Here is a 144,179-nt window from a genome sequence, read left to right as displayed (position 1 = left end):
CCTGTCTTTACCCTGTGATGGGGGGTAGTGGGACAGTATGCCTGTCTTTACCCTGTGATGGGGTAGTGGGACAGTATGCCTGTCTTTACCCTGTGATGGGGGTAGTGGGACAGTATGCCTGTCTTTACCCTGCCTGATGGGGGTAGTGGGACAGTATGCCTGTCTTTACCCTGTGATGGTAGGTAATGGGACAGTATGCCTGTCTTTACCCTGTGATGTCTTTACCCTGGGGTAGTGGGACAGTATGCCTGTCTTTACCCTGTGATGGTAGGTAGTGGGACAGTATGCCTGTCTTTACCCTGTGATGGGGTAGTATGGACCCAGTGGGACAGTATGCCTGTCTTTACCCTGTGATGGGGTAGTGGGACAGTATGCCTGTCTTTACCCTGTGATGTCTTTACCCTGGGGTAGTGGGACAGTATGCCTGTCTTTACCCTGTGATGGGGGTAGTGGGACAGTATGCCTGTCTTTACCCTGTGATGGGGGTAGTGGGACAGTATGCCTGTCTTTGGGACAGTATGCCTGTCTTGACCCTGTGGGGTAGGTAGTGGGACAGTATGCCTGTCTTTACCCTGTGATGGGGTAGTGGGACAGTATGCCTGTCTTTACCCTGTGATGGGGGTAGTGGGACAGTATGCCTGTCTTTACCCTGTGATGGGGGGGTAGTGGGACAGTATGCCTGTCTTTACCCTGTGATGGGGGTAGTGGGACAGTATGCCTGTCTTTACCCTGTGATGGGGGTAGTGGGACAGTATGCCTGTCTTTACCCTGTGATGGGGTAGTGGGACAGTATGCCTGTCTTTACCCTGTGATGGGGGTAGTGGGACAGTATGCCTGTCTTTACCCTGTGATGGGGGTAGTGGGACAGTATGCCTGTCTTTACCCTGTGATGGGGGGTAGTGGGACAGTATGCCTGTCTTTACCCTGTGATGGGGTAGGTAGTGGGACAGTATGCCTGTCTTTACCCTGTGATGGGGGTAGTGGGACAGTATGCCTGTCTTTACCCTGTGATGGGGGTAGTGGGACAGTATGCCTGTCTTTACCCTGTGATGGGGGTAGTGGGACAGTATGCCTGTCTTTACCCTGTGATGGGGTAGTGGGACAGTATGCCTGTCTTTACCCTGTGATGGGGACAGTATAGTGGGGGTAGTGGGAGTATGCCTGTCTTTACCCTGTGATGGGGGGTAGTGGGACAGTATGCCTGTCTTTACCCTGTGATGAGTGGGACAGTATGCCTGTCTTTACCCTGTGATGGGGGGGTAGTGGGACAGTATGCCTGTCTTTACCCTGTGATGGGGGTAGTGGGACAGTATGCCTGTCTTTACCCTGTGATGGGGGGTAGGTAGTGGGACAGTATGCCTGTCTTTACCCTGTGATGGGGGTAGGTAGTGGGACAGTATGCCTGTCTTTACCCTGTGATGGGGTAGTGGGACAGTATGCCTGTCTTTACCCTGTGATGGGGGTAGTGGGACAGTATGCCTGTCTTTACCCTGTGATGGGGGGTATGCCTGTCTTTTACCCTGTGATAGTGGGACAGTATGCCTGTCTTTACCCTGTGATGGGGTAGTGGGACAGTATGCCTGTCTTTACCCTGTGATGGGGGTGGGGGGGGTAGGTAGTGGGACAGTATGCCTGTCTTTACCCTGTGATGGGGTAGGTAGTGGGACAGTATGCCTGTCTTTACCCTGTGATGGGGGATGGGACAGTATGCCTGTCTTTACCCTGTGATGGGGGTAGTGGGACAGTATGCCTGTCTTTACCCTGTGATGGGGGTAGGTAGGGGTAGGTGCCTGTCTTTACCCTGTGATGGGACAGTATGCCTGTCTTTACCCTGTGATGGGGGTAGTGGGACAGTATGCCTGTCTTTACCCTGTGATGGGGGTAGTGGGACAGTATGCCTGTCTTTACCCTGTGATGGGGGTAGTGGGACAGTATGCCTGTCTTTACCCTGTGATGGGGGGGTAGTGGGACAGTATGCCTGTCTTTACCCTGTGATGGGGGGGGGTAGTGGGACAGTATGCCTGTCTTTACCCTGTGATGGGGTAGTGGGACAGTATGCCTGTCTTTACCCTGTGATGGGGGTAGTGGGACAGTATGCCTGTCTTTACCCTGTGATGGTAGGTAATGGGACAGTATGCCTGTCTTTACCCTGTGATGGTAGGTAATGGGACAGTATGCCTGTCTTTACCCTGTGATGGTAGGTAGTGGGACAGTATGCCTGTCTTTACCCTGTGATGGGGGTAGTGGGACAGTATGCCTGTCTTTACCCTGTGATGGGGGTAGTGGGACAGTATGCCTGTCTTTACCCTGTGATGGGGGTATGCCTGTCTTTGGGACAGTATGCCTGTCTTTACCCTGTGATGGGGGGTAGTGGGACAGTATGCCTGTCTTTACCCTGTGATGGGGGTAGTGGGACAGTATGCCTGTCTTTACCCTGTGATGGGGGGTAGTGGGACAGTATGCCTGTCTTTACCCTGTGATGGGGTAGTGGGACAGTATGCCTGTCTTTACCCTGTGATGGGGTAGTGGGACAGTATGCCTGTCTTTACCCTGTGATGGGGGGTAGGTAGTGGGACAGTATGCCTGTCTTTAACCTGTGATGGGGGTAGGTAGTGGACAGTATGCCTGTCTTTACCCTGTGATGGGGGTAGGTAGTGGGACAGTATGCCTGTCTTTACCCTGTGATGGGGTAGTGGGACAGTATGCCTGTCTTTACCCTGTGATGGGGTAGTGGGACAGTATGCCTGTCTTTACCCTGTGATGGGGGTAGTGGGACAGTATGCCTGTCTTTACCCTGTGATGGGGGGTAGTGGGACAGTATGCCTGTCTTTACCCTGTGATGGGGGTAGTGGGACAGTATGCCTGTCTTTACCCTGTGATGGGGGTAGTGGGACAGTATGCCTGTCTTTACCCTGTGTGTAGTGGGACAGTATGCCTGTCTTTACCCTGTGGGTAGTGGGACAGTATGCCTGTCTTTACCCTGTGATGGGGGGGGGTAGTGGGACAGTATGCCTGTCTTTAACCTGTGATGGGGGGGGTAGTGGGACAGTATGCCTGTCTTTACCCTGTGATGGGGGGTAGGTAGTGGGACAGTATGCCTGTCTTTACCCTGTGATGGTAGGTAGTGGGACAGTATGCCTGTCTTTACCCTGTGATGGGGGTAGTGGGACAGTATGCCTGTCTTTACCCTGTGATGGGGTAGTGGGACAGTATGCCTGTCTTTACCCTGTGATGGGGGGTAGGTAGTGGGACAGTATGCCTGTCTTTACCCTGTGATGGGGGTAGTGGGACAGTATGCCTGTCTTTACCCTGTCTTTACAGTATGCCTGTCTTTACCCTGGGGGTAGTGGGACAGTATGCCTGTCTTTACCCTGTGATGGGGTAGTGGGACAGTATGCCTGTCTTTACCCTGTGATGGGGGTAGTGGGACAGTATGCCTGTCTTTACCCTGTGATGGTAGGTAATGGGACAGTATGCCTGTCTTTACCCTGTGATGGGGGTAGTGGGACAGTATGCCTGTCTTTACCCTGTGATGGTAGGTAGTGGGACAGTATGCCTGTCTTTACCCTGTGATGGGGGGTAGTGGGACAGTATGCCTGTCTTTACCCTGTGATGGGGTAGTGGGACAGTATGCCTGTCTTTACCCTGTGATGGGGGTAGTGGGACAGTATGCCTGTCTTTACCCTGTGATGGGGTAGTGGGACAGTATGCCTGTCTTTACCCTGTGATGGGGTAGTGGGACAGTATGCCTGTCTTTACCCTGTGATGGGGGTAGTGGGACAGTATGCCTGTCTTTACCCTGTGATGGGGGTAGTGGGACAGTATGCCTGTCTTTACCCTGTGATGGGGGGTAGTGGGACAGTATGCCTGTCTTTACCCTGTGATGGGGGTAGTGGGACAGTATGCCTGTCTTTACCCTGTGATGGGGTAGTGGGACAGTATGCCTGTCTTTACCCTGTGATGGGGTAGTGGGACAGTATGCCTGTCTTTACCCTGTGATGGGGGTAGTGGGACAGTATGCCTGTCTTTACCCTGTGATGGGGTAGTGGGACAGTATGCCTGTCTTTACCCTGTGATGGGGGTAGTGGGACAGTGTGCCTGTCTTTAACCTGTGATGGGGGGTAGGTAGTGGGACAGTATGCCTGTCTTTAACCTGTGATGGGGGGTAGGTAGTGGGACAGTATGCCTGTCTTTACCCTGTGATGGGGTAGTGGGACAGTATGCCTGTCTTTACCCTGTGATGTGGTAGTGGGACAGTATGCCTGTCTTTACCCTGTGATGGGGGTAGTGGGACAGTATGCCTGTCTTTAACCTGTGATGGGGGTAGGTAGTGGGACAGTATGCCTGTCTTTACCCTGTGATGGGGGGTAGTGGGACAGTATGCCTTTCTTTACCCTGTGATGGGGTAGTGGGACAGTATGCCTGTCTTTACCCTGTGGTGGGGGGTAGGTAGTGGGACAGTATGCCTGTCTTTACCCTGTGATGGGGGGTAGGTAGTGGGACAGTATGCCTGTCTTTTTAGTATGCCTGTCTTTACCCTGTGATGGGGGGTAGGTAGTGGGACAGTATGCCTGTCTTTACCCTGTGATGGGGGGTAGGTAGTGGGACAGTATGCCTGTCTTTACCCTGTGATGGTAGGTAGTGGGACAGTATGCCTGTCTTTACCCTGTGATGGGGGTAGTGGGACAGTATGCCTGTCTTTACCCTGTGATGGGGGTAGTGGGACAGTATGCCTGTCTTTACCCTGTGATGGGGGGTAGGTAGTGGGACAGTATGCCTGTCTTTACCCTGTGATGGGGGTAGTGGGACAGTATGCCTGTCTTTACCCTGTGATGGGGGTAGTGGGACAGTATGCCTGTCTTTACCCTGTGATGTGATGGGGGTAGTGGGACAGTATGCCTGTCTTTACCCTGTGATGGGGGTAGTGGGACAGTATGCCTGTCTTTACCCTGTGATGGGGGTAGTGGGACAGTATGCCTGTCTTTACCCTGTGATGGTAGGTAGTGGGACAGTATGCCTGTCTTTACCCTGTGATGGTAGGTAATGGGACAGTATGCCTGTCTTTACCCTGTGATGGGGGTAATGGGACAGTATGCCTGTCTTTACCCTGTGATGGGGGTAGTGGGACAGTATGCCTGTCTTTACCCTGTGATGGGGGTAGTGGGACAGTATGCCTGTCTTTACCCTGTGATGGGGGGTAGTGGGACAGTATGCCTGTCTTTACCCTGTGATGGGGTAGTGGGACAGTATGCCTGTCTTTACCCTGTGATGGGGGTAGTGGGACAGTATGCCTGTCTTTACCCTGTGATGGGGGTAGTGGGACAGTATGCCTGTCTTTACCCTGTGATGGGGTAGTGGGACAGTATGCCTGTCTTTACCCTGTGATGGGGGGTAGGTAGTGGGACAGTATGCCTGTCTTTACCCTGTGATGGGGTAGTGGGACAGTATGCCTGTCTTTACCCTGTGATGGGGGTAGTGGGACAGTATGCCTGTCTTTACCCTGTGATGGGGGTAGTGGGACAGTATGCCTGTCTTTAACCTGTGATGGGGGGTAGGTAGTGGGACAGTATGCCTGTCTTTACCCTGTGATGGGGTAGTGGGACAGTATGCCTGTCTTTAGTGGGACAGTATGCCTGTCTTTACCCTGTGATGGGGGTAGTGGGACAGTATGCCTGTCTTTACCCTGTGATGGGGGTAGGTAGTGGGACAGTATGCCTGTCTTTACCCTGTGATGGGGGGTAGGTAGTGGGACAGTATGCCTGTCTTTACCCTGTGATGGTAGGTAGTGGGACAGTATGCCTGTCTTTACCCTGTGATGGTAGGTAGTGGGACAGTATGCCTGTCTTTACCCTGTGATGGGGGTAGTGGGACAGTATGCCTGTCTTTACCCTGTGATGGGGGTAGTGGGACAGTATGCCTGTCTTTACCCTGTGATGGGGGTAGTGGGACAGTATGCCTGTCTTTACCCTGTGATGGGGGGTAGTGGGACAGTATGCCTGTCTTTACCCTGTGATGGGGGTAGTGGGACAGTATGCCTGTCTTTACCCTGTGATGGGGGTAGTGGGACAGTATGCCTGTCTTTACCCTGTGATGGGGTAGTGGGACAGTATGCCTGTCTTTACCCTGTGATGGGGTAGTGGGACAGTATGCCTGTCTTTACCCTGTGATGGGGGTAGTGGGACAGTATGCCTGTCTTTACCCTGTGATGGGGGTAGTGGGACAGTATGCCTGTCTTTACCCTGTGATGGGGGTAGTGGGACAGTATGCCTGTCTTTACCCTGTGATGGGGGTAGTGGGACAGTATGCCTGTCTTTACCCTGTGATGGGGGTAGTGGGACAGTATGCCTGTCTTTACCCTGTGATGGGGTAGTGGGACAGTATGCCTGTCTTTACCCTGTGATGGGGTAGTGGGACAGTATGCCTGTCTTTACCCTGTGATGGGGGTAGTGGGACAGTATGCCTGTCTTTACCCTGTGATGGGGGGGGTAGTGGGACAGTATGCCTGTCTTTACCCTGCCTGATGGGGGTAGTGGGACAGTATGCCTGTCTTTACCCTGTGATGGGGGTAGTGGGACAGTATGCCTGTCTTTACCCTGTGATGGGGGTAGTGGGACAGTATGCCTGTCTTTACCCTGTGATGGGGTAGTGGGACAGTATGCCTGTCTTTACCCTGTGATGGGGGTAGTGGGACAGTATGCCTGTCTTTACCCTGTGATGGGGTAGTGGGACAGTATGCCTGTCTTTACCCTGTGATGGGGGTAGTGGGACAGTATGCCTGTCTTTACCCTGTGATGGGGTATGGTAGTGGGACAGTATGCCTGTCTTTACCCTGTGATGGGGGTAGGTAGTGGGACAGTATGCCTGTCTTTACCCTGTGATGGGGGTAAGTGGGACAGTATGCCTGTCTTTACCCTGTGATGGGGGTAGTGGGACAGTATGCCTGTCTTTACCCTGTGATGGGGGTAGTGGGACAGTATGCCTGTCTTTACCCTGTGATGGGGGGGGTAGTGGGACAGTATGCCTGTCTTTACCCTGTGATGGGGTAGTGGGACAGTATGCCTGTCTTTACCCTGTGATGGGGGGTAGGTAGTGGGACAGTGGGATGCCTGTCTTTACCCTGTGATGGGGTAGGTAGTGGGACAGTATGCCTGTCTTTAACCTGTGATGGGGGTAGGTAGTGGGACAGTATGCCTGTCTTTACCCTGTGATGGGGGGTAGGTAGTGGGACAGTATGCCTGTCTTTACCCTGTGATGGGGGTAGTGGGACAGTATGCCTGTCTTTACCCTGTGATGGGGTAGTGGGACAGTATGCCTGTCTTTACCCTGTGATGGGGGGGGGTAGTGGGACAGTATGCCTGTCTTTACCCTGTGATGGGGGGGTAGTGGGACAGTATGCCTGTCTTTACCCTGTGATGGGGTAGTGGGACAGTATGCCTGTCTTTACCCTGTGATGGGGGTAGTGGGACAGTATGCCTGTCTTTACCCTGTGATGGGGGTAGTGGGACAGTATGCCTGTCTTTACCCTGTGATGGGGGTAGTGGGACAGTATGCCTGTCTTTACCCTGTGATGGGGTAGTGGGACAGTATGCCTGTCTTTACCCTGTGAGGGGGGGGTAGGTAGTGGGACAGTATGCCTGTCTTTACCCTGTGATGGTAGGTAGTGGGACAGTATGCCTGTCTTTACCCTGTGATGGGGTAGTGGGACAGTATGCCTGTCTTTACCCTGTGATGGGGGTAGTGGGACAGTATGCCTGTCTTTACCCTGTGATGGGGGTAGTGGGACAGTATGCCTGTCTTTACCCTGTGATGGGGGTAGTGGGACAGTATGCCTGTCTTTACCCTGTGATGGGGTAGTGGGACAGTATGCCTGTCTTTACCCTGTGATGGGGGTAGTGGGACAGTATGCCTGTCTTTACCCTGTGATGGGGGTAGTGGGACAGTATGCCTGTCTTTACCCTGTGATGGGGTAGTGGGACAGTATGCCTGTCTTTACCCTGTGATGGGGGTAGTGGGACAGTATGCCTGTCTTTACCCTGTGATGGGGTAGTGGGACAGTATGCCTGTCTTTACCCTGTGATGGGGGTGGGACAGTATGCCTGTCTTTACCCTGTGATGGGGGTAGTGGGACAGTATGCCTGTCTTTACCCTGTGATGGGGGTGAGGTAGTGGGACAGTATGCCTGTCTTTACCCTGTGATGGGGTAGTGGGACAGTATGCCTGTCTTTACCCTGTGATGGGGTAGTGGGACAGTATGCCTGTCTTTACCCTGTGATGGGGGTAGTGGGACAGTATGCCTGTCTTTACCCTGTGATGATGGGACAGTATGCCTGGTGAGGTAGTGGGACAGTATGCCTGTCTTTACCCTGATGATGGGACAGTATGCCTGTCTTTACCCTGTGATGGTAGTGGGACAGTATGCCTGTCTTTACCCTGTGATGGTAGGTAGTGGGACAGTATGCCTGTCTTTACCCTGTGATGGTGGGGTAGTGGGACAGTATGCCTGTCTTTACCCTGTGATGGGGGTAGTGGGACAGTATGCCTGTCTTTACCCTGTGATGGGGGTAGTGGGACAGTATGCCTGTCTTTACCCTGTGATGGGGGTAGTGGGACAGTATGCCTGTCTTTACCCTGTGATGGGGGTAGTGGGACAGTATGCCTGTCTTTACCCTGTGATGGGGGTAGTGGGACAGTATGCCTGTCTTTACCCTGCCTGATGGGGGTAGTGGGACAGTATGCCTGTCTTTACCCTGTGATGGGGGTAGTAGTGGGACAGTATGCCTGTCTTTACCCTGTGATGGTAGGTAGTGGGACAGTATGCCTGTCTTTACCCTGTGATGGGGTAGTGGGACAGTATGCCTGTCTTTACCCTGTGATGGGGGTAGTGGGACAGTATGCCTGTCTTTACCCTGTGATGGGGTAGTGGGACAGTATGCCTGTCTTTACCCTGTGATGGGGGGGGTAGTGGGACAGTATGCCTGTCTTTACCCTGTGATGGGGTAGTGGGACAGTATGCCTGTCTTTACCCTGTGATGGGGGTAGTGGGACAGTATGCCTGTCTTTACCCTGTGATGGGGTAGTGGGACAGTATGCCTGTCTTTACCCTGTGATGGTAGGTAGTGGGACAGTATGCCTGTCTTTACCCTGTGATGGTATGCCTGGTAGTGGGACAGTATGCCTGTCTTTACCCTGTGATGGGGGTAGTGGGACAGTATGCCTGTCTTTACCCCCTGTGATGGGGGTAGTGGGAGAGTATGCCTGTCTTTACCCTGTGATGGGGGTAGTGGGACAGTATGCCTGTCTTTACCCTGTGATGGGGGTAGTGGGACAGTATGCCTGTCTTTACCCTGTGATGGGGGGTAGTGGGACAGTATGCCTGTCTTTACCCTGTGATGGGGGTAGTGGGACAGTATGCCTGTCTTTACCCTGTGATGGGGTAGTGGGACAGTATGCCTGTCTTTACCCTGTGATGGGGTAGTGGGACAGTATGCCTGTCTTTACCCTGTGATGGTAGGTAATGGGACAGTATGCCTGTCTTTACCCTGTGATGGGGGTAGTGGGACAGTATGCCTGTCTTTACCCTGTGATGGGGGTAGTGGGACAGTATGCCTGTCTTTACCCTGTGATGGGGGTAGTGGGACAGTATGCCTGTCTTTACCCTGTGATGGGGGTAGTGGGACAGTATGCCTGTCTTTACCCTGTGATGGGGGGGTAGTGGGACAGTATGCCTGTCTTTACCCCTGTGATGGTAGGTAGTGGGACAGTATGCCTGTCTTTACCCTGTGATGGGGGTGGGACAGTATGCCTGTCTTTACCCTGTGATGGGGGTAGTGGGACAGTATGCCTGTCTTTACCCTGTGATGGGGGTAGTGGGACAGTATGCCTGTCTTTACCCTGTGATGGGGTAGTGGGACAGTATGCCTGTCTTTACCCTGTGATGGGGGTAGTGGGACAGTATGCCTGTCTTTACCCTGTGATGGGGGTAGTGGGACAGTATGCCTGTCTTTACCCTGTGATGGGGTAGTGGGACAGTATGCCTGTCTTTACCCTGTGATGGGGGTAGTGGGACAGTATGCCTGTCTTTACCCTGTGATGGGGTAGTGGGACAGTATGCCTGTCTTTACCCTGTGATGGGGTAGTGGGACAGTATGCCTGTCTTTACCCTGTGATGGGGGTAGTGGGACAGTATGCCTGTCTTTACCCTGTGATGATGGGGGTGCCTGTCTTTACCCTGTGTGGGGACAGTATGCCTGTCTTTACCCTGTGATGGGGGTAGTGGGACAGTATGCCTGTCTTTACCCTGTGATGGGGGTAGTGGGACAGTATGCCTGTCTTTACCCTGTGATGGGGGTAGTGGGACAGTATGCCTGTCTTTACCCTGTGATGGGGGTAGTGGGACAGTATGCCTGTCTTTACCCTGTGATGGGGGTAGTGGGACAGTATGCCTGTCTTTACCCTGTGATGGGGGTAGTGGGACAGTATGCCTGTCTTTACCCTGTGATGGGGGTAGTGGGACAGTATGCCTGTCTTTACCCTGTGATGGGGGTAGTGGGACAGTATGCCTGTCTTTACCCTGTGATGGGGGGGTAGTGGGACAGTATGCCTGTCTTTACCCTGTGATGGGGGTAGTGGGACAGTATGCCTGTCTTTACCCTGTGATGGGGTAGTGGGACAGTATGCCTGTCTTTACCCTGTGATGGGGGTAGTGGGACAGTATGCCTGTCTTTACCCTGTGATGGGGGGTAGTGGGACAGTATGCCTGTCTTTACCCTGTGATGGGGGGTAGTGGGACAGTATGCCTGTCTTTAACCTGTGATGCCTGGGATAGGTAGTGGGACAGTATGCCTGTCTTTACCCTGTGATGGGGGGGTAGTGGGACAGTATGCCTGTCTTTACCCTGTGATGGGGTAGTGGGACAGTATGCCTGTCTTTACCCTGTGATGGGGTAGTGGGACAGTATGCCTGTCTTTACCCTGTGATGGGGGTAGTGGGACAGTATGCCTGTCTTTAACCCTGTGATGGGGGGGGGTAGTATGCCTGTGTGAGGGGACAGTGGGACAGTATGCCTGTCTTTACCCTGTGATGGGGGTAGTGGGACAGTATGCCTGTCTTTACCCTGTGATGGGGGGGTAGTGGGACAGTATGCCTGTCTTTACCCTGTGATGGGGGTAGTGGGACAGTATGCCTGTCTTTACCCTGTGATGGGGGTAGGTAGTGGGACAGTATGCCTGTCTTTACCCTGTGATAGGGGGTATGCCTGTCTTTAGTGATGGGGACAGTATGCCTGTCTTTACCCTGTGATGGGGTAGTGGGACAGTATGCCTGTCTTTACCCTGTGATGGGGGTAGTGGGACAGTATGCCTGTCTTTACCCTGTGATGGGGGTAGTGGGACAGTATGCCTGTCTTTACCCTGTGATGGGGGTAGTGGGACAGTATGCCTGTCTTTACCCTGTGATGGGGGGTAGTGGGACAGTATGCCTGTCTTTACCCTGTGATGGGGTAGTGGGACAGTATGCCTGTCTTTACCCTGTGATGGGGGTAGTGGGACAGTATGCCTGTCTTTACCCTGTGATGGGGGTAGTGGGACAGTATGCCTGTCTTTACCCTGTGATGGTAGGTAGTGGGACAGTATGCCTGTCTTTACCCTGTGATGGGGGTAGTGGGACAGTATGCCTGTCTTTACCCTGTGATGGGGGTAGTGGGACAGTATGCCTGTCTTTACCCTGTGATGGGGGTAGTGGGACAGTATGCCTGTCTTTACCCTGTGATGGGGGTAGTGGGACAGTATGCCTGTCTTTACCCTGTGATGGGGGTAGTGGGACAGTATGCCTGTCTTTACCCTGTGATGGGGGTAGTGGGACAGTATGCCTGTCTTTACCCTGTGATGGGGGTAGTGGGACAGTATGCCTGTCTTTACCCTGTGATGGGGTAGTGGGAGAGTATGCCTGTCTTTACCCTGTGATGGGGGTAGTGGGACAGTATGCCTGTCTTTACCCTGTGATGGGGGTAGTGGGACAGTATGCCTGTCTTTACCCTGTGATGGGGGTAGTGGGACAGTATGCCTGTCTTTACCCTGTGATGGGGTAGTGGGACAGTATGCCTGTCTTTACCCTGTGATGGGGGTAGTGGGACAGTATGCCTGTCTTTACCCTGTGATGGGGGTAGTGGGACAGTATGCCTGTCTTTCTGTGATGGGGTAGTGGGACAGTATGCCTGTCTTTACCCTGTGATGGGGGTAGTGGGACAGTATGCCTGTCTTTACCCTGTGATGGGGGTAGTGGGACAGTATGCCTGTCTTTACCCTGTGATGGGGGTAGTGGGACAGTATGCCTGTCTTTACCCTGTGATGGGGGTAGTGGGACAGTATGCCTGTCTTTACCCTGTGATGGGGTAGTGGGAGAGTATGCCTGTCTTTACCCTGTGATGGGGGTAGTGGGACAGTATGCCTGTCTTTACCCTGTGATGGGGGTGGGACAGTATGCCTGTCTTTACCCTGTGATGGGGGTAGTGGGACAGTATGCCTGTCTTTACCCTGTGATGGGGGTAGTGGGACAGTATGCCTGTCTTTACCCTGTGATGGGGGGTAGTGGGACAGTATGCCTGTCTTTAACCTGTGATGGGGGGTAGGTAGTGGGACAGTATGCCTGTCTTTACCCTGTGATGGGGGTAGTGGGACAGTATGCCTGTCTTTACCCTGTGATGGGGGGTAGTGGGACAGTATGCCTGTCTTTACCCTGTGATGGGGGTAGTGGGACAGTATGCCTGTCTTTAACCTGTGATGGTAGGGGTATGCCTGTCTTTACCCTGTGATGGGGGTAGGGACAGTATGCCTGTCTTTACCCTGTGATGGGGTAGTGGGACAGTATGCCTGTCTTTACCCTGTGATGGTAGGTAATGGGACAGTATGCCTGTCTTTACCCTGTGATGGTAGGTAGTGGGACAGTATGCCTGTCTTTACCCTGTGATGGGGGGGGTAGTGGGACAGTATGCCTGTCTTTACCCTGTGATGGGGGTAGTGGGGTAGTGGGAGTGGGAGTATGCCTGTCTTTACCCTGTGATGGGGGTAGTGGGACAGTATGCCTGTCTTTACCCTGTGATGGGGGTAGTGGGACAGTATGCCTGTCTTTACCCTGTGATGGGGGTAGTGGGACAGTATGCCTGTCTTTACCCTGTGATGGGGGGGGTAGTGGGACAGTATGCCTGTCTTTACCCTGTGATGGGGGTAGTGGGACAGTATGCCTGTCTTTACCCTGTGATGGGGGTAGTGGGACAGTATGCCTGTCTTTACCCTGTGATGGGGGGGGGTAGTGGGACAGTATGCCTGTCTTTACCCTGTGATGGGGGTAGTGGGACAGTATGCCTGTCTTTACCCTGTGATGGGGGGTAGTGGGACAGTATGCCTGTCTTTACCCTGTGATGGTAGGTAGTGGGACAGTATGCCTGTCTTTACCCTGTGATGGTAGGTAGTGGGACAGTATGCCTGTCTTTACCCTGTGATGGGGTAGTGGGACAGTATGCCTGTCTTTACCCTGTGATGGGGGTAGTGGGACAGTATGCCTGTCTTTACCCTGTGATGGGGGTAGTGGGACAGTATGCCTGTCTTTACCCTGTGATGGGGGTAGTGGGACAGTATGCCTGTCTTTACCCTGTGATGGGGTAGTGGGACAGTATGCCTGTCTTTACCCTGTGATGGGGGTAGTGGGACAGTATGCCTGTCTTTACCCTGTGATGGGGTAGTGGGACAGTATGCCTGTCTTTACCCTGTGATGGGGTAGTGGGACAGTATGCCTGTCTTTACCCTGTGATGGGGGGGGGTAGTGGGACAGTATGCCTGTCTTTAACCTGTGATGGGGGTAGGTAGTGGGACAGTATGCCTGTCTTTAACCTGTGATGGGGGGTAGGTAGTGGGACAGTATGCCTGTCTTTACCCTGTGATGGGGTAGTGGGACAGTATGCCTGTCTTTACCCTGTGATGGGGTAGTGGGACAGTATGCCTGTCTTTACCCTGTGATGGGGGTAGTGGGACAGTATGCCTGTCTTTACCCTGTGATGGGGGGGGTAGTGGGACAGTATGCCTTTCTTTACCCTGTGATGGGGTAGTGGGACAGTATGCCTGTCTTTACCCTGTGGTGGGGGGTAGGTAGTGGGACAGTATGCCTGTCTTTACCCTGTGATGGGGGTAGGTAGGGACAGTATGCCTGTCTTTAACCTGTGATGGGGGGTAGTGGGACAGTATGCCTGTCTTTACCCTGTGATGGGGGTAGGTAGTGGGACAGTATGCCTGTCTTTACCCTGTGATGGGGGTAGTGGGACAGTATGCCTGTCTTTACCCTGTGATGGGGGTAGTGGGACAGTATGCCTGTCTTTACCCTGTGATGGGGGTAGTGGGACAGTATGCCTGTCTTTAACCTGTGATGGGGGGTAGGTAGTGGGACAGTATGCCTGTCTTTACCCTGTGATGGGGGTAGTGGGACAGTATGCCTGTCTTTACCCTGTGATGGGGGTAGTGGGACAGTATGCCTGTCTTTACCCTGTGATGGGGGTAGTGGGACAGTATGCCTGTCTTTACCCTGTGATGGGGGTAGTGGGACAGTATGCCTGTCTTTACCCTGTGATGGGGTAGTGGGACAGTATGCCTGTCTTTACCCTGTGATGGTAGGTAATGGGACAGTATGCCTGTCTTTACCCTGTGATGGGGTAATGGGACAGTATGCCTGTCTTTACCCTGTGATGGGGTAGTGGGACAGTATGCCTGTCTTTACCCTGTGATGGGGGTAGTGGGACAGTATGCCTGTCTTTACCCTGTGATGGGGGTAGTGGGACAGTATGCCTGTCTTTACCCCTGTGATGGGGGTAGTGGGACAGTATGCCTGTCTTTACCCTGTGATGGGGGTAGTGGGACAGTATGCCTGTCTTTACCCTGTGATGGGGGTAGTGGGACAGTATGCCTGTCTTTACCCTGTGATGGGGGTAGTGGGACAGTATGCCTGTCTTTACCCTGTGATGGGGGTAGTGGGACAGTATGCCTGTCTTTACCCTGTGATGGGGGTAGGTAGTGGGACAGTATGCCTGTCTTTAACCTGTGATGGGGGGGTAGTGGGACAGTATGCCTGTCTTTACCCTGTGATGGGGGTAGTGGGACAGTATGCCTGTCTTTACCCTGTGATGGGGGTAGTGGGACAGTATGCCTGTCTTTACCCTGTGATGATGGGGGTGAGTAGTGGGACAGTATGCCTGTCTTTACCCTGTGATGGGGGTAGTGGGACAGTATGCCTGTCTTTACCCTGTGATGGGGGTAGGTAGTGGGACAGTATGCCTGTCTTTACCCTGTGATGGGGGGTAGTGGGACAGTATGCCTGTCTTTACCCTGTGATGGGGGTAGTGGGACAGTATGCCTGTCTTTACCCTGTGATGGGGGGTAGTGGGACAGTATGCCTGTCTTTACCCTGTGATGGGGGTAGTGGGACAGTATGCCTGTCTTTACCCTGTGATGGTAGGTAGTGGGACAGTATGCCTGTCTTTACCCTGTGATGGGGGTAGTGGGACAGTATGCCTGTCTTTACCCTGTGATGGGGGTAGTGGGACAGTATGCCTGTCTTTACCCTGTGATGGGTAGGTAGTGGGACAGTATGCCTGTCTTTACCCTGTGATGGGGGTAGTGGGACAGTATGCCTGTCTTTACCCTGTGATGGGGGTAGTGGGACAGTATGCCTGTCTTTACCCTGTGATGGGGGTAGTGGGACAGTATGCCTGTCTTTACCCTGTGATGGGGTAGTGGGACAGTATGCCTGTCTTTACCCTGTGATGGGGGTAGTGGGACAGTATGCCTGTCTTTACCCTGTGATGGGGTAGGTGGGACAGTATGCCTGTCTTTACCCTGTGATGGGGGTAGTGGGACAGTATGCCTGTCTTTACCCTGTGATGGTAGGTAGTGGGACAGTATGCCTGTCTTTACCCTGTGATGGTAGGTAGTGGGACAGTATGCCTGTCTTTACCCTGTGATGGGGTAGTGGGACAGTATGCCTGTCTTTACCCTGTGATGGGGGTAGTGGGACAGTATGCCTGTCTTTACCCTGTGATGGGGGTAGTGGGACAGTATGCCTGTCTTTACCCTGTGATGGGGGTAGTGGGACAGTATGCCTGTCTTTACCCTGTGATGGGGTAGTGGGACAGTATGCCTGTCTTTACCCTGTGATGGTAGGTAGTGGGACAGTATGCCTGTCTTTACCCTGTGATGGGGGGTAGTGGGACAGTATGCCTGTCTTTACCCTGTGATGGGGTAGTGGGACAGTATGCCTGTCTTTACCCTGTGATGGGGGTAGTGGGACAGTATGCCTGTCTTTACCCTGTGATGGGGGTAGTGGGACAGTATGCCTGTCTTTACCCTGTGATGGGGGTAGTGGGACAGTATGCCTGTCTTTACCCTGTGATGGGGGTAGTGGGACAGTATGCCTGTCTTTACCCTGTGATGGGGGTAGTGGGACAGTATGCCTGTCTTTACCCTGTGATGGGGTAGTGGGACAGTATGCCTGTCTTTACCCTGTGATGGGGGTAGTGGGACAGTATGCCTGTCTTTACCCTGTGATGGGGGTAGTGGGACAGTATGCCTGTCTTTACCCTGTGATGGGGTAGTGGGACAGTATGCCTGTCTTTACCCTGTGATGGGGGTAGTGGGACAGTATGCCTGTCTTTACCCTGTGATGGGGGTAGTGGGACAGTATGCCTGTCTTTACCCTGTGATGGGGTAGTGGGACAGTATGCCTGTCTTTACCCTGTGATGGGGGTAGTGGGACAGTATGCCTGTCTTTACCCTGTGATGGGGGTAGTGGGACAGTATGCCTGTCTTTACCCTGTGATGGGGGTAGTGGGACAGTATGCCTGTCTTTAACCTGTGATGGGGGTAGGTAGTGGGACAGTATGCCTGTCTTTACCCTGATGGGGGTAGGATGGGACAGTATGCCTGTCTTTACCCTGTGATGGGGGGTAGGTAGTGGGACAGTATGCCTGTCTTTACCCTGTGATGGGGTAGTGGGACAGTATGCCTGTCTTTACCCTGTGATGGGGGTAGTGGGACAGTATGCCTGTCTTTAACCTGTGATGGGGGGTAGGTAGTGGGACAGTATGCCTTTCTTTACCCTGTGATGGGGTAGTGGGACAGTATGCCTGTCTTTACCCTGTGGTGGGGGGTAGGTAGTGGGACAGTATGCCTGTCTTTACCCTGTGATGGGGGGTAGGTAGTGGGACAGTATGCCTGTCTTTAACCTGTGATGGGGGGTAGGTAGTGGGACAGTATGCCTGTCTTTACCCTGTGATGGGGGGTAGGTAGTGGGACAGTATGCCTGTCTTTACCCTGTGATGGTAGGTAGTGGGACAGTATGCCTGTCTTTACCCTGTGATGGGGGTAGTGGGACAGTATGCCTGTCTTTACCCTGTGATGGGGGTAGTGGGACAGTATGCCTGTCTTTAACCTGTGATGGGGGGTAGGTAGTGGGACAGTATGCCTGTCTTTACCCTGTGATGGGGGTAGTGGGACAGTATGCCTGTCTTTACCCTGTGATGGGGGTAGTGGGACAGTATGCCTGTCTTTACCCTGTGATGGGGGTAGTGGGACAGTATGCCTGTCTTTACCCTGTGATGGGGGTAGTGGGACAGTATGCCTGTCTTTACCCTGTGATGGGGGTAGTGGGACAGTATGCCTGTCTTTACCCTGTGATGGGGGTAGTGGGACAGTATGCCTGTCTTTACCCTGTGATGGGGGTAGGTGGGACAGTATGCCTGTCTTTACCCTGTGATGGTAGGTAGTGGGACAGTATGCCTGTCTTTACCCTGTGATGGGGGTAGTGGGACAGTATGCCTGTCTTTACCCTGTGATGGGGGTAGTGGGACAGTATGCCTGTCTTTACCCTGTGATGGGGGTAGTGGGACAGTATGCCTGTCTTTACCCTGTGATGGGGGTAGTGGGACAGTATGCCTGTCTTTACCCTGTGATGGGGTAGTGGGACAGTATGCCTGTCTTTACCCTGTGATGGGGTAGTGGGACAGTATGCCTGTCTTTACCCTGTGATGGGGTAGTGGGACAGTATGCCTGTCTTTACCCTGTGATGGGGGTAGTGGGACAGTATGCCTGTCTTTAACCTGTGATGGGGGGTAGGTAGTGGGACAGTATGCCTGTCTTTACCCTGTGATGGGGGTAGTGGGACAGTATGCCTGTCTTTACCCTGTGATGGGGGTAGGTAGTGGGACAGTATGCCTGTCTTTACCCTGTGATGGGGTAGTGGGACAGTATGCCTGTCTTTACCCTGTGATGGGGGTAGTGGGACAGTATGCCTGTCTTTACCCTGTGATGGGGGGGTAGTGGGACAGTATGCCTGTCTTTAACCTGTGATGGGGGTAGGTAGTGGGACAGTATGCCTGTCTTTACCCTGTGATGGGACAGTATGCCTGTCTTTACCCTGGGTAGTGGGACAGTATGCCTGTCTTTACCCTGTGATGGGGGTAGTGGGACAGTATGCCTGTCTTTACCCTGTGATGGGGGGGGTAGTGGGACAGTATGCCTGTCTTTAACCTGTGATGGGGGTAGGTGGGACAGTATGCCTGTCTTTACCCTGTGATGGGGGTAGGTAGTGGGACAGTATGCCTGTCTTTACCCTGTGATGGTAGGTAGTGGGACAGTATGCCTGTCTTTACCCTGTGATGGGGGTAGTGGGACAGTATGCCTGTCTTTACCCTGTGATGGGGGTAGTGGGACAGTATGCCTGTCTTTAACCTGTGATGGGGGGTAGGTAGTGGGACAGTATGCCTGTCTTTACCCTGTGATGGGGGTAGTGGGACAGTATGCCTGTCTTTACCCTGTGATGGGGGTAGTGGGACAGTATGCCTGTCTTTACCCTGTGATGGGGGGGTAGTGGGACAGTATGCCTGTCTTTACCCTGTGATGGGGGTAGTAGGACAGTATGCCTGTCTTTACCCTGTGATGGTAGGTAGTGGGACAGTATGCCTGTCTTTACCCTGTGATGGGGTAGTGGGACAGTATGCCTGTCTTTACCCTGTGATGGGGGTAGTGGGACAGTATGCCTGTCTTTACCCTGTGATGGGGTAGTGGGACAGTATGCCTGTCTTTACCCTGTGATGGGGGTAGTGGGACAGTATGCCTGTCTTTACCCTGTGATGGGGTAGTGGGACAGTATGCCTGTCTTTACCCTGTGATGGGGGTAGTGGGACAGTATGCCTGTCTTTACCCTGTGATGGGGGGTAGTGGGACAGTATGCCTGTCTTTACCCTGTGATGGGGGTAGTGGGACAGTATGCCTGTCTTTACCCTGTGATGGGGGTAGGTAGTGGGACAGTATGCCTGTCTTTACCCTGTGATGGGGTAGTGGGACAGTATGCCTGTCTTTACCCTGTGATGGGACAGTATGGGGTAGGTAGTGGGACAGTATGCCTGTCTTTACCCTGTGATGGGGGGGTGATGGGGGTAGTGGGACAGTATGCCTGTCTTTAACCTGTGATGGGGGGTAGGTAGTGGGACAGTATGCCTGTCTTTACCCTGTGATGGGGGGTAGGTAGTGGGACAGTATGCCTGTCTTTACCCTGTGATGGTAGGTAGTGGGACAGTATGCCTGTCTTTACCCTGTGATGGGGGTAGTGGGACAGTATGCCTGTCTTTACCCTGTGATGGGGGTAGTGGGACAGTATGCCTGTCTTTAACCTGTGATGGGGGGTAGGTAGTGGGACAGTATGCCTGTCTTTACCCTGTGATGGTAGGTAGTGGGACAGTATGCCTGTCTTTACCCTGTGATGGGGGTAGTGGGACAGTATGCCTGTCTTTACCCTGTGATGGGGGTAGTGGGACAGTATGCCTGTCTTTACCCTGTGATGGGGGTAGTGGGACAGTATGCCTGTCTTTACCCTGTGATGGTAGGTAGTGGGACAGTATGCCTGTCTTTACCCTGTGATGGGGGTAATGGGACAGTATGCCTGTCTTTACCCTGTGATGGGGTAGTGGGACAGTATGCCTGTCTTTACCCTGTGATGGGGGTAGTGGGACAGTATGCCTGTCTTTACCCTGTGATGGGGGTAGTGGGACAGTATGCCTGTCTTTACCCTGTGATGGGGGTAGTGGGACAGTATGCCTGTCTTTACCCTGTGATGGGGGTAGTGGGACAGTATGCCTGTCTTTACCCTGTGATGGGGTAGTGGGACAGTATGCCTGTCTTTACCCTGTGATGGGGGTAGTGGGACAGTATGCCTGTCTTTACCCTGTGATGGGGGTAGTGGGACAGTATGCCTGTCTTTACCCTGTGATGGGGTAGTGGGACAGTATGCCTGTCTTTACCCTGTGATGGGGGTAGTGGGACAGTATGCCTGTCTTTAACCCTGTGATGGGGGTAGGTAGTGGGACAGTATGCCTGTCTTTACCCTGTGATGGGGGTAGTGGGACAGTATGCCTGTCTTTACCCTGTGATGGGGGTAGTGGGACAGTATGCCTGTCTTTACCCCTGTGATGGGGGTAGTGGGACAGTATGCCTGTCTTTACCCTGTGATGGGGTAGTGGGACAAGTTTGCCTGTCTTTAACCTGTGATGGGGGGTAGGTAGTGGGACAGTATGCCTGTCTTTAACCTGTGATGGGGGGTAGGTAGTGGGACAGTATGCCTGTCTTTACCCTGTGATGGGGGTAGTGGGACAGTATGCCTGTCTTTACCCTGTGATGGGGGTAGTGGGACAGTATGCCTGTCTTTACCCTGTGATGGGGGTAGTGGGACAGTATGCCTGTCTTTACCCTGTGATGGGGGTAGTGGGACAGTATGCCTGTCTTTACCCTGTGATGGGGGTAGTGGGACAGTATGCCTGTCTTTACCCTGTGATGGTAGGTAATGGGACAGTATGCCTGTCTTTACCCTGTGATGGTAGGTAGTGGGACAGTATGCCTGTCTTTACCCTGTGATGGGGGGTAGTGGGACAGTATGCCTGTCTTTACCCTGTGATGGGGTAGTGGGACAGTATGCCTGTCTTTACCCTGTGATGGGGGTAGTGGGACAGTATGCCTGTCTTTACCCTGTGATGGTAGGTAATGGGACAGTATGCCTGTCTTTACCCTGTGATGGGGGTAGTGGGACAGTATGCCTGTCTTTACCCTGTGATGGGGGTAGTGGGACAGTATGCCTGTCTTTACCCTGTGATGGGGGGTAGTGGGACAGTATGCCTGTCTTTACCCTGTGATGGGGGTAGTGGGACAGTATGCCTGTCTTTACCCTGTGATGGGGGTAGTGGGACAGTATGCCTGTCTTTACCCTGTGATGGGGTAGTGGGACAGTATGCCTGTCTTTACCCTGTGATGGGGTAGTGGGACAGTATGCCTGTCTTTACCCTGTGATGGGGGTAGTGGGACAGTATGCCTGTCTTTACCCTGTGATGGGGGTAGTGGGACTGTATGCCTGTCTTTACCCTGTGATGGGGGTAGTGGGACAGTATGCCTGTCTTTACCCTGTGATGGGGGTAGTGGGACAGTATGCCTGTCTTTACCCTGTGATGGGGGTAGTGGGACAGTATGCCTGTCTTTACCCTGTGATGGGGGTAGTGGGACAGTATGCCTGTCTTTACCCTGTGATGGGGTACCCTGTGATGGGTGGGACAGTATGCCTGTCTTTACCCTGTGATGGGGGTAGTGGGACAGTATGCCTGTCTTTACCCTGTGATGGGGGTAGTGGGACAGTATGCCTGTCTTTACCCTGTGATGGGGGGTAGTGGGACAGTATGCCTGTCTTTACCCTGTGATGGGGGTAGTGGGACAGTATGCCTGTCTTTACCCTGTGATGGGGGTAGTGGGACAGTATAGTGACACATGGGGCATCCGAGGGCAGTAGCCTTCAGCACATTCATCCGCCAACAGGATAATTTGACAAATTCCTCAGCTCCTCCATGATAATGGGGCACAGACTCAACCAATCTAAGGCTGATATTGTCTCACTTTGGCAATGCTCTAATGCACAGGTGTCCAACTCAGGGTAGCCTAGTGGTTAGAGCGTTGGACTAGTAACCGAAAGGTGGCAAGTTCAAATCCCCGAGCTGCCATGGTACAAGTCTGTCATTCTGCCCCTGAACAAGGCAGTTAACCCACTCTTCCCAGGCCATCATTGTAACTGAGAATTAGTTCTTAACTGACTTGACTATAAAAATTAAATACATAAATGATGTTAAACTTGGGAAATTATTATGTGATGTAGGGCTAGGGTTCCCTCATCTGGCCAAAAATAGTTACTAAAGTTCCTCCAATCAACTACTCTGTTTTCAGTGGGTCTATGACGTTGTTCGGATGAGATCGTCGAATGCGCATGCGCAAATCCTTGAGCGTCCGTGGAGCGGCTTGGAGAGAAAGACAAGTACGAGATTTCTCCATAGAAAAGAACCGAAAATAATAGAAGGTATGTAACAAAAACCCTATTTCACAAGACAGAAGAGATGAGTTGTTGTTCGTATGTGATTTAAAACGGACAATACCGCTGGCTGGAAGTAGAAACTCGGGTTTGTGTCCTCTTGTCGCATGCGGCGCTTAATGCAACACTATACAGGAAATACAAAATGGAGGGCTGATGTTTTTATGAAAGTCTAAGACGCGAAAGGCAGCTGTGATCTATCACGTCTTAGGGTGACCACATTTAAAATGCCCAAATTCGGGACATTCGTAGGACAGTGTAGCCTAGATACAGATATTTTGTGTGCAGTATCCCCCCCCGCAAAACACAGCCCCCCAAAAAATACAGCCCCCTCCCCCAAATACAGCAGATACAGATATTTCACCGGATATAATGTGAAGTTGTATAAATCAAATCAAATTTTATTTGTCACATACACATGGTGAGCAGATGTTACTGCGAGTGTAGCGAAATGCTTGTGCTTCTAGTTCCGACAATGCAGTAATAACCAACAAGTAATCTAGCTAACAATTCCAAAACTACTACCTTATAGTCACAGGTGTAAGGGGATAAAGAATATGTACATAAAGATATATGAATGAGTGATGGTACAGAGCGGCATAGGCAAGATACAGTAGATGGTATCGAGTACAGTATATACATATGAGATGAGTATGTAAACAAAGTGACATAGTTAAAGTGGCTAGTGATACATGTATTACATAAAGATGCAGTAGATGATAGAGTACAGTATATACGTATACATATGAGATTAATAATGTAGGGTATGTAAACATTATATTCGGTAGCATTGTTTAAAGTGGCTAGTGATATATTTGACATAATTTCCCATCAATTCCCATTATTAAAGTGGCTGGAGTTGAGTCAGTGTGTTGGCAGCAGCCACTCAATGTTAGTGGTGGCTGTTTAACAGTCTGATGGCCTTGAGATAGAAGCTGTTTTTCAGTCTCTCGGTCCCAGCTTTGATGCACCTGTACTGACCTCGCCTTCTGGATGATAGCGGGGTGAACAGGCAGTGGTTCGGGTGGTTGTTGTCCTTGATGATCTTTATGGCCTTCCTGTGACATCGGGTGGTGTAGGTGTCCTGGAGGGCAGGTAGTTTTCCCCCGGTGATGCGTTGTGCAGACCTCACTACTCTCTGGAGAGCCTTACGGTTGTGGGCGGAACAGTTGCCGTACCAGGTGGTGATACAGCCCGCCAGGATGCTCTCGGTTGTGCATCTGTAGAAGTTTCTGAGTGCTCTTGGTGACAAGCCGAATTTCTTCAGGCTCCTGAGGTTGAAGAGGCGCTGCTGCGCCTTCTTCACGATGCTGTCTGTGTGGGTGGACCAATTCAGTTTGTCTGTGTGATGTGTACGCCGAGGAACTTAAAACTTACTACCCTCTCCACTACTGTTCCATCGATGTGGATAGGGGGGTGTTCCCTCTGCTGTTTCCTGAAGTCCACAATCATCTCCTTAATTTTGTTGACGTTGAGTGTGAGGTTAATTTCCTGACACCACACTCCGAGGGCCCTCACCTCCTCCCTGTAGGCCGTCTCGTCGTTGTTGGTAATCAAGCCTACCACTGTTGTGTCGTCCGCAATCTTGATGATTGAGTTGGAGGCTTGCGTGGCCACGCAGTCGTGGTTGAACAGGGAGTACAGGAGAGGGCTCAGAATGCACCCTTGTGGGGCCCCAGTGTTGAGGATCAGCGGGGTGGAGATGTTGTTGCCTATCCTCACCACCTGGGGGCGGTCCGTCAGGAAGTCCAGTACCCAGTTGCACAGGGCGGGGTCGAGACCCAGGGTCTCGAGCTTGATGACGAGCTTGGAGGGTACTATGGTGTTAAATGCCGAGCTGTAGTCGATGAACAGCATTCTCACATAGGTATTCCTCTTGTCCAGGTGGGTTAGGGCAGTGTGTAGTGTGGTTGAGATTGCATCGTCTGTGGACCTATTTGGGCGGTAAGCAAATTGGAGTGGGTCTAGGGTGTCAGGTAGGGTGGAGGTGATATGGTCCTTGACTAGTCTCTCAAAGCACTTCATGATGACGGAAGCTCAGTTTAGCTCAGTTACCTTAGCTTTCTTGGGAACAGGAACAATGGTGGCCCTCTTGAAGCATGTGGGAACAGCAGACTGGTATAGGGATTGATTGAATATGTCCGTAAACACACCAGCCAAATGTGACGCATCTGCTTGGCGTTTTTTCACTCTTACCAAACATGGTAGTGAGAAGAAGCCCAGTGACCCCGCAGTGGGAGAAGGAGGAACCAGGTGGATTTGGGCCAAAGGAACCAGGTGGATTTGGGCCAAAGGAACCAGGTGGATTTGGGCCGATATTCTGCACATTTTGGCATCGATGAAACATTTCATCTCAACACAGTTTTCTGTTACAAACAGACTACGTTTTGTAGACATTTTTTTTTAACCTTTTGTCAAAGGTTTTAAATGTTTGAGTGTTTAATTAAGGTGATTTGAGTTATTGCACCTCAGAGTAGACGTTCCCTAACGGGGAATGAGCTGGAATGAGCCAATAGGATCTCTAGCTTGTTCTGCCCACAATGACTAATGTGTTTCCATTGGAAACGTCAGGCAGTGGGATATCAGGCTATGCTATTCAATTTGGATCTCTAATGTTGAAATGTTACTCATTTTAGCATTATGTGATCTTCCAAGACATTTATTCAGCTTTGATCTAACTTTATGGGACTCCCAATCACAACAAGGTTGTGATTCCAGGATTCGAACCAGGGTCTGTAGTGACTCCTCTAGCACTGAGACGCAGTGCCTTAGACAGCTGCACCTCTCAGGATCCCAGTGATCACCCTTATCACAGCCTAACCAAAAACCAATCTTCTGGTTTTCTGTGAAATCTGTATGATTTTTTAACATGCATTACAAAACTTCCTTCTGGATGGGGGACTGGCTGTTGTGTGCACATGATTGTTTGGCTAGCAATGCTAGCTAGCTAATAGTTTACAGCCTGTAAAGTGTGGCACTAGCTACTACATTTCTGTTAGCTAGCTAATAGTTTATAGCCTGTAAAGTGTGGGACTAGCCACTACATACCTGTTAGCTAGCTAATAGTTTACAGCCTGTAAAGTGTGGGACTAGCCACTACATTTCTGTTAGCTAGCTAATAGTTTACAGCCTGTAAAGTGTGGGACTAGTCACTACATTTCTGTTAGCTAGCTAATAGTTTACAGCCTGTAAAGTGTGGGACTAGCCACTACATTTCTGTTAGATAGCTAATAGTTTACAGCCTGTAAAGTGTGGGACTAGCCACTACATTTCTGTTAGCTAGCTAATAGTTTACAGCCTGTAAAGTGTGGGACTAGCCACTACATTTCTGTTAGCTAGCTAATAGTTTACAGCCTGTAAAGTGTGGGACTAGTCACTACATTTCTGTTAGCTAGCTAATAGTTTACAGCCTGTAAAGTGTGGGACTAGTCACTACATTTCTGTTAGCTAGCTAATAGTTTACAGCCTGTAAAGTGTGGGACTAGCCACTACATTTCTGTTAGCTAGCTAATAGTTTACAGCCTGTAAAGTGTGGGACTACAGTTAGCACTAATAGTTTACAGCCTGTAAATTTCTGTTAGCTAGCTAATAGTTTACAGCCTGTAAAGTGTGGGACTAGCCACTACATTTCTGTTAGATAGCTAATATATTACAGCCTGTAAAGTGTGGGACTAGCCACTACATTTCTGTTAGCTAGCTAATAGTTTACAGCCTGTAAAGTGTGGGACTAGCCACTACATTTCTGTTAGCTAGCTAATAGTTTACAGCCTGTAAAGTGTGGCACTAGCTACTACATTTCTGTTAGCTAGCTAATAGTTTACAGCCTGTAAAGTGTGGCACTATCTACTACATTTCTGTTAGCTAGCTAATAGTTTACAGCCTGTAAAGTGTGGGACTAGCCACTACATTTCTGTTAGCTAGCTAATAGTTTACAGCCTGTAAAGTGTGGGACTAGCCACTACATTTCTGTTAGCTAGCTAATAGTTTACAGCCTGTAAAGTGTGGGACTAGCCACTACATTTCTGTTAGCTAGCTAATAGTTTACAGCCTGTAAAGTGTGGGACTAGCCATTACATTTCTGTTAGCTAGCTAATAGTTTACATATGTCAGAGTTTTCTAATTATTTGTGAATTTGTATTGATCTCCTCTCTAAGTTGTGAGTTGTAACACGAGCTAATCAGCCATCTGGTTCGGGGGTTAGCTCCTTGCACCTTGTGGTGTGCACATGACCAATGAACGAGCAGATGCTGTTTAGGTCAAACGAGGACACTGCTCAGGCTAGCCTGGTGAACCCCCCCCCCAACGTTGAATTGCATTGAATTCAACATCGGGCATAAATGAGCGTTTTATATCAGGAAAGTTACCTCACACGACCTCTACAAGCCATAATTCAGAATGAAATGTACTTTACCGGTTGTCTGTGCTGTCGAGCTGGTGCACGTGGTTCTGCCGCGGTACTTCGGGTGATTGAAATATGACTAACCAGCACTTTGAAAAGGTTGATGCAATTATGGATTTCCTTTATCATCGTCTTGAAAACTTGACATTCCTACCTGCAACAACAAATAAAAGTTGATCAACCGCGTGGACAACCGGTTCAGCAAGTTTCAACATTCTGCCGTGTAGAAGTCGCATGAGGAAACTTTCCTGATCCAAATGCTAATTTGTTCCCGACGTAGAGGATTGAAATGAAATTCAACGTGAGGTTTCTCGGGCCAGGCGGTGCATGCTGGCTAAGTCTTTACCCGGATACTGCAACCGGGGCGGCAGGGTAGCCTAGTGGTTAGAGTGTTGGACTAGTAAGTGAAAGGTTGCAAGTTCAAATCCCCAAGCTGACAAGGTACAAATCTGTCGTTCTGCCCCTGAACAGGCAGATAACCCACTGTTCCTAGGCCGTAATTGGAAATAAGAATTTGTTCTTAACTGACTTGCCTAGTTAACCTCTTGCCTCTACTTGGGACGCTTGCGTCCCAACTAGAGCTCTGGAAATGCAAATGCGCTACGCTAAATGCTAATAGTATTAGTTAAAACTCAAAAGTTCATTAAAATACACATGCAGGGTATCAAATTAAAGCTACACTCGTTGTGAATCCAGGCAACAAGTCCGATTTTTAAAATGCTTTTCGGCGACAGCATGAGAAGCTATTATCTGATAGCATGCACCAATACACTACAACAGAAAAGCACAGCAGGGGACGTAAACAAAATAATTAGCATTTCGGCGTTACACAAACCGCACAATAAAATAGAAAACAGTCATTACCTTTCACCATCTTCTTTGTTGGCACTCCTAGATGTCCCATAAACACTATTGGGTCTTTATTTCGATTAAATCGGGCCATATAAAGCCAAGATATCGTTATATGTAGACTGTGTGATAAACGAAAAAAACAGCGATTTCACAACGTAACGTCATTTTTAAAATTCAAAAAGTAGACGATAAACTTTCACAAAACACTTCGAAATACGTTTGTAATGCTACTTTAGGTATTAGTAAACGTTAATAAGCGATAAAAATCATCCATAGGCGATGTAGAAATCATTAGCTGTCGTCTTGGAAAAATTTCAGGAGAGAGCTCTTCCGGAATGATCTGGGCGGAGACCGGAGGTAAGTGGTGCCCCTCTTTCGGTTCAACCAAGAATCAAAGATGATTCAATTCACAAGACTCTAGACAACATGGGGATGCTGTGGGAGTTGAATGCTCGGTCTTATCTAATTCGGCTCACTGTTAACAATTGCTGGAAGTGGCGCAAGGATATTTATTTCCATTTTCTGTGATCAGGTTTTCCTGCGCTTTCCGATGTAACGCACGTTATGTAATAGCCACAGTCGTGATTTAACCAGTTTTAAAAACGTCCGAGGGTTTCCTATCCACACATTCTAACCATATGAACGTACTATATTCCTGGCATGAGTAGCAGGGCGCTGAAATGTTGCGCGATTTTTAACAAAATGTTCAAAAAAGTAGAGGGTCGACTGAAGAGGTTAAATAAAGGTCAAATAAAAACATTTAAAAAAAAATCTGTCAGCCAGTCCAAACACTGTTTTTTCCCCCTAAGAACATTTATCAAATGACACATCTTTTAGCTCCACGTTTGTTTGTTTTTTTGCCTTTTTATATTTAGTGTTTGTCCCCGTCCCCGTGGTAACATGGCGTTAGTCCCCGTCCCCGTGGTAACATGGCGTTAGTCCCCGTCCCCGTGGTAACATGGCTTTATTCCCTGTGGTAACATGGCTTTATTCCCCGTGGTAACATGGCTTTATTCCCCATGGTAACATGGCGTTATTCCCCGTCCTGTGGTAACATGGCGTTAGTTCCCGTCCCCGTGGTAACATGGCGTTAGTCCCCGTGGTAACATGGCGTTAGTCCCCATCCCCGTGGTAACATGGCGTTAGTCCCCATCCCCGTGGTAACATGGCGTTATTCCCCGTCCCCGTGGTAACATGGCGTTAGTCCCCGTGGTAACATGGCGTTATTCCCCGTCCCCGTGGTAACATGGCGTTAGTCCCCGTCGTAACGTGGCGTTAGTCCCGTCCCCGTGGTAACATGGCGATAGTCCCCGTGGTAACCTCTCAGACAATCCATTTAGACCAGGTGGCTATTTAAGAGATCTATTTAAGAGATCTATTTAAGAGACTGCGTTTAAGAGATCTATTTAAGAGACTGCGTTTAAGAGATCTATTTAAGAGATCTATTTAAGAGACTGCGTTTAAGAGATCTATTTAAGAGACTGCGTTTAAGAGATCTATTTAAGAGACTGCGTTTAAGAGATCTATTTAAGAGACTGCGTTTAAGAGATCTATTTAAGAGACTGCGTTTAAGAGATCTATTTAAGAGATCTATTTAAGAGATCTATCTGCGTTTCGTTGGAAGTTTGACGGAATGTGTTTCCCACCATTTTAATATGTTGCTGTTATAGAAGTTGTTGGTTTCATTGCTTAATGATGATGATGATGATGATGATGATGACGATGATAATAAAATGTTTGCTGCTGAAATATTTAGGTTTTCCATCAGGTCTTATAAGGCCTTGTTCCACTCGTGATCCCTGCAACGTTATAGAATAATCTATTGACATTATTGTGTAACTGCTAAAAACATCTTAGGTTGACCTTTTTTTTTTACATTGTAATGCCAGTATTGGACTTGTTTTTGGTTTTGTCAAATGCAGTAGTTTGGGGCACGTGGTCAGCTCTGTTATCAGTTGATCTCTGTGTGTTTAATCACACGTGACAACATCTACAGCCTTCCTATCAGTGTAGAATATCCTGATGCAAAGATACATGAACATAATTCATATATACGAAGCCTGTCACAGTAGTAAACTGCTTAAAATCCAGGCTCGGGTGCGGGTTCTCCTTGCACCTATTTTACCCACTATCTTTCTCTGCGGGGGGTGGTGATGGGTTCCCTTCTCTCAAAACTGTTTTTTATGAAGCAGGTTTTGAAGTTCAGCTTTCATGTCTCAACGCTTTGCACCATGACGTTAACCACTTTGAAAATAAACGCGCTGTTAAGAATATTATCTCGTCAATATTATCGGAAAGTGTATTAGTGTGGGTTAGAGACATGAATTGGTTTAGTTGACTCTCAAGGTGCAGTGTTCTGTTTGGTTATACTTAGACTTTCAGATCGTTGTCTTGGGAAGTTCCGTTACAACGAACCCTGACACCATTTATTGATTTATGCATCCACGTAACCTTTCACATTTTGATTCCGTCTTCATTCGATAATCAATAGCTTCCACTTAACCCTACTAAATCTGATCTTTTACGAAACTAGTAAGCCCCGTTTCATTACTGAATAACCTATTTCCCTTGGCAGTCTATTATCTTGAAAGTATGACTGTAAACCTTTTGTTTAAAAAAAAAAGCTGCTTGCAATCTTGCAAATTTCACTAAAGCAGTGCATGGAGTTTGTAAAATAATGTTGTATGTTTTTCACGATGACTACTTCTCCCCCTCCTGTCTGTTCCCTGTTTGCTTGCTGTTTTTCTTTCCTCCAGTGAAGATGCAGGAACTGTCTTCTTCTGCTCTGACCTAACCAACAGAACCCTGATGATGTTCTAGAAGCTGTTCTAGAACAGTTTGACACACAACTGATGTGAAAAGTGTTTCAGTGTGGAATAGACTTGAAACTGACCAAACCGATCAATTGCAGAAATCCAGTCTGCTTTCCAGTTTGATTTCTACTGTCCATAGACCTGTCCCAGGGCGAGCCAGAGAGAAGACCAACCAGTAACCCTCCTGTGTGTTTCTCCTCTCCAACTCTTTCAGCTTTGCGTTGCTATTGGATCGTTGCGCTGCTCCCCTTTCCAGCCCGCTGAATCCGATTGGAGGGCTGGGAGTTGGGATCCCGCCCCTGCAGCTCCTCTTAGGCCACGCCTCCCTGCAGCTGGCCCAGCTCGTTACCGCTACAACCTCCACTTCTGCCGCCAACCCCCCCCACCACCCTCCACTCACCTCCTCTCGCCCCCATCAACCTCCTCACAGCAGCAGCTACCGTCAATAACATGTCCCGTCCCCTATATAACCCCTTAGGGGATCAGTACTCTTCACAGGCCCAGAGATCTGCCGCCCAGATGGGGCAGTACGGACTCACACAATCACAGGCCGGAAGGGACCCTCTGGGGGCCTCCCGCCTTGGTGTGGGGTCTGGTGGTGGTGGTGGTGGTTCCTCCGGCCAGGGAGGCATGATGACCTCGATGGTGGCCCAGCAGATGGGGTATGACCCGGGGCAGAGATCGACCGGGATGACCCCGGAGATGGAGACCTCCATAGACCACCACATCCGCGGGGCCAGAGAGGAGGTGAGGCTGCTCAGCAAGTTGATGCAGCAGAATAAGAACCAGCAGGTCTCACTGGACGCCCAAGACCTTCGCCTAAGTCGCGACCCCATGGACGAGCTCTCGTCTGGGGGAGGGCTGGGAGGTTACACCCCTGGCCGGACCTCCAGCGACCAGCAAAGTTCCATGGACCCCTGGTCTGGCTTCCTGACCCAGTCTGCTTCCTCCAAACTCTTCTCCTCCACCCTTCCTCAGTACCAAAGCCAAACCGCTGGGTTTGGAGGTGCGGGAGTGCTGGGGTCCACCTCAAGAGGTTCCGAGGCTCCCATGAGCACCTCTTCCGCAGCCTCTCGTCCAGCCCGGTACACGTCTGAGTCCGCCAGCAGCATCCTGGCGAGTTTCGGCTTGTCCAACGAAGACCTGGAGCTCCTCAGCCACTACCCAGACGATCAACTGACCCCAGACAACCTGCCCTTCATCCTCAGAGACATCCGCATCCGTAAGGCCAATAGAACTATCGATGTGGACCCTCGGCCCAAGGTAGGCGGTGGACCTGGCCCAGGGTCCGACCACGGTGGTGGACAGAGCAAAGTGATCGATTACGAACATTCTCGTGCTACTAAATACGACAGTTATGATGATGGTGATAATAGCCAACCCGATAATTACAGCTCGCGCAATCCGCTCCCGAAAGAGAAGCCAAAATATGACATGGTCAGAGACTCGCTGAGCGGGTACGCTGGCCATTCCATGACCTCCGACCTTTCCAAGCAGCATACCCAACAGCAGCGCATCCACAGACCTGCGGTCCAGAGCCCCATCCCCATGACAGACGCAGGCTCTCGCATCGGCCTTCCTCCGCCTTCCAGCCAACCCCAGCAGACCCTCAAAACCCACGGCTCATCCTCTGAAGCGACATCGAAGCCCATGAACATCCCTGTCCGCAGCGGAGACCAAGGACTCAACCGACTCCTGGCGTCCCACAATCAAAGCAACACTCGGGGCCACGCTCAGCCCCGGTCCGGCCTGGTGGTTCTTGGTGGTGGAGCTGGGGTCGGAATTCCAGGACTCAGGGTTGGAGGTGTCCCGGTCGGGGTTCCTCCTGCCACGACACCCCCCATTTGGCCTTCCATATTCCCCATCATGAACCCGTCAATCCCACCTCCTGGTCATGTCCCGGTGACTTTTCCTCCGCCCCGGATTGGTCCGATGCCTTCCATGCACCAGCAGATGAACCTACCTCCCCAGATGATGATGATGACGAAGAGGTTACCGACCCCGACCATGATGAGCGATTACTCCGCAGCTTCTCCAAGATTCTTTCCTCATACCTGTTCTCTCTGTAACATAGAATGTGCCCATCTAAAGGTGAGTTTTTTTGCCATTTCTGTCTTGACCTGGATTCTAAATACTGTTTGAGATTGTTATACTTTGTTATACTTTGAGCACTGGTTGAGTTTTCTTTCCTGGAAGGCCAAAATACTATTTTTATGTTTATGTTTCTACCTGGTATCCCATGTCTGTTTCAGTCCCGGATAATAGACCAGGCGTTTTAGCCCTCCAGAAACGCCTCCAGCTGTTTCAGTTTCTGGGGTTCAATCAAGTACATATAAAGTATTTGAAATCTCAAATAGTATTTGAACCCAGTTCTGAACCTCTCCAGACTGATTGTGTGCCTTTAAAAAAAGAAATATATATATTGTTGAACCTCATGTTGTAACTCAAGACTTTTGCTTCTTGTTGAATCCATTTTTGTTTATTCAAACACTTCAGTCTAGCTGTGCGATTGTGTCATGTATTTCACGGTGAGTTGAGACCTTCTTCTTGTTGAATCCATTTTTGTTTATTCAAACACTTCAGTCTAGCTGTGCGATTGTGTCATGTATTTCACGGTGAGTTGAGACCTTCTAAAAATGAAAATCATTAAATAAAAGAGAAAAGCGTATTTTTTTGTTTGTGTTCTAAAATGGATGACAATTTTTAAATAAAACAGAAAAGCTTTTTTTTTTGTATAATATATAATAATATATAATGTTTTCTCCTCGGGGAAAAGACATCGAATCCTGGACTGAATTCAACATTGTTATTGAAAATTGTCATGAGATATTTTTTTTTAAAAATTAGATGTTTTTTTATTTTTTTATTTTTTTAAACCTCCTTGAAATATTGTAATTTTATTTATGTGTAAAGATTAAATTAAGACATTCCGTTATAAAATGCAGTTTTATTTGTGACTTTCGATGACCGTGATTTGTCTTGAGGAGGACGAGTGCTCGAAGACGATACAACCAACGACAAGATGAGAAGCTGCCAGAGAACAACCAATCAATCAATCAATCAAATGTATTGATAAAGCCCTTCATTAATCAGCTGATGTCACAGTGCTGTCCAGAAACCAGGAAGTTTAGGCTCCATCTCTAGACGTCGACCGTTGTGAATTAATGGACTATTTAATCTTAATGTTTTTTTTACTCAAACCCTGATATCATTGTTTTATACCCTTGTGTTTAAACCAGTGACACAACACACTACTTACTACCTTCTAATTTTCTTTAAATATACAATTGATTTAGTCACTTTGGGAAGTACAGTGTTTTTTTGGGAAGAAGATGGCTGCTGAGAGACTGCTGAGAGGATCCGTTCCAGAGAAGACCCCGGAAGATTCCAGATGCTGCCATTTTGTTTTTCTCCAGCATCAGACTTTTGTCGTTAATCTTTTTCTTGGTAGAACAGAGAGCCTATTTTTACCATGTTATTTTTTTCCCAACATTGTATAAATCAACTCCTGCTATGAAAGCAGAAGGAAATTGGACTCTGTTGAGAAAAAACCAAACAAATTGTATTGAAAGTGCTTGATTTAGAGGAGTTTGGGGGTTATTGGTGATGTTGAGAGGTGAGGAGGAGGAGGATGATGATGAAGACCTAGACTGATTGTCTCTGTTTGCTGTTTTGATCAACAGAACTGGATCGAGCATCAAAACACCGGTCTCCACGTTGAGAATTGCCGTCTACTCGGGACATCGTGAGTCTTCTCTCTCGTTTATATTTCACTTCTCCCTTTCTCTCTTTTCTCAGCACCCTCAATTCCTCTCCCCTCATCTCCTCCTCAAAAAACCCACTGGAGGAAAAAGTCTTGAGTGGGGAGGGCGTTGATATCTTTTCCAATACAGTTGAGAATAATGAGCGGAGATTTGGATGAGAGGAAAATCGCGGAAATAGGAATTGAAATCTACGTCCACTGATGACCTCACGTTGTAGCTTGTGCCAGTCACCTGATCCATTTCCTCCTTCCAGGTATCCCGACTGGAACGTGGAAACTGTCGCTGTATCACGGTGAGTCTCCGACCTGTACTGTGCTCTATAATAGAAGGTCATTAAATGTCCCTTCGATTTAGGTCACTGCTGACTGAATGCTTTAGCAAGTTGAGTCTTAAAGTATATAAGTCTGGAAGTATATAAACACTCCTCTTTTCATCCTTTATGTTACCAACCAGAATAACTTCATCAGCCTGACCACCTCTTCCTTCTCTCACCCTCCTCCTCTCTCCCCTTTCCTCTCTCTCTTTCTCTCCCCTTTCCTCCCCCTCTCTCTCCTTTCCTCCCTCTCTCTCCTTTCCTCTCTCTCCTTTCCTACCTCTCTCTCCCCCCCTCTCTCTCCTTTCCTCCCCCTCTCTCTCCTTTCCTCCCCCTCTCTCTCCTTTCCTCCCCTCTCTCTCCTTTCCTCCCTCTCTCTCCTTTCCTCTCTCTCCTTTCCTCCCTCTCTCTCCCCCCCTCTCCTTTCCTCCCCCTCTCTCTCTCTTCCTCCCCCCCCTCTCTCTCCTTTCCTCTCTCTCCTTTCCTCCCCCTCTTTCTCCACTTTCCTCCCCCTCTCTCCCCTTTCCTCCCCCTCTTTCTCCCTTTCCTCCCCCTCTCTCCTCTTTCCTCCCCCTCTTTCTCCCCTTTCCTCCCCTGCTCCTAGTAGAAATGAAAGCATCCAGTTGTCCTCCAAGCGCCGTCGGAGAACACGCTCCGCCTCCCGTTCTTCATCCTGGTCTCGCTCTCCTTCTCCTCCTCCTCGCCCCTTCTCCTACCACACCCCTTCCTCCTCTACTCGCCGACCTCGATCCAGGGAACGATCCCGCGAACGTCGACACAACACCACCACCCGGCGTTCCCGGTCTCCGGGTTCACTTCGGGGCAGGGAGAGAGAACGTGACCCTCCGGCCTCGTCGTCTTCCCACCGGGATCAGGAACGTCGACCTCAGACAGCCTCTTCATCCCGGAGGTAAGATAACAGACTTTTAAATGAGTTAACATGTATGAATATTCCTCTCTTTAATGAGTTAATATGTATGAATATTCCTCTCTTTAATGAGTTAACATGTATGAATATTCCTCTCTTTAATGAGTTAACATGTATGAATATTCCTCTCTTTAATGAGTAATAAATATTCTTATTTTAAATGAGTTAATATGTATGAATATTCCTCTTTTGAATGAGTTAATATGTTATGTTAATATGAATATTCCTACTCCTTCAACCAGGTCGCGCTCGAGGAGCTATGAGCGGGAGAGAGCGAGGGAATGTCGGGAGACGACGAGGAGGAGCAGCCTGCCGAAGTCTAACAGTGCTGAGAGACTGGCCAAGAAACTACTGGAGTCATCTGGTGAGACACACACATACACACACACTGGAGTCATCTGCTGAGACACACACACACACACTGGAGTCATCTGGTGAGACACACACATACACACACACTGGAGTCATCTGGTGAGGCACACACACACTGGAGTCATCTGGTGAGACACACACACACACCAGTGCACGGTTCTGTCTGGTGGCTGACCTGCCTATACTCATAGATAGACCTAGTGCACGGTTCTGTCTGTCTGGTGACTGACCTGCCTATACTGATAGATAGACCTAGTGCACGGTTCTGTCTGGTGACTGACCTGCCTATACTGATAGATAGACCTAGTGCACGGTTCTGTCTGGTGTCTGACCTGCCTATACTGATAGATAGACCTAGTACACGGTTCTGTCTGTCTGTCTGTCTGGTGGCTGACCTGCCTATACTGATAGATAGACCTAGTGCACGGTTCTGTCTGGTGTCTGACCTGCCTATACTGATAGATAGACCTAGTGCACGGTTCTGTCTGGTGTCTGACCTGCCTATACTGATAGATAGACCTAGTGCACGGTTCTGTCTGGTGACTGACCTGCCTATACTGATAGATAGACCTAGTGCACGGTTCTGTCTGGTGTCTGACCTGCCTATACTGATAGATAGACCTAGTGCACTGTTCTGTCTGGTGTCTGACCTGCCTATACTGATAGATAGACCTAGTACACAGTTCTGTCGGTCTGTCTGGTGGCTGACCTGCCTATACTGATAGATAGACCTAGTACACAGTTCTGTCTGTCTGTCTGGTGGCTGACCTGCCTATACTGATAGATAGACCTAGTGCCCGGTTCTGTCTGGTGTCTGACCTGCCTATACTGATAGATAGACCTAGTGCACGGTTCTGTCTGGTGTCTGACCTGCCTATACTGATAGATAGACCTAGTGCACGGTTCTGTCTGTCTGGTGACTGACCAGCCTATACTGATAGATAGACCTAGTGCACGGTTCTGTCTGTCTGGTGGCTGACCTGCCTATACTGATAGATAGACCTAGTGCCCGGTTCTGTCTGGTGTCTGACCTGCCTATACTGATAGATAGACCTAGTGCACGGTTCTGTCTGGTGGCTGACCTGCCTATACTGATAGATAGACCTAGTACACGGTTCTGTCTGGTTCTGTACTGTGTGTTCTGTCTGTCTGGTGGCTGACCTGCCTATACTGATAGATAGACCTAGTGCACGGTTCTGACTGTCTGGTGACTGACCTGCCTATACTGATAGATAGACCTAGTGCACGGTTCTGTCTGTCTGTCTGGTGGCTGACCTGCCCATACTGATATATAGACCTAGTGCACGGTTCTGACTGTCTGTCTGGTGGCTGACCTGCCTATACTGATAGATAGACCTAGTGCACGGTTCTGACTGGTGGCTGACCTGCCTATACTGATACATTTACATTTAAGTCATTTAGCAGACGCTCTTATCCAGAGCGACTTACAAATTGATAGATAGACCTAGTGCACGGTTCTGTCTGGTGACTGACCTGCCTATACTGATAGATAGACCTAGTGCACGGGTCTGTCTGTCTGGTGTCTGACCTGCCTATACTGATAGATAGACCTAGTACACGGTTCTGACTGTCTGTCTGGTGGCTGACCTGCCTATACTGATAGATAGACCTAGTGCACGGTTCTGTCTTGTGGCTGACCTGCCTATACTGATAGATAGACCTAGTGCACGGTCCTGACTGTCTGGTGGCTGACCTGCCTATACTGATAGATAGACCTAGTGCACGGTTTTGACTGTCTGTCTGGTGGCTGACCTGCCTATACTGATAGATAGACCTAGTGCATGGTTCTGTCTGGTGGCTGACCTGCCTATACTGATAGATAGACCTAGTGCACAGTTCCGACTGTCTGTCTGGTGGCTGACCTGCCTATACTGATAGATATACCTAGTGCACGGTTCTGACTGTCTGTCTGGTGGCTGACCTGCCTATACTGACAGATAGACCTAGTGCCCGTTCTGTCTGGTGGCTGACCTGCCTATACTGATAGATAGACCTAGTGCACGGTTCTGTCTGTCTGTCTGGTGGCTGACCTGCCTATACTGATAGATAGACCTAGTGCACGGTTCTGTCTGTCTGACTATCTGGTGACTGACCTGCCTATACTGATATATAGACCTAGTGCACGGTTCTGACTGTTTGTCTGGTGGCTGACCTGCCTATACTGATAGATAGATCTAGTGCACGGTTCTGTCTGTCTGTCTGGTGACTGACCTGCCTATACTGATAGATAGACCTAGTGCACGGTTCTGTCTGGTGGCTGACCTGCCTATACTGATAGATAGACCTAGTGCACGGTTCTGTCTGTCTGGTGGCTGACCTGCCTATACTGATAGATAGACCTAGTGCCCGGTTCTGTCTGGTGTCTGACCTGCCTATACTGATAGATAGACCTAGTGCACGGTTCTGTCTGGTGGCTGACCTGCCTATACTGATAGATAGACCTAGTACACAGCTCTGTCTGGTGGCTGACCTGCCTATACTGATAGATAGACCTAGTGCACGGTTCTGTCTGTCTGGTGACTGACCTGACTATACTGATAGATAGACCTAGTGCACGGTTCTGTCTGTCTGGTGACTGACCTGCCTATACTGATAGATAGACCTAGTGCACGGTTCTGTCTGTCTGTCTGTCTGGTGGCTGACCTGCCTATACTGATAGATAGACCTAGTGCACGGTTCTGTCTGTCTGTCTGGTGGCTGACCTGCCCATACTGATAGATAGACCTAGTGCACGGTTCTGACTGTCTGTCTGGTGGCTGACCTGCCTAAACTGATAGATAGACCTAGTGCACGGTTCTGACTGGTGGCTGACCTGCCTATACTGATAGATAGACCTAGTGCACGGTTCTGTCTGGTGACTGACCTGCCTATACTGATAGATAGACCTAGTGCACGGTTCTGTCTGTCTGTCTGGTGTCTGACCTGCCTATACTGATAGATAGACCTAGTACACGGTTCTGACTGTCTGTCTGGTGGCTGACCTGCCTATACTGATAGATAGACCTAGTGCACGGTTCTGTCTTGTGGCTGACCTGCCTATACTGATAGATAGACCTAGTGCACGGTCCTGACTGTCTGGTGGCTGACCTGCCTATACTGATAGATAGACCTAGTGCACGGTTCTGACTGTCTGTCTGGTGGCTGACCTGCCTATACTGATAGATAGACCTAGTGCATGGTTCTGTCTGGTGGCTGACCTGCCTATAGTGATAGATAGACCTAGTGCACAGTTCTGACTGTCTGTCTGGTGGCTGACCTGCCTATACTGATAGATATACCTAGTGCACGGTTCTGACTGTCTGTCTGGTGGCTGACCTGCCTATACTGACAGATAGACCTAGTGCCCGTTCTGTCTGGTGGCTGACCTGCCTATACTGATAGATAGACCTAGTGCACGGTTCTGTCTGTCTGTCTGGTGGCTGACCTGCCTATACTGATAGATAGACCTAGTGCACGGTTCTGTCTGTCTGACTATCTGGTGACTGACCTGCCTATACTGATATATAGACCTAGTGCACGGTTCTGACTGTTTGTCTGGTGGCTGACCTGCCTATACTGATAGATAGATCTAGTCCACGGTTCTGTCTGTCTGTCTGGTGACTGACCTGCCTATACTGATAGATAGACCTAGTGCACGGTTCTGTCTGGTGGCTGACCTGCCTATACTGATAGATAGACCTAGTGCACGGTTCTGTCTGTCTGGTGGCTGACCTGCCTATACTGATAGATAGACCTAGTGCCCGGTTCTGTCTGGTGTCTGACCTGCCTATACTGATAGATAGACCTAGTGCACGGTTCTGTCTGGTGGCTGACCTGCCTATACTGATAGATAGACCTAGTACACGGCTCTGTCTGGTGGCTGACCTGCCTATACTGATAGATAGACCTAGTGCACGGTTCTGTCTGTCTGGTGACTGACCTGACTATACTGATAGATAGACCTAGTGCACGGTTCTGTCTGTCTGGTGACTGACCTGCCTATACTGATAGATAGACCTAGTGCACGGTTCTGTCTGTCTGTCTGTCTGGTGGCTGACCTGCCTATACTGATAGATAGACCTAGTGCACGGTTCTGTCTGTCTGTCTGGTGGCTGACCTGCCCATACTGATAGATAGACCTAGTGCACGGTTCTGACTGTCTGTCTGGTGGCTGACCTGCCTATACTGATAGATAGACCTAGTGCACGGTTCTGACTGTCTGGTGACTGACCTACCTATACTGATAGATAGACCTAGTGCACGGTTCTGTCTGTCTGTCTGGTGGCTGACCTGCCCATACTGATAGATAGACCTAGTGCACGGTTCTGACTGTCTGTCTGGTGGCTGACCTGCCTAAACTGATAGATAGACCTAGTGCACGGTTCTGACTGGTGGCTGACCTGCCTATACTGATAGATAGACCTAGTGCACGGTTCTGTCTGGTGACTGACCTGCCTATACTGATAGATAGACCTAGTGCACGGTTCTGACTGTTTGTCTGGTGGCTGACCTGCCTATACTGATATATAGACCTAGTGCACGGTTCTGACTGTTTGTCTGGTGGCTGACCTGCCTATACTGATATATAGACCTAGTGCACTGATCTGTCTGGTGGCTGACCTGCCTATACTGATAGATAGACCTAGTGCACAGTTCTGACTGTCTGTCTGGTGGCTGACCTGCCTATACTGATAGATATACCTAGTGCACGGTTCTGACTGTCTGTCTGGTGGCTGACCTGCCTATACTGACAGATAGACCTAGTGCCCGTTCTGTCTGGTGACTGACCTGACTATACTGATAGATAGACCTAGTGCACGGTTCTGTCTGTCTGGTGACTGACCTGCCTATACTGATAGATAGACCTAGTGCACGGTTCTGTCTGTCTGTCTGTCTGGTGGCTGACCTGCCTATACTGATAGATAGACCTAGTGCACGGTTCTGTCTGTCTGTCTGGTGGCTGACCTGCCCATACTGATAGATTGACCTAGTGCACGGTTCTGACTGTCTGTCTGGTGGCTGACCTGCCTATACTGATAGATAGACCTAGTGCACGGTTCTGACTGTCTGGTGACTGACCTGCCTATACTGATAGATAGACCTAGTACACGGTTCTGTCTGTCTGTCTGGTGGCTGACCTGCCCATACTGATAGATAGACCTAGTGCACGGTTCTGACTGTCTGTCTGGTGGCTGACCTGCCTAAACTGATAGATAGACCTAGTGCACGGTTCTGACTGGTGGCTGACCTGCCTATACTGATAGATAGACCTAGTGCACGGTTCTGTCTGGTGACTGACCTGCCTATACTGATAGATAGACCTAGTGCACGGTTCTGACTGTTTGTCTGGTGGCTGACCTGCCTATACTGATATATAGACCTAGTGCACGGTTCTGACTGTTTGTCTGGTGGCTGACCTGCCTATACTGATATATAGACCTAGTGCACGGTTCTGTCTGTCTGGTGTCTGACCTGCCTATACTGATAGATAGACCTAGTGCACGGTTCTGTCTGGTGGCTGACCTGCCTATACTGATAGATAGACCTAGTGCACGGTTCTGTCTGTCTGACTATCTGGTGACTGACCTGCCTATACTGATATATAGACCTAGTGCACGGTTCTGACTGTTTGTCTGGTGGCTGACCTGCCTATACTCATAGATAGACCTAGTGCACGGTTCTGTCTGTCTGGTCACTGACCTGCCTATACTGATAGATAGACCTAGTGGACGGTTCTGTCTGGTGGCTGACCTGCCTATACTGATAGATAGACCTAGTGCACGGTTCTGACTGTCTGTCTGGTGGCTGACCTGCCTATACTGATATATAGACCTAGTGCACGGTTCTGTCTGGTGGCTGACCTGCCTATACTGATAGATAGACCTAGTGCACGGTTCTGTCTGTCTGACTATCTGGTGACTGACCTGCCTATACTGATAGATAGACCTAGTGCACGGTTCTGTCTGTCTGTTTGTCTGGTGGCTGACCTGCCTATACTCATAGATAGACCTAGTGCACGGTTCTGTCTGTCTGGTCACTGACCTGCCTATACTGATAGATAGACCTAGTGCACGGTTCTGTCTGGTGGCTGACCTGCCTATACTGATAGATAGACCTAGTGCACGGTTTTGTCTGTCTGGTGGCTGACCTGCCTATACTGATAGATAGACCTAGTGCACGGTTCTGTCTGTCTGGTGGCTGACCTGCCTATACTGATAGATAGACCTAGTGCCCGGTTCTGTCTGGTGGCTGACCTGCCTATACTGATAGATAGACCTAGTGCACGGTTCTGTCTGGTGGCTGACCTGCCTAGTACGGTTCTGTCTGGTGGCTACTACATAGATAGACCTAGTGCACGGTTCTGTCTGGTGGCTGACCTGCCTATACTGATAGATAGACCTAGTGCCCGGTTCTGTCTGGTGGCTGACCTGCCTATACTGATAGATAGACCTAGTGCCCGGATCTGTCTGGTGGCTGACCTGCCTATACTGATAGATAGACCTAGTGCCCGGTTCTGTCTGGTGGCTGACCTGCCTATACTGATAGATAGACCTAGTGCCCGGTTCTGTCTGGTGTCTGACCTGCCTATACTGATAGATAGACCTAGTGCACGGTTCTGTCTGGTGGCTGACCTGCATATACTGATAGATAGACCTAGTGCACGGTTCTGTCTGTCTGTCTGGTGACTGACATGCCTATACTGATATATAGACCTAGTACACGGTTCTGTCTGGTGGCTGACCTGCCTATACTGATAGATAGACCTAGTGCACGGTTCTGTCTGTCTGGTGACTGACCTGCCTATACTGATAGATAGACCTAGTGCCCGGTTCTGTCTGGTGGCTGACCTGCCTATACTGATAGATAGACCTAGTGCCCGGTTCTGTCTGGTGGCTGACCTGCCTATACTCATAGATAGACCTAGTGCACGGTTCTGTCTGGTGGCTGACCTGCCTATACTGATAGATAGACCTAGTGCCCGGTTCTGTCTGGTGGCTGACCTGCCTATACTGATAGATAGACCTAGTGCCCGGATCTGTCTGGTGGCTGACCTGCCTATACTGATAGATAGACCTAGTGCCCGGTTCTGTCTGGTGGCTGACCTGCCTATACTGATAGATAGACCTAGTGCACGGTTCTGTCTGTCTGGTGTCTGACCTGCCTATACTGATAGATAGACCTAGTGCACGGTTCTGTCTGGTGGCTGACCTGCATATACTGATAGATAGACCTAGTGCACGGTTCTGTCTGTCTGTCTGGTGACTGACCTGCCTATACTGATATATAGACCTAGTACACGGTTCTGTCTGGTGGCTGACCTGCCTATACTGATAGATAGACCTAGTGCACGGTTCTGTCTGTCTGGTGACTGACCTGCCTATACTGATAGATAGACCTAGTGCCCGGTTCTGTCTGGTGGCTGACCTGCCTATACTGATAGATAGACCTAGTGCACGGTTCTGACTGTCTGTCTGGTGGCTGACCTGCCTAAACTGATAGATAGACCTAGTGCACGGTTCTGACTGGTGGCTGACCTGCCTATACTGATAGATAGACCTAGTGCACGGTTCTGTCTGGTGACTGACCTGCCTATACTGATAGATAGACCTAGTGCACGGTTCTGACTGTTTGTCTGGTGGCTGACCTGCCTATACTGATATATAGACCTAGTGCACGGTTCTGACTGTTTGTCTGGTGGCTGACCTGCCTATACTGATATATAGACCTAGTGCACGGTTCTGTCTGTCTGGTGTCTGACCTGCCTATACTGATAGATAGACCTAGTGCACGGTTCTGTCTGGTGGCTGACCTGCCTATACTGATAGATAGACCTAGTGCACGATTCTGTCTGTCTGACTATCTGGTGACTGACCTGCCTATACTGATATATAGACCTAGTGCACGGTTCTGACGGTTTGTCTGGTGGCTGACCTGCCTATACTCATAGATAGACCTAGTGCACGGTTCTGTCTGTCTGGTCACTGACCTGCCTATACTGATAGATAGACCTAGTGCACGGTTCTGTCTGGTGGCTGACCTGCCTATACTGATAGATAGATAGACCTAGTGCACGGTTCTGACTGTCTGTCTGGTGGCTGACCTGCCTATACTGATATATAGACCTAGTGCACGGTTCTGTCTGGTGGCTGACCTGCCTATACTGATAGATAGACCTAGTGCACGGTTCTGTCTGTCTGACTATCTGGTGACTGACCTGCCTATACTGATAGATAGACCTAGTGCACGGTTCTGTCTGTTTGTTTGTCTGGTGGCTGACCTGCCTATACTCATAGATAGACCTAGTGCACGGTTCTGTCTGTCTGGTCACTGACCTGCCTATACTGATAGATAGACCTAGTGCACGGTTCTGTCTGTCTGGTGGCTGACCTGCCTATACTGATAGATAGACCTAGTGCACGGTTCTGTCTGTCTGGTGGCTGACCTGCCTATACTGATAGATAGACCTAGTGCACGGTTCTGTCTGTCTGGTGGCTGACCTGCCTATACTGATAGATAGACCTAGTGCCCGGTTCTGTCTGGTGGCTGACCTGCCTATACTGATAGATAGACCTAGTGCACGGTTCTGTCTGGTGGCTGACCTGCCTATACTCATAGATAGACCTAGTGCACGGTTCTGTCTGGTGGCTGACCTGCCTATACTGATAGATAGACCTAGTGCCCGGTTCTGTCTGGTGGCTGACCTGCCTATACTGATAGATAGACCTAGTGCCCGGTTCTGTCTGGTGGCTGACCTGCCTATACTGATAGATAGACCTAGTGCCCGGTTCTGTCTGGTGGCTGACCTGCCTATACTGATAGATAGACCTAGTGCCCGGTTCTGTCTGGTGGCTGACCTGCCTATACTGATAGATAGACCTAGTGCACGGTTCTGTCTGGTGACTGACCTGCCTATACTGATAGATAGACCTAGTGCACGGTTCTGTCTGGTGGCTGACCTGCCTATACTGATAGATAGACCTAGTGCACCGTTCTGTCTGGTGGCTGACCTGCCTATACTCAAAGATAGACCTAGTGCACGGTTCTGTCTGGTGGCTGACCTGCCTATACTGATAGATATACCTAGTGCACGGTTCTGTCTGTCTGTCTGGTGACTGACCTGCCTATACTGATAGATAGACCTAGTGCACGGTTCTGTCTGGTGGCTGACCTGCCTATACTCATAGATAGACCTAGTGCACGGTTCTGTCTGTCTGTCTGTCTGTCTGTCTGTCTGGTGGCTGACCTGCCTATACTGATAGATAGACCTAGTGCACGGTTCTGTCTGGTGGCTGACCTGCCTATACTGATAGATAGACCTAGTGCCCGGTTCTGTCTGGTGTCTGACCTGCCTATACTGATAGATAGACCTAGTGCCCGGTTCTGTCTGGTGGCTGACCTGCATATACTGATAGATAGACCTAGTGCCCGGTTCTGTCTGGTGACTGACCTGCCTATACTGACAGATAGACCTAGTGCACGGTTCTGTCTGTCTGACTGTCTGGTGACTGACCTGCCTATACTAATCAGTCTCCTCAGTTCCAAAAAATGAATGAAATCTGAATCTTTAAGGGAGTCGATTTTCTCAGCAGAATCGAATCTTGAATCACTCAGAAATGGGAGTTCTGACTGTTTGTCTGGTGGCTACAAAGGGAATCGATTCTTTTGGAGTCGACTCTCCACCACCGTCGTCTTCGTTAACAGTTGGAGAAAAGGCAGACGACAGCAGGGAAGTCCTTTTAAGGGAGTCGATTTTCTCAGCAGAATCGAATCTTGAATCGCTCAGAGAAGTAGACTTTACAGGGTGTAATTGAGGTGAAGACACACGGTACTACAAGGACGGTGCTTAACGGGGAATTACGACACATTTGGGGGTAGTTGTTTTAGGACGGTCGTACCGTGGATCATTTCAGTTATTGGATTGGACATTTCAGGACCTCTGTAAGGTATCCCTCAAATATTGTCAAAATGATTTGATCAAATATAATTTGGCCTTTACGACTATCGCCCATAGAAACGCATAGAATAACATGTTTAGAAATGGGGAGACAGACCAGAGAATTACATGTTTAGAAATGGGGAGACAGACCAGAGAATTACATGTTTAGAAATGGGGAGACAGACCAGAGAATAACATGTTTAGAAATGGGGAGACAGACCAGAGAATAACATGTTTAGAAATGGGGAGACAGACCAGAGAATTACATGTTTAGAAATGGGGAGACAGACCAGAGAATTACATGTTTAGAAATGGGGAGACAGACCAGAGAATTACATGTTTAGAAATGGGGAGACAGACAGAAAAATACATAATAATAATGTTTTGAAGTGTCTGTCCAACCCTCAAATCAAATGTTATTAGTCACATGTGCCGACAGCTGAATACAACAGGTGTAGTAGACCTCACAGTGAAATGCTGAATACAACAGGTGTAGTAGACCTCACAGTGAAATGCTGAATACAACAGGTGTAGTAGACCTCACAGTGAAATGCTGAATACAACAGACCTCACAGTGAAATGCTGAATACAACAGGTGTAGCAGACCTCACAGTGAAATGCTGAATACAACAGGTGTAGTAGACCTCACAGTGAAATGCTGAATACAGCAGGTGTAGTAGACCTTACAGTGAAATGCTGAATACAACAGGTGTAGTAGACCTTACAGGGAAATGCTGAATACAACAGGTGTAGTAGACCTCACAGTGAAATGCTGAATACAACAGGTGTAGTAGACCTCACAGTGAAATGCTGAATACAACAGGTGTAGTAGACCTCACAGTGAAATGCTGAATACAACAGACCTCACAGTGAAATGCTGAATACAACAGGTGTAGCAGACCTCACAGTGAAATGCTGAATACAACAGGTGTAGTAGACCTCACAGTGAAATGCTGAATACAACAGGTGTAGTAGACCTTACAGTGAAATGCTGAATACAACAGGTGTAGTAGACCTTACAGTGAAATGCTGAATACAACAGGTGTAGTAGACCTTACAGGGAAATGCTGAATACAACAGGTGTAGTAGACCTCACAGTGAAATGCTGAATACAACAGGTGTAGTAGACCTCACAGTGAAATGCTGAATACAACAGGTGTAGTAGACCTTACAGTGAAATGCTGAATACAACAGGTGTAGTAGACCTTACAGTGAAATGCTGAATACAACAGGTGTAGTAGACCTCACAGTGAAATGCTGAATACAACAGGTGTAGTAGACCTCACAGTGAAATGCTGAATACAACAGGTGTAGTAGACCTTACAGTGAAATGCTGAATACAACAGGTGCAGTTAGATCTCACAGTGAAATGCTGAATACAACAGGTGTAGTTAGACCTTACAGTGAAATGCTGAATACAACAGGTGTAGTAGACCTTACAGTGAAATGCTGAATACAACAGGTGTAGTTAGACCTCACAGTGAAATGCTGAATACAACAGGTGTAGTTAGACCTTACAGTGAAATGCTGAATACAACAGGTGTAGTAGACCTTACAGTGAAATGCTGAATACAACAGGTGTAGTTAGACCTCACAGGGAAATGCTGAATACAACAGGTGTAGTAGACCTTACAGTGAAATGCTGAATACAACAGGTGTAGTAGACCTTACAGTGAAATGCTGAATACAACAGGTGTAGTAGACCTGTCTCCCCCTCCCCTTCCAGCTGGCCTCTCTCTCTAACCCATGTCTCCCCTTCCAGCTGGCCTCTCTGTTAGCCATGTCTCCCCTTCCAGCTGGACTCTCTCTATAACCCATGTCTCCCCTTCCGGCTGGCCTCTCTCTCTAACCCATGTCTCCCCTTCCAGCTGGCCTCTCTCTGTTACCCATGTCTCCCCCTCCCCTTCCTACTGGCCTCTCTCTCTAACCCATGTCTCCCCTTCCAGCTGGCCTCTCTGTTACCCATGTCTCCCCTTCCAGCTGGCCTCTCTGTTACCCATGTCTCCCCTTCCAGCTGGCCTCTCTCTCTAACCCATGTCTCCCCTTCCAGCTGGTCTCTCTCTCTAACCCATGTCTCCCCTTCCAGCTGGTCTCTCTCTGTAACCCATGTCTCCCCCTCCCCTTCCAGCTGGCCTCTCTCTCTAGCCCATGTCTCCCCCTCCCCTTCCAGCTGGCCTCTCTGTTACCCATGTCTCCCCCTCCCCTTCCAGCTGGCCTCTCTGTTACCCATGTCCCCCTCCCCTTCCAGCTGGCCTCTCTCTAACCCATGTCCCCCTCCCCTTCCAGCTGGCCTCTCTCTAGCCCATGTCACCCCTCCCCTTCCAGCTGGCCTCTCTCTAACCCATGTCCCCTCCCCTTCCAGCTGGCCTCTCTCTCTAACCCATGTCCCCCTCCCCTTCCAGCTGGCCTCTCTCTAACCCATGTCTCCCCCTCCCCTTCCAGCTGGTCTCTCTCTGTAACCCATGTCTCCCCTTCCAGCTAGTCTCTCTCTCTAACCCATGTCTCCCCTTCCAACTGGCCTCTCTCTCTAACCCATGTCTCCCCTTCCAGCTGGTCTCTCTCTCTAACCCATGTCTCCCCCTCCCCTTCCAGCTGGCCTCTCTGTTACCCATGTCTCCCCTTCCAGCTGGTCTCTCTCTCTAACCCATGTCTCCCCTTCCAGCTGGCCTCTCTCTCTAACCCATGTCTCCCCTTCCAGCTGGCCTCTCTGTTACCCATGTCTCCCCTTCCAGCTGGTCTCTCTCTGTAACCCATGTCTCCCCTTCCAGCTGGCCTCTGTTAACCCATGTCTCCCCTTTCCAGCTGGCCTCTCTCTCTATAACCCATGTCTCATGTCCCTTCCAGCTGGCCTCTCTCTGTAACCCATGTATCCCCTTCCAGCTGGCCTCCTCTCTAACCCATGTCTCCCCTTCCAGCTGGCCTCTCTCTATAACCCATGTCTCCCCTTCCAGCTGGCCTCTCTCTAACCCATGTCTCCCCTTCCAGCTGGCCTCTCTCTCTAACCCATGTCTCCCCTTCCAGCTGGTCTCTCTCTCTAACCCATGTCCCCCCTCCCCTTCCAGCTGGCCTCTCTCTCTAACCCATGTCCCCCCCTCCCCTTCCAGCTGGCCTCTCTCTAACCCATGTCTCCCCCTCCCCTTCCAGCTGGTCTCTCTCTGTAACCCATGTCTCCCCTTCCAGCTAGTCTCTCTCTCTAACCCATGTCTCCCCTTCCAACTGGCCTCTCTCTCTAACCCATGTCTCCCCTTCCAGCTGGTCTCTCTCTCTAACCCATGTCTCCCCCTCCCCTTCCAGCTGGCCTCTCTGTTACCCATGTCTCCCCTTCCAGCTGGTCTCTCTCTCTAACCCATGTCTCCCCTTCCAGCTGGCCTCTCTCTCTAACCCATGTCTCCCCTTCCAGCTGGCCTCTCTGTTACCCTGTCTCCCCTTCCAGCTGGTCTCTCTCTGTAACCCATGTCTCCCCTTCCAGCTGGCCTCTCTTAACCCATGTCTCCCCTTTCAGCTGGCCTCTCTCTATAACCCATGTCTCCCCTTCCAGCTGGCCTCTCTCTGTAACCCATGTATCCCCTTCCAGCTGGCCTCTCTCTAACCCATGTCTCCCCTTCCAGCTGGCCTCTCTCTATAACCCATGTCTCCCCTTCCAGCTGGCCTCTCTCTAACCCATGTCTCCCCTTCCAGCTGGCCTCTCTGTTACCCATGTCTCCCCCTCCCCTTCCAGCTGGCCTCTCTTAACCCATGTCTCCCCTTCCAGCTGGCCTCTCTCTATAACCCATGTCTCCCCTTCCAGCTGGCCTCTCTTAACCCATGTCTCCCCTTCCAGCTGGCCTCTCTCTATAACCCATGTCTCCCCTTCCAGCTGGCCTCTCTCTGTAACCCATGTCTCCCCTTCCAGCTGGCCTCTCTCTAACCCATGTTTCCCCTTCCAGCTGGCCTCTCTCTATAACCAATGTCTCCCCTTCCAGCTGGCCTCTCTCTAACCCATGTCTCCCCTTCCAGCTGGCCTCTCTGTTACCCATGTCTCCCCCTCCCCTTCCAGCTGTCCTCTCTTAACCCATGTCTCCCCTTCCAGCTGGCCTCTCCCTGACGGAGAACACCAGTCTAGAAGTTATGATGCAGTCCCTCGCCCCGGTGCTCCTGGCAGAGCTCGCCAAGAAGAAGGGAGCCGCCGCCTCCTCCTCTTCCTCCTCGAAGGGAGGTGCCTCTCGGAAAACTGAAACGGGAATGTCCAAGTCAGGAAGCAAGCTCGGATCTGGAAGGTCATCAACCAGGAAATCGTCCTCTCCCTCCAAGTCATCCAGCTCCACTTCTACCAAGGTGTGTATTTTGTCTTCCAGACGTTTAAATGAAACTGTTAAAACCTCTCGAAGCTAGGGGGCACTATTTTTATGTTTGGAAAAATAACGTTCCCAAAGTAAACGGCCTATTTCTCAGGACCAAATGCTAGAATATGCATATAATTGACAGATTAGGATAGAAAACAGCCTATAAAGTTTCTAAAACTGATATAAATAATATTTCACTTGCTTATTAATATTTTCTTGTAATATTATTTGACTGTTGTGCTCTGCTATTCAGCGGTTGCTGACAAAAATGATCCCGCGACAGGGTTGGGTAGCGTCAAGAAGTTAAGAACACTGGCAGGGACAGTAGAGAGCTGATGATGACCAGTATTGTCTCCCCTCCCCCAAACCATAGAATGACCAGTATTGTCTCCCCAAACCATAGAATGACCAGTATTGTCTTCCCCAAACCATAGAATGACCAGTATTGTCTCCCCTCCCCCAAACCATAGAATGACCAGTATTGTCTCCCCTCCCCCAAACCATAGAATGACCAGTATTGTCTTCCCCAAACCATAGAATGACCAGTATTGTCTCCCCTCCCCCAAACCATAGAATGACCAGTATTGTCTCCCCCAAACCATAGAATGACCAGTATTGTCTCCCCCAAACCATAGAATGACCTCCCCAAACCATAGAATGACCAGTATTGTCTCCCCCAAACCATAGAATGACCAGTATTGTCCCCCAAACCATAGAATGACCAGTATTGTCTCCCCCAAACCATAGAATGACCAGTATTGTCTCTCCCCAAACCCAGTATTGTCTCCCCAAACCATAGAATGACCAGTATTGTCTCCCCTCCCCCAAACCATAGAATGACCAGTATTGTCTCCCCCAAACCATAGAATAACCAGTATTGTCTCCCCTCCCCCAAACCATAGAATGACCAGTATTGTCTTCCCTTCCCCAAACCGGGGTTTTTCTACCTGGGAATGGGGTTTTTCTACCTGGGGGGCGGGGTTTTCTACCTGGGGCGGGGTCTTTTACAAACCTGGGGGGGCGGGGTTTTCCTACCAGCTCACTAACAATACCTCTCTCTCCTCCTGTTTTCTCTAGACTAAGAAGAAACGAGGCCCAGGGACCTCAGCTCTGTTAAGACTAAAGAATATACCCTACACACAGCTCACTAACAGTACCTCTCTCTCTCTCTCTCTCCTCCTGTTTTCTTTAAACTAAGAAGAAACGAGGCCCAGGGACCTCAGCTCTGTTAAAACTGATGAATATCCCTCCGCGCACAGCTCATGATGAGGTGATGAAGGCCGTAGAACCCTTCGGAAAGATCAACTACATCATCCTGCTCAAGTCCATACAGCAGGTACATTAGATGTAGAGTACCCCATTCACCTGTTATTACCCCTTATAGTCTCTATTTCAATGTAGAGTACCCCTTATTGTCTCTATTTCAATGTAGAGTACCTCTTATTGTCTCTATTTCAATGTAGAGGACCCCATTCACCTGTTATTACCCCTTATTGTCTCTATTTCAATGTAGAGTACCCCTTTATTGTCTCTATTTCAATGTAGAGTACCTCTTATTGTCTCTATTTCAATGTAGAGGACCCCATTCACCTGTTATTACCCCTTATTGTCTCTATTTCAATGTAGAGTACCCCTTATAGTCTCTATTTCAATGTAGAGTACCCCTTATAGTCTCTATTTCAATGTAGAGTACCCCTTATTGTCTCTATTTCAATGTAGAGTACCTCTTATTGTCTCTATTTCAATGTAGAGGACCCCATTCACCTGTTATTACCCCTTATAGTCTCTATTTCAATGTAGAGTACCCCTTATTGTGTCTATTTCAATGTAGAGTACCCCTTATAGTCTCTATTTCAATGTAGAGGACCCCATCCACCTGTTATTACCCCTTATAGTCTCTATTTCAATGTAGAGGACCCCTTATAGTCTCTATTTCAATGTAGAGTACCCCATTCACCTGTTATTACCCCTTATAGTCTCTATTTCAATGTAGAGGACCCCTTATAGTCTCTATTTCAATGTAGAGGACCCCTTATAGTCTCTATTTCAATGTAGAGTACCCCATTCACCTGTTATTACCTCTTATTGTCTCTTTATCATGATGTCCCAGTCCTTCAACCTTGTTGATGACCCCAGTCCCCCCAGTCCTTCCCCTTGACTTGGTGACCCCCAGTCCTTCCCCTTGTTGGTGACCCCATCCCCCCCAGTCCATCCCCTTGTTGGTGACCCCATCCCCCAGTCCTTCCCCTTGTTGGTCCTCCCCCCCTCCCCCCCAGTCCTCCCCTTGTTGGTGACCCCCCCCCCAGTCCTTCCCCTTGTTGATGAACCCCCTCCAGTCCTTCTTCCCTTGTTGATGACCCCCCAGTCCTTCCCCTTGTTGGTGACCCCCCAGTCCTTTTCCTTGTTGAGTGACCTCCCAGTCCTTCCCCTTGTTGATGACCCCATTCAGTCCTTCCCCTTGTTGTGACCCCCAGTCCTTCCCCTTGTTGGTGAACCTCCCTAGTCCTTCCCCTTCTTGATGACCCCCTAGTCCTTCCCCTATGTTGGTGACCCCCTAGTCCTTCCCCTTGTTGGTGACCCCCAGTCCTTTTCCTTGTTAGTGACCCCCTAGTCCTTCCCTTGTTGGTGACCCCCCCAGTCTACCCCACAAGGAGGTTATTAAAACTGGACACTGTTACATAGACACAACTAATCAACCACAAATACATCTCTCTCTTTCCCTCTCTGGCCCGGTCCCTCCTTCTCTCTATTTCCCTCTCTGGCCCGGGTCCCTTTCTCCATCCTCTTTCCCCCTGGCCCTCCCTCCTCTCCATCCTCTCTCTTTCTCTCTGGCCCGGTCCCTCCCTCTCTCCATAGTCTCTATTTCCCTCTCTGGTACCCCGGTCCCTCCCCTCTCTCCATCCTCTCTCTCTTTCCCTCTCTGGCCCGGTCCCTCCCTCTCTCCATCCTCTCTCTTTCCCTCTCTGGCCCGGTCCCTCCTCTCTCCATCCTCTCTCTTTCCCTCTCTGGCCCGGTCCCTCCCTCTCTCCATCTCTCTCTTTCCCTCTCTGGCCCGGTCCCTCCCCTCTCTCCATCCTCTCTCTTTCCCTCTCTGGCCCGGTCCCTCCCTCTCTCCATCCTCTCTCTTTCCCTCTCTGGCCCCCGGTCCCTCCCTCTCTCCATCCTCTCTTCTTTCCCTCTCTGGCCCGGTCCCTCCCTCTCTCCATCCTCTCTCTTTCCCTCTCTGGCCCGGTCCTCCCTCTCTCCATCCTCTCTCTTTCCCTCTCTGGCCCGGTCCCTCCCTCTCTCCATCCTCTCTCTTTCCTCTCTGGCCCGGTCCCTCCTCTCTCCATCCCCTCTTTCCCTCTCTGGCCTGGTCCTCCCTCTCTCCATCATCTCTCTCTTTCCCTCTCTGGCCCGGTCCCTCCCTCTCTCCATCCTCTCTCTTTCCCTCTCTGGCCCGGTCCACTCCCTCTCTCCATCCTCTCTTTCCCTCTCTGGCCCCCTCTCTCCTCTTTCTTTCCCTCTCTGGCCCGGTCCCTCCCTCTCTCCATCCTCTCTCTTTCCCTCTCTGGCCCGGTCCTCCTCTTCTCTCATCCTCTCTCTTTCCCTCTCTGGCCCGGTCCCTCCCTCTCTCCATCCTCTCTCTTTCCCTCTCTGGCCCGGTCCTCCCTCTCTCCATCCTCTCTCTTTCCCTCTCTGGCCCGGTCCCTCCCTCTCTCCATCCTCTCTCTTTCCCTCTCTGGCCCGGTCCCTCCCTCTCTCCATCCTCTCTCTTTCCCTCTCTGGCCCGGTCCCTCCCCTCTCTCCATCCTCTCTCTTTTCCTCTCTGGCCCGGTCCCTCCTCTCTCCATCCTCTCTCTCTTTCCCTCTCTGGCCCGGTCCTCCCTCTCTCCATCCTCTCTCTTTCCCTCTCTGGCCCGGTCCCTCCCTCTCTCCATCCTCTCTCTTTCCCTCTCTGGCCCGGTCCCTCCCTCTCTCCATCCTCTCTCTTTCCCTCTCTGGCCCGGTCCCTCCCTCTCTCCATCCTCTCTCTTTCCCTCTCTGGCCCGGTCCCTCCCTTCCTCTCTCCATATTCGTTTCTGTTTATTTTTAAAAATGATCTAAGAAACTCTCCCCTCCACCCCCCACCCTCTCTCTCTCTCTCTCCTCTCTCTCTCCCTCTCCATCCCCCTCCCTCTCTCTCTCTCTCTCTCTCTCTCTCCCTCCACCCCCCACCCTCTCTCTCTCTCTCTCTCTCTCCCTCCTCTCCATCCCCCCTCTCTCTCTCTCTCTCTCCATCCCTCTCTCTCTCTCTCTCTCCACCCTCCCTCCCCTCTCTCCATCCCCTCTCTCTCTCTCTCTCCATCCCCCTCTCTCCCTCTCTCCACCCCCCTCTCTCCACCCCCTCTCTCTCCCTCTCTCCACCCCCTCCCTCTCTCCACCCCCTCTCTCCACCCCCTCTCTCTCTCTCCCCCTCCCTCTCTCCATCCTCCCTCTCTCCACTCCCCCTCCCTCTCTCCACCCCCCCTCTCTCTCTCCACCCCCTCCCCTCTCTCCACCCCCTCTCTCTCTCCATCCCCCTCTCTCTCTTTCCATCCCCCTCTCTCTCTCTCTCTCCATCCTCCTCTCTCTCTCTCTCTCCACCCTCCTCCTCTCTCCATCCCCCTCTCGCTCTCCCTCCACCCCCTCCCTCTCTCCATTCCCCCTCTCTCTCTCTCTCTCTCTCCTCTCTCCATCCCCCTCTCTCTCTCTCCACCCCGTAGGCATCAGTAATGTTTGAAAAAGAGGAGGATGCCAGACTGCTGGCTAGCTGTAAGACTCTGACCATCAAAGGCGAGGTCGTTATCATACGAATGGAGGAAGAGACTCTGCTGGAGGACTCAAAGGAACTGGACCGGACCAAGAAGTCTTCTTCTGAAAGGTAACAGAATTAGTTAACTCTATATATTCACTATGACATCATTAACTCTATATATTCACTATGACATCACCTCTATATATTCACTATGCCATCATTAGTTAATTCTACATTCACTATGCCATCATTAGTTAACTATATATTCACTATGACATCATTAGTTAACTCTACATTCACTATGACATCATTAGTTAACTCTATATATTCACTATGACATCATTAGTTAACTCTATGAAGAAGTCTTCTTCTGAAAGGTAACAACCGTGTAGTAACTCATTTCTTAACCTCTTGTGACTAGGGGGCAGTATTTTCATTTTTGGAAAAATAAAAAAATATATAAAAATAACGTTCCCAAAGTAAACGGGATATTTTGTCAGGACAAGATGCTAGAATATGCATATAATTGACAGCTTAGGATAGAAAACACTCTAAAGTTTCAAAACTGTAAAAATATTGTGAGTATAACAGAACTGATATTGCAGGCGAAAGCCTGAGAAAAATCCAACCCGGAAGTGACTCATGTTATGAAAGCGCTGCGTTCCGATGCGTCACTATTGAGCAGTGAATGGGCTATCAACCAGATTACTTTTCTCCGTATTCCCCAAGGTGTCTACAGCATTGTGACGTAGTTTTACGCCTTTATGTTGAAGAATACCCGTAAGCGGCTACATTGTGCAAGTGGTCACCTGATGCTCCCAGAGTGATTCTCGGTAAAAATACAGAGGTAGCCATTTTTCCAATCGGTCCTACTGAAAAACCAAATGTCCCGGTGGATATATTATCGAATAGATATTTGAAAAACACCTTGAGGATTGATTATAAACAACGTTTGCCATGTTTCGGTCGATATTATGGAGCTAATTCGGCGTTGTCGTGACTGCAATTTCCGGTCGATTTCTCAGCCAAACGTGAAGAACAAACGGAGCTATTTCGCCTACAAAAATTATATTTTTGGAAAAAAGGAACATTGGCTATCTAACTGGGACACCGGATAAGACTCCCATTCAGAGTCAGTGTCACTGTGAAAGAAACTGTTCAGTTAGAATAGTTTCACATATGAGCCCTGTATCAACAGGTATAATCAACAGATATATATATATATATATATATATAGAGTACAAGGTTGAATATATTATTATGACCTGCTAGATCTACTGTCTCTTTTTATATTATGACAGACCAGCTAGATCTACTGTCTCTATTATATTATGACAGACCAGCTAGATATACTGTCTCTATTATATTATGTCAGACCAGCTAGATCTACTGTCTTCATTACATTACAACAGACCAGCTGTATCTACTGTGTTTATTATATTATGACAGACCAGCTGTATCTACTGTCTCCATGTCACTTTGGCCATTGTTGTGGGCCTGCCCTCCCCTCAACAGCCTCAAATAGGCTATTTCATGTGGGTTGGGGTGGAGCGGCAGACACACGCATCTCACATTTCATGACATTAAATGTTTATATATTGCTTCTAAAAATAAAAAATCACAAATAATATTTTATATTATTCTTTTCAAAAAAGGGCATTAACATGACTTACCAGTCCAAAACGATGTCCTCTCCCGTGTCCCTCCACAATCGCTAAATGAATCGTCCTACAACAATCTGTCTCACCTTCCCAATCAATTTATTCTAAAATTGTGTATATCTAGACTTAGATTTAGCTTTTATTTTTTGATTGTGTTACAAACAAACCAGTTAATTGCAGTGAAACCAAACATCACTGGAAAAGTCACGTTCTGTGTGGGTTATTTACCTGGAATGTGTCGTCGAAAATGGAATGAGACGGAATTCACGACACAAAGCGGTTCACAAAATGTTTCGTGTTAAAAACTGATTTTATCAAATGTCCCGGTTGATATATTATCGAATAGATATTTGAAAAACATCTTGAGGATTGATTATAAACAATGTTTGCCATGTTTCTGTCAATATTATGGATCTAATTTGGAGTTTTTTGTCATGACCGCAATTTCCGGTGGATTTCTCAACAAAACGTGAAACTGTTTCGGCTATAAAAAATTATCTTTATGGAACAAAAGGAACATTGGCTGTCTAACTGGGAGTCTCGTGAGTGAAAACATCCGAAGCTCATCAAAGGTAAATTATTTAATTTGATTGCTTTTCTGATTTTCGTGACCAAGCTTCCTGCTGCTAGCTGGACATAATGCTAGGCTATCGATAAACTTACACAAACGCTTGTCTTGCTTTGGCTGTAAAGCATAATTTCAAAATCTGAGATGAGAGGGGGATTAACAAAAGCCTAAACTGTGTTTCACTATATTTCACTTGTGATTTCATGAATATGAATATTTTCTAGTAAGATGCTTTGTCCGTTGCATTATGCCATTTAGCGTAGTTGATGACAATTCTTCCGGATCCGGGATGGGTAGTTTCACCAGCTGCTGTGTCAGATTTCAAAGAGGCTTTACGGCGAAAGTAAACCATGTGATTATCTGAGGACAGCGCCCCGCATCCAAACATACGAAAATCATTTTTCAACCAGGCAGATGCGACACAAATATCAGAAATATAATTAATGCCTTACCTTTGATCTTCTTCTGTTGGCATTCCAAAAGGTCCCAGTTACATCACAAATGGTCCTTTTGTTGTTCGATAATGTCCCTCTTTATATCCATAAAAACTCAGTTTAGCTGGCGCGCTTCAGTCAATAATCCACCCAGTTTCCCTCCATCAAAATGCATACAAAATGAATCCCAAACGTTACTAATAAACTATTCCAAACAAGTCAAACAACGTTTATAATCAAACCTCAGGTATCCTAATACGCAAATAAACTATACAATTTAAGACGGAGAATAGTATGTTCATTACCGGAGATAAATAAAAACTTGCTTTCCTCCACGGAAACACAACAGCCAAAATGGGAGCCACCTAGAAAAACTACAACTTCTGGGTCATTTTTCCAAAAACAAACCTGAAACTGTTTCTAAAGACTGTTGACATCTAGTGGAAAGCCTAGGAACTGCAATTTGGGAGGACTTGGGCTAACCATTGAAAACAGTGGTAAGCTGAACATTTTCTTTTGGGGGGTTGTCCTTGGGGACTCTATATATTCAGTATGAGATCATTAACTCTATATATTCAGTGTGACATCATTAACTCTATATATTCAGTGACATCATTAACTCATTATTCAGTGATCATTAACTCTATATATTCAGTATGACATCATTAACTCTATATATTCAGTATGAGATCATTAACTCTATATATTCACTATGACATCATTAACTCTATATATTCAGTATGACATCATTAACTCTATATATTCACTATGACATCATTAACTCTATATATTCACTATGACATCATTAACTCTATATATTCAGTATGACATCATTAACTCTATATATTCAGTATGAGATCATTAACTCTATATATTCACTATGACATCATTAACTCTATATATTCAGTATGACATCATTAACTCTATATATTCACTATGACATCATTAACTCTATATATTCAGTATGACATCATTAACTCTATATATTCACTATGACATCATTAACTCTATATATTCACTATGACATCATTAACTCTATATATTCACTATGACATCATTAACTCTATATATTCACTATGACATCATTAACTCTATATATTCAGTGTGACATCATTAACTCTATATATTCAGTATGAGATCATTCATTAAATGGGTATAAAATACAATGTGTTTTTGTTCTCTGTTCAGTTTATCATCTCATTAGTCGGCACCGTCACTAACATGGTGGACGTCAACGCTGGCCTTTTCAACATTTTATTTATTAAGGTACAAAAATACAAATCTCCCCTCTCTCTCTCTCCCCCTCCCTCTCTCTCTCTTCCCCTCCCTCTCTCTCTCTCTTCCCCTCCCTCTCTCTCTCTTCCCCTCCCTCTCTCTCTCTTCCCCTCCCTCTCTCTCTCTCTCTTCCCCTCCCTCTCTCTCTCTCTTCCCTCTCTCTCTCTCTCTCTTCCCCTCCCTCTCTCTCTCTCTTCCCTCCCTCTCTCTCTCTCTTCCCTCCCTCTCTCTCTCTCTCTTCCCCTCCCTCTCTCTCTCTTCCCCTCCTCTCTCTCTCTCTTCCCCCTCTCTCCCTCTCCCCCTCTCTCTCTTCCTCTCTCTCTTTCTCTCTTCCCCCTCTCTCCCCCTCTCTCTTCCTCTCTCTCTCTTCCCCTCCCCCCCTCTCTCTTCCTCTCTCTCTCTCTTCCCTCTCTCTCTCTCTTCCCCTCCCTCTCTCTCTCTTTCTCTCTTCCCCCTCTCTCTCTTCCCTCCCTCTCTCTTCCCCTCCCTCTCTCTCTCTTTCTCTCTTCCCCTCCCTCTCCCCCCTCTCTTCCCCCTCTCTCCCTTCCCCCTCTCTCTCCTCTCTCTCTCTCTTCCTCTCTCTCTTTCTCCCCCTCCCTCTCTCCCCCCGCTCTTCCCCTCTCTCTCTCTTTCCCTCTCTCTCTTTCCCCTCTCTCTCTTTCCCCTCTCTCTCTTCCCCTCCTCCTCTCTCTTTCTCCTCTCTCTCTCTCTTCCCTCCTCTCTCTCTCTCTCTCCCTCCCTCTCTCTCTCTCTCTTCCCTCCCTCTCTCTCTCTCTTCCCCTCTCTCTCTCTCTCTCTTCCCCTCTCTCTCTCTCTCTCTCCCCTCCTCTCTCTCTCTCTCTTCCCCTCCCTCTCTCTCTCTCTTCCCCTCCCTCTCTCTCTCTTCCCCTCCCTCTCTCTCTCTTCCCCTCCTCTCTCTCTCTTCCCCCTCTCTCCCCTCTCCCCCTCTCTCTCTTCCTCTCTCTCTTTCTCTCTTCCCCCTCTCTCCCCCTCTCTCTTCCTCTCTCTCTCTTCCCCTCCCCCTCTCTCTTCCTCTCTCTCTCTCTTCCCCCTCTCTCTCTCTCTCTCTCTTCCCCTCCCTCTCTCTCTTTCTCTCTTCCCCCCCCTCTCTCTCTTCCCCTCCTCTCTCTTCCCCTCCCTCTCTCTCTCTTTCTCTCTCCCCTCCCTCCCCCCCTCTTCCCCCTCTCTCCCTTCCCCCTCTCTCCCTCTCTCTCTCTTCCTCTCTCTCTTTCTCTCTTCCCCTCCCTCTCTCCCCCCCCGCTCTTCCCCTCTCTCTCTCTTTCCCTCTCTCTTTCCCTCTCTCTCTTTCCCCTCTCTCTCTTCCCCTCCTCTCTCTCTCTCTTCCCCCTCTCTCCCCTCTACCCCCCCTCTCTCTCTTCCTCTCTCTCTTTCTCTCTTCCCCCTCTCTCCCCCTCTCTCTTCCTCTCTCTCTCTCTTCCCCTCCCCCTCTCTCTTCCTCTCTCTCTCTCTTCCCCCTCTCTCTCTCTCTCTCTTCCCCCCTCCCTCTCTTTCTCTCTTCCCCCTCTCTCTTCCCCTCCCTCTCTCTTCCCCTCCTCTCTCTCTCTTTCTCTCTTCCCCTCCCTCTCTCTTCCCCTCCCTCTCTCTCTCTTTCTCTCTTCCCCTCCCTCTCCCCCTCTCTCCCTTCCCCCTCTCTCTCTCTTCCTCTCTCTCTTTCTCTCTTCCCCTCCCTCTCTCCCCCCGCTCTTCCCCTCTCTCTCTCTTTCCCTCTCTCTCTTTCCCCTCTCTCTCTTTCCCTCTCTCTCTCTTCCCCTCCTCTCTCTCTTTCTCCCTCTCTCTCTCTCTTCCCTCCCTCTCTCTCTCTCTCTCTTCCCCTCCCTCTCTCTCTCTCTTCCCCTCCTCTCTCTCTCTCTCTTCCCCTCCCTCTCTCTCTCTCTTCCCCTCTCTCTCTCTCTCTCTTCCCCTCCCTCTCTCTCTCTCTTCCCTCCCTCTCTCTCTCTCTTCTCTTCTCTCCTCCCTCTCTCTCTCTCCCTCCCTCTCTCTCTCTTCCCCTCCTCTCTCTCTCTCTTCCCCCTCTCTCCCTCTCCCCCTCTCTCTCTTCCTCTCTCTCTTTCTCTCTTCCCCCTCTCTCCCCCTCTCTCTTCCTCTCTCTCTCTTCCCCTCCCCCTCTCTCTTCCTCTCTCTCTCTCTTCCCCCTCTCTCTCTCTCTCTCTCTTCCCCTCCCTCTCTCTCTCTTTCTCTCTTCCCCCTCTCTCTCTTCCCCTCCCTCTCTCTTCCCTCCCTCTCTCTCTCTTTCTCTCTTCCCCTCCCTCCCCCTCTCTCCCTTCCCCCTCTCTCTCCCTCTCTCTCTCTTCCTCTCTCTCTTTCTCTCTTCCCCTCCCTCTCTCCCCCCGCTCTTCCCCTCTCTCTCTCTTTCCCTCTCTCTTTCCCCTCTCTCTCTTCCCCTCCTCTCTCTCTCTCTTCCCCCTCTCTCCCCTCTCCCCCCCCTCTCTCTCTTCCTCTCTCCCTTTCTCTCTTCCCCCTCTCTCCCCCTCTCTCTTCTCTCTCTCTCTCTTCCCTCCCCCTCTCTCTTCCTCTCTCTCTCTCTCTCTTCCCCCTCTCTCTCTCTCTCTCTTCCCTCTCTCTCTCTCTCTTTCTCTCTTCCCCCCTCTCTCTCTTCCCCTCCCTCTCTCTTCCCCTCCCTCTCTCCCCCTTTCTCTCTTCCCCCCCTCTCTCCCTTCCCCCCTCTCTCCCTCTCTCTCTCTTCCTCTCTCTCTCTTTCTCTCTTCCCCTCCCTCTCTCCCCCCGCTCTTCCCCTCTCTCTCTCTTTCCCTCTCTCTCTCTTTCCCCTCTCTCTCTTTCCCCTCTCTCTCTTCCCCTCCTCTCTCTCTTTCTCCCTCTCTCTCTCTCTTCCCCTCTCTCTCTCTTCCCTCTCTTTCTCTCTTCCCCTCCTCTCTCTCTCTCTCTCTCTTTCCCCTCCTCTCTCTCTCTTTCCCCTCCTCTCTCTCTCTCTCTTCCCCTTCACTCTCTCTCTTCCCCCTTCCCCTCTCTCTACCCCTCCTCTCTCTCTCTTCCCCTCCTCTCTCGCTTTCTCTCTCTCTCTCTTTCCCCTCTCTCTCTTCCCCTCCCTCTCTCTCTTTCCCCTCTCTCTCTCTCAGGAAAGCGTCAGCAGCCCAGTCCCAGACCGGCACCACCAAGTCAACTAAAACATCTACCAAGTCTTCAACGACCGCAACTAAACCGCAAACTGCCGGTACCAAGAACGCACCCAAGGTGTGTGGATCTAATACCAAGTCAGGGAAAAGTCCCCTCGGTCCTCAGCAGGTACGTTTTGGGCTTCTTCTTCTCTAATCTTTACACACAAAAGCACTGGTGTCTCTCCAAGGAGTGTCTGTGAGCTCCAGATCTCTAGACACTAAGGACTTGTAGCGAGCAGGTAGGAGGAGTAAACTAGCCAAAGTCCCAGCAGCCTTTGTCAGAGCGCGTTCAGCGAGGCAATATGCCAGGTCACTGGAGCAGGGCCCAGGAGGTGTTTAGGTCACGCACCGGGGCCAGATCTCTATCTGAAACGTGCCTTATGTTTTCAGTCGTATGGACCTAAATAAAGTCATATTTGTCCCTTTAATTAGAATCAGAAAAAACGTAATTAGGAAATATGTCTTCGGCTCCACGACATTAAAAACAGAGAAACATGAATTATCGGTGACTCTGAACCTGGGTCTATGGGGTCAGAAACATGAATCACATTATCGGTGACTCTGAACCTGGGTCTATGGGGTCAGAAACATGAATCACATTATCGGTGACTCTGAACCTGGGTCTATGGGGTCAGAAACATGAATCACATTATCGGTGACTCTGAACCTGTATCTATGGGGTCAGAAACAAACTGATCCGTCTTTCTCCCTCTCCTCTTTTCCGTGTTTAGCCTGACATTGCGAATAATCGGTTTGTGAAGATCGAAGGTTTACCAGAAACTGGATACACAGAGGAAGATGTTCTGGCTCTGGTGAAGCCTTACGGATATAAACCTGGACTCTACAACTGTTTCATTCTGCCCAACCAGAGATGGGTAGGTTGGCTGTTTGTCTCTCTGTCTCTGTCCCTGTTTGTCTCTCTGTCCCTGTGTGTCTCTCTGTGTGTCTGTCTCTCTCTGTGTGTCTGTCTCTCTCTGTCTCTGTCCCTGTCTGTCTCTCTGTGTGTCTGTCTCTCTCTGTCTCTGTCCCTGTCTGTCTCTCTGTGTGTCTGTCTCTCTCTGTCTCTGTCCCTGTCTGTCTCTCTGTGTGTCTGTCTCTCTGTCTCTGTCAGTCTCTCTGTGTCTGTGTCTCTCTTTCTCTCTCAATTCAATTTAATTCAAGGGGCTTTATTAACATGGGAAACATGTGTTAACATTGCCAAAGCAAGTGAGGTAGATAATGTAAAAAGTGAAATAAACAATAAAAATTAACAGTAAACATTACACATACAGAAGTTTCAAAACAATAAAGACATTACAAATGTCATATTATATATATATATATATACAGTGTTTTAACAATGTACAAATGGTTAAAGGACACAAGATAAAATAAATAAGCATAAATATGGGCTGTCTCTGTCTCACTGTCTGTCTTGGCAAAGACAAATCTGAATCCTTTTTTTGTTTTGCTGCATAAGTTCTGTTATATTCAGAATAAATATATTAATAATATGCATATTTTATATTCTTGGAATGAGTAGCAGGAAGTTGAAATTGGGCACGCTATTTATCCAAAAGTGAAAATGCTGCCCCTTATACCTTAAGAAGTTAACGTGGGTGTCTGTTGTTGTTGTTGTTGATGCAGTACCTTAACGTGGGTGTCTGTTGTTGTTGATGCAGTACCTTAACTTGGGTGTCTGTTCTTGTTGATGATGCAGTACCTTAACTTGGGTATCTGTTGTTGTTGATGCAGTACCTTAACTTGGGTATCTGTTGTTGTTGATGCAGTACCTTAACTTGGGTGTCTGTTGTTGTTGATGATGCAGTACCTTAACTTGGGTATCTGTTGTTGTTGATGCAGTACCTTAACGTGGGTATCTGTTGTTGTTGATGCAGTACCTTAACGTGGGTGTCTGTTGTTGTTGTTGTTGATGCAGTACCTTAACGTGGGTGTTTGTTGTTGTTGATGCAGTACCTTAACTTGGGTGTTTGTTGTTGTTGATGCAGTACCGTAACTTGGGTGTCTGTTGTTGTTGTTGTTGATGCAGTACCTTAACGTGGGTGTCTGTTGTTGTTGTTGTTGATGCAGTACCTTAACGTGGGTGTCTGTTGTTGTTGATGCAGTACCTTAACTTGGGTGTCTGTTGTTGTTGATGATGCAGTACCTTAACTTGGGTGTTTGTTGTTGTTGATGCAGTACCTTAACTTGGGTGTCTGTTGTTGTTGTTGATGCAGTACCTTAACTTGGGTGGTTGTTGTTGTTGTTAATGCAGTACCTTAACTTGGGTGTTTGTTGTTGTTGATGCAGTACCTTAACTTGGGTGGGTGTTGTTGTTGTTGTTGATGCAGTACCTTAACTTGGGTGGGTGTTGTTGTTGATGCAGTACCTTAACTTGGGTGGTTGTTGTTGTTGTTGATGCAGTACCTTAACTTGGGTGGTTGTTGTTGTTGATGCAGTACCTTAACTTGGGTGGTTGTTGTTGTTGATGCAGTACTGTAACTTGGGTGGGTGTTGTTGTTGTTGTTGATGCAGTACCTTAACTTGGGTGGTTGTTGTTGTTGTTGATGCAGTACCTTAACTTGGGTGGTTGTTGTTGTTGTTGATGCAGTACCTTAACTTGGGTGGTTGTTGTTGATGCAGTACCTTAACTTGGGTGGTTGTTGTTGTTGATGCAGTACCTTAACTTGGGTGGTTGTTGTTGTTGTTGATACAGTACCGTAACTTGGGTGTTTGTTGTTGTTGATGCAGTACCTTAACTTGGGTGGGTGTTGTTGTTGATGCAGTACCTTAACGTGGGTGTCTGTTGTTGTTGATGCAGTACCTTAACTTGGGTGTCTGTTGTTGTTGATGATGCAGTACCTTAACTTGGGTATCTGTTGTTGTTGATGCAGTACCTTAACGTGGGTGTCTGTTGTTGTTGATGCAGTACCTTAACTTGGGTGTCTGTTGTTGTTGATGCAGTACCTTAACGTGGGTGTCTGTTGTTGTTGATGCAGTACCTTAACTTGGGTGTTTGTTGTTGTTGATGCAGTACCGTAACTTGGGTGTCTGTTGTTGTTGTTGTTGATGAAGTACCTTAACTTGGGTGTCTGTTGTTGTTGTTGTTGATGCAGTACCTTAACGTGGGTGTCTGTTGTTGTTGATGCAGTACCTTAACTTGGGTGTCTGTTGTTGTTGATGATGCAGTACCTTAACTTGGGTGTTTGTTGTTGTTGATGCAGTACCTTAACTTGGGTGTTTGTTGTTGTTGATGCCGTACCTTAACTTGGGTGGGTGTTGTTGTTGATGCAGTACCTTAACTTGGGTGTCTGTTGTTGTTGTTGATGCAGTACCTTAACTTGGGTGGTTGTTGTTGTTGTTAATGCAGTACCTTAACTTGGGTGTTTGTTGTTGTTGATGCAGTACCTTAACTTGGGTGGGTGTTGTTGTTGTTGTTGATGCAGTACCTTAACTTGGGTGGGTGTTGTTGTTGATGCAGTACCTTAACTTGGGTGGTTGTTGTTGTTGTTGATGCAGTACCTTAACTTGGGTGGTTGTTGTTGTTGATGCAGTACCTTAACTTGGGTGGGTGTTGTTGTTGTTGTTGATGCAGTACCTTAACTTGGGTGGTTGTTGTTGTTGTTGATGCAGTACCTTAACTTGGGTGGTTGTTGTTGTTGTTGATGCAGTACCTTAACTTGGGTGTCTGTTGTTGTTGATGCAGTACCTTAATTTGGGTGTCTGTTGTTGTTGATGCAGTACCTTAACTTGGGTGGTTGTTGTTGTTGTTGATGCAGTACCTTAACTTGGGTGTTGTTGTTGTTGATGCAGTACCTTAACTTGGGTGTTGTTGTTGTTGATGCAGTACTGTAACTTGGGTGGTTGTTGTTGTTGATGCAGTACCTTAACTTGGGTGGTTGTTGTTGTTGATGCAGTACTGTAACTTGGGTGGTTGTTGTTGTTGTTGATGCAGTACCTTAACTTGGGTGGTTGTTGTTGTTGATGCAGTACCTTAACTTGGGTGGTTGTTGTTGTTGATGCAGTACCTTAACTTGGGTGTCTGTTGTTGTTGATGCAGTACCGTAACGTGGGTGTTTGTTGTTGTTGATGCAGTACCGTAACTTGGGTGTCTGTTGTTGTTGATGATGCAGTACCTTAACTTGGGTGTCTGTTGTTGTTGATGCAGTACCGTAACTTGGGTGGTTGTTGTTGTTGATGCAGTACCTTAACTTGGGTGTCTGTTGTTGTTGTTGATGCAGTACCTTAACTTGGGTGTTTGTTGTTGTTGTTGATGCAGTACCGTAACTTGGGTGTCTGTTGTTGTTGATGCAGTACTGTAATGTGGGTGTTTGTTGTCGTCGTGATAATGAATGTATTTTACCCAACAGGCCATAATCCGTATGGAGAGAGAACACAAGAGCTTTGCTATGTTGACCAACTACACAGAGACCCCTCCTAAACTACTAGACCTTCCCCTCACCTTCACGCTGACCCGCCCTGATACAAACCTCCTCCAGGTAACACACACACACACACACACACCCACCCAGTCCAGTCATCATAGGTGTCTGTTGTTTCTGTTTCAGGAGGGTGTGTACACCACTCTGAAGGGCCTCACCACTACGGTAAGTTCATAGATTTAACTATTAAGGTTACGTTGTTGTCCCCCAAACCAAGTACGTTGGTAACCAGATTAAAAAAGCATTGAGGCACCTCGGGGGGTTTGTGGTGTATGGCGATGCGTCGAGCATAAGAACAGCCCTTAGCTGTGGTATATTGGCCATCTAGCACACCCCCTTGGGCCTTATGTCTTAATTAGACCTTGCTTTAATAACCTGTTAATAACCCCTTTATAACCTGTTAATAACCCCTTTATAACCTGTTAATAACCCCTTTATAACCTGTTAATAACCCCTTTATAACTTGTTAATAACCCCTTTATAACCTGTTAATAACCTGTTAATAACCCCTTTATAACCTGTTAACCTCATAGTCCGCCCAAACCCGTATGCGGTAGCGTAACTACAGCCTCAAGCTCATTACCATAACGCAACGTTAGCGATTTCTAAAAATCGCAAATGAAATGAAATAAATATGCCTGTTCTCAAGCTTATCCTTTTCTTAACAATCCTGTCGTCTCAGATTTTCAAAATATGCTTTAGAACCAGAGAAAATCACTAATTTGTGTAAGAGTGGTGATAGCTAGCTTAGCATTAGCGTTAGCATTTAGCACGCAACATATTCACAAAAACCAGCCAAGGAATCAAATAAAATAATTTACCTTTGAAGAACTTCAGATGTTTCAATGAGGAGACTCTCAGTTACATAGCAGATGTCCAGTTTTTCCTGAAAGATTCTTGTGTAGGACACATCGTTCCCTTTTGTTACTATGCATTTGGCTACCGAAACTAACCGAAAATTCAGTCACCTACATGTCAAACTTTTTTCCGAATTAACTCCATAATATCGACTGAAACATGGAAAACGTTGTTTGAATCAATCCTGAAGGTGGTTTGTCATATTTCTCTCCATTGAAAGCACCGTCCTTGTACCCTGCTTTGTTCTGAGATTTGAATGGAAAAATAATGGGACTTGATTTTTGCGCACCGAATGCCACGCAGACACCAAGAGGGACACTTGGCAATTGTAGTCTCTTATGGTCAATCTTCCAATGATATGCCTACAAATACGTCACAATGCTGCAGAGACCTTGGGGAAACAAGAGAAAGAGTCCGTTCATTCCTGTCGCATTCACAGCCATATAAGGCGATCATGGAAAACGTAGCCTCAGAAATCCTGTGCATTTCCTGGTCGGTCATACATCTTGGTTTTGCCCGAAGCATTTGTTCTAAGGGACTCACAGTGAAAATCTTTGCATTTCTGGAAACGTAAGACGGTCTTCTTTCCAAAACTATCAATTCCAAGCATATTCGAGCATCTTTTCGTGACAAAATATTGCGCTTAAAACGGGCACGTCTTTTTATCCAAAAATGAAATACTGCCCCTAGAGTACTAACAGGTTAATAACCCCTTTATAACCTGTTAATAACCTGTTAATAACCCCTTTATAACCTGTTAATAACCCCTTTATAACCTGTTAATAACCCCTTTATAACCTGTTAATAACCCCTTTATACCCTGTTAATAACCTGTTAATAACCTGTTAATAACCCCTTTATAACCTGTTAATAACCTGTTAATAACCCCTTTATAACCTGTTAATAACCCCTTTATAACCTGTTAATAACCCCTTTCTAACCCCTTTATAACCTGTTAATAACCCCGTTATAACCCCTTTATAACCTGTTAATAACCCCTTTCTAACCCTCTGTCTGTAAACAGGATCCAACGTTAATAACGTCTTTGATTGTTAATAACTTTATCCCTGTTAATAACCTGTTAGCATCCCATAAGGTTAACCCCTTTATAACCTCGTTCATAACTGTTAATAACCCCTTTATAACCTGTTAATAACCTGTCCTTTCAACAGGGTAGGGCCAGACACCTTTAGGCCTTAGGCAGCTTTTGAAAGTAGCCTGTTAACTGTTTGTTTAACCGATTTGAAATTAATAACCCTTTATAACCTGGGTTGGAAAGATGGGTATTTTAATAATTGAGAATGAATTACCCAAAAGAGATGCTGGTTTTCATTATTACCCAATTCCTTTTTATAAATTACTTCTTGTTATTGTTTGCTTCTTATAACCTGTTTATTCTCTGTCTGTAAAGCAAAATTCCAACGTTGAAAATTCAAACATATTTTTTAGAAATATGTAACATGTAACTTTCACACATTATCATTAATACAGCAAATGAAAGATACACATCTTGAACTAAAAATGCTGGTTTCATTAACTAGTGGAACCAAAAGAGATGCTGGTTTTCATTACTAGTGGAACTTTTATAAAAGAGATGCTGGTTTTATTAACTAGTGGAACCATATTTTTTAGAAAGATGCTGGTTTTATTAACTAGTGGAACCATCTTGAAAAAGATGCTGGTTTTATTAACTAGTGGAACCAAAAGAGATGCTGGTTTTCATTAACTAGTGGAACCAAAAGAGATGCTGGTTTTATTAACTAGTGGAACCAAAAGAGATGCTGGTTTTGTTAACTAGTGGAACCAAAAGAGATGCTGGTTTTCATTAACTAGTGGAACCAAAAGTGATGCTGGTTTTATTAAATAGTGGAACCAAAAGTGATGCTGGTTTTGTTAACTAGTGGAACCAAAAGAGATGCTGGTTTTCATTAACTAGTGGAACCAAAAGTGATGCTGGTTTTCATTAACTAGTGGAACCAAAAGTGATGCTGGTTTTCATTAACTAGTGGAACCAAAAGAGATGCTGGTTTTCATTAACTAGTGGAACCAAAAGTGATGCTGGTTTTCATTAACTAGTGGAACCAAAAGAGATGCTGGTTTTCATTAACTAGTGGAACCAAAAGAGATGCTGGTTTTCATTAACTAGTGGAACCAAAAGTGATGCTGGTTTTATTAAATAGTGGAACCAAAAGTGATGCTGGTTTTGTTAACTAGTGGAACCAAAAGAGATGCTGGTTTTCATTAACTAGTGGAACCAAAAGTGATGCTGGTTTTCATTAACTAGTGGAACCAAAAGAGATGCTGGTTTTCATTAACTAGTGGAACCAAAAGTGATGCTGGTTTTCATTAACTAGTGGAACCAAAAGTGATGCTGGTTTTCATTAACTAGTGGAACCAAAAGAGATGCTGGTTTTCATTAACTAGTGGAACCAAAAGAGATGCTGGTTTTCATTAACTAGTGGAACCAAAAGAGATGCTGGTTTTCATTAACTAGTGGAACCAAAAGAGATGCTGGTTTTCATTAACTAGTGGAACCAAAAGAGATGCTGGTTTTGTTAATTCTCAACAACATTCCGCTGAAAAGGCAGCTTGCGAAATTCAATACGAACAGAAATCTCATAATTAAAATTCCTCAAACATACATGTATTTTATATCGTTTTCAAGGTAATCTTGTTGTTAAACCCACCACAGTGTCCGGTTTCAAATAGGATTTACGGGGAAAGCAACACAAACGATTATGTTAGGTCACCAACAACTCACAGAAATACACAGCCAATTTTTCAAGCTAAAGAGAGAAAAAAAGCACAAGTAGAGATAAAATGAATCACTAACCTTTGATCTTCATCAGATGGCACTCATAGGACTTCATGTTACACAACACATGTGTGTTGTGTTTGATCAAGTTCATATTTATATTAAAACATCTGAGTTTACATTGGCGCGTTACGTTCACTAGTTCCAAAAAACATCCAGTGATTTTGCATAGCCACATCGATTCAACAGAAATACTCATCATAAATGTAGATGATAATACAAGTTATACACATGGAATTATAGCTATACCTCTCCTTAATGCAACCGCTGTGTCAGATTTTAAAAAAACTTTACGGAAAAAGCAAACCATGCAATAATCTGAGACGGCGCTCAGAATAATAGTCGCATAGCCGCCATGTTGGAGTCAACTATAACCATAAATAGAAAGTCTCCCGATCTTCATCAGAATGCCAGGAATCCCGGGTCCACAATAAATGCTTGATTTGTTCGATAATGTCTATTATTTATGTGCAATTAGCTACTTTTGTTAGCGCGTTTGGTACCCCTATCCAAACGCTGGAGCTGGTTGACAGTTTCTTCGGACAAAAACTTAAAAAAAAAAGTTATATTACAGATCGAAGAAACATTTCAAACTAAGTACAGAATCAATCATCAGGATGTTTTTAATAAAGTTCCAACCGGAGAATTCCTTTGTGTCTAGAGGAGGAACGGAACGCAGGAAGAGATCATGTGCTTTGCGCGTGAGCTGGAACTGGCTCTCTGCCAGTAGTCTGATGCATTCTGTTCTTATTCAGCCCCACAACACAGCAGAAGCCTCATTCAAATTTCTAAAGACGGTTGACATCTTCATTCATATCTAACAGGGATTTCAAAAGGGAATGGTTTGAAAATATACCAGCCTCAGATTTCTCACTTCCTGTTTGGGATTCCTTCTCGGGTTTTTGCCTGCCATATGAGTTCTATTATACTCACAGACATCATTCAAACAGTTTTAGAAACTTCAGAGTGTTTTCTATCCAATACTAATATTAATATGTATATATTAGCAACTGGGACTGAGGAGCCATTTACTTTACTCCGTGCACCTTTCATCAGCTACTCAATAGTGCCCCTGCAGCCAAGTCCAACACCAAATTAAAGATACACATCTTGTTAATCGACCCATCGTGTCCGATTTCAAAAATGCTTTACAGCTAAAGCACAACATATGATTACGTTAGATCACCGCCAAGTCAAAAAAACACAGCCATTTTTCCAGCCAAAGATAGGAGTCACAAAAAAGCAGAAATATAGACAAAAAAGAATCACTAACCTTTGATGATCTTCATCAGATGACACTCATAGGACACCATGTTACACGATATATGAATGTTTTGTTCGATAATGTGCACATTTATATGCAAAACTCTCAGTTTACATTGGCGCCTTACGTGCAGTAGTTTTTTATAATAAACATTGATAAAAGGTACAAGTGTTATTCACAGAGTTAAAGATAGACTTCTCCTTAATGCAACCGCTGTGTCAGATTTTCTTTTTTTTTAATTTACGGAAAAATCATAATCTGAGAACGGCGCTCAGAACCCAAAACAGCCAGAGGAATATCCGCCATTTTGGAGTCAACAAAGTTAGAAATAACACCATAAATATTCACTTACATTTGATGATCTTCATCAGAAGGCACTCCTAGGAATCCCAGTTCGACAATACATTACTGATTTGTTGTATGTCAAAATAGCCACTTGTTAGCGTGTTCAGCCCAGTAATCCATCTTCATGAGGCGCTTCGTCCAGACAAAAACTCGATAAGTTCCGTTACAGTCCTTTAGAAACATGTCAAACGATTTATGGAATCAATCTTTAGTATGTTTTTAACATGAAACATCAATAATGCTCCAACCGGAGAATTCCTTTGTCTTCAGAAAGCACTGGAATGAGAGGTAACTCTGTCGGGAGCGCCCGTCATGAGACCGGGGCACTCTGCCAGACCATTGACTCAAAGAGGTCTTATGAGCTTTCGTTTTCTAAAGACGGTTGACATCTAGTGGAAGCCGTAGGAAGTGCAACTTAATCCATAACATATCTCAATGTGTATTCAGTAGGCCAAGCTTTTGAAAAACTACAAACCTCAGATGTCCCACTTCCTGGTTGGATTTTTCTCAGGTTTTCGCCTGCCATATGAGTTCTGTTATACTCACAGACATCATTCAAATATTTTTAGAAACCTCAGAGTGTTTTCTATCCAATACTAATAATAATATGCATATTTTAGCATCTGGGCATCTGGGACAGAGTAGGAGGCAGTTTACTCTGGGCACGCTATTCATCCAAAAGTGAAAATGCTGCCCCCTATCACAAACAGAAGAAGGCTAGAAGGCTGCTAGCTGTACGTAGTACCACAAACGATGGACAGTGGACACAGCTCAGAAGGAGACGAGACCATAAAGAGACTGGATTCGTAAAATAACTTGTAAACTGGATTCGTAAACTGGATTCGTAAAATAACTCGTAGACTGGATTCTTCCAATAAAAGGGAATTGGGAACGACGCCCCAAAAGCCGAATACATCCACGGTGGTATCCAGATAGATGTAGTAGATGGTACGATACACGTCAAATACCTTCCAGAGGTGAAGATAGGAAAATGAACCGAGCGTTTTGTCACGTACGCCGTTGATGGGTGCAGTGAAAATGTGTTGTTTTACGGGGTCAACCGTAGATGGTACGATACACGTCAAATACCTTCCTTCTTTCTTTCTATACCGTGATATAGTTAAGCCATATCGCCCTACTTTGATACTCATCAAAGTCACCAAAGGATGCAATCTGCAGTCCAAGTGGATTCCAGACCGTGGTCAGCGCATCAGGATGCAGTCTACAGTCCAAGTGGATTCCAGACCGTGGTCAGCGCATCGGGATGCAATCTACAGTCCAAGTGGATTCCAGACCGTGGTCAGCGCATCGGGATGCAATCTGCAGTCCAAGTGGATTCCAGACCGTGGTCAGCGCATCGGGATGCAATCTGCAGTCCCAAGTGGATTCCAGACCGTGGTCAGCGGATCGGGATGCAATCTACAGTCCAAGTGGATTCCAGACTGTGGTCAGCGCATCGGGATGCAATCTACAGTCCAAGTGGATTCCAGACCGTGGTCAGCGCATCGGGATGCAATCTACAGTCCAAGTGGATTCCAGACCGTGGTCAGCGCATTGGGACACCATCTACAGTCCAAGTGGATTCCAGACCGTGGTCAGCGCATTGGGACACCATCTACAGTCCAAGTGGATTCCAGACCGTGGTCAGCGCATCGGGATGCAATCTACAGTCCAAGTGGATTCCAGACCGTGGTCAGCGCATCGGGATGCAATCTGCAGTCCAAGTGGATTCCAGACCGTGGTCAGCGCATCGGGATGCAATCTACAGTCCAAGTGGATTCCAGACCGTGGTCAGCGCATCAGGATGCAGTCTACAGTCCAAGTGGATTCCAGACCGTGGTCAGCGCATCGGGATGCAATCTACAGTCCAAGTGGATTCCAGACCGTGGTCAGCGCATCGGGATGCAATCTGCAGTCCAAGTGGATTCCAGACCGTGGTCAGCGCATCGGGATGCAATCTGCAGTCCCAAGTGGATTCCAGACCGTGGTCAGCGGATCGGGATGCAATCTACAGTCCAAGTGGATTCCAGACTGTGGTCAGCGCATCGGGATACAATCTACAGTCCAAGTGGATTCCAGACCGTGGTCAGCGCATCGGGATGCAATCTACAGTCCAAGTGGATTCCAGACCGTGGTCAGCGCATTGGGACACCATCTACAGTCCAAGTGGATTCCAGACCGTGGTCAGCGCATTGGGACACCATCTACAGTCCAAGTGGATTCCAGACCGTGGTCAGCGCATCGGGATGCAATCTACAGTCCAAGTGGATTCCAGACCGTGGTCAGCGCATCGGGATGCAATCTGCAGTCCAAGTGGATTCCAGACCGTGGTCAGCGCATCAGGATGCAATCTACAGTCCAAGTGGATTCCAGACCGTGGTCAGCGCATCAGGATGCAATCTACAGTCCAAGTGGATTCCAGACCGTGGTCGGCCATCGGCCCGGACGCCAGTTAAACGCTGGATTGGAATATGCGCTAAACAGCTTTATTGCACAAAGACACGTAGAAGAATTAGAAAGCTTGTTCAGGGACAGAACGACAGATTTGTACCTTGTCAGCTCAGGGATTCGAACTTGCAACCTTTTGGTTACTAGCCCAAAGTTCTAACCACTAGGCTACCCTGCCGCCCCATTATAGTCCACCTGTGGTAAATTGATTGGACATGATTTGGACAGGCACACACCAGTCTATATAAGGTCCCACAGTTGACAGTGCATGTCAGAGCAAAAACCAAGCAAAAACATTTCTGCAGCATTGAAGGTCCACAAAATTCTTAAATGGAAGGTTGGAACCACCAAGACTCTTCCTTGAGCTGGTCGCCCGGTCAAACTGAGCAATCGGGAGGTGACCAAGAACCTGATGGTCACTCTGACAGAGCTCTAGAGTTCCTCTGTGGAGATGGGAGAACCTTCCAGAAGGACAACCATCTCTGCCCCACTCCACCAATCAGGCCTTTATGGTAGAGTGGCCAGACGGAATCCACTCGATGAAAGGCACATGGCAGCCTGCTTGGAGATTGCCAAAAGGCACCTAAAAACTCTCAGACCATGAGAAACAAGATTCTCTGGTCTGATGAAACCAATATTCAACTCTTTGTCCTTAATGCCAAGAGTAACGTCTGGAGGAAACCTGGCACCATCCCTACAGTGAAACATGGTGGTGGCAGCATCATGCTGTGGGGATGTTTTTAAGTGGCAGGGACTGTGAGACTAGTCAGGATCGAGGCAAAGATGAACGGAGCAAAGTACCGAGAGATCCTTGATGAAAACCTGCTCCAGAGCGCTCAGGACCTCACAGTGGGGCGAAGTTTCACCTTCCAAAAGGATAAAGACTCTAAGCACACAGCCAGACAAGACAGGGGTGGCTTCGGGACAAGTCTCTGAATGTCCTTGAGTGGACCAGCCAGAGCCCCGACTTGAACCTGATCAAACATCTCTGGAGAGACCTGAAAATGGCTGTGCAGCGACGCTCCCCATCCAACCAGACAGAGTTTGAGAGGATCTGCAGAGAAGAAATGGAGAAACTCCCCAAAATACAGGTGTGCCAAGCTTGTAGCTTCATACCCAAGAAGACTCTAGGATTGTAATCGCTGCCAAAGGTACTTCAACAAAGTGCTGAGTAAAGGATCTGAATTCTTATGTAAATGTGACATTTCATATTTCTTTATTTTACAAATTTAAATTAGCAACAACTGTAAAAAAATCTGTTTTTTGCTTTGTCATTATAGGGTATCGTTTGTAGATTGATGTTGAAAAAAAACGATAATAATTTTTATAAAATGTGTTAAGTCTAGGGGATTTTTTAAAACATTTCTGATTCGTCAGGAGACGACACAGATAACAAATCAGATGAATTGGTTTGTTTAATATATATGTTTCTCTCTCTGTCTCAGATCTATTTTGAGATGGAATCGTCGTCGGTGGCGATGACCGTGTGTCTTCATTTCCAGAAGTCCCCCAGTGTAGTTCAGAACAACCCTCTGAAGTTCAGCTTGCTGGTCAAGGATAAACCAGCACCGCAGCCCCCAGCCCAGAAGACATCTGTTGTCAGGTAAATATCTTAACTCATCCTTTTCATTAACTTCCTAGATTTGATCTGTCAGTCCATCCAATCCAATCATTGTATTAACGTCCTGTTTTCTAAGGGCGTAGGATACAATTAGAGTCCATTGTTTTTCCTTGTCAGGGAACAACTCCTGTCCCATGTGTTCCTCTGGAGACCTTTCGGACTGATCTGGGCATGTAAACATCACTTATTTTATAATTTACGTGTTTGTTATTTCAGCACCAAAGCCAAGAAGAAACCAATCAAAGGCAAGAAGCCTGTAGCTAAAGATGTCACAACCCCAGTTAAACCTGTTACTTCCACTACTACCAGCACCAATGCTACAGTCTCATCCTCTCAGCCTGTTGCTGTGGCGACCAAGCAACCGGGTGACGACGTCATTGTCGCGGAGGTCAAGCAACCAGGAAGTGACGTCGTGGTGATGAATTCCGACGGAAAGGCAACGGTGGCGGAGTCTGGAGGGAAAGAGGGTGGGATTTCCTCGACTAAAGATGGGAAGAAGAAGAACGCTCATCCTCCCAAAGAGGATGGAGGGATGAAAACTGAGGAGGAGGCAAACGGAAACAAGGAAGACACTGCGACCGTCGTCGTTTCCGCCTCGTTACCTACGGTCGCCGTGTCCGCTCCTGAGGAAGAGGTCGCCATGGAAACCCAGAGCACCGACGGCGTTGCCTCGACCAATGAGATTGCAGCAGGACCCAAACAGGTTCTAGCTGCGGTCCCACAACAGGGCAGTGATGTCATTGCGTTGGCTAGTGAAACCGTGACGACTGTGGCCACAACAGAACCTCGTCTGATCTCCGCTGTGGAGGGAGCTGATAACGTGGCCAATCCCGTCGACTCTGACACCGTTGCTGCCTTGGTACCGGCACAAACACCGGGTCCTGTCCCGGTAGAGTTAAATGTTGAAGACAAACCTCAGGACTTTCCTCCGGTCACAGAGGAGATCCTCAAGGCCCTGGAGGCAGCGGTGCACCAACACCGTATGGGGAGACTGGCGGAGGAACAGGCGAAACAGGAACACAACCAGGGAGAGGGGATCCAGGCCAAGCCTCTACCCAACCAGGAGAGCCCTGCAGCTGGGGAGACGGCGGAGAGAAAGACCCCGGCTGAGTCAGAAGAGAAGACTGGGGAGAAAGAGACGGCGAAGAAAGAGGAGCCGCGACCAGAGAAGAAGACACAGCCGGACAAGAAGACCACCGACACGAAGAAGACACCTTCAGGATCTGGCCAACCAGACCACAAGAATGTACGTATCATAATAATAATGTGAATTTAAGGGACAGATATAATTTCAACCTTGACAGATTTGAATCAGTCTGACAGATTTGAATCACTGACAGTCTGATTCATTGCACCTTAGTGTAACCGGTGTGAAATGGCTAGCTAGTTAGCGGTGGTGCGCGCTAATAGCGTTTCAGTCGGTGACGTCACTCGCTCTGAGACTTGGAGTAGTTGTTCCCCTCTGCAAGGGCTGCGGCTTTTGGGGAGCGATGGGAAACGATGCGTCCAGGGTGGCTGCTTCGAGGGAGCCCATGTAGGGGCGAGGAGAGGGATGGAAGCAATACTGTTACGTTAGCTTCTGCTAATATTTGAATGTATGTATTGTACTCTAATGACTGAGGCAACTCATTATATGTTTAAATGTCTAATAAAATGAATTCATCCAGGGGAAGACCGAGGCTTCCGGAGGGAGAGGCCGGCGCCTCTCCCCAGAAAGGAGAGACTCTTCAAGGCATAGAAGCAGCCGTGCTCCTTCCGAGGAGGGCTCCCTTCGACGTCTAGACAGGGTAACTCCTCTAGCTCCTCTTCTGGCTCCCACAGGAGCAGCAGACACGACGGCAGCCCCGCCAAGAAGAAGGGGAAGAAGGGGAGGAAAGAAGAAGAAGAAGAAGACGAGAGGAGCAAGGTAGGAGAAGAAGAAAAGCAAGGCGTGATGTTGAATGACAATTCTATATTTTTTATGATTTGATTCTATTTCTGAGCGAGAAATGATCCTGTGAAATGTTTCTGTTGGTTCCACAGAGCCTCGGTAGCAGCAGTAAAACGACCCTCTCCTCTAGGAGCAGGTCTAAAGACACGGTGAGCCGACGATGCTTTCCAAACGCCAACATTTCTTTAAAATACCACATCCTGTACAGAATCTATAACCGCTACAGTCTGTTGTAGCAAACTCTCATACATCTGATTTCAAAGTACAGAACTGATTTCAAACTACATCTGATTTCAAACTACAGCACTTCTGTTGAACTTGTGGAAGATTTCATTTGATTTTGATGAATTAATTATTTTGATTCATCCTTCTCTCTCTCTTTACCTCAAGCTAGTTGCTACGCTGGAGATGAGTTTACGTCTGACGTCATCCCTGGTGAAGCCAACTCCTTCTATCTGGACCAGTTCAACATGGACCAGTTTGTTACTGTGGATGAGGTGCAAGGGGATGAGGCTGAGAACACCAACCCACCGCAGTCATCCTCATCTTCGTCACACAAGACACAAGATAAGGCCTCGGAAAGGTCAAAACGATCGTCCAAACGCAAGAGGGGTACCCCAGATACCCCATCTACGAAATCTAGCCTGGAGCACAAGGAGACACCCACGTCCTCCTCCTCTACCCCCCCTGCTCAGAAGACTCCACGAAAAGCCACAGCAAAAAAGGCGTCAGCTAAACCTCAACCACCTGCCACCTGTGGACGCAAGACCAGGTCATCAGCAGCTGTTGTTGTAGCAACCGAAGCCGCAGAAACCCAGGAAGCTGCCGACGAAAACACCAGCATAGCCAATACGGAGGCGGAGCCTGTTCCCTTGGAGACCCGGTCTCAGTCGGAAGAGGAAGTCATAGTGGTCACTAAGGGATGTGACACGGAGGATGTAGTACCGTCATCCCACCACAAGATGTCAGTGTTGGACACTGCAGTGACCGACAACAAGGAAGAGAAAAGTGCTGTGTCAGAAAGCGATATGGAGACGACCGCTGAAAAACTTCCAGAGCTAGAGGGGAGCGAGGAGACGACCCAGGCTGAAAAAGGTTCCTCGAATCTGGGTACCGAGGCTCAGAATGGAGCCTGTCCCCTGGAGCTTGGTCTGACCCATCCTTCTGCCTCAGCCAAGGAGCGAAACCTTCAGAAGGCCCTGCAACTACAAGAGGTGGAGACGGTGTCGGGTCACCAGGTGCCCCAATCACTTATTGATAAAGTACCAGATGATGATGGTGATTTCCAGATACTCGACGAAGCTGTGGACGATGACACACCTAGAGACGGAGAAGAGGGCAGTCAAGACACTCAAGAACAGTCTGGATCTCTATCTCTGGGTTACCAGGCGCCTGCAGCCTCCGAATCTACAGAGTCCCAGGTGCCTCAAGCTACACTAGAGGAACACGAAGAGATCTCCAACGACGAAGAATCTGCTTTCCAGATCCTCGACTCTCTAGAAGACACTGAAGACAACATGGCCGACTCCTCTCTCGCAGGCCAAGGAGGCCGAAGAGATTCTCTACCCAGAGAGATGGAGGGGTTCCAGATACTAGATTCAGTCGACGATCAGACAGAAACGACCCAAGTTCTGGACAACCATACGACTGACTCTAAATGTCAGGGGGGCTCCAAGCCTCTAAAGGGGGGTAAGAAGACACCCCAAAATAAGGGGAAGAAGGAGATTAAGAAGGTATCCAAAACTCAAGAGGTGACCAAGACCCCAACAGGAGAGTCCGAGGGGGGTACCCCAAAAAAGAGTAACCTTGTCACCTTGGATGAGGTCAGTGAGGAGGAGGAGGATTACCCAGATGATGCCGCCGAAGAGGAAGAACTTATTAAGAAACAAAAACTGGTGAAGGATAAGCAGCGAGAGAAGGACAGAGGGAAGGAGAGAGAGAAAGGGCGGAGGAGGAGTAGAGAGAAGGAACGGACGAGGGAGGAGGAGAGAGAGGAGAGGGTCGGAGTGGATACTGAGGGCTTGGTGACTTTGGATGAGATCGGAGAGGATGAAGGAGCGGAGGGGCCTTGCCTGGAGCCACACCCCTTCAGCCAGGAGGACGAATCAGGAGACACCTTCAACCCAGAGGTCAGGAAATATCTGCTGCTTGCTTTCTCCGCTCTCTGTCGTCTCTCTCCTCTCTCTGCCGTCTCTCTTCTCTCTCTGTCGTCTCTCTCCTCTCTCTGTCGTCTCTCTCCTCTCTGTCGTCTCTCTCTGTCGTCCCTCTTCTCTCTCTGTTGTCTCTCTTCTCTCCTCTCTGTCGTCTCTCCTCTCTCTGTCGTCTCTCTCCTCTCTCTGTCGTCTCTCTCCTCTCTGTCGTCTCTCTCTGTCGTCTCTCTTCTCTCTCTGTTGTCTCTCTCTGTCGTCTCTCTTCTCTCTCTGTCGTCTCTCTTCTCTCTCTGTCGTCTCTCTCCTCTCTGTCGTCTCTCTCTGTCGTCCCTCTTCTCTCTCTGTTGTCTCTCTCCTCTCTGTCGTCTCTCTCTGTCGTCTCTCTGTCATCTCTCTTCTCTCTCTGTCGTCTCTCTTCTCTCTCTGTCGTCTCTCTCCTCTCTCTGTCGTCTCTCTCTTCTCTCTCTGTCGTCTCTCTTCTCTCTCTGTCGTCTCTCTTCTCTCTCTGTCGTCTCTCTTCTCTCTCTGTCGTCTCTCTCCTCTCTCTGTCGTCTCTCTCTTCTCTCCTCTCTATCGTCTCTCTCCTCTCTCTGTCGTCTCTCTCTTCTCTCTCTGTCGTCTCTCTCCTCTCTCTGTCTTCTCTCTCTGTCGTCTCTCTCCTCTCTCTGTCGTCTCTCTCTTCTCTCTGTCGTCTCTCTCTTCTCTCTCTGTCGTCTCTCTCCTCTCTCTGTCGTCTCTCTCTTCTCTCCTCTCTGTCGTCTCTCTCCTCTCTGTCGTCTCTCTCTTCTCTCTCTGTCGTCTCTCTCCTCTCTCTGTCGTCTCTCTCTTCTCTCTGTCGTCTCTCTCTTCTCTCTCTGTCGTCTCTCTCCTCTCTCTGTCGTCTCTCTCCTCTCTCTGTCGTCTCTCTCTTCTCTCTCTGTCGTCTCTCTCCTCTCTCTGTCGTCTCTCTCTTCTCTCCTCTCTGTCGTCACTCTTCTCTCTGTCGTCTCTTCTCTCTGTCGTCTCTCTCCTCTCTGTCGTCTCTCTCTCCTCTCTGTCGTCTCCTCTGTCGTCTCTCTCTCTTCTCTGTCGTCTCTCCTCTGTCGTCTCTCTCCTCTCTGTCATCTCTCTCCTCTCTGTCGTCTCTCTCTGTCTCTCTCTCTCCTCTCTCTGTTGTCTCTCTATTCTCTCTCTGCCATCTCTCTTCTCTCTCTGTTGTCTCTCTCTCTGTCGTCTCTCTCCTCTCTCTGTTGTCTCTCCTCTCTCTGTCGTGTCTCTCCTCTCTCTGTCGTCTCTCTTCTCTCCTCTCTCTGTCGTCTCTCTGTCGTCTCTCTCCTCTCTCTGTCGTCTCTCTCCTCTCTCTCTGTCGTCTCTCTTCTCTCCTCTCTGTCGTCTCTCCTCTCTGTCGTCTCTCCTCTCTGTCGTCTCTCTCTTCTCTCGTCTCTGTCGTCTCTCTCCTCTCTGTCGTCTCTCTTCTCTTCTCTCTCTGTCGTCTCTCTCCTCTCTCTGTCGTCTCTCTTCTCTCCTCTCTGTCGTCTCTCTTCTCTCTCTGTCGTCTCTCTCTCCTCTCTGTCGTCTCTCTCCTCTCTCTGTCGTCTCTCTTCTCTCTGTCGTCTCTCTCTTCTCTCTCTGTCGTCTCTCTCCTCTCTCTGTCGTCTCTCTTCTCTCTCTGTCGTCTCTCTCCTCTCTCTGTCGTCTCTCTTCTCTCTCTGTCGTCTCTCCTCTCTCTGTCGTCTCTCTTCTCTCTGTCGTCTCTCTCTTCTCTCTCTGTCGTCTCTCTTCTCTCCTCTCTGTCGTCTCTCCTCTCTCTGTCGTCTCTCTCTCCTCTCTGTCGTCTCTCTTCTCTCTCTGTCGTCTCTCTCTGTCGTCCCTCTTCTCTCTGTCGTCTCTCTCTTCTCTCTCTGTCGTCACTCTTCTCTCTCTGTCGTCACTCTTCTCTCTGTCGTCTCTTCTCTCTGTCGTCTCTCTCTTCTCTCTGTCGTCTCTCTCTTCTCTCTGTCGTCTCTCTCCTCTCTGTCGTCTCTCTCCTCTCTGTCGTCTCTCTCTCCTCTCTGTCGTCTCTCCTCTGTCGTCTCTCTCCTCTCTGTCATCTCTCTCCTCTCTGTCGTCTCTCTCTCCTCTCTCTGTTGTCTCTCTCTTCTCTCTCTGTCATCTCTCTTCTCTCTCTGTCGTCTCTCTCTCCTCTCTCTTGTCTCTCTCTTCTCTCTCTTCTCTCTCTGTTGTCTCTCTCTGTCGTCTCTCTCTTCTCTCTCTGTCGTCTCTCTCCTCTCTCTCTGTCGTCTCTCTGTCGTCTCTCTCCTCTCCCTTTCTCAGTCACACATCCTTTCACCTCTCTCCTATCAGACTCTGGTAACCCTGGATGAGGCTGGAGGTGATGGGGAGGATGATGAGGGGGAAGAGCAGAACAAGAGTCCTGAACCAGCGCAGAACCAGCAAGCTGACCACACAGGTCTGTCTGTCAGAGTAGCAGAGGGGGGTATCTGGACAGAAGGGGGTGTGTATCTGGACAGATGGGGAGTGTATGGGGACAGCTGGGGGGGATATGGGGCCAGAAGGGGGGGGTGTATGGGGACAGAAAGGGGGGATATGGGGCCAGAAGGGGGGTGTATGGGGACAGAAGGGGGGTGTAATGGGACAGAAGGGGGGGGACAGAAGGGGGGGGACAGAAGGGGGTTGTATCGGGACAGAGGGGGGGGTGTATCGGGACAGAAGGGGAGGAGTCCTCTCGTCCTCTAAACCATTTCTCTCCTCTAGCTGATGCTACAGGGTCTCCTGGTGCAGAGGACGACGGCAGGGGCATGGAGGAAATCAGGAGAATGGACTTTGTGACCGTGGATGAAGTGGGAGAGGAGGAGGAGGAGGCTGTTACCACAAGGAGAGGAGCCAGGGGGAGGAAGAGGGCCCGACAGACCTCTGGTAAGATAGAGGGACACACACACACACTCACACTCAGAGACACACACACACACACTCAGAGACACACACACACACTCGGAGACACACACACTCACACTCACACTCAGGGACACACACTCACACTCAGAGACACACACACACACACTCGGAGACACACACACACACTCGGAGACACACACACACACACACACACACACTCGGAGACACACACACACACTCAGAGACACACACACACTCGGAGACACACACACTCGGAGACACACACACACACACACTCGGAGACACACACACACACTCGGAGACACACACACTCACTCGGAGACACACACACACACTCAGAGACACACACACACACTCGGAGACACACACACTCAGAGACACACACACGCACACAGAGACACACACACAGAGACACACACACACACACAGAGACACACACACACAGAGACACACACACACACACTCGGAGACACACATGATTTGAGTTGTTGTTGAGAATGTTGCAGCTGTATTTCTCCATCTTCTCTCATCACAGCCAGGAAACCAGTGAAGGTGAAGAAGGTGAGAGTTAAAGAAGAGGAAGAGGAGGAGCCTCGGGCAGATACGACTCCTCCCACTGACACAGCTTCTGTTGACGCTCCTTCCTCATTGCTCCAAGTCGCTGTGACCTCAGAGGTAGACGCCCAACCAGCTGCCTCGGTCCCAGACCTCCAGGAGAAAGAGAGGAAGGCTGATACCCCGGCAGACCAACCCAGCCTGGAGGCCTCCTCAGCAGGGCAGGAGAGGCAGACGGACCCCCCTGAGAACCAGAGTCTGGAGGGGAAACAGGAGACAACAGATATCAGTGTTGGAAAAGCTTGGACGGACTCCACGACACCACAAGGTAGAGAGAGAACCACATGTTGTTCAGTAGTTCATGAGACACCAGCCTCGTAGCGTCACTGAGGTGTCACATTCCCGTGGAGAAGTTTTATTTTTGAAACGTATGTGTCATCTTTTTCAAATGTGACCACAGACTGAGTCATTTTTCCTTGGCTGGTATCTGTATTCCAGGCGGTGTGAATATCAGGTCGTCCCTGGATGTTCCTAATGGTGGTCATGGTGACGTGTGTTTGATAGGAACATAATGACATGATATCTGGACTCTGTTCTTGCTGCCAAATTAATCTGTTTTCTCCCTTCGCCTTTGTTCTTCCTGACTCCTCTCTCTCTCTCTCCACATCTCTCTCTCCACATCTCTCTCTCTCTCCACATCTCTCTCTCTCTCTCTCTCTCTCTCTCCACATCTCTCTCTCTCTCTCTCTCCACATCTTTCTCTCTCTCTCTCTCTCTCACATCTCTCTCTCCACATCTCTCTCCACATCTCTATCTCTCTCTCTCCACATCTCTCTCTCTCCACATCTCTCTCTCTCTATCTCGCTCTCTCTCTCCACATCTCTCTCTCTCCACATCTCTCGCTCTCTCATCTCTCTCTCTATCTCTCTCTCTCTCTCCACATCTCTCTCTCTCCACATCTCTCTCTCTCTCATCTCTCTCTCTCTATCTCTCTCTCTCTCTCTCCACATCTCTCTATCTCTCTCTCTCTCCACATCTCTCTCTCTCCACATCTCTCGCTCTCTCATCTCTCTCTCTCTATCTCTCTCTCTCTCTCTCCACATCTCTCTCTCTCTATCTCTCTCTCTCTCTCCACATCTCTCTCTCTCCACATCTCTCGCTCTCTCATCTCTCTCCACATCTCTATCTCTCTCTCTCTAGAAGCCAGTGAACAGAGAAGAGAGGAGGAAGAGGAGCCTGAATTAAAACGTTGTCGTTCTGAGTCTCCTCTGATCACAGACTTCAAACTGCCTCCCTTCAGCCCTCACAACCCTATAGGTGATACTGACAGACACACTCCCCGACAGACACACACACACACACTATTTCTTATCAGGTTGAACTGACCCCCCTCCCTCTCTCCTCTCCAGGCCAGGACTTTGTGGTTCCTAAGACAGGGTTCTTCTGTAGGTTGTGTTCTCTGTTCTACGGGAACGAACACACAGCCAAGAAGACCCACTGCAGCAGTCTGCAACACTATCAGAACATGCAGGTATCAACATCTCTATACCAGTTAGTTGGGAGCCGGACTGACTGGGGGGGACTGACCGGGGGGAGGCCGGGGGCTGACGGGTGGGACCGGGGGGAGAGGCCGGACCGACGGGTGGGGGGACTGACGGATGGGACCGGGTGAAGGTATATTTTTAGACCTGTTAGTTTGATACATTGAATTGACTGGTTTCATTATTAGGCCTGTAAATAACCAGTTCTGGACAACTAACAATGATAATAACCTCTACCTGTCACCTCCACCCCCCCCTCTCTCTCTCCCTCTCTCTTTCTCTCCCCTCTCTTTCTCCCCTACCCCCCTCTCTGCCTCTCTCTCTCTACCCTCTCTCTCTCCTCTCTCTCTCTCTCCTCTCTCTCTCCCTCTCTCTCTCCCTCTCTCTCTCTCCCTCTCTCTCTCTCTCTCTCTCTCTCCCTCTCTCTTTCTCTCCCCCTCTTTCTCCCCTCTCCCTCTTTCTCTCCTCTCTCTCTTTCTCTCTCTATCCCCCTCTCTCTCTACCCCCCCCTCTCCCTCTCTCCTCTCTCTCTCTCTCTCTCTCTCTCTCTTTATCTCCCCTCTATCTGCCCCTCTCTTTCTCTCCAACTCTCTCTCCCTTCCCCTCTCTCTCTCTCTCGTTCTCTCCCCTCTCTCGTTCTCTCCCCCTCTCTTTCTCTCCCCTCTCTCTCTACCCCCTCTCTCTTTCTCTATCCCCTCTCTCTCTCTCTCTCTCTCTCTCTTTCTCCCCCTCTCTTTCTCTCCCCTCTCCTCTCTCTCTTTTCTATCCCCCTCTCTCTCTACCCCTCTCTCTTTCTCTATCCCCCTCTCTCTTTCTCTCCAGAAATATTACCTGGAAGGAAGTACCGTCTCCAAATGACCCCCTTGACCCTGGATGTTTCCCAAATGGCACCCTATACCCTACATAGTGCACTACTTTAGACCAGAGCACCATAGTGCTCTGGTGGCAGGGTGCCATTTGACTCCCAACTCAATCTATATTTTCTAATTTGTGTGTCTGAAACAACTGTAAGTCTGGTCATAATACTACACTATATGGGGAGACAGAGGATCTGAGTACAGGAGTGTAGATCCAGGATCTGTCCCCCCCAGTCCATATAGTTATAGATCAGTCCCCCCCAGTCCATATGAGTTACAGATCAGTCCCCCCCCCAGTCCATATGAGTTACAGATCTGTCCCCCAGTCCATATGAGTTACAGATCTGTCCCCCCCCAGTCCATATGAGTTACAGATCAGTCCCCCAGTCCATATAGTTATAGATCAGCCCCCCAGTCCATATAGTTATAGATCAGTCCCCCCGTCCATATAGTTATAGATCAGTCCCCCCCCAGTCCATATAGTTATAGATCAGTCCCCCCCCAGTCCATATAGTTATAGATCAGTCCCCCCCCCCCAGTCCATATAGTTATAGATCAGTCCCCCCCCCAGTCCATATAGTTATAGATCAGTCCCCCCAGTCCATATAGTTATAGATCAGTCCCCCCCAGTCCATATAGTTATAGATCAGTCCCCCCCAGTCCATATAGTTATAGATCAGTCCCCCCCCAGTCCATATAGTTATAGATCAGTCCCCCCCCAGTCCATATAGTTATAGATCAGCCCCCCCCCCAGTCCATATAGTTATAGATCAGTCCCCCCCCCAGTCCATATGAGTTACAGATCAGTCCCCCCAGTCCATATGAGTTACAGATCTGTCCCCCAGTCCATATGAGTTACAGATCTGTCCCCCCAGTCCATATGAGTTACAGATCAGTCCCCCAGTCCATATAGTTATAGATCAGTCCCCCCCCAGTCCATATAGTTATAGATCAGTCCCCCCCCCGTCCATATAGTTATAGATCAGTCCCCCCCAGTCCATATAGTTATAGATCAGTCCCCCCCAGTCCATATAGTTATAGATCAGTCCCCCCAGTCCATATAGTTATAGATCAGTCCCCCCAGTCCATATAGTTATAGATCAGTCCCCCCCCCAGTCCATATAGTTATAGATCAGTCCCCCCAGTCCATATAGTTATAGATCAGTCCCCCCCAGTCCATATAGTTATAGATCAGTCCCCCCAGTCCATATAGTTATAGATCAGTCCCCCCCCCAGTCCATATAGTTATAGATCAGTCCCCCCAGTCCATATAGTTATAGATCAGTCCCCCAGTCCATATAGTTATAGATCAGTCCCCCCAGTCCATATAGTTATAGATCAGTCCCCCCCAGTCCATATAGTTATAGATCAGTCCCCCCCAGTCCATATAGTTATAGATCAGTCCCCCCAGTCCATATAGTTATAGATCAGTCCCCCCCAGTCCATATAGTTATAGATCAGTCCCCCCCCCAGTCCATATAGTTATAGATCAGTCCCCCCCAGTCCATATAGTTATAGATCAGTCCCCCCCAGTCCATATAGTTATAGATCAGTCCCCCCCAGTCCATATAGTTATAGATCAGCCCCCCAGTCCATATAGTTATAGATCAGTCCCCCCCCAGTCCATATAGTTATAGATCAGTCCCCCCCAGTCCATATAGTTATAGATCAGTCCCCCCCAGTCCATATAGTTATAGATCAGTCCCCCAGTCCATATAGTTATAGATCAGTCCCCCCCAGTCCATATAGTTATAGATCAGTCCCCCCCAGTCCATATAGTTATAGATCAGTCCCCCCCCCAGTCCATATGAGTTACAGATCAGTCCCCCCCAGTCCATATGAGTTACAGATCTGTCCCCCCAGTCCATATGAGTTACAGATCTGTCCCCCCAGTCCATATGAGTTACAGATCAGTCCCCCCAGTCCATATAGTTATAGATCAGCCCCCCCAGTCCATATAGTTATAGATCAGTCCCCCCCCCCAGTCCATATAGTTATAGATCAGTCCCCCCCAGTCCATATAGTTATAGATCAGTCCCCCCCAGTCCATATAGTTATAGATCAGTCCCCCCCAGTCCATATAGTTATAGATCAGTCCCCCCCCAGTCCATATAGTTATAGATCAGTCCCCCCCCAGTCCATATAGTTATAGATCAGTCCCCCCCAGTCCATATAGTTATAGATCAGTCCCCCAGTCCATATAGTTATAGATCAGTCCCCCCCAGTCCATATAGTTATAGATCAGTCCCCCCCCAGTCCATATAGTTATAGATCAGCCCCCCCCAGTCCATATAGTTATAGATCAGTCCCCCCCAGTCCATAGAGTTACAGATCAGTCCCCCCCAGTCCATATGAGTTACAGATCTGTCCGCCCCCCCAGTCCATATGAGTTACAGATCTGTCCCCCCCAGTCCATATGAGTTATAGATCAGTCCCCCCAGTCCATATAGTTATAGATCAGTCCCCCCAGTCCATATAGTTATAGATCAGTCCCCCCCAGTCCATATAGTTATAGATCAGTCCCCCCCAGTCCATATAGTTATAGATCAGTCCCCCCCAGTCCATATAGTTATAGATCAGTCCCCCCCCCAGTCCATATAGTTATAGATCAGTCCCCCCCAGTCCATATAGTTATAGATCAGTCCCCCCAGTCCATATAGTTATAGATCAGTCCCCCCAGTCCATATAGTTATAGATCAGTCCCCCAGTCCATATAGTTATAGATCAGTCCCCCAGTCCATATAGTTATAGATCAGTCCCCCCAGTCCATATAGTTATAGATCAGTCCCCCCCAGTCCATATAGTTATAGATCAGTCCCCCAGTCCATATAGTTATAGATCAGTCCCCCCCAGTCCATATAGTTATAGATCAGTCCCCCCAGTCCATATAGTTATAGATCAGTCCCCCCCCAGTCCATATAGTTATAGATCAGTCCCCCCCAGTCCATATAGTTATAGATCAGTCCCCCAGTCCATATAGTTATAGATCAGTCCCCCAGTCCATATAGTTATAGATCAGTCCCCCCCAGTCCATATAGTTATAGATCAGTCCCCCCCAGTCCATATAGTTATAGATCAGCCCCCCAGTCCATATAGTTATAGATCAGTCCCCCCAGTCCATATAGTTATAGATCAGTCCCCCCCAGTCCATATAGTTATAGATCAGCCCCCCCCAGTCCATATAGTTATAGATCAGTCCCCCCCAGTCCATATAGTTATAGATCAGTCCCCCCCAGTCCATATAGTTATAGATCAGTCCCCCCCCAGTCCATATAGTTATAGATCAGTCCCCCCCAGTCCATATAGTTATAGATCAGTCCCCCCAGTCCATATAGTTATAGATCAGTCCCCCCCCCAGTCCATATAGTTATAGATCAGTCCTGATTCCCCCCAGTCCATATAGTTATAGATCAGTCCCCCCCAGTCCATATAGTTATAGATCAGTTCCCCCAGTCCATATAGTTATAGATCAGTCCCCCCCAGTCCATATAGTTATAGATCAGTCCCCCCCCAGTCCATATAGTTATGGATCAGCCCCCCCCAGTCCATATAGTTATAGATCAGTCCCCCCCCAGTCCATATAGTTATAGATCAGTCCCCCAGTCCATATAGTTATAGATCAGCCCCCCCAGTCCATAGTTATAGATCAGTCCCCCCCAGTCCATATAGTTATAGATCAGCGTCCATTCATAGTAACTAGATTCAGTGGCCCATATAGTTATAGATCAGTCCCCCCAGTCCATATAGTTATAGATCAGTCCCCCAGTCCATATAGTTAAAGATCAGTCCCCTGATCCATATAGTTATAGATCAGTCCCCCAGTCCATATAGTTATAGATCAGTGCCCCCCCAGTCCATATAGTTATAGATCAGTCCCCCCCAGTCCATATAGTTATAGATCAGTCCCCCCAGTCCATATAGTTATAGATCAGTCCCCCCCCAGTCCATATAGTTAAAGATCAGTCCCCCCCCCCCCAGTCCATATAGTTATGATCTTACAGGCTGATCCAGGATCAGTCCTCCTCCTCTGAAAGGCTTTGTGAATATGGGCCCCAATGTCAAAATCAAAACAGTTTCATGGTTGTTGTTGTTTTTTTTTGTGTGTGGGGGGGGGTATTTGGATGTCTGTTTTAATTTAAGAAGCGTAGTCATGTTTTGGAGGACGCACAACTTATCCTTCGACCTCCCGTTGGTTGAGTTGCAGCGATGGCACACGATTGAAATTGATTTAAAAAAATGTATAATAACATCATTTGTCTTTACGCCGTAATTTTTTAATTGATATGTGATTAAATGGGTAAGGGAATTGTAAATATCAATGACAATTGTTTCAGATCTATTTGACCTTATAATCGCTGGAGACGAATGTGAAGCCAGTCATAATGGCAGCAAACTGATTCATATAACTGATTCATATAACTGATTCAGTCATAATGGCAGCAAACTGATTCATATAACTGATTCATATAACTGATTCAGTCATAATGGCAGCAAACTGATTCATATAACTGATTCAGTCATAATGGCAGCAAACTGATTCATATAACTGATTCAGTCAATAATGACAGCAAACTGATTCATATAACTGATTCAGTCATAATGGCAGCAAACTGATTCATATAACTGATTCAGTCAATAATGGCAGCAAACTGATTCATATAACTGATTCAGTCAATAATGGCAGCAAACTGATTCATATAACTGATTCAGTCATAATGGCAGCAAACTGATTCATATAACTGATTCAGTCAATAATGGCAGCAAACTGATTCATATAACTGATTCAGTCATAATGGCAGCAAACTGATTCATATAACTGATTCATGTAACTGATTCATATCGCCATATCAACTTTCCCCACAGTAAAGTTTATGAAATGATGTGCCATTATGCAGAATTTTAATTTGTACGACCTTTGATCTTACAGAGATGGGTTACTGTCAAATCTATTAATTATAGGCTACTTTCTCTCGTTTCCTATTTCTATCATGTTAAATATTAGCCACGTATCTTTCTTCTGTGCAAAAAAACAACGTAAAACGTTTTTTTTATTTTTTATTTTATGATTCATAAATACTTTCCTAAATCAGAATATTTTTAAAATCGTAACAAATTGGTACCGTGAAGAAGATGAACATGCAGATATACTTTGTAGATAGTTCTTTCATTGAGCCCAAATATTCTGAGCCTTGAACGTTGAATGGAAAAAACTCCCAAGAGAAAATCTTTTGGCCAGAAAGTGGGGTGAATTTTCAGCTTTTGAATTAAATGTATTCAGCCCTCGGAAGGAAGCCACGCCTCTAAAACACCTGTTACACACCTGCAGTCAGGTAAGACTGAATACCAACTACTGTGCAAGTGCATAGGGAAGGTGTAATGTCCAAAGTTGGAACGCGGCCCATAGAGCAGGGTTGGCCCAACCCTCTCCTTTTGGCCCAACCCTCTCCTTTTGGCCCCAGTACTGACATAGAGAATACCTCCCGATCAATAAACATACCAGCAGTGAACAGTGAAGTAATTATGGTTCAACTGTAGAATTGTGTCAACAATAGCTATGTTTAGCTAGTTGGGAGAATTGTTATTGTGTGTGTGGGGGGGGGGGGGGGGGTGTGTCTCGTGGTCGTTGGACGTGAAGAGGAAGTCACTTTAGACTACTTAGATGTACCCTCGTGTCTCATCCGCCAATCAGGTCAATCAATCTGTGCCACTTACCGTGGGCAGATGTCTCGAAGGTTTGTACCGATGCTGTTCTTCGGCCACGTTCCAGGCTGATTACATCACAGAAGATCCAGCAGAAGAAGAAGCCAAGAAGCCAGAGCTAAATGTGTATCAGCGAATCAGATGCCCGACAGGAAACCATGATATGACCAATGTACGGTATATAAACGTACACATTTTCTAGCATCATAAATTGCAACCGCAGACAGGACAGGTAAAACACGAATCCCTCAGTTTGCTCCAATGGGTTGCAGCTGGTGTGACCTCCGCTGTCTTGGGTAAGTAGATAACTATATAAAGACACTGGATCTCCAACGTGCTGCTTCACCCAAAAACAAATGTTCTTCTTTACAGGTGCTGTGTACATTAATAACTACCCAGTGAAGGGGTGCATTAATAACTACCCAGTGAAGGTGCTGTGTACATTAATAACTGTCCCAGTGAAGGTGCTGTGTACATTAATAACTACCCAGTGAAGGTGTACATTAATAACTACCCAGTGAAGGTGTACATTAATAACTACCCAGTGAAGGTGTACATTAATAACTACCCAGTGAAGGTGTACATTAATAACTGTCCCAGTGAAGGTGTACATTAATAACTACCCAGTGAAGGTGTACATTAATAACTGTCCCAGTGAAGGTGTACATTAATAACTACCCAGTGAAGGTGTACATTAATAACTACCCAGTGAAGGTGTACATTAATAACTACCCAGTGAAGGTGTACATTAATAACTGTCCCAGTGAAGGTGTACATTAATAACTACCCAGTGAAGGTGTACATTAATAACTACCCAGTGAAGGTGTACATTAATAACTACCCAGTGAAGGTGTACATTAATAACTGTCCCAGTGAAGGTGTACATTAATAACTACCCAGTGAAGGTGTACATTAATAACTACCCAGTGAAGGTGTACATTAATAACTACCCAGTGAAGGTGTACATTAATAACTACCCAGTGAAGGTGTACATTAATAACTGTCCCAGTGAAGGTGTACATTAATAACTACCCAGTGAAGGTGTACATTAATAACTACCCAGTGAAGGTGTACATTAATAACTACCCAGTGAAGGTGTACATTAATAACTACCCAGTGAAGGTGTACATTAATAACTACCCAGTGAAGGTGTACATTAATAACTGTCCCAGTGAAGGTGTACAGTGAAGGTGTACATTAATAACCCACCCAGTGAAGGTGTACATTAATAACTACCCAGTGAAGGTGTACATTAATAACTACCCAGTGAAGGTGTACATTAATAACTACCCAGTGAAGGTGTACATTAATAACTACCCAGTGAAGGTGTACATTAATAACTGTCCCAGTGAAGGTGTACATTAATAACTGTCCCAGTGAAGGTGTACATTAATAACTACCCAGTGAAGGTGTACATTAATAACTACCCAGTGAAGGTGTACATTAATAACTACCCAGTGAAGGTGTACATTAATAACTACCCAGTGAAGGTGTACATTAATAACTGTCCCAGTGAAGGTGTACATTAATAACTACCCAGTGAAGGTGTACATTAATAACTACCCAGTTAAGGTGTACATTAATAACTACCCAGTGAAGGTGTACATTAATAACTACCCAGTGAAGGTGTACATTAATAACTACCCAGTGAAGGTGTACATTAATAACTACCCAGTGAAGGTGTACATTAATAACTACCCAGTGAAGGTGTACATTAATAACTGTCCCAGTGAAGGTGTACATTAATAACTGTCCCAGTGAAGGTGTACATTAATAACTACCCAGTGAAGGTGTACATTAATAACTACCCAGTGAAGGTGTACATTAATAACTACCCAGTGAAGGTGTACATTAATAACTACCCAGTGAAGGTGTACATTAATAACTACCCAGTGAAGGTGTACATTAATAACTACCCAGTGAAGGTGTACATTAATAACTACCCAGTGAAGGTGTACATTAATAACTACCCAGTGAAGGTGTACATTAATAACTACCCAGTGAAGGTGTACATTAATAACTGTCCCAGTGAAGGTGTACATTAATAACTACCCAGTGAAGGTGTACATTAATAACTACCCAGTGAACCGTGTCATCCGTATCCCACATGATAATTTTCGGATCTTTCGGACTCCTCCTGTATCCTCCTGTATCTTCCTCCTGTAATCTCCTGCTGCGAGGGCCGTGGGTGTTTATCATACTAGCGTGATGATGGAGAAAAGAGACGGAAGGTTCTGGAGATGATGAAGGAAGAGAAAGGCTGTAAATCATAGATCAAGTCATTAATAAAAATATCCTCCTGCCTGACAATCAGAAAAAAACACATGAAGGGAAAACGAACCACTGATGCCCTACAAAGTTCCACTAAACATGGGTGATTTACTCTCACCTTTTGGAGTTGAAAACTAAATGAAAAACCATGGCAAACAAATAAACACAACTGGGGGAACATAACTTGTGGCAAAATCATTTACCAAAATCACTTACCAAAATCACATTCTAAAATCACATTCTAAAATCACATTCTAAAATCACATTCTAAAATCACTTACCAAAATCACATTCTAAAATCACATTCCAAAATCACATTCTAAAATCACATTCCAAAATCACATTCTAAAATCAAATAAACTGAAACAAAATGTGTCAGCGGTAATAATATGGGACAAAAAAACATTGCTGTAGACTGCAAAAAGAAACAACTAAAGTAGGTTAAGCTGATTTAGACGGGGAAATAAGAACCATCACATATAAAAATCTGATTGTATTGGTCGCGAACACAGATATCTGGCATGTGTATGTTATTGGGGGGTGTAGTGAAATGCTTGGCCACTAGATGGAGGCATAGATCAAGTATTGGGCCATTGACTCTCCTGTTGGCTGATTCGAGATTGAGAGAGAGAGAGACCACAAATACAAATTCCATCTAGACACCGTTGCCCTAGAGCACACACAATACTATACATGCCTCGGCCTTAACATCAGCGACACACGTAACTTCCACAAAGCTGTGAACGATCTGAGAGACTTCCCTGCCACTTCCACTCTATTTGCACATAATAGGACATTTGAAATATCCGTATTCTTGTGGAACTGTTGTGAGTGTAATGTTTACTGTTCATTTTTGTTTATTATCTACTTCACTTGCTTAGGCAATGTAAACACATGTTTCCCATGCCAATAAAGCCCCTTGAATTGAATTGAACTGAGGAAGAGAGCAGAGGGTTTTCCTTTATTTTTACTATTTTTATTTACATTTTTTACAAGTCAAAGGGCGGCTACTTTGAAGAATCTCAAATATATTTTGTTTTGTTTAACACTTTTTAGGTTACTACATGATTCCATATGTTTTGATGTCTTCACTATTATACAATCTAGAAAAGACTAAAGATAAATAAATAAAATCCTTGAATGAGAAGGTAGGTGTGTCCAAACTTTGACTGTACATTGTTTTACTACTTCATCCCTAATTCAAAATTTAAAAACTTTATAAATAATTGTGTAAAAGTACACTACCGTTCGAAAGTTTGGGGTCACTTATAAATGTCCTTATTTTTGAAAGAAAACACATTTTATGTCCATTAAAATAATATCAAATTGATCAGAAATACAGTGTAGACATTGTTAATGTTATAAATGACTATTGTAGCTGGAAACGGCAGATTTTTTAATGGAATATCTACATAGGCGTAGAGAGGCCCATTATCAGCAACTATCACTCCTGTGTTCCAATGGCGCATTGTGTTAGCTAATCCAAGTTTATCATTTTAAAAGGCTCTAATTGATCTTTAGAAATCTCTTTTAAATGATGTTAGCATAGCTGAAAACTGTTAATCTGATTAAAGAAGCAATAAAGAAGCAATAAAACTGGCCTTCTTTAGACTAGTTGAGTATCTGGAATATCAGCATTTGTGGGTTCGATTACAGGCTCAAAATGGCCAGAAACAAAGAACTTTCTTCTGAAACTCGTCAGTCTATTCTTGTTCTGAGAAATGAACGCTATTTCATGTGAGAAATTGCCAAGAAACTGAAGATCTCGTACAACGCTGTGTACTACTCCCTTCACAGAACAGCGCAAACTTGCTCTAACCAGAATAGAAAGAGGAGTGGGAGGCCCCGGTGCACAACTGATCAAGAGGACAATTGCCAGGTCACAATTGTAAATGAGAACTTGTTCTCAACTTGCCTACCTGGTTAAATAAAGGTGAAATTAAATTTTAAAAAACAAATACATTAGAGTGTCTAGTTTGAGAAACAGACGTATTGGACTATCCAACGCTGGCCTGACAAATCGGAATACCCCCCTCCCTCCCTCCCTCCCTCCCTCCCTCCCTCCCTCCCTCCCTCCCTCCCTCCCTCCCTCCCTCCCTCCCTCCCTCCCTCCCTCCCTCCCTCCCTCCCTCCCTCCTCCCTCCCTCCCTCCCTCCCTCCCTCCCTCTCTCTCCTCTCTCCCTCCCTCCCTCCCTCCCTCCCTAGGCTACCCTGCCGCCCCACTATCATTAACGGAAGACCTTTTTTATCAAATAACTCTCTGTAATTATTATTATGCGATCAACTGATTAATCATGTAACTGTAATTAACTAGGAAGTCGGGGCACCATGGAAAATATTCAGATTACAAATGTATAATTTCCTAATATAACCATCCAGATATTTTCATATCTGATCAATAGTCTTCTGATTAATGATTTATTTACTTTACCTCACGTTAGTCTCATTCCAAACATCGTAAATTGTTGGTTATCTGCACAAACCCAGTCTTCACTATGAGTCATCCATACATCAATTGTCTTAAATAATTTATTTACTAACTAAGTAATTCACAGAAATGAATAAACAAACAAACAACGCAAATATGGTTACATGAAATGATAGGAGAATGTGCCCTAGTGGGCTAAACCGGCATGGCAGCTTGTTAGACAAAGGGGAAGTTGGGGTCGACTAAGAAGTCACTACAGAGTTAATTATAACAATTGAAATGCTAATCCTTTGCACATGAACGCTCACTCATTCAGGAATAATTGCAATCAATATATATATTTACAATCAGTGTGTCGTCTTGTGTCATCGCTGTTGAAAAGTTTGAAAAGTGGATAGTTCAGAGTGACATTCATTCATGTTGTTATAGAATGGATGTTTCGGCGGTTGTCGTTCTTCCCGTTCAATGATGCCGAATTCCTAGCTGCAGACTAGTAATTAATATCAAAGACTTGTTCTTATTCTGTCGGTATCGATAGTCTAAGAGTTTAACCACGTGGTAAAAAGATTCAGCATGGTCTACAACCTTTGTCCTCTCGTGATTGAGAGAAACATGGTCTAGTGAGAACTTCTCAAAGTTGGGGTTTTATTCGGGAGTTGCAGAAAAGGGGCTGTCCCAGGATGCCTGACCCTAACTGGGCTCATGGGCGGTCCTCTGATTTAGTTCAACTCAAAAGGGAATTGGAGTTTCCTTCATTAAACAGTCCAAAATCACATTACACAATTTTACAAACAGTATCATCCTCACTCATTCATCGTATACAACAATTAGATGTAAACCCCATATCTGAGGCTATTATATACACAGCGTTATGGTAATGTGGCTGCATCGTCTCCCATGAGCCTCACCAAAATGTAACAAACGGACCAGTTCGTAGCTGGATTCTTCTTTTATACCTTCTCCGGAACATAAATGTTGTTCCTGACCTCAAGTTCTGTGAGGTGGAAGAAATTCCTTTGTTCTCTATGAAACTTCTGTCGTTATACTGTGTGGCCATGAGGCAGGGTCTTCCCTAGGAATTTACGACCTCTCTCTGACCACAGCAGCCTAGTTGAAGGAGGCAGGGAGAGGGGGATGGGGCTTGCTGTACCCAAAGAGGGCAACGTCATGACAGTATAGAGACAAAGTGGAGTTGCAATTCAGACATGAGACGTACACCAAAGTTTGTGGTCACTTAGAAATGTCCTTGTTTTTGAAAGACATTTTTTTTTGCACTTTAAAATAACATCAAAGTGATCAGAAATACAGTGTATACATTGTTAATGTTGTAAATGACTATTGCAGCTCACAAGTCCTCAACTGGAAGCTTCATTAAATAGTACCCACAAAACCCAGTCTCAACATCAACAGTGAAGAGGCGACTGAAGGATGCTGGCCTTCTAGGCAGAGTTTCTCTGTCCAGTGTCTATGTTCTTTTGCCCATCTTAATCTTTTATTTTTATTGGCCAGTCTGAGATGTGGCTTTTTCTTTGCAACTCTGCCTAAAAGGCCAGCATCCCGGATTACTGGTACTAATTAATCCAGACAAACTAAACACCATCTTTGCTTTGAGGATAATACAGTGTCACTGACGCGGCCCGACTGTGGGCTCTCCTTCTCCCTCTCCTTCTCCCTCTCCTTCTCCCTCTCCTTCTCCTTCTCCCTCTTCTTCTCCCTCTCCTTCTCCTTCTCCCTCTCCTTCTCCCTCTCCGTCCTCTCCTTCTCCCTCTCCTTCTCTTTCCCCTCTCCTTCTCCCTCTCCGTCTCCCTCTCCTTCTCCTTCTCCCTCTCCTTCTCCCTCCCTCTCCTTCTCCATCTCCTTCTCCCTTTCCTTCTCCCTCTCCTTCTCCTTCTCCCTCTCCTTCTCCCTCTCCCTCTCCGTCTCCTTCTCCCTCTCCTTCTCTTTCTCCCTCTCCTTCTCCTTCCCTCTCCCTCTCCTTCACCTTCTCCATCTCCTTCTCCCTTTCCTTATCCCTCTCCTTCTCCTTCTCCCTCTCCTTCTCCCTTTCCCTCTCCGTCTCCCTCTCCGTCTCCCTCTCCCTCTCCTTCTCTTTCTCCCTCTCCTTCTCCTTCTCCCTCTCCTTCTCCCTTTCCCTCTCCGTCTCCCTCTCCGTCTCCCTCTCCCTCCTTCTCTTTTTCCCTCTCCTTCTCCTTCTCCCTCTCCGTCTCCTTCTCCCTCTCCTTCTCTTTCTCCTTCCCTCTCCCTCTCCTTCTCCTTCCCTCTCCCTCTCCATCTCCCTCTCCTTCTCCCTTTCCCTCTCCGTCTCCCTCTCCGTCTCCCTCTCCTTCTCTTTCTCCCTCTCCTTCTCCTTCTCCTTCTCCATGGCCGACGTGAGTAAGACATTTAAATGTGTTAACCCTCGCAAGGCTGCCGGCCCAGACAGCATCCCCAGCCACATCCTCAGAGCATGCACAGATCAGCTGGCTGGTGTGTTTACGGACATATTCAATCTCTCCCTGTCCCAGTCTGCAGTCCCCACTTACTTCAAGATGGCCACCATTGTTCCTGTACCCAAGAATTCAAAGGTAACTGAACAAAATGACTATCGCCCCGTAGCACTCACTTCCGTCATCATGAAGCGTTTTGAGAGACTAGTCAAGGATCATATCACCTCCACCTTACCTGTCACCTTAGACCCACTTCAATTGTCTTACCGTCCCAAGGGTGTGTGTTCAGCACCTTCCTGTAGTTTCTGTTCACACACAACTGCGTGGCCACGCCTCTAACTCAATCATCAAGTTTGCAGACAACACTACAGTGCTAGGCCTGATTACCAACAACGACGAGACGGCCTACGGGGAGGAGGTGAGGGCCCTCTGAGTGTGATGTTAGGGAAATAACCTCACACTCAACTTCAACAAAACAAAGGAGATGATCGTAGAAACAGCAGAGGGAGCACCCCCCCCCCCCATCCACGTCAACAAAACAAAGGAGATGATCGTAGAAACAGCAGAGGGAGCACCCCCCCCATCCACGTCAACAAAACTAAGGAGATGATTGTGGACTTCAGGAAACAGCAGAGGGAGCACCCCCCTATCCACATCGATGGAACAGTAGTGGAGAGGGTAGTACGTTTTAAGTTCCTCGGCGTACACATCACAGACAAACTGAAATGGTCCACCCACACAGACAGCGTTGTGAAGAAGGCGCAACAGCGCCTCTTAAACCTCAGGAGGCAGAAGAAATGTGGCTTGTCACCTAAAACCCTCACAAACTTTTACAGATGCACAATCGAGAGCATCCTGTCGGGCTGTATCACCACCTAGTACGGCAACTGCTCTGCCCATAACCATAAGGCTCTCCAGAGGGTAGTGAGGTCTGCACAACGCATCACCGGGGGCAAACTACCTGCCCTCCAGGACACCTACACCACCCGATGTCACAGGAAGGCCATAAAGATCATCAAGGACAACAACCACCCGAGCCACTGCCTGTTCACCCCGCTATAATCCAGAAGGCGAGGTCAGTACAGGTGCATCAAAGCAGGGACCGAGAGACTAAAAAACAGCTTCTATCTCAAGGCCATCAGACATTTAAACAGCCATCACTAGCGTAGAGGCAGCGGCCCACATAAAGACTTGAAATCATTGGCCAATTTAATAAATGGATCCCTATTCACTTTAAACACTTTAAATAACACCAATTTAAGAATGTTTACATATCTTGCATTACTCATCTAATATGTATATACTGTATTCTATACTATTTAATGCATCTTGGCTGCTGTCGCCCTGTCATCGCCCATCCATATATTTATATGTACATATTATTATTCATTCCTTTACTTAGATTTGTGTGTATTAGGTAGTTGTTGGGGAATTATTAGATATTACATGTTAGATATTGCTGCACCGTCGGAACTAGAAGCACAAGCATTTCGCTACACTCGCATTAACATCTGCTAACCATGTGACCATTAACATCTGCTAACCATGTGACCATTAACATCTGCTAACCATGTGACCATTAACATCTGCTAACCATGTGACCATTAACATCTGATAACCATGTGACCAATAACATCTGCTAACCATGTGACCATTAACATCTGCTAACCATGTGACCAATAACATCTGCTAACCATGTGACCAATAACATCTGCTAACCATGTGACCAATAACATCTGCTAACCATGTGACCAATAACATCTGCTAACCATGTGACCAATAACATCTGCTAACCATGTGACCAATAACATCTGCTAACCATGTGACCATTAACATCTGCTAACCATGTGACCAATAACATCTGCTAACCATGTGACCATTAACATCTGCTAACCATGTGACCAATAACATCTGCTAACCATGTGACCATTAACATCTGCTAACCATGTGACCAATAACATCTGCTAACCATGTGACCATTAACATCTGCTAACCATGTGACCATTAACATCTGCTAACCATGTGACCAATAACATCTGCTAACCATGTGACCAATAACATCTGCTAACCATGTGGCCATTAACATCTGCTAACCATGTGACCATTAACATCTGCTAACCATGTGACCAATAACATCTGCTAACCATGTGACCATTAACATCTGCTAACCATGTGACCATTAACATCTGCTAACCATGTGACCATTAACATCTGCTAACCATGTGACCATTAACATCTGCTAACCATGTGACCATTAACATCTGCTAACCATGTGACCATTAACATCTGCTAACCATGTGACCATTAACATCTGCTAACCATGTGACCAATAACATCTGCTAACCATGTGACCAATAACATCTGCTAACCATTAAGAGATTTGATTTGATTTGATTCGGAAAGTACATCCCTCATTCACAGTTTGTTGGCGTCATCTCATCTCTAGTATGATAAGATGAGTGTGTGTGTGTGTGTGTGTGTGTGTGTGTGTGTTTTATCTCTAGTATTTCAATGTATTGGAGTCTGTGGACTCTCTCTCACCTCAACAAACACACCTCTATGAATAATTTCCCATAATACACAGCATCACTTGGACAACAGAATGAAAATAATAACATTATTCAACAAGCCCCTGTTACTACTATATACACACACACAGACAGACACAAACACACACACACACACACACACACACACACACACAGAGACACACACACACACACACACACACACACACACACACACACACACACACACACACAGAGACACACACACACACACACACACACACACACACACACACAGAGACAAACACACACACACACACACACACACAGACAAACACACACACACACAGAGACAAACACACACACACACACACACACAGAGACAAACACACACACACACACACACACACACAGAGACACACACACACACACACACACACAGAAACAAACACACACACACACACACACACACACACACACACACACAGAGACAAAAACACACACACACACACACACACACACACACACAGAGACAAACACACACACACACACAGAGACAAACACACACACACACACACAGAGACAAACACACACACACACACACACACACAGACAAACACACACACACACACACACAGAGACAAACACACACACACACAGAGACAAACACACACAGACCTTATCACAGGCCTCTGGTTTATTTTCATTCTGTGGAGCTGTCATCTCTAGAAATAAAACTGAAAGTGTAATATTGATCGTTTTACAATTGCAATCTTCATATGGCATTATCTCCTCCTCTCTTTCTTCTCAATCTACTCTCCCTCTTCTCTCTCTCTCTCTCCCCCAATTCTCTCTCTAGCTCTGTTTGTCTCTCTTTCTTCTCAATCTACTCTCCCTCTTCTCTCTCTCTCTCTCCCCCAATTCTCTCTCTCGCTCTGTTAGTCTCTCTTTCTTCTCAATCTACTCTCGCTCTTCTCTCTCTCTCCCCCAATTCTCTCTCTCGCTCTGTTCATCTCTCTTTCTGTCACACTCTCCATTTCAATGTTCAATTCGAAGCTTTATTGGAAACATATATGTTTACCTAAGCAAGTGGAATAGACAAGAAACAAAAGTGAAATAAACAGTAAACAAATATTTTTTGAATTTTTTAAAACCTAGCAAGTTGCACAATATAACCCACTAGTGGTTAGAGCATTGGGCCAGTAACCCAAAAGGTTGCTGGATTGAATCCCTGAGCTGACAAGGTAAAAATCTGTCTATCTACCCCTGAGCAAGGCAGTTATCCCACTGTTCCCTGGGTGCTGTGGAGGTTGATTAAGGCAGCCCCCCGCACCTCTCTGATTGGGTTAAATGCAGGAGACACATTTCAGGTGAAGGGATCCAGTTGTACAACTGACTAGGTATCCCCCTTTCCCTTTACAACTGACTAGGTATCCCCCTTTACAACTGACTAGGTATCCCCCTTTCCAACTGACTAGGTATCCCCCTTTCCAACTGACTAGGTATCCCCCTTTACAACTGACTAGGTATCCCCCTTTACAACTGACTAGGTATCCCCCTTTACAACTGACTAGGTATCCCCCTTTACAACTGACTAGGTATCCCCCTTTACAACTGACTAGGTATCCCCCTTTACAACTGACTAGGTATCCTCCTTTACAACTGACTAGGTATCCCATTACAACTGACTAGGTATCCCATTACAACTGACTAGGTATCCCCCTTTACAACTGACTAGGTATCCCCCTTTACAACTGACTAGGTATCCCCCTTTACAACTGACTAGGTATCCCATTACAACTGACTAGGTATCCCATTACAACTGACTAGGTATCCCCCTTTACAACTGACTAGGTATCCCCCTTTACAACTGACTAGGTATCCCCCTTTACAACTGACTAGGTATCCCCCTTTACAACTGACTAGGTATCCTCCTTTACAACTGACTAGGTATCCCCATTTGTTTACAACTGACTAGGTATCCCCTTTACAACTGACTAGGTATCCCCCTTTACAACTGACTAGGTATCCCCCTTTACAACTGACTAGGTATCCCCCTTTACAACTGACTAGGTATCCTCCTTTACAACTGACTAGGTATCCCCCTTTACAACTGACTAGGTATCCCTCTTTCCCCTTTACAACTGACTAGGTATCCCCCTTTACAACTGACTAGGTATCCCCCTTTACAACTGACTAGGTATCCTCCTTTACAACTGACTAGGTATCCCCTTTACAACTGACTAGGTATCCCCTTTACAACTGACTAGGTATCCCCTTTACAACTGACTAGGTATCCCCTTTACAACTGACTAGGTATCCCCCTTTACAACTGACTAGGTATCCCCTTTACAACTGACTAGGTATCCCCCTTTACAACTGACTAGGTATCCCCTTTCCCCTTTACAAACTAGGTATCCCCCTTTTACAAGGTATCCCCCTTTACAACTGACTAGGTATCCCCTTTACAACTGACTTTCCCTTTACAACTGACTAGGTATCCCCCTTTACAACTGACTAGGTATCCCCTTTACAACTGACTAGGTATCCCCTTGGTACAACTGACTAGGTATCCCCTTTCCCTTTACAACTGACTAGGTATCCCCTTTACAACTGACTAGGTATCCCCTTTACAACTGACTAGGATCCCCCTTTACAACTGACTAGGTATCCCCCTTTCCCTTTACAACTGACTAGGTATCCCCTTTACAACTGATTAGGTATCCCCTTACAACTGACTAGGTATCCCCTTTACAACTGACTAGGTATCCCCTTTACAAACTAGGTATCCCCTTTCCCTTTACAACTGACTAGGTATCCCCCTTTACAACTGACTAGGTATCCCCTTTACAACTGATTAGTTATCCCCCTTTACAACTGACTAGGTATCCCCCTTTACAACTGACTAGGTATCCCCCTTTACAACTGACTAGGTATCCCCCTTTACAACTGACTAGGTATCCCCCTTTACAACTGATTAGTTATCCCCCTTTACAACTAACTAGGTATCCCCCTTTACAACTGACTAGGTATCCCCCTTTACAACTGACTAGGTATCCCCCTTTACAACTGACTAGGTATCCTCCTTTACAACTGATTAGTTATCCCCCTTTACAACTAACTAGGTATCCTCCTTTACAACTGACTAGGTATCCCCCTTTCCCTTTACAACTGACTAGGTATCCCCCTTTACAACTGACTAGGTATCCCCTTTTCAACTGACTAGGTATCCCCCTTTACAGCTGACTAGGTATCCCCCTTTACAACTGACTAGGTATCACCCTTTACAGCTGACTAGGTATCCCCTTTACAACTGACTAGGTATCCCCTTTACAACTGACTAGGTATCCCCCTTTCCCTTTACAACTGACTAGGTATCCCCCATTACAACTGACTAGGTATCCCATTACAACTGACTAGGTATCCCCCTTTACAACTGACTAGGTATCCCCCTTTACAACTGACTAGGTATCCCCCTTTACAACTGACTAGGTATCCTCCTTTACAACTGACTAGGTATCCCCTTTACAACTGACTAGGTATCCCCCTTTCCAACTGACTAGGTATCCCCCTTTACAACTGACTAGGTATCCCCCTTTCCCTTTACAACTGACTAGGTATCCCCCTTTACAACTGACTAGGTATCCCCCTTTACAACTGACTAGGTATCCTCCTTTACAACTGACTAGGTATCCCCCTTTACAACTGACTAGGTATCCCCTTTACAACTGATTAGTTATCCCCCTTTACAACTAACTAGGTATCCCCCTTTACAACTGACTAGGTATCCCTCTTTCCCCTTTACAACTGACTAGGTATCCCCTTTACAACTGACTAGGTATCCCCCTTTACAACTGACTAGGTATCCCCCTTTACAACTGACTAGGTATCCCCCTTTACAACTGACTAGGTATCCTCCTTTACAACTGACTAGGTATCCCTTTTCCTTTACAACTGACTAGGTATCCCCCTTTACAACTGACTAGGTATCCCCCTTTACAACTGACTAGGTATCCTCCTTTACAACTGACTAGGTATCCCCCTTTACAACTGACTAGGTATCCCCCTTTCCCTTTACAACTGACTAGGTATCCCCCTTTACAACTGACTAGGTATCCCCCTTTACAACTGACTAGGTATCCCCCTTTACAACTGACTAGGTATCCCTCTTTCCCCTTTACAACTGACTAGGTATCCCCCTTTACAACTGACTAGGTATCCCCCTTTCCCTTTACAACTGACTAGGTATCCCCCTTTACAACTGACTAGGTATCCCCCTTTACAACTGACTAGGTATCCTCCTTTACAACTGACTAGGTATCCCCTTTACAACTGACTAGGTATCCCCCTTTCCCTTTACAACTGACTAGGTATCCCCCTTTACAACTGACTAGGTATCCCCCTTTACAACTGACTAGGTATCCCCCTTTACAACTGACTAGGTATCCCATTACAACTGACTAGGTATCACATTACAACTGACTAGGTATCCCCCTTTACAACTGACTAGGTATCCCCCTTTACAACTGACTAGGTATCCCCCTTTACAACTGACTAGGTATCCCCCTTTACAACTGACTAGGTATCCTCCTTTACAACTGACTAGGTATCCCCCTTTACAACTGACTAGGTATCCCTCTTTCCCCTTTACAACTGACTAGGTATCCCCCTTTACAACTGACTAGGTATCCCCCTTTACAACTGACTAGGTATCCTCCTTTACAACTGACTAGGTATCCCCCTTTACAACTGACTAGGTATCCCCTTTACTGGTCAACTGACTAGGTATCCCCCTTTTACAACTGACTAGGTATCCCCCTTTCCCTTTACAACTGACTAGGTATCCCCCTTTACAACTGACTAGGTATCCCCCTTTCCCTTTACAACTGACTAGGTATCCCCCTTTACAACTGACTAGGTATCCCCCTTTCCCTTTACAACTGACTAGGTATCCCCCTTTCCCTTTACAACTGACTAGGTATCCCCCTTTACAACTGACTAGGTATCCCCCTTTCCCTTTACAACTGACTAGGTATCCCCCTTTACAACTGACTAGGTATCCCCCTTTACAACTGACTAGGTATCCCCTTTCCCTTTACAACTGACTAGGTATCCCCCTTTTACAACTGATTAGGTATCCCCTTTACAACTGACTAGGTATCCCCCTTACAACTGACTAGTTATCCCCTTTACAACTGACTAGGTATCCCCCATTACAACTGACTAGGTATCCCATTACAACTGACTAGGTATCCCCCTTTACAACTGACTAGGTATCCCCCTTTACAACTGACTAGGTATCCCCCTTTACAACTGACTAGGTATCCCCCTTTACAACTGACTAGGTATCCTCCTTTACAACTGACTAGGTATCCCCCTTTACAACTGACTAGGTATCCCCCTTTCCAACTGACTAGGTATCCCCCTTTACAACTGACTAGGTATCCCCTTTTTACAACTGACTAGGTATCCCCTTTACAACTGACTAGGTATCCCCTTTACAACTGACTAGGTATCCTCCTTTACAACTGACTAGGTATCCCCCTTTACAACTGACTAGGTATCCCCCTTTACAACTGATTAGTTATCCCCCTTTACAACTAACTAGGTATCCCCCTTTACAACTGACTAGGTATCCCTCTTTCCCCTTTACAACTGACTAGGTATCCCCCTTTACAACTGACTAGGTATCCCCCTTTACAACTGACTAGGTATCCCCCTTTACAACTGACTAGGTATCCCCCTTTACAACTGACTAGGTATCCTCCTTTACAACTGACTAGGTATCCCCCTTTCCCTTTACAACTGACTAGGTATCCCCCTTTACAACTGACTAGGTATCCCCCTTTACAACTGACTAGGTATCCTCCTTTACAACTGACTAGGTATCCCCTTTTTACAACTGACTAGGTATCCCCCTTTCCCTTTACAACTGACTAGGTATCCCCCTTTACAACTGACTAGGTATCCCCCTTTACAACTGACTAGGTATCCCCTTTACAACTGACTAGGTATCCCCCTTTCCCTTTACAACTGACTAGGTATCCCCCTTTACAACTGACTAGGTATCCCCCTTTCCCTTTACAACTGACTAGGTATCCCCCTTTACAACTGACTAGGTATCCCCCTTTACAACTGACTAGGTATCCCCTTTACAACTGACTAGGTATCCCCTTTGTTGGTCAACTGACTAGGTATCCCCCCTTTACAACTGACTAGGTATCCCCTTTACAACTGACTAGGTATCCCCCCTTTACAACTGACTAGGTATCCCCTTTACAACTGACTAGGTATCCCCCTTTACAACTGACTAGGTATCCCCCCCTTGGTACAACTGACTAGGTATCCCCCATTACAACTGACTAGGTATCCCCTTTACAACTGACTAGGTATCCCCTTTACAACTGACTAGGTATCCCCCTTTACAACTGACTAGGTATCCCCCTTTACAACTGACTAGGTATCCCCTTTACAACTGACTAGGTATCCCCTTTACAACTGACTAGGTATCCCCTTTCCCTTTACAACTGACTAGGTATCCCCCTTTACAACTGACTAGGTATCCCCTTTACAACTGACTAGGTATCCTCTTTTTACAACTGACTAGGTATCCCCTTTTACAACTGACTAGGTATCCCCCCCCTTTACAACTGACTAGGTATCCCCTTTCCCTTTACAACTGACTAGGTATCCCCCCCTTACAACTGACTAGGTATCCCCTTTACAACTGACTAGGTATCCCCTTTACAACTGACTAGGTATCCCCTTTTTACAACTGACTAGGTATCCCCTTTCCTTTACAACTGACTAGGTATCCCCCTTTACAACTGACTAGGTATCCCCCCTTTACAACTGACTAGGTATCCCCCTTTACAACTGACTAGGTATCCCCCTTTGGTCAACTGACCAGGTATCCCCTTTCCCTTTACAACTGACTAGGTATCCCCTTTACAACTGACTAGGTATCCCCTTTACAACTGACTAGGTATCCCCCTTTACAACTGACTAGGTATCCCCCTAGGCATCCCTTTACAACTGACTAGGTATCCCCCATTACAACTGACTAGGTATCCCCTTTACAACTGACTAGGTATCCCCTTTACAACTGACTAGGTATCCCCTTTACAACTGACTAGGTATCCCCCTTTACAACTGACTAGGTATCCCCTTTACAACTGACTAGGTATCCCCTTTCAACTGACTAGGTATCCCCTTTTTACAACTGACTAGGTATCCCCCTTTGTTGGTACAAACTAGGTATCCCCTTTACAACTGACTAGGTATCCCCCTTTACAACTGACTAGGTATCCCCTTTACAACTGACTAGGTATCCCCTTTACAACTGACTAGGTATCCCCTTTACAACTGATTAGGTATCCCCCTTTACAACTGACTAGGTATCCCCTTTACAACTGACTAGGTATCCCCCCCTTTACAACTGACTAGGTATCCCCCTTTACAACTGACTAGGTATCCCCTTTACAACTGACTAGGTATCCCCTTTACAACTGACTAGGTATCCCCTTACAACTGACTAGGTATCCCTTTACAACTGACTAGGTATCCCCTTTACAACTGACTAGGTAACAACTGACTAGGTATCCCCCTTTACAACTGACTAGGTATCCCCTTTACAACTGACTAGGTATCCCCTTTACAACTGACTAGGTATCCCCCCCCTTTACAACTGACTAGGTATCCCCTTTACAACTGACTAGGTATCCCCCTTTACAACTGACTAGGTATCCCCTTTACAACTGACTAGGTATCCCCTTTCCCCTTTACAACTGACTAGGTATCCCCCTTTACAACTGACTAGGTATCCCCCCTTTACAACTGACTAGGTATCCCCTTTGGTCAACTGACTAGGTATCCCCTTTACAACTGACTAGGTATCCCCTTTACAACTGACTAGGTATCCCCTTTACAACTGACTAGGTATCCCCTTTACAACTGACTAGGTATCCCCCTTTACAACTGACTAGGTATCCCCTTTACAACTGACTAGGTATCCCCCTTTACAACTGACTAGGTATCCCCCAACTGACTAGGTATCCCCCTTTACAACTGACTAGGTATCCCCTTTCCTGACTAGGTATTTACAACTGACTAGGTATCCCCTTTACAACTGACTAGGTATCCCCTTTACAACTTACAACTGACTAGGTATCCCCTTTACAACTGACTAGGTATCCCCTTTACAACTGACTAGGTATCCCCTTTCCCTTTACAACTGACTAGGTATCCCCTTTACAACTGACTAGGTATCCCCTTTACAACTGACTAGGTATCCCCTTTACAACTGACTAGGTATCCCCATTACAACTGACTAGGTATCCCATTACAACTGACTAGGTATCCCCTTTACAACTGACTAGGTATCCCCCTTTACAACTGACTAGGTATCCCCTTTACAACTGACTAGGTATCCTCCTTTACAACTGACTAGGTATCCCCTTTACAACTGACTAGGTATCCCCTTTCCTTTACAACTGACTAGGTATCCCCCTTACAACCGACTAGGTATCCCCTTTACAACTGACTAGGTATCCCCCTTTACAACTGACTAGGTATCCCCCCCTTTACAACTGACTAGGTATCCCCTTTACAACTGACTAGGTATCCCCCCCCCTTTACAACTGACTAGGTATCCCCTTTACAACTGACTAGGTATCCCCCTTTACAGCTGACTAGGTATCGCCCTTTACAACTGACTAGGTATCCCCCTTTACAACTGACTAGGTATCCCCCTTTCCCTTTACAACTGACTAGGTATCCCCTTTACAACTGACTAGGTATCCCCTTTACAACTGACTAGGTATCCCCCTTTACAACTGACTAGGTATCCCCCTTTACAACTGACTAGGTATCCCCCTTTACAACTGACTAGGTATCCCCCTTTACAACTGACTAGGTATCCCCCTTTACAACTGACTAGGTATCCCCCTTTACAACTGACTAGGTATCCCCATTACAACTGACTAGGTATCCCCCATTACAACTGACTAGGTATCCCCTTACAACTGACTAGGTATCCCCTTTACAACTGACTAGGTATCCCCCTTTACAACTGACTAGGTATCCTCCTTTACAACTGACTAGGTATCCCCTTTACAACTGACTAGGTATCCCCCTTTCCAACTGACTAGGTATCCCCTTTACAACTGACTAGGTATCCCCTTTCCCTTTGGTCAACTGACTAGGTATCCCCTTTACAACTGACTAGGTATCCCCCTTTACAACTGACTAGGTATCCCCTTTTTACAACTGACTAGGTATCCCCCTTTACAACTGACTAGGTATCCCTTTCCCTTTACAACTGACTAGGTATCCCCTTTACAACTGACTAGGTATCCCCCTTTACAACTGACTAGGTATCCCCTTTACAACTGACTAGGTATCCCCCATTACAACTGACTAGGTATCCCATTACAACTGACTAGGTATCCCCTTTACAACTGACTAGGTATCCCTTTTTACAACTGACTAGGTATCCCCTTTACAACTGACTAGGTATCCCCTTTACAACTGACTAGGTATCCCCTTTACAACTGACTAGGTATCCCCTTCCTTTACAACTGACTAGGTATCCCCTTTACAACTGACTAGGTATCCCCTTTTACAACTGACTAGGTATCCCCCTTTCCCTTTACAACTGACTAGGTATCCCCCTTTACAACTGACTAGGTATCCCCCCTTTACAACTGACTAGGTATCCCCTTTACAACTGACTAGGTATCCCCCTTTACAACTGACTAGGTATCCCCTTTACAACTGACTAGGTATCCCCCTTTACAACTGACTAGGTATCCCTTTACAACTGACTAGGTATCCCCCTTTACAACTGACTAGGTATCCCCTTTACAACTGACTAGGTATCCCCTTTACAACTGACTAGGTATCCCCTTTACAACTGACTAGGTATCCCCCTTTACAACTGACTAGGTATCCCCCTTTACAACTGACTAGGTATCCCCTTTACAACTGACTAGGTATCCCCTTTACAACTGACTAGGTATCCCCTTTACAACTGACTAGGTATCCCCTTTACAACTGACTAGGTATCCTCCTTTACAACTGACTAGGTATCCCCTTTACAACTGACTAGGTATCCCCTTTACAACTGATTAGTTATCCCCCTTTACAACTGACTAGGTATCCCCCTTTACAACTGACTAGGTATCCCCTTCCCTTTACAACTGACTAGGTATCCCCTTTACAACTGACTAGGTATCCCCTTTACAACTGACTAGGTATCCCCCTTTACAACTGACTAGGTATCCCCCATTACAACTGACTAGGTATCCCCATTACAACTGACTAGGTATCCCTTTTACAACTGACTAGGTATCCCCCTTTACAACTGACTAGGTATCCCCCTTTACAACTGACTAGGTATCCCCTTTACAACTGACTAGGTATCCCCTTTACAACTGACTAGGTATCCCCCTTTCCCTTTACAACTGACTAGGTATCCCCTTTACAACTGACTAGGTATCCCCTTACAACTGACTAGGTATCCCCTTTACAACTGACTAGGTATCCCCCCCTTTACAACTGACTAGGTATCCCCTTTACAACTGACTAGGTATCCCCTTCCCTTTACAACTGACTAGGTATCCCCCTTTACAACTGACTAGGTATCCCCTTTACAACTGACTAGGTATCCCCTTTACAACTGACTAGGTATCCCCCCTTTACAACTGACTAGGTATCCCCCTTTCCTTTACAACTGACTAGGTATCCCCTTTACAACTGACTAGGTATCCCCCTTTCAACTGACTAGGTATCCCCCTTTACAACTGACTAGGTATCCCCTTTCCCTTTACAACTGACTAGGTATCCCCCTTTACAACTGACTAGGTATCCCCTTTACAACTGACTAGGTATCCTCCTTTACAACTGACTAGGTATCCCCTTTACAACTGACTAGGTATCCCCTTTACAACTGATTAGTTATCCCCTTTACAACTGACTAGGTATCCCCTTTACAACTGACTAGGTATCCCCTTTCCCTTTACAACTGACTAGGTATCCCCCTTTACAACTGACTAGGTATCCCCCTTTTACAACTGACTAGGTATCCCCTTTACAACTGACTAGGTATCCCCATTACAACTGACTAGGTATCCCATTACAACTGACTAGGTATCCCCTTTACAACTGACTAGGTATCCCCTTTTACAACTGACTAGGTATCCCCCCTTTACAACTGACTAGGTATCCCCTTTACAACTGACTAGGTATCCCCCTTTACAACTGACTAGGTATCCTTTCCCTTTACAACTGACTAGGTATCCCCTTTACAACTGACTAGGTATCCCCTTTTACAACTGACTAGGTATCCCCTTTACAACTGACTAGGTATCCCCTTTCCCTTTACAACTGACTAGGTATCCCCTTTACAACTGACTAGGTATCCCCCTTTCCCTTTACAACTGACTAGGTATCCCCTTTACAACTGACTAGGTATCCCCTTTACAACTGACTAGGTATCCCCTTTACAACTGACTAGGTATCCCCCTTTACAACTGACTAGGTATCCCCCCCTTTACAACTGACTAGGTATCCCCTTTACAACTGACTAGGTATCCCCTTTTTACAACTGACTAGGTATCCCCCCTTTACAACTGACTAGGTATCCCCCTTTACAACTGACTAGGTATCCCCCCTTTACAACTGACTAGGTATCCCCTTTACAACTGACTAGGTATCCCCTTTACAACTGACTAGGTATCCCCCTTTACAACTGACTAGGTATCCCCTTTGTTACAACTGACTAGGTATCCCCATTACAACTGACTAGGTATCCCCCTTTTACAACTGACTAGGTATCCCCCTTTACAACTGACTAGGTATCCCCCTTTACAACTGACTAGGTATCCTCCTTTACAACTGACTAGGTATCCCCCTTTACAACTGACTAGGTATCCCCTTTTTACAACTGACTAGGTATCCCCCTTTACAACTGACTAGGTATCCCCCTTTCCCTTTACAACTGACTAGGTATCCCCCTTTACAACTGACTAGGTATCCCCCTTTACAACTGACTAGGTATCCCCCTTTACAACTGACTAGGTATCCCCCTTTACAACTGACTAGGTATCCCCCCTTTACAACTGACTAGGTATCCCCCTTTACAACTGACTAGGTATCCCCCTTTACAACTGACTAGGTATCCCCCTTTACAACTGACTAGGTATCCCCCATTACAACTGACTAGGTATCCCATTACAACTGACTAGGTATCCCCCTTTACAACTGACTAGGTATCCCCCTTTACAACTGACTAGGTATCCCCCTTTACAACTGACTAGGTATCCTCCTTTACAACTGACTAGGTATCCCCCTTTACAACTGACTAGGTATCCCCCCTTTACAACTGACTAGGTATCCCCTTTACAACTGACTAGGTATCCCCTTTACAACTGACTAGGTATCCCCTTTACAACTGACTAGGTATCCCCCCTTTACAACTGACTAGGTATCCCCCTTTTTACAACTGACTAGGTATCCCCTTTACAACTGACTAGGTATCCCCCCTTTACAACTGACTAGGTATCCCCTTACAACTGACTAGGTATCCCCCTTTACAACTGACTAGGTATCCCCCTTTACAACTGACTAGGTATCCCCCTTTCCCTTTACAACTGACTAGGTATCCCCCTTTACAACTGACTAGGTATCCCCCTTTACAACTGACTAGGTATCCCCCTTTCCCTTTACAACTGACTAGGTATCCCCCTTTACAACTGACTAGGTATCCCCTTTCCCTTTACAACTGACTAGGTATCCCCTTTACAACTGACTAGGTATCCCCTTTACAACTGACTAGGTATCCCCCTTTACAACTGACTAGGTATCCCATTACAACTGACTAGGTATCCCATTACAACTGACTAGGTATCCCCTTTACAACTGACTAGGTATCCCCTTTACAACTGACTAGGTATCCCCTTTACAACTGACTAGGTATCCCTTTACAACTGACTAGGTATCCCCCTTTACAACTGACTAGGTATCCCCCTTTACAACTGACTAGGTATCCCCTTTACAACTGACTAGGTATCCCCTTTCCCTTTACAACTGACTAGGTATCCCCTTTACAACTGACTAGGTATCCCCCTTTACAACTGACTAGGTATCCTCCTTTACAACTGACTAGGTATCCCCTTTACAACTGACTAGGTATCCCCCTTTACAACTGATTAGTTATCCCCCTTTACAACTAACTAGGTATCCCCCTTTACAACTGACTAGGTATCCCTCTTTCCCCTTTACAACTGACTAGGTATCCCCTTTACAACTGACTAGGTATCCCCCTTTACAACTGACTAGGTATCCCCTTTACAACTGACTAGGTATCCCCTTTACAACTGACTAGGTATCCTCCTTTACAACTGACTAGGTATCCCCTTTCCCTTTACAACTGACTAGGTATCCCCCTTTACAACTGACTAGGTATCCCCCTTTACAACTGACTAGGTATCCTCCTTTACAACTGACTAGGTATCCCCCTTTACAACTGACTAGGTATCCCCCTTTCCCTTTACAACTGACTAGGTATCCCCTTTACAACTGACAGGTATCCCCCTTTACAACTGACTAGGTATCCCCTTTACAACTGACTAGGTATCCCTTTCCCTTTACAACTGACTAGGTATCCCCTTTACAACTGACTAGGTATCCCCTTTCCCTTTACAACTGACTAGGTATCCCCTTTACAACTGACTAGGTATCCCCCTTTACAACTGACTAGGTATCCTCCTTTACAACTGACTAGGTATCCCCTTTACAACTGACTAGGTATCCCCCTTTCCCTTTACAACTGACTAGGTATCCCCCCCTTTACAACTGACTAGGTATCCCCTTTACAACTGACTAGGTATCCCCTTTACAACTGACTAGGTATCCCATTACAACCTAGGTATTTACAACTGACTAGGTATCCCCTTTACAAACTAGGTATCCCCTTTACAACTGACTAGGTATCCCCTTTACAACTGACTAGGTATCCCCCTTTACAACTGACTAGGTATCCCCTTTACAACTGACTAGGTATCCCCTTTACAACTGACTAGGTATCCTCCCCTTTACAACTGACTAGGTATCCCCTTTACAACTGACTAGGTATCCCCCTTTACAACTGACTAGGTATCCCCCTTACAACTGACTAGGTATCCCCTTTACAACTGACTAGGTATCCCCTTTACAACTGACTAGGTATCCCCCAACTGACTAGGTATCCCCTTACAACTGACTAGGTATCCCCTTTCCCTTTACAACTGACTAGGTATCCCCTTTACAACTGACTAGGTATCCCTTTCCTTTACAACTGACTAGGTATCCCCCTTTACAACTGACTAGGTATCCCCTTTACAACTGACTAGGTATCCCCCCTTTACAACTGACTAGGTATCCCCTTTACAACTGACTAGGTATCCCCCCCTTTACAACTGACTAGGTATCCCCTTTACAACTGACTAGGTATCCCCCTTTACAACTGACTAGGTATCCTTTACAACTGACTAGGTATCCCCTTTACAACTGACTAGGTATCCCCCTTTACAACTGACTAGGTATCCCCCAACTGACTAGTTATCCCCCTTTACAACTGACTAGGTATCCCCCTTTACAACTGACTAGGTATCCCCTTTACAACTGACTAGGTATCCCCCTTTACAACTGACTAGGTATCCCCCCTTTACAACTGACTAGGTATCCCCTTTACAACTGACTAGGTATCCCAACTGACTAGGTATCCCCTTTACAACTGACTAGGTATCCCCCTTTACAACTGACTAGGTATCCCCCTTTACAACTGACTAGGTATCCCCTTTCCTTTACAACTGACTAGGTATCCCCTTTACAACTGACTAGGTATCCCCCTTTACAACTGACTAGGTATCAACTGACTAGGTATCCCCCTTTACAACTGACTAGGTATCCCCTTTACAACTGACTAGGTATCCCCTTTACAACTGACTAGGTATCCCCCTTTACAACTGACTAGGTATCCCCTTTACAACTGACTAGGTATCCCCTTTACAACTGACTAGGTATCCCCTTTACAACTGACTAGGTATCCCCTTTACAACTGACTAGGTATCCCCTTTACAACTGACTAGGTATCCCCCTTTACAACTGACTAGGTATCCCCTTTACAACTGACTAGGTATCCCCTTTACAACTGACTAGGTATCCCCTTTACAACTGACTAGGTATCCCCTTTACAACTGACTAGGTATCCCCTTTCCCTTTACAACTGACTAGGTATCCCCTTTACAACTGACTAGGTATCCCCTTTACAACTGACTAGGTATCCCCTTTACAACTGACTAGGTATCCCCCTTTACAACTGACTAGGTATCCCCCTTTACAACTGATTAGGTATCCCCTTTACAACTGACTAGGTATCCCCTTTACAACTGACTAGGTATCCCCCCCTTTACAACTGACTAGGTATCCCCTTTACAACTGACTAGGTATCCCCCTTTACAACTGACTAGGTATCCCCTTTCCCTTTACAACTGACTAGGTATCCCCTTTACAACTGACTAGGTATCCCCCCTTTACAACTGACTAGGTATCCCCTTTACAACTGACTAGGTATCCCCCTTTACAACTGACTAGGTATCCTCCTTTACAACTGACTAGGTATCCCCTTTACAACTGACTAGGTATCCCCCTTTTACAACTGACTAGGTATCCCCCTTTACAACTGACTAGGTATCCCCTTTACAACTGACTAGGTATCCCCTTTACAACCGACTAGGTATCCCCTTTACAACTGACTAGGTATCCCCTTTACAACTGACTAGGTATCCCCTTTACAACTGACTAGGTATCCCCTTTTACAACTGACTAGGTATCCTTACAACTGACTAGGTATCCCCCTTTACAACTGACTAGGTATCCCCCTTTACAACTGACTAGGTATCCCCTTTACAACTGACTAGGTATCCCCTTTACAACTGACTAGGTATCCCCCCTTTACAACTGACTAGGTATCCCCTTTACAACTGACTAGGTATCCCCTTTACAACTGACTAGGTATCCCCCTTTACAACTGACTAGGTATCCCCTTTACAACTGACTAGGTATCCCCTTTACAACTGACTAGGTATCCCCTTTCCTTTACAACTGACTAGGTATCCCCTTTACAACTGACTAGGTATCCCCTTTACAACTGACTAGGTATCCCCTTTACAACTGACTAGGTATCCCCTTTACAACTGACTAGGTATCCCCCTTCCCTTTACAACTGACTAGGTATCCCCCTTTACAACTGACTAGGTATCCCCCTTTACAACTGACTAGGTATCCCCCTTTACAACTGACTAGGTATCCCCATTACAACTGACTAGGTATCACATTACAACTGACTAGGTATCCCCCTTTACAACTGACTAGGTATCCCCCTTTACAACTGACTAGGTATCCCCTTTACAACTGACTAGGTCAACCCCAGGTATTTACAACTGACTAGGTATCCCCCTTTACAACTGACTAGGTATCCCCCTTTACAACTGACTAGGTATCCCTCTTTCCCTTTACAACTGACTAGGTATCCCCTTTACAACTGACTAGGTATCCCCCTTTACAACTGACTAGGTATCCTCCTTTACAACTGACTAGGTATCCCCCTTTACAACTGACTAGGTATCCCCCTTTACAACTGACTAGGTATCCCCCTTTACAACTGACTAGGTATCCCCCTTTCCCTTTACAACTGACTAGGTATCCCCCTTTACAACTGACTAGGTATCCCCCTTTCCCTTTACAACTGACTAGGTATCCCCCTTTACAACTGACTAGGTATCCCCCTTTACAACAACTGACTAGGTATCCCCCTTTACAACTGACTAGGTATCCCCTTTACAACTGACTAGGTATCCCCCTTTACAACTGACTAGGTATCCCCCCCTTTACAACTGACTAGGTATCCCCCTTTACAACTGACTAGGTATCCCCCTTTACAACTGACTAGGTATCCCCTTTACAACTGACTAGGTATCCCCTTTACAACTGACTAGGTATCCCCTTTACAACTGACTAGTTATCCCCTTTACAACTGACTAGGTATCCCCATTACAACTGACTAGGTATCCCATTACAACTGACTAGGTATCCCCTTTACAACTGACTAGGTATCCCCTTTACAACTGACTAGGTATCCCCCTTTACAACTGACTAGGTATCCTCCTTTACAACTGACTAGGTATCCCCTTTACAACTGACTAGGTATCCCCTTTCCAACTGACTAGGTATCCCCCTTTACAACTGACTAGGTATCCCCTTTCCCTTTACAACTGACTAGGTATCCCCTTTACAACTGACTAGGTATCCCCTTTACAACTGACTAGGTATCCTCCTTTACAACTGACTAGGTATCCCCTTTACAACTGACTAGGTATCCCCTTTACAACTGATTAGTTATCCCCTTTACAACTGACTAGGTATCCCCTTTACAACTGACTAGGTATCCCTCTTTCCCTTTACAACTGACTAGGTATCCCCTTTACAACTGACTAGGTATCCCCTTTACAACTGACTAGGTATCCCCTTTACAACTGACTAGGTATCCCCTTTACAACTGACTAGGTATCCCCTTTACAACTGACTAGGTATCCCCCTTTTTACAACTGACTAGGTATCCCCTTTACAACTGACTAGGTATCCCCCTTTACAACTGACTAGGTATCCTCCTTTACAACTGACTAGGTATCCCCTTTACAACTGACTAGGTATCCCCTTTCCCTTTACAACTGACTAGGTATCCCCCTTTACAACTGACTAGGTATCCCCTTTACAACTGACTAGGTATCCCCTTTACAACTGACTAGGTATCCCTCTTTCCCCTTTACAACTGACTAGGTATCCCCCTTTACAACTGACTAGGTATCCCCCTTTCCCTTTACAACTGACTAGGTATCCCCTTTACAACTGACTAGGTATCCCCTTTACAACTGACTAGGTATCCCCTTTACAACTGACTAGGTATCCCCCTTTACAACTGACTAGGTATCCCCCTTTCCCTTTACAACTGACTAGGTATCCCCCTTTACAACTGACTAGGTATCCCCCTTTACAACTGACTAGGTATCCCCCTTTACAACTGACTAGGTATCCCATTACAACTGACTAGGTATCACATTACAACTGACTAGGTATCCCCTTTACAACTGACTAGGTATCCCCTTTACAACTGACTAGGTATCCCCTTTACAACTGACTAGGTATCCCCTTTACAACTGACTAGGTATCCCCTTTTGGTCAACTGACTAGGTATCCCCTTTACAACTGACTAGGTATCCCCTTTCCCTTTACAACTGACTAGGTATCCCCCTTTACAACTGACTAGGTATCCCCTTTACAACTGACTAGGTATCCCCTTTACAACTGACTAGGTATCCCCTTTACAACTGACTAGGTATCCCCTTTACAACTGACTAGGTATCCCCTTTACAACTGACTAGGTATCCCCTTTCCCTTTACAACTGACTAGGTATCCCCTTTACAACTGACTAGGTATCCCCTTTCCCTTTACAACTGACTAGGTATCCCCCTTTACAACTGACTAGGTATCCCCCCTTTACAACTGACTAGGTATCCCCTTTACAACTGACTAGGTATCCCCCCTTTCAACTGACTAGGTATCCCCTTTACAACTGACTAGGTATCCCCTTTACAACTGACTAGGTATCCCCTTTCCCTTTACAACTGACTAGGTATCCCCCTTTACAACTGACTAGGTATCCCCCTTTACAACTGACTAGGTATCCCCTTTACAACTGACTAGGTATCCCCCTTTACAACTGACTAGGTATCCCCTTTTACAACTGACTAGGTATCCCTTTACAACTGACTAGGTATCCCCCTTTACAACTGACTAGGTATCCCCTTTACAACTGACTAGGTATCCCCCTTTACAACTGACTAGGTATCCCCTTTACAACTGACTAGGTATCCCCTTTACAACTGACTAGGTATCCCCCTTTACAACTGACTAGGTATCCCCTTTTTACAACTGACTAGGTATCCCCCTTCCCTTTACAACTGACTAGGTATCCCCTTTACAACTGACTAGGTATCCCCTTTACAACTGACTAGGTATCCCCTTTACAACTGACTAGGTATCCCCCTTTACAACTGACTAGGTATCCCCCTTTCCAACTGACTAGGTATCCCCTTTACAACTGACTAGGTATCCCCCTTTCCCTTTACAACTGACTAGGTATCCCCTTTACAACTGACTAGGTATCCCCTTTACAACTGACTAGGTATCCCCTTTACAACTGACTAGGTATCCCCCTTTACAACTGACTAGGTATCCCCTTTACAACTGATTAGTTATCCCCCTTTACAACTGACTAGGTATCCCCCTTTACAACTGACTAGGTATCCCCTTTACAACTGACTAGGTATCCCCCTTTACAACTGACTAGGTATCCCCCTTTACAACTGACTAGGTATCCCCTTTACAACTGACTAGGTATCCCCTTTACAACTGACTAGGTATCCCCTTTACAACTGACTAGGTATCCCCTTTCCCTTTACAACTGACTAGGTATCCCCTTTACAACTGACTAGGTATCCCCTTTACAACTGACTAGGTATCCTCCTTTACAACTGACTAGGTATCCCCCTTTACAACTGACTAGGTATCCCCCCTTTACAACTGACTAGGTATCCCCTTTACAACTGACTAGGTATCCCCTTTACAACTGACTAGGTATCCCCCTTTACAACTGACTAGGTATCCCCCCCTTTACAACTGACTAGGTATCCCCCTTTACAACTGACTAGGTATCCCCCTTTACAACTGACTAGGTATCCCCTTTACAACTGACTAGGTATCCCCCTTTACAACTGACTAGGTATCCTCCTTTACAACTGACTAGGTATCCCCTTTACAACTGACTAGGTATCCCCTTACAACCCTTTACAACTGACTAGGTATCCCCTTTACAACTGACTAGGTATCCCCCTTTACAACTGACTAGGTATCCCCTTTACAACTGACTAGGTATCCCTTTACAACTGACTAGGTATCCCCTTTACAACTGACTAGGTATCCCCTTTACAACTGACTAGGTATCCCCCTTTACAACTGACTAGGTATCCCCTTTACAACTGACTAGGTATCCCCTTTACAACTGACTAGGTATCCCCTTTACAACTGACTAGGTATCCCTCTTTTACAACTGACTAGGTATCCCCTTTACAACTGACTAGGTATCCCCTTTACAACTGACTAGGTATCCCCTTTACAACTGACTAGGTATCCCCCTTTACAACTGACTAGGTATCCCCCTTTACAACTGACTAGGTATCCCCCTTTACAACTGACTAGGTATCCCCCTTCCTTTACAACTGACTAGGTATCCCCTTTACAACTGACTAGGTATCCCCCTTTCCCTTTACAACTGACTAGGTATCCCCTTTACAACTGACTAGGTATCCCCTTTCCTTTACAACTGACTAGGTATCCCCCTTTACAACTGACTAGGTATCCCCCTTTCCCTTTACAACTGACTAGGTATCCCCCTTTACAACTGACTAGGTATCCCCTTTACAACTGACTAGGTATCCCCCCTTCCCTTTACAACTGACTAGGTATCCCCTTTACAACTGACTAGGTATCCCCTTTACAACTGACTAGGTATCCCCCTTTACAACTGACTAGGTATCCCCCCTTTACAACTGACTAGGTATCCCCTTTGTTTACAACTGACTAGGTATCCCTTTACAACTGACTAGGTATCCCCCTTTACAACTGACTAGGTATCCCCTTTACAACTGACTAGGTATCCCCCTTTACAACTGACTAGGTATCCCCTTTACAACTGACTAGGTATCCCCCTTTACAACTGACTAGGTATCCCCTTTACAACTGACTAGGTATCCCCCTTTACAACTGACTAGGTATCCCCCCTTTACAACTGACTAGGTATCCCCTTTACAACTGACTAGGTATCCCCTTTACAACTGACTAGGTATCCCCTTTACAACTGACTAGGTATCCCCCTTTACAACTGACTAGGTATCCCCTTGTTGGTCAACTGATTAGGTTATCCCCTTTACAACTAACTAGGTATCCCCCTTTACAACTGACTAGGTATCCCCTTTCCCTTTACAACTGACTAGGTATCCCCTTTACAACTGACTAGGTATCCCCTTTACAACTGACTAGGTATCCCCCTTTACAACTGACTAGGTATCCCCCTTTACAACTGACTAGGTATCCCCTTTCCCTTTACAACTGACTAGGTATCCCCCTTTACAACTGACTAGGTATCCCCCTTTACAACTGACTAGGTATCCTCCTTTACAACTGACTAGGTATCCCCTTTACAACTGACTAGGTATCCCCTTTACAACTGACTAGGTATCCCCTTTACAACTGACTAGGTATCCCCCTTTACAACTGACTAGGTATCCCCTTTACAACTGACTAGGTATCCCCTTTCCCTTTACAACTGACTAGGTATCCCCTTTACAACTGACTAGGTATCCCCTTTCCTTTACAACTGACTAGGTATCCCCTTTACAACTGACTAGGTATCCCCCTTTACAACTGACTAGGTATCCTCCTTTACAACTGACTAGGTATCCCCTTTACAACTGACTAGGTATCCCCCTTTCCCTTTACAACTGACTAGGTATCCCCTTTACAACTGACTAGGTATCCCCCTTTACAACTGACTAGGTATCCCCTACAACTGACTAGGTATCCCTTTACAACTGACTAGGTATCCCCTTTACAACTGACTAGGTATCCCCTTTACAACTGACTAGGTATCCCCTTTACAACTGACTAGGTATCCCCCTTTACAACTGACTAGGTATCCCCTTTACAACTGACTAGGTATCCCCTTTTTACAACTGACTAGGTATCCCCTTTCCCCTTTACAACTGACTAGGTATCCCCTTTACAACTGACTAGGTATCCCCTTTACAACTGACTAGGTATCCCCTTTACAACTGACTAGGTATCCCCCTTTACAACTGACTAGGTATCCCCTTTACAACTGACTAGGTATCCCCTTTACAACTGACTAGGTATCCCTTACACAACTGACTAGGTATCCCCCTTTACAACTGACTAGGTATCCCCTTTACAACTGACTAGGTATCCCCCTTGGTCCAACTGACTAGGTATCCCCTTTACAACTGACTAGGTATCCCCCTTTACAACTGACTAGGTATCCCCTTTACAACTGACTAGGTATCCCCCTTTACAACTGACTAGGTATCCCCTTTACAACTGACTAGGTATCCCCTTTACAACTGACTAGGTATCCCCTTTACAACTGACTAGGTATCCCCTTTACAACTGACTAGGTATCCCCATTACAACTGACTAGGTATTTACAACTGACTAGGTATCCCCCTTTACAACTGACTAGGTATCCCCTTTACAACTGACTAGGTATCCCCTTTACAACTGACTAGGTATCCCCTTTACAACTGACTAGGTATCCCCCTTTACAACTGACTAGGTATCCCCCTTTACAACTGACTAGGTATCCTTTCCTTTACAACTGACTAGGTATCCCCCTTTACAACTGACTAGGTATCCCCTTTACAACTGACTAGGTATCCCCTTTACAACTGACTAGGTATCCCCTTTACAACTGACTAGGTATCCCCTTTACAACTGACTAGGTATCCCCCTTTACAACTGACTAGGTATCCCCTTTCCCTTTACAACTGACTAGGTATCCCCCTTTACAACTGACTAGGTATCCCCTTTACAACTGACTAGGTATCCCCTTTACAACTGACTAGGTATCCCCTTTCCCTTTACAACTGACTAGGTATCCTGACTAGGTATCCCCTTTACAACTGACTAGGTATCCCCTTTACAACTGACTAGGTATCCCCTTTACAACTGACTAGGTATCCCCCTTACAACTGACTAGGTATCCCCCTTTACAACTGACTAGGTATCCCCCTTTACAACTGACTAGGTATCCCCTTTACAACTGACTAGGTATCCCCCTTTACAACTGACTAGGTATCCCCTTTACAACTGACTAGGTATCCCCTTTACAACTGACTAGGTATCCCCCTTTACAACTGACTAGGTATCCCCTTTACAACTGACTAGGTATCCCCCTTTCCCTTTACAACTGACTAGGTATCCCCCTTTACAACTGACTAGGTATCCCCCTTTACAACTGACTAGGTATCCCCCTTTACAACTGACTAGGTATCCCCTTTACAACTGACTAGGTATCCCCCTTTACAACTGACTAGGTATCCCCCTTACAACTGACTAGGTATCCCCTTTACAACTGACTAGGTATCCCCTTTACAACTGACTAGGTATCCCCCTTTACAACTGACTAGGTATCCCCTTTACAACTGACTAGGTATCCCCCCTTTACAACTGACTAGGTATCCCCCTTTACAACTGACTAGGTATCCAACTGACTAGGTATCCCCCTTTACAACTGACTAGGTATCCCCTTTACAACTGACTAGGTATCCCCTTTACAACTGACTAGGTATCCTCCCTTTACAACTGACTAGGTATCCCCTTTACAACTGACTAGGTATCCCCTTTACAACTGACTAGGTATCCCCTTTACAACTGACTAGGTATCCCCTTTACAACTGACTAGGTATCCCCTTTACAACTGACTAGGTATCCCCTTTACAACTGACTAGGTATCCCCCTTTACAACTGACTAGGTATCCCCCTTTACAACTGACTAGGTATCCCCTTTTACAACTGACTAGGTATCCCCTTTACAACTGACTAGGTATCCCCTTTACAACTGACTAGGTATCCCCTTTCCCTTTACAACTGACTAGGTATCCCCTTTACAACTGACTAGGTATCCCCTTTACAACTGACTAGGTATCCCCTTTACAACTGACTAGGTATCCCCTTTACAACTGACTAGGTATCCCCTTTCCCTTTACAACTGACTAGGTATCCCCTTTACAACTGACTAGGTATCCCCTTTACAACTGACTAGGTATCCCCTTTACAACTGACTAGGTATCCCCCTTTACAACTGACTAGGTATCCCCTTTACAACTGACTAGGTATCCCCTTACAACTGACTAGGTATCCCCCTTTACAACTGACTAGGTATCCCCTTTACAACTGACTAGGTATCCCCTTTACAACTGACTAGGTATCCCCTTTACAACTGACTAGGTATCCCCTTTCCCTTTACAACTGACTAGGTATCCCCTTTACAACTGACTAGGTATCCCCTTTACAACTGACTAGGTATCCCCCTTTACAACTGACTAGGTATCCCCTTTACAACTGACTAGGTATCCCCTTTACAACTGACTAGGTATCCCCCTTTTACAACTGACTAGGTATCCCCCTTTACAACTGACTAGGTATCCCCCTTTTTACAACTGACTAGGTATCCCCTTTACAACTGACTAGGTATCCCCCTTTACAACTGACTAGGTATCCCCTTTACAACTGACTAGGTATCCCTTTCCCCTTTACAACTGACTAGGTATCCCCTTTACAACTGACTAGGTATCCCCTTTACAACTGACTAGGTATCCCCTTTACAACTGACTAGGTATCCCCTTTACAACTGACTAGGTATCCCCCTTTACAACTGACTAGGTATCCCCTTTCCCTTTACAACTGACTAGGTATCCCCTTTACAACTGACTAGGTATCCCCCTTTACAACTGACTAGGTATCCCCTTTACAACTGACTAGGTATCCCCCTTTACAACTGACTAGGTATACAACTGACTAGGTATCCCCCTTTACAACTGACTAGGTATCCCCCTTTACAACTGACTAGGTATCCCCTTTACAACTGACTAGGTATCCCCCTTTACAACTGACTAGGTATCCCCTTTACAACTGACTAGGTATCCCCTTTACAACTGACTAGGTATCCCCTTTACAACTGACTAGGTATCCCCTTTTACAACTGACTAGGTATCCCCCTTTACAACTGACTAGGTATCCCCCTTTACAACTGACTAGGTATCCCCCTTTACAACTGACTAGGTATCCCTTTACAACTGACTAGGTATCCCCTTTACAACTGACTAGGTATCCCCTTTACAACTGACTAGGTATCCCCTTTCCCTTTACAACTGACTAGGTATCCCCTTTACAACTGACTAGGTATCCCCTTACAACTGACTAGGTATCCCCTTTACAACTGACTAGGTATCCCCTTTACAACTGACTAGGTATCCCCTTTACAACTGACTAGGTATCCCCTTTCCTTTACAACTGACTAGGTATCCCCTTTACAACTGACTAGGTATCCCCTTTACAACTGACTAGGTATCCCCTTTACAACTGACTAGGTATCCCCCTTTACAACTGACTAGGTATCCCCTTTACAACTGACTAGGTATCCCCTTTTGGTCAATCCCCTTTACAACTGACTAGGTATCCCCTTTACAACTGACTAGGTATCCCCTTTACAACTGACTAGGTATCCCCTTTACAACTGACTAGGTATCCCCCAACTGACTAGGTATCCCCTTTACAACTGACTAGGTATCCCCTTTACAACTGACTAGGTATCCCCTTTACAACTGACTAGGTATCCCCTTTACAACTGACTAGGTATCCCCTTTACAACTGACTAGGTATCCCCTTTACAACTGACTAGGTATCCCCTTTACAACTGACTAGGTATCCCCTTTACAACTGACTAGGTATCTTTCCCTTTACAACTGACTAGGTATCCCCTTTACAAACTAGGATCCCCTCTTTTACAACTGACTAGGTATCCCCTTTTGACTAGGTAACAACTGACTAGGTATCCTCCTTTACAACTGACTAGGTATCCCCTTTACAACTGACTAGGTATCCCCCTTTACAACTGACTAGGTATCCCCTTTACAACTGACTAGGTATCCTTTCCCTTTACAACTGACTAGGTATCCCCCTTTACAACTGACTAGGTATCCCCTTTCCCTTCAACAACTGACTAGGTATCCCCTTTACAACTGACTAGGTATCCCCCTTTACAACTGACATCCCCCTTTACAACTGACTAGGTATCCCCTTTACAACTGACTAGGTATCCCCTTTACAACTGACTAGGTTATCCCCCTTTACAACTGACTAGGTATCCCCCTTACAACTGACTAGGTATCCCCTTTACAACTGACTAGGTATCCCCCTTTACAACTGACTAGGTATCCCCTTTACAACTGACTAGGTATCCCCCTTTACAACTGACTAGGTATCCCCTTTACAACTGACTAGGTATCCCCCTTTACAACTGACTAGGTATCCCCTTTACAACTGACTAGGTATCCCCTTTCCCTTTACAACTGACTAGGTATCCCCTTTACAACTGACTAGGTATCCCCCTTTACAACTGACTAGGTATCCTCCTTTACAACTGACTAGGTATCCCCTTTACAACTGACTAGGTATCCCCCTTTACAACTGATTAGTTATCCCCTTTACAACTGACTAGGTATCCCCTTTACAACTGACTAGGTATCCCTCTTTCCCTTTACAACTGACTAGGTATCCCCTTTACAACTGACTAGGTATCCCCCTTTACAACTGACTAGGTATATCCCCCTTTACAACTGACTAGGTATCCCCCTTTACAACTGACTAGGTATCCCCTTTACAACTGACTAGGTATCCCCCTTTACAACTGACTAGGTATCCCCCTTTACAACTGACTAGGTATCCCCTTTACAACTGACTAGGTATCCCCTTTACAACTGACTAGGTATCCCCTTTACAACTGACTAGGTATCCCCTTTCCCTTTACAACTGACTAGGTATCCCCCTTTACAACTGACTAGGTATCCCCCTTTACAACTGACTAGGTATCCCCCTTTACAACTGACTAGGTATCCCTCTTTCCCCTTTACAACTGACTAGGTATCCCCTTTACAACTGACTAGGTATCCCCTTTCCTTTACAACTGACTAGGTATCCCCCTTTACAACTGACTAGGTATCCCCCTTTACAACTGACTAGGTATCCCCCTTAGGTATCCCCTTTACAACTGACTAGGTATCCCCTTTACAACTGACTAGGTATCCCCCTTTACAACTGACTAGGTATCCCCTTTACAACTGACTAGGTATCCCCCTTTACAACTGACTAGGTATTTACAACTGACTAGGTATCCCCTTTACAACTGACTAGGTATCCCCCCTTTACAACTGACTAGGTATCCCCCTTTACAACTGACTAGGTATCCCCTTTACAACTGACTAGGTATCCCCCTTTACAACTGACTAGGTATCCCCTTTTTACAACTGACTAGGTATCCCCTTTACAACTGACTAGGTATCCCCCTACAACTTTCCCCTTTACAACTGACTAGGTATCCCCCTTTACAACTGACTAGGTATCCCCTTTACAACTGACTAGGTATCCCCTTTACAACTGACTAGGTATCCCCCTTTACAACTGACTAGGTATCCCCTTTACAACTGACTAGGTATCCCCCTTCCCCCTTTACAACTGACTAGGTATCCCCTTTACAACTGACTAGGTATCCCCCTTTACAACTGACTAGGTATCCCCCTTTACAACTGACTAGGTATCCCCCTTTACAACTGACTAGGTATCGCCCTTTACAACTGACTAGGTATCCCCCTTTACAACTGACTAGGTATCCCCCCCTTTACAACTGACTAGGTATCCCCTTTACAACTGACTAGGTATCCCCCTTTACAACTGACTAGGTATCCCCTTTACAACTGACTAGGTATCCCCCTTTACAACTGACTAGGTATCCCCTTTACAACTGACTAGGTATCCCCTTTACAACTGACTAGGTATCCCCCTTTCAACTGACTAGGTATCCCCTTTTACAACTGACTAGGTATCCCCTTTACAACTGACTAGGTATCCCCCTTTACAACTGACTAGGTATCCCCTTTACAACTGACTAGGTATCCCCTTTACAACTGACTAGGTATCCCCTTTCCCCTTTACAACTGACTAGGTATCCCCTTTACAACTGACTAGGTATCCCCCTTTACAACTGACTAGGTATCCCCCTTTACAACTGACTAGGTATCCCCTTTACAACTGACTAGGTATCCCCCTTTCCCTTTACAACTGACTAGGTATCCCCCTTTACAACTGACTAGGTATCCCCTTACAACCCTTTACAACTGACTAGGTATCCCCCTTTACAACTGACTAGGTATCCCCTTTCCTTTACAACTGACTAGGTATCCCCTTTACAACTGACTAGGTATCCCCTTTCCCTTTACAACTGACTAGGTATCCCCTTTACAACTGATTAGGTATCCCCTTTACAACTGACTAGGTATCCCCTTTACAACTGACTAGGTATCCCCTTTACAACTGACTAGGTATCCCCCTTTACAACTGACTAGGTATCCCCCTTTACAACTGACTAGGTATCCCCTTTACAACTGACTAGGTATCCCCCTTTCCCTTTACAACTGACTAGGTATCCCCCTTTACAACTGACTAGGTATCCCCCTTTACAACTGACTAGGTATCCCCCTTTACAACTGACTAGGTATCCCCTTTACAACTGACTAGGTATCCCCTTTACAACTGACTAGGTATCCCCTTTACAACTGACTAGGTATCCCCTTTACAACTGACTAGGTATCCCCCTTTACAACTGACTAGGTATCCCCCTTTACAACTGACTAGGTATCCCCCTTTACAACTGACTAGGTATCCCCCTTTACAACTGACTAGGTATCCCCTTTACAACTGACTAGGTATCCCCCTTTCCCTTTACAACTGACTAGGTATCCCCTTTACAACTGACTAGGTATCCCCTTTCCCTTTACAACTGACTAGGTATCCCCTTTACAACTGACTAGGTATCCCCCCCTTTACAACTGACTAGGTATCCCCTTTTACAACTGACTAGGTATCCCCTTTCCTTTACAACTGACTAGGTATCCCCCTTTACAACTGATTAGGTATCCCCTTTACAACTGACTAGGTATCCCCCTTTACAACTGACTAGGTTATCCCCCTTTACAACTGACTAGGTATCCCCTTTACAACTGACTAGGTATCCCCTTTACAACTGACTAGGTATCCCCCTTTACAACTGACTAGGTATCCCCTTTCCTTTACAACTGACTAGGTATCCCCTTTACAACTGACTAGGTATCCCCTTTACAACTGACTAGGTATCCCCCTTTACAACTGACTAGGTATCCCCCTTTACAACTGACTAGGTATCCCCTTTACAACTGACTAGGTATCCCCTTTACAACTGACTAGGTATCCCCTTTACAACTGACTAGGTATCCCCCTTTACAACTGACTAGGTATCCCCTTTACAACTGACTAGGTATCCCCCTTTACAACTGACTAGGTATCCCCTTTACAACTGACTAGGTATCCCCTTTACAACTGACTAGGTATCCTCCTTTACAACTGACTAGGTATCCCCTTTCCCCCTTTACAACTGACTAGGTATCCCCTTTACAACTGACTAGGTATCCCCTTTACAACTGACTAGGTATCCTCCTTTACAACTGACTAGGTATCCCCTTTTTTGGTCAACTGACTAGGTATCCCCTTTTACAACTGACTAGGTATCCCCTTTACAACTGACTAGGTATCCCCCTTTCCCCTTTACAACTGACTAGGTATCCCCTTTACAACTGACTAGGTATCCCCCTTTACAACTGACTAGGTATCCCCCTTTACAACTGACTAGGTATCCCCTTTACAACTGACTAGGTATCCCCCTTTACAACTGACTAGGTATCCTCCTTTACAACTGACTAGGTATCCCCCTTTACAACTGACTAGGTATCCCCCTTTCCAACTGACTAGGTATCCCCCTTTACAACTGACTAGGTATCCCCTTTCCCTTTACAACTGACTAGGTATCCCCCTTTACAACTGACTAGGTATCCCCCTTTACAACTGACTAGGTATCCTCCTTTACAACTGACTAGGTATCCCCCTTTACAACTGACTAGGTATCCCCCTTTACAACTGATTAGTTATCCCCCTTTACAACTAACTAGGTATCCCCCTTTACAACTGACTAGGTATCCCTCTTTCCCCTTTACAACTGACTAGGTATCCCCTTTACAACTGACTAGGTATCCCCCTTTCAACTGACTAGGTATCCCCTTTACAACTGACTAGGTATCCCCCTTTACAACTGACTAGGTATCCTCCTTTACAACTGACTAGGTATCCCCCTTTCCCTTTACAACTGACTAGGTATCCCCCTTTACAACTGACTAGGTATCCCCCTTTACAACTGACTAGGTATCCTCCTTTACAACTGACTAGGTATCCCCCTTTACAACTGACTAGGTATCCCCCTTTCCCTTTACAACTGACTAGGTATCCCCCTTTACAACTGACTAGGTATCCCCTTTACAACTGACTAGGTATCCCCCTTTACAACTGACTAGGTATCCCCCTTTCCCTTTACAACTGACTAGGTATCCCCCTTTACAACTGACTAGGTATCCCCTTTACAACTGACTAGGTATCCCCTTTACAACTGACTAGGTATCCCCTTTCCCTTTACAACTGACTAGGTATCCCCCTTTACAACTGACTAGGTATCCCCCCCTTTACAACTGACTAGGTATCCCCTTTACAACTGACTAGGTATCCCCTTTCCCTTTACAACTGACTAGGTATCCCCTTTACAACTGACTAGGTATCCCCCCCTTTACAACTGACTAGGTATCCCCTTTACAACTGACTAGGTATCCCCCTTTACAACTGACTAGGTATCCCCCTTTACAACTGACTAGGTATCCCCCTTTACAACTGACTAGGTATCCCATTACAACTGACTAGGTATCCCCATTACAACTGACTAGGTATCCCCCTTTACAACTGACTAGGTATCCCCCCCTTTACAACTGACTAGGTATCCCCTTTACAACTGACTAGGTATCCCCTTTACAACTGACTAGGTATCCCCTTACAACTGACTAGGTATCCCCCTTTACAACTGACTAGTTATCCCCCTTTACAACTGACTAGGTATCCCCCTTTACAACTGACTAGGTATCCCCCTTTACAACTGACTAGGTATCCCCCTTTACAACTGACTAGGTATCCCCTTTACAACTGACTAGGTATCCCCCTTTACAACTGACTAGGTATCCCCCTTTACAACTGACTAGGTATCCCCCTTTACAACTGACTAGGTATCCCCCTTTACAACTGACTAGGTATCCCCCTTTACAACTGACTAGGTATCCCCTTTCCTTTACAACTGACTAGGTATCCCCTTTTACAACTGACTAGGTATCCCCTTTACAACTGACTAGGTATCCTCCTTTACAACTGACTAGGTATCCCCTTTACAACTGACTAGGTATCCCTTTCCTTTACAACTGACTAGGTATCCCCTTTACAACTGACTAGGTATCCCTCTTTCCTTTACAACTGACTAGGTATCCCCTTTACAACTGACTAGGTATCCCCCTTTCCCTTTACAACTGACTAGGTATCCCCTTTACAACTGACTAGGTATCCCCCTTTACAACTGACTAGGTATCCCCCTTACAACTGACTAGGTATCCCCTTTACAACTGACTAGGTATCCCCTTTACAACTGACTAGGTATCCCCTTTACAACTGACTAGGTATCCCCCTTTACAACTGACTAGGTATCCCCCTTTCCCTTTACAACTGACTAGGTATCCCCCTTTACAACTGACTAGGTATCCCCCTTTACAACTGACTAGGTATCCTCCTTTACAACTGACTAGGTATCCCCCTTTACAACTGACTAGGTATCCCCCTTTACAACTGATTAGTTATCCCCCTTTACAACCTTAGGTATCCCCCCTTTACAACTGACTAGGTATCCCCCCTTTCCCCTTGGTACAACTGACTAGGTATCCCCTTTACAACTGACTAGGTATCCCCCTTTACAACTGACTAGGTATCCCCCTTTACAACTGACTAGGTATCCCCCTTTTACAACTGACTAGGTATCCTCCTTTACAACTGACTAGGTATCCCCTTTCCCTTTACAACTGACTAGGTATCCCCTTTACAACTGACTAGGTATCCCCCTTTACAACTGACTAGGTATCCTCCTTTACAACTGACTAGGTATCCCCCTTTACAACTGACTAGGTATCCCCCTTTCCCTTTACAACTGACTAGGTATCCCCCTTTACAACTGACTAGGTATCCCCCTTTACAACTGACTAGGTATCCCCCTTTACAACTGACTAGGTATCCCTCTTTCCCCTTTACAACTGACTAGGTATCCCCCTTTACAACTGACTAGGTATCCCCCTTTCCCTTTTCAACTGACTAGGTATCCCCCTTTACAGCTGACTAGGTATCCCCCTTTACAACTGACTAGGTATCCCCCTTTACAGCTGACTAGGTATCGCCCTTTACAACTGACTAGGTATCCCCCTTTACAACTGACTAGGTATCCCCCTTTCCCTTTACAACTGACTAGGTATCCCCCATTACAACTGACTAGGTATCCCCCATTACAACTGACTAGGTATCCCCCTTTACAACTGACTAGGTATCCCCCTTTACAACTGACTAGGTATCCCCCTTTACAACTGACTAGGTATCCCCTTTACAACTGACTAGGTATCCCCCTTTACAACTGACTAGGTATCCCCTTTACAACTGACTAGGTATCCCCCTTTACAACTGACTAGGTATCCCCCCCTTCAACTGACTAGGTATCCCCCTTTACAACTGACTAGGTATCCCCTTTACAACTGACTAGGTATCCCCCTTTACAACTGACTAGGTATCCCCCTTTACAACTGACTAGGTATCCCCTTTTACAACTGACTAGGTATCCCCCTTTACAACTGACTAGGTATCCCCTTTACAACTGACTAGGTATCCCCCTTTCCCTTTACAACTGACTAGGTATCCCCCTTTTACAACTGACTAGGTATCCCCCTTTACAACTGACTAGGTATCCCCTTTGGTCAACTGACTAGGTATCCCCTTTACAACTGACTAGGTATCCCCCTTTCCTTTCAACTGACTAGGTATCCCCTTTACAACTGACTAGGTATCTTTCCCCTTTACAACTGACTAGGTATCCTTTACAACTGACTAGGTATCCCCCTTTACAACTGACTAGGTATCCTTTGTTTTACAACTGACTAGGTATCCCCCTTTACAACTGACTAGGTATCCCCCTTTACAACTGACTAGGTATCCTCCTTTACAACTGACTAGGTATCCCCTTTACAACTGACTAGGTATCCCCCTTGGTCAACTGACTAGGTATCCCCCTTTACAACTGACTAGGTATCCAACTGACTAGGCATCTTTTTACAACTGACTAGGTATCCCCCTTTACAACTGACTAGGTATCCCCCTTTACAACTGACTAGGTATCCTCCTTTACAACTGACTAGGTATCCCCTTTACAACTGACTAGGTATCCCCTTTACAACTGATTAGTATCCCCCTTTACAACTGACTAGGTATCCCCTTTACAACTGACTAGGTATCCCTTTCCCTTTCAACTGACTAGGTATCCTTTACAACTGACTAGGTATCCCCCTTTACAACTGACTAGGTATCCCCTTACAACTGACTAGGTATCCCCCTTTACAACTGACTAGGTATCCCCTTTACAACTGACTAGGTATCCCCCCTAAGACTAGGTATCCTTTACAACTGACTAGGTATCCCCCTTTACAACTGACTAGGTATCCCCCTTTACAACTGACTAGGTATCCCCTTTACAACTGACTAGGTATCCCCTTTACAACTGACTAGGTATCCCCCTTTCCTTTACAACTGACTAGGTATCCCCCTTTACAACTGACTAGGTATCCCCCTTTACAACTGACTAGGTATCCCCTTTACAACTGACTAGGTATCCCCCTTTCCCCTTTACAACTGACTAGGTATCCCCCTTTACAACTGACTAGGTATCCCCTTTCCCTTTCAACTGACTAGGTATCCCCTTTACAACTGACTAGGTATCCCCCTTTACAACTGACTAGGTATCCCCCCTTTACAACTGACTAGGTATCCCCCTTTGTTACAACTGACTAGGTATCCCCTTTACAACTGACTAGGTATCCCCCTTTACAACTGACTAGGTATCCCCTTTACAACTGACTAGGTATCCCCCCTTTACAACTGACTAGGTATATTTTACAACTGACTAGGTATCCCCCTTTACAACTGACTAGGTATCCCCCTTTACAACTGACTAGGTATCCCCTTTACAACTGACTAGGTATCCCCTTTACAACTGACTAGGTATCCCCTTTACAACTGACTAGGTATCCCCTTTACAACTGACTAGGTATCCCCCTTTACAACTGACTAGGTATCCCCTTTACAACTGACTAGGTATCCCCCTTTCCTTTACAACTGACTAGGTATCCCCTTTACAACTGACTAGGTATCCCCCTTTACAACTGACTAGGTATCCCCTTTACAACTGACTAGGTATCCCCCTTTACAACTGACTAGGTATCCCCCTTTACAACTGATTAGTTATCCCCCTTTACAACTAACTAGGTATCCCCCTTTACAACTGACTAGGTATCCCTCTTTCCCCTTTACAACTGACTAGGTATCCCCTTTACAACTGACTAGGTATCCCCTTTACAACTGACTAGGTATCCCCCTTTACAACTGACTAGGTATCCCCCTTTACAACTGACTAGGTATCCTCCTTTACAACTGACTAGGTATCCCCCTTTCCCTTTACAACTGACTAGGTATCCCCCTTTACAACTGACTAGGTATCCCCCTTTACAACTGACTAGGTATCCTCCTTTACAACTGACTAGGTATCCCCCTTTACAACTGACTAGGTATCCTTTCCCTTTACAACTGACTAGGTATCCCCTTTACAACTGACTAGGTATCCCCTTTACAACTGACTAGGTATCCCCTTTACAACTGACTAGGTATCCCCTTTACAACTGACTAGGTATCCCCTTTCCCTTTACAACTGACTAGGTATCCCCCTTTACAACTGACTAGGTATCCCCCTTTACAACTGACTAGGTATCCCCCTTTACAACTGACTAGGTATCCCCTTTACAACTGACTAGGTATCCCCCTTTACAACTGACTAGGTATCCCCTTTACAACTGACTAGGTATCCCCTTTACAACTGACTAGGTATCCCCCTTTACAACTGACTAGGTATCCCCTTTACAACTGACTAGGTATCCCCCTTTACAACTGACTAGGTATCCCCCTTTACAACTGACTAGGTATCCCCCCCCCTTTACAACTGACTAGGTATCCCCCTTTACAACTGACTAGGTATCCCTGATTAGTTATTTACAACTGACTAGGTATCCCTTTACAACTGACTAGGTATCCCCTTTACAACTGACTAGGTATCCCCCTTTTACAACTGACTAGGTATCCCCTTTACAACTGACTAGGTATCCCCCTTTACAACTGACTAGGTATCCCCTTTACAACTGACTAGGTTATCCCCCCTTTACAACTGACTAGGTATCCCCCTTTACAACTGACTAGGTATCCCCCTTTACAACTGACTAGGTATCCCCTTTACAACTGACTAGGTATCCCCCTTTACAACTGACTAGGTATCCCCCCTTTTTACAACTGACTAGGTATCCCCTTTACAACTGACTAGGTATCCCCCTTTACAACTGACTAGGTATCCCCTTTACAACTGACTAGGTATCCCCTTTACAACTGACTAGGTATCCCCCTTTACAACTGACTAGGTATCCCCCCCTTTACAACTGACTAGGTATCCCCCTTTACAACTGACTAGGTATCCTCCTTTACAACTGACTAGGTATCCCCTTTACAACTGACTAGGTATCCCCCTTTACAACTGACTAGGTATCCCCTTTACAACTGACTAGGTCTTCCCCTTTACAACTGACTAGGTATCCCCCTTTACAACTGACTAGGTATCCCCCCCTTTACAACTGACTAGGTATCCCCCTTTACAACTGACTAGGTATCCCCTTTACAACTGACTAGGTATCCCCTTTACAACTGACTAGGTATCCTCCTTTACAACTGACTAGGTATCCCCCTTTACAACTGACTAGGTATCCCCCTTTCCAACTGACTAGGTATCCCCCTTTACAACTGACTAGGTATCCCCCTTTCCCTTTACAACTGACTAGGTATCCCCCTTTACAACTGACTAGGTATCCCCCTTTACAACTGACTAGGTATCCTCCTTTACAACTGACTAGGTATCCCCCTTTACAACTGACTAGGTATCCCCCTTTACAACTGATTAGTTATCCCCCTTTACAACTAACTAGGTATCCCCCTTTACAACTGACTAGTATCTTTCCCTTTACAACTGACTAGGTATCCCCCTTTACAACTGACTAGGTATCCCCTTTACAACTGACTAGGTATCCCCTTTACAACTGACTAGGTATCCCCTTTACAACTGACTAGGTATCCCCTTTACAACTGACTAGGTATCCCCTTTCCCTTTACAACTGACTAGGTATCCCCCTTTACAACTGACTAGGTATCCCCTTTACAACTGACTAGGTATCCCCCTTTACAACTGACAGGTATCCCCTTTACAACTGACTAGGTATCCCCCCCCCTTTACAACTGACTAGGTATCCCCTTTACAACTGACTAGGTATCCCCTTTACAACTGACTAGGTATCCCCTTTACAACTGACTAGGTATCCCTCTTTCCCCTTTACAACTGACTAGGTATCCCCCTTTACAACTGACTAGGTATCCCCCTTTACAACTGACTAGGTATCCCCCTTTACAACTGACTAGGTATCCCCCTTTACAACTGACTAGGTATCCCCCCCTTTACAACTGACTAGGTATCCCCCTTACAACTGACTAGGTATCCCCCTTTACAACTGACTAGGTATCCCCCTTTACAACTGACTAGGTATCCCCCTTTACAACTGACTAGGTATCCCCTTTACAACTGACTAGGTATCCCCCTTTACAACTGACTAGGTATCCCCCTTTACAACTGACTAGGTATCCCCCTTTACAACTGACTAGGTATCCCCCTTTACAACTGACTAGGTATCCCCCCCTTTACAACTGACTAGGTATCCCCCTTTACAACTGACTAGGTATCCCCTTTACAACTGACTAGGTATCCCCCCCTTTACAACTGACTAGGTATCCCCCTTTACAACTGACTAGGTATCCCCTTTACAACTGACTAGGTATCCCCCTTTACAACTGACTAGGTATCCCCTTTACAACTGACTAGGTATCCCCTTTACAACTGACTAGGTATCCCCTTTACAACTGACTAGGTATCCCCTTTACAACTGACTAGGTATCCCCCCCTTTACAACTGACTAGGTATCCCCCTTTACAACTGACTAGGTATCCCCCTTTTACAACTGACTAGGTATCCCCTTTACAACTGACTAGGTATCCCCTTTACAACTGACTAGGTATCCCCCTTTCCCTTTACAACTGACTAGGTATCCCCTTTACAACTGACTAGGTATCCCCTTTCCTTTACAACTGACTAGGTATCCCCTTTACAACTGACTAGGTATCCCCTTTCCTTTACAACTGACTAGGTATCCCCTTTACAACTGACTAGGTATCCCCTTTACAACTGACTAGGTATCCCCCTTTACAACTGACTAGGTATCCCCTTTACAACTGACTAGGTATCCCCTTTACAACTGACTAGGTATCCCCCTTTACAACTGACTAGGTATCCCCCTTTACAACTGACTAGGTATCCCCTTTCCCTTTACAACTGACTAGGTATCCCCCTTTACAACTGACTAGGTATCCCCCTTTACAACTGACTAGGTATCCCCTTTACAACTGACTAGGTATCCCCTTTACAACTGACTAGGTATCCCCCTTTACAACTGATTAGTTATCCCCTTTACAACTGACTAGGTATCCCCCTTTACAACTGACTAGGTATCCCCTTTTCCCTTTACAACTGACTAGGTATCCCCCTTTACAACTGACTAGGTATCCCCTTTACAACTGACTAGGTATCCCCTTTACAACTGACTAGGTATCCCCTTTACAACTGACTAGGTATCCCCCTTTACAACTGACTAGGTATCCCCCCCCTTTACAACTGACTAGGTATCCCCTTTACAACTGACTAGGTATCCCCCTTTACAACTGACTAGGTATCCTCCTTTACAACTGACTAGGTATCCCCTTTACAACTGACTAGGTATCCCCTAGGTTTCCCTTTACAACTGACTAGGTATCCCCCTTTACAACTGACTAGGTATCCCCTTTACAACTGACTAGGTATCCCCTTTACAACTGACTAGGTATCCCCTTTCCCCTTTACAACTGACTAGGTATCCCCTTTACAACTGACTAGGTATCCCCTTTACAACTGACTAGGTATCCCCCTTTACAACTGACTAGGTATCCCCCTTTACAACTGACTAGGTATCCCCTTTACAACTGACTAGGTATCCCCTTTACAACTGACTAGGTATCCCCTTTACAACTGACTAGGTATCCCCTTTCCCTTTACAACTGACTAGGTATCCCCCTTTACAACTGACTAGGTATCCCCTTTACAACTGACTAGGTATCCCCTTTACAACTGACTAGGTATCCCCCTTTACAACTGACTAGGTATCCCCTTTACAACTGACTAGGTATCCCCCTTTACAACTGACTAGGTATCCCCCTTTACAACTGACTAGGTATCCCCCTTTACAACTGACTAGGTATCCCCTTTACAACTGACTAGGTATCCCCTTTCCCTTTACAACTGACTAGGTATCCCCCTTTACAACTGACTAGGTATCCCCCTTTACAACTGACTAGGTATCCCCCTTTACAACTGACTAGGTATCCCCTTTACAACTGACTAGGTATCCCCTTTACAACTGATTAGGTATCCCCCTTTACAACTGACTAGGTATCCCTTTACAACTGACTAGGTATCCCCTTTCCCTTTACAACTGACTAGGTATCCCCCTTTACAACTGACTAGGTATCCCCTTTACAACTGACTAGGTATCCCCCTTTACAACTGACTAGGTATCCCCTTTACAACTGACTAGGTATCCCCTTTACAACTGACTAGGTATCCCCTTTCCCTTTACAACTGACTAGGTATCCCCTTTACAACTGACTAGGTATCCCCTTTACAACTGACTAGGTATCCTCCTTTACAACTGACTAGGTATCCCCCTTTACAACTGACTAGGTATCCCCCCCTTTACAACTGACTAGGTATCCCCTTTACAACTGACTAGGTATCCCCTTTACAACTGACTAGGTATCCCCTTTACAACTGACTAGGTATCCCCTTTACAACTGACTAGGTATCCCCTTTCCCTTTACAACTGACTAGGTATCCCCCTTTACAACTGACTAGGTATCCCCCTTTCCCTTTACAACTGACTAGGTATCCCCCTTTACAACTGACTAGGTATCCCCTTTACAACTGACTAGGTATCCCCCCCTTTACAACTGACTAGGTATCCCCTTTACAACTGACTAGGTATCCCCCTTTACAACTGACTAGGTATCCCCTTTACAACTGACTAGGTATCCCCCTTTACAACTGACTAGGTATCCCCCCTTTACAACTGACTAGGTATCCCCCTTTACAACTGACTAGGTATCCCCCTTTACAACTGACTAGGTATCCCCCTTTACAACTGACTAGGTATCCCCCTTTACAACTGACTAGGTATCCCCCTTTACAACTGACTAGGTATCCCATTACAACTGACTAGGTATCCCCCTTTACAACTGACTAGGTATCCCCTTTACAACTGACTAGGTATCCCCTTTACAACTGACTAGGTATCCCCCTTTACAACTGACTAGGTATCCCCTTTACAACTGACTAGGTATCCCCCTTTACAACTGACTAGGTATCCCCTTTACAACTGACTAGGTATCCCCCCTTTACAACTGACTAGGTATCCCCCTTTACAACTGACTAGGTATCCCCCTTTACAACTGACTAGGTATCCCCTTTACAACTGACTAGGTATCCCCTTTACAACTGACTAGGTATCCCCCCCCTTTACAACTGACTAGGTATCCCCCTTTACAACTGACTAGGTATCCCCTTTACAACTGACTAGGTATCCCCTTTACAACTGACTAGGTATCCCCTTTCCCCTTTCAACTGACTAGGTATCCCCCTTTACAACTGACTAGGTATCCCCTTTCCCTTTACAACTGACTAGGTATCCCCTTTACAACTGACTAGGTATCCCCTTTACAACTGACTAGGTATCCTTCCTTTACAACTGACTAGGTATCCCCTTTACAACTGACTAGGTATCCCCCTTTACAACTGACTAGGTATCCCCTTTACAACTGACTAGGTATCCCCTTTCCCTTTACAACTGACTAGGTATCCCCTTTACAACTGACTAGGTATCCCCCTTTACAACTGACTAGGTATCCCCCTTTACAACTGACTAGGTATCCCCCTTTACAACTGACTAGGTATCCCCTTTACAACTGATTAGGTTATCCCCCTTTACAACTGACTAGGTATCCCCTTTACAACTGACTAGGTATCCCCCTTTACAACTGACTAGGTATCCCCTTTACAACTGACTAGGTATCCCCCTTTACAACTGACTAGGTATCCCCCCCTTTACAACTGACTAGGTATCCCCCTTTACAACTGACTAGGTATCCCCTTTACAACTGACTAGGTATCCCCTTTACAACTGACTAGGTATCCCCTTTACAACTGACTAGGTATCCCCCTTTACAACTGACTAGGTATCCCCCTTTCCCTTTACAACTGACTAGGTATCCCCCTTTACAACTGACTAGGTATCCCCCTTTCCCCTTTACAACTGACTAGGTATCCCCCTTTACAACTGACTAGGTATCCCCTTTACAACTGACTAGGTATCCTCCTTTACAACTGACTAGGTATCCCCCTTTCCCTTTACAACTGACTAGGTATCCCCCTTTACAACTGACTAGGTATCCCCCTTTACAACTGACTAGGTATCCCCTTTACAACTGACTAGGTATCCCCCTTTACAACTGACTAGGTATCCCCCTTTACAACTGACTAGGTATCCCCCTTTACAACTGACTAGGTATCCCCCTTTACAACTGACTAGGTATCCCCCTTTACAACTGACTAGGTATCCCCCTTTACAACTGACTAGGTATCCCCTTTCCCTTTACAACTGACTAGGTATCCCCCTTTACAACTGACTAGGTATCCCCCTTTACAACTGACTAGGTATCCCCCTTTACAACTGACTAGGTATCCCCCTTTACAACTGACTAGGTATCCCCTTTACAACTGACTAGGTATCCCCCTTTACAACTGACTAGGTATCCCCCTTTACAACTGACTAGGTATCCCCCTTTACAACTGACTAGGTATCCCCCATTACAACTGACTAGGTATCCCCCATTACAACTGACTAGGTATCCCCCTTTACAACTGACTAGGTATCCCCCTTTACAACTGACTAGGTATCCCCCTTTACAACTGACTAGGTATCCTCCTTTACAACTGACTAGGTATCCCCCTTTACAACTGACTAGGTATCCCCCTTTACAACTGACTAGGTATCCCCCTTTACAACTGACTAGGTATTTTACAACTGACTAGGTATCCCCCTTTACAACTGACTAGGTATCCCCTTTACAACTGACTAGGTATCCCCTTTACAACTGACTAGGTATCCCCCTTTACAACTGACTAGGTATCCCCCTTTACAACTGATTAGTTATCCCCCTTTACAACTAACTAGGTATCCCCCTTTACAACTGACTAGGTATCCCCCTTTACAACTGACTAGGTATCCTCCTTTACAACTGACTAGGTATCCCCCTTTACAACTGACTAGGTATCCCCCTTTACAACTGACTAGGTATCCCCTTTACAACTGACTAGGTATCCCCCTTTACAACTGACTAGGTATCCCCCTTTCCCTTTACAACTGACTAGGTATCCCCTTTACAACTGACTAGGTATCCCCTTTACAACTGACTAGGTATCCCCTTTACAACTGACTAGGTATCCCCCTTTACAACTGACTAGGTATCCCCCCCTTTACAACTGACTAGGTATCCCCTTTACAACTGACTAGGTATCCCCCTTTACAACTGACTAGGTATCCCTTTACAACTGACTAGGTATCCTTTGACTAGGTTTACAACTGACTAGGTATCCCCTTTACAACTGACTAGGTATCCCCCCTTTACAACTGACTAGGTATCCCCCTTTACAACTGACTAGGTATCCCCTTTACAACTGACTAGGTATCCCCTTTACAACTGACTAGGTATCCCCTTTACAACTGACTAGGTATCCCCCTTTACAACTGACTAGGTATCCCCCTTTACAACTGACTAGGTATCCCCTTTACAACTGACTAGGTATCCCCCTTTACAACTGACTAGGTATCCCCCCCTTTACAACTGACTAGGTATCCCCTTTACAACTGACTAGGTATCCCCCCCTTTACAACTGACTAGGTATCCCCCTTTACAACTGACTAGGTATCCCCTTTTTACAACTGACTAGGTATCCCCTTTACAACTGACTAGGTATCCCCTTTACAACTGACTAGGTATCCCCTTTCCCCCTTACAACTGACTAGGTATCCCCTTTACAACTGACTAGGTATCCCCCTTTACAACTGACTAGGTATCCCCCTTTACAACTGACTAGGTATCCCCCTTTACAACTGACTAGGTATCACCCTTTACAACTGACTAGGTATCCCCCTTTACAACTGACTAGGTATCCCCCTTTACAACTGACTAGGTATCCCCCTTTACAACTGACTAGGTATCCCCTTTACAACTGACTAGGTATCCCCCTTTACAACTGACTAGGTATCCCTTTACAACTGGTACTAGGTACAACCTAGGTATCCCCTTTACAACTGACTAGGTATCCCCCTTTACAACTGACTAGTTATCCCCTTTACAACTGACTAGGTATCCCCCTTTACAACTGACTAGGTATCCCCTTTACAACTGACTAGGTATCCTTTCCTTTACAACTGACTAGGTATCCCCCCCCTTTACAACTGACTAGGTATCCCCTTTACAACTGACTAGGTATCCCCCTTTACAACTGACTAGGTATCCCCTTTACAACTGACTAGGTATCCCCTTTACAACTGACTAGGTATCCCCTTTACAACTGACTAGTTATCCCCTTTACAACTGACTAGGTATCCCCTTTCCCTTTACAACTGACTAGGTATCCCCCATTACAACTGACTAGGTATCCCATTACAACTGACTAGGTATCCCCCTTTACAACT

General features: G+C 46.8%; 2 protein-coding genes across 2 annotated transcripts; both read left to right on the top strand.

Annotated features, from left to right (window-relative positions):
* Positions 1–29,738: 29,738 nt before the first annotated feature.
* Positions 29,739–85,892, top strand: LOC115127651 (uncharacterized). The gene is made up of 22 exons (XM_065026002.1): positions 29,739–32,586; positions 34,179–34,240; positions 34,513–34,551; positions 35,177–35,482; positions 35,743–35,864; positions 49,879–50,123; positions 51,330–51,467; positions 54,856–55,013; positions 61,921–62,086; positions 62,691–62,834; positions 66,309–66,545; positions 75,556–75,713; positions 75,948–76,977; positions 77,399–77,637; positions 77,754–77,810; positions 78,056–79,790; positions 82,134–82,239; positions 82,545–82,706; positions 83,242–83,589; positions 84,462–84,578; positions 84,671–84,792; positions 85,625–85,892. The coding sequence occupies exons 1-22, from the start codon at positions 30,946–30,948 to the stop codon at positions 85,658–85,660; spliced, it is 7,368 nt and encodes a 2,455-aa protein (XP_064882074.1). The 5' UTR covers positions 29,739–30,945; the 3' UTR covers positions 85,661–85,892.
* Positions 70,329–75,639, top strand: LOC135574243 (uncharacterized). Its single transcript, XM_065025209.1, has 2 exons — positions 70,329–75,261; positions 75,556–75,639. The coding sequence occupies exon 1, from the start codon at positions 72,829–72,831 to the stop codon at positions 74,116–74,118; it is 1,290 nt and encodes a 429-aa protein (XP_064881281.1). The 5' UTR covers positions 70,329–72,828; the 3' UTR covers positions 74,119–75,261; positions 75,556–75,639.
* Positions 85,893–144,179: the final 58,287 nt, after the last annotated feature.

The sequence above is a fragment of the Oncorhynchus nerka genome, linkage group LG12, assembly GCF_034236695.1.
Source record: "Oncorhynchus nerka isolate Pitt River linkage group LG12, Oner_Uvic_2.0, whole genome shotgun sequence".
Taxonomy (NCBI): domain Eukaryota; kingdom Metazoa; phylum Chordata; class Actinopteri; order Salmoniformes; family Salmonidae; genus Oncorhynchus; species Oncorhynchus nerka.
The sequence above is the reverse complement of the archived record's forward strand: the minus strand, read 5'-3'. Positions and strand labels throughout refer to the sequence as shown.

Bases quoted from the DNA above. Each gene is read 5' to 3' on its own strand.
- LOC115127651 (XM_065026002.1), top strand. From the start codon at position 30,946: ATGTCCCGTCCCCTATATAACCCCTTAGGGGATCAGTACTCTTCACAG. The intron at 32,587-34,178 runs GTGAGTTTTTTT...TTTGATCAACAG, and splicing joins TAGAATGTGCCCATCTAAAG to AACTGGATCGAGCATCAAAA. The intron at 35,865-49,878 runs GTGAGACACACA...CTCCCCTTCCAG, and splicing joins GAAACTACTGGAGTCATCTG to CTGGCCTCTCCCTGACGGAG.
- LOC135574243 (XM_065025209.1), top strand. From the start codon at position 72,829: ATGCAATCTGCAGTCCAAGTGGATTCCAGACCGTGGTCAGCGCATCAG.